Consider the following 121896-nt stretch of genomic DNA (forward strand, 5'->3'; position numbering starts at 1 on the left):
CCATCATGCTGAATGATGGGACTGCAGCCCTTTGTCAGCTATAATTTTCCCTGGCAAACCACTCAGTCCAAGACATCTGAGGTTTTCTGGGTGCTGCTGACACAGCTATCACAGGCATATCCCAAAAAAAAGCAGAATGGGTTTGGAGGGGGAACAAATAAAACAGAGAAGCTTTGGCAGTCTATTGTTTTTCACCCAACGTGTCACATTTGCCACACAGCAAAAGACAATTCCTACACCCATTCCACTCAGTTTGCTCCTGGACACGCAGCACCACAACAATCCACTGCAGCGCCAACATCACCTTGAATTCATGGGCCAGCCTGGGAGCCCCAGCCCCTTGCAGGGTTGTGAAAGGGGAGGCCATAGGGATGGCATTCCCACATAAAATGAAAGAAGATGAAGAGTTGCTGGCAGCCTCTCCACCGAGGTGGTCAAACTATCTAGCCCCGAAGGCACTACAAGATCCATATGGCCAGGTCTCTTCTTATCTCTATTCTTTGCTTTATCCACTTTGTACCTCCTGAAATCATGCCAAACATTTCAGTATTCTTAGTGTTCTATTGAAAACCTTTAATGTCACATGGTTGGGGTGGGGGGAACCAAAAAAACAAACCCACCGAAACTGGGAACAACACTGAAATCAAGCAGAGCTTCTACGTCTACCTGTTAACGGTATGGAATAAAAAATCTAATGCAATTGAAAATTGTCCCAAAAAGCACTAAAGAATGAGCTTGAGTACTGGAATTGGTCCAATCGTGACCAAGGAGTTCAGTCTTGGTTAATTTTATGCCAAAAGTGGCTGGCAAAGCTTCTAAAGCATCTTTCTGCTTTTGGGATCATGAGCATGGAAATAACTGAGACATGGTGGTCAAAACAGGTCTACTTCTTAACTCCAAAGCACTCAGGATTGCTATAGAAGTAAATCTGGACTTGAACTGTATCTCTGCCCTGTATGATGATGATGCACTTGCTCATAATGTGAAGGAGAAAGGAAATTCTTTATTTCTCCAGGCAATTCATACCACAGCTTCCTATTTTCCAGTCAGAAAGTTCGCACAGCTTATTACACCCCCATCACAATCATTGATTTTTGTTTATTATTTAAAAAAAACATACAAATGTACATGTTTGTCAAATTCCAGTATGAAGAGCCATGCATCCAACACTATAAGCTGAATAACTACTGTTTGCGATGGGCCTACACAAAATTCCTTGGCACAATAATTTCTTTAAGAATTATCTCTGCCATCCACTGACTAAACAGAGCTTCTGCATGTCATTCTTCTGCCCTTCTCATGTTTATCCCTCTTACCAATAGCCAGCCTGCTGCAATCATGTCCGTTTTGAAGCTGAAAGAGATACTTTATCCAGAAATGTGAAGGTATTGCAAATAATTCAAATAAACATGCAGCAACAGACTGTAGTTTCACTCATTTGTAAGGTCCAGTAAATAACAGCTGATGAATTTATACCAAATAACTACAAGCGCTTTGGTATGGTGAACTACCCTGTATGTCAGGAAAAGTAACAAGACACTTAATGTGCAAAATTCTCTATTCATTTGGAAAAATGAAATTCAACTTAGAAGAAAGGGATGCTGGTGACACAGGAGGAATTCAAGAGCAAGGCTCCCTTTAATTTAACGAATCTCAAATTGACACCTGCAAGCATAAGAAATTAACTTGAAACAATGAAGATATTCCTGGGGTCCTAGGGAAATGAGAAGGAGAGGGAGTGAGTGTCAGCTGCCTACTCTTGGCTTTCGATCCTAAAGGTCATTCTACTAATTTCTTTATTGGATATGGGGGGAAACAGTGACAAAGGATGAGGAAAAGGCTATGGAGCAGGTGCATATACACTGTGAACACTGCAATAGGACGTAACAGCTTTCAAGGAGCAACACTATGGTTTTGCCTTCCCTCTGATATGTTACCTACTGTGGACATGGACTAGGAAGAACACTCTATGTGGCCTCTAAAGAGAAAGAATCACACAGTCACAAAAATTTTGGGAACCACTCTTTCCAGGTATGCTTCCTTACTGTCCAATACTAACTATTCCAGTGACTCCAAAAGACAATACCAGCCTGCCTTTCTTTTAACACCTTTCTTGTCAGACTACCAGAACATCACATGTCCCTAGCAGATACTGTTCCAAAAGAGCACTGACACATCAACTTCAGCCAGATGGTGCTTCAGATGTTGAAGTAATACATTCCCTACAGGTTAACAAAGAGATATTTCTACCTGAGGCAAATGACAATAGGCTCCATAACTATCAATCATATTCAATCTTCTATCAGTTGATCTTGAGTATATTGTTTACATGTTTTGAGTTGCAACATGATCAAAAGCTGCTTACACCTAGAAGTACATCCTAGCATTGTCATTAGGCACATAAAGGTGTTACTGTTGTGAAAATTGTTCTTCTGACTCCAGTTGTAGGGCTCCCTGGTATTTCTATGCAAGTTTTGCCATGCTACAAAGACAGCAAAGCAGACTCATCTACTTAGAAAAGCCCTGTAAGTCAATGACACAAAGTCAAAAGAGCAAATCTGGGCTGATTTCCCAGCATCTATTAACATCCGGTGGTACCAGGATTATGTTTTGCACAATAAGAAAGTCTTTCAAACAGGACTTACCAGAGCGTTCTGCACTCCAGTAATTCTGATGTGTGTAATCACACATGAAAACTACTAAGAATACCTATTTTTTGATTAAAATTTAACCAGCTATAACAAAAAAAAAAAGGCCCTTTTGGGTTTTGCTTGTATCTTCTGACATTCAGCAAACTCCTCACCTGATGGCTACTCAAGGGTGAAATAATCTGTGGTAGTTTTGTTTTGACGTTTATGAAGACTGAGGTTCATGCTTCACTTGTGAAAAATCCTCCAACAGGCCAGAATAACCTTAAATATCACCTGTTGCATGTTAAGCAATGTCAGGTGCAATATTTATTTATGGAAACTACACTGTCTTCACACACTAAAGTGCAAATATCCACTCCTCTGCATCCATACTCTAACTGATCTATGTCTGCTGCTCTTTAGGTCTGCATGGATCCCATCTACACTGCTATACAGATCTGTGTTTATGTCTGACCACAGTAAGATTGTGCTATTTATGGTTTATCTTTGGCCATCAACAGTTGGATTATGAACACATTGAAGAAGTATGCTTAAGTATTGTATCACTCATTAGGATGACTGAAACACATTTAGCTCTGACCACAGAAGCATTATTGTTTCCACACAGGATAAATGCAACAATTATAGAACCTTGTTTATCATATCTTGTAGCTTACAATAGGCTTGCATCTTTGTATCACAAAAGCGGGAACTCCACTTGTCCTGGTTTCAGCTGAGAGGATTGATTTTTCTTCATAGTAGCTAGTGTGGGTATATGTTTTGGATTTGTGCTGGAGACAGCATTGATAATATAGAGATGTTTTTGTTCTATGGACCTATTGTTGAGCAGTGCTTACACAGGGCCAAGGCCTTTTCTGCTTTTTTGCACTGCCCTGCCAGCAGGATGGCTGGGGGTGCACAAGAAGTTGGGAGGAGACATAGGACAGGTGACCCAAACTGACCAAAGGGATATTCCATACTATATGACGTCATGCTCAGTTTATAAGGAGCTTGGGGGAAGAGAGGGAGGGGGCGGCGGCATTCGGAGCAATGGCGTTTGTCTTCCCAAGTAACCGTTACGCATGACAGAGCCCTGCTTTCCTGGAGATGGCTGAACACCTGCCTGCCCATGGGAAGTGGTGACTTAATTCCTTGCTTTGCTTTGCTTGTGCGCGCAGCTTTTGCTTTACTTATTAAACTGTCTTTATCTCAACCCACGAGTTTTCTCACTTTAACTTTTCCAATTCTCTTCCCCATCCCAATGCGGGGGGAGTGAACGAGCGGCTGCGTGGTGCTCAGCTGCCAGCTGGGGTAAAACCACGACACCACTACATGTTCTGACTACATTTGTTTGCCTCAGCAATTTATAGATACCCACTAGATATGTAGGCATTACATGACTTTCAATACATATCTCATCTATTGTCAATATAAATCTTGTATATGGTTTGCATATCAATGATGCTGAATGCAATAGAACAATCTGTCAATGCCCAACATTCATTGCGTTGATTAAATGCATAAAATTTTCTCACAGTTCTGGCTTAGGAGTGACTGCAATCACAGCACTGAGTCCTTTGGAGCAATTTTTGAAAGATGTCAGTATTCAAGTTTGCTTTCATCATTTTCTCCACAAATGGCTATGGAAGCTGGTCATATCCATCTAATTTTGTTGCCTCCGGCGTGGCAATGTGGTCCATAACGGAGTCATTTGTTGCAATGTATCACTTCAGTTGTGTTGTACTTATTACCCATTCATTTAATGCCATTGGCCTGCATTGCAAGAAATGCATACTAGCTCTTTCCCATTAATCTTGTCAATCATTCTGTGACATCTGGAGCTCATCACTCTCTTACTGAGAGATATAGATAATTTATGATTATGTTGAGAAATAAAAGTCGTAGCTGGTCCCTCTCTCCACTGTGACAAAGGGTAAGAATCACAGTTTTCCTCTTTTAAGTATTGGCACAGTTCACATACATTTTAAATAATACTTAAGGAATTTTATTTAAATGTAAATATGTCAGAACTAACCATTCTCCTAAATCTTGCCAACAAGTTTCAAGGTAAAAGAAATTACACAAAAAAGGTTAATTTTATATGCAAGCTAAAAATACATGTGAGACACCCCAAAATTGTGGAAACACCCCTTGAAAGACAACAGGAGCATACATCCTATTTCAAGAGTCAGGAAATGAATGTCTAATACTAAGAATATGCATACCTATAGCCCCAGTGGGGGATGAAATCAAACATTTCACAGAAACACAGAATCACAGAATGGTAGGGGTTGGAAGGGGCCTCTGGTCCAACCCCCCTGCTAAGGCAGGTTCACCTAGAGCAGGTTGCACAAGATCGCATCCAGGCAGGTTCTGAATATCTCCAGAGAAGGAGACTCCACAGCCTCTCTGGGCAGCCTGTCCCAGTGCTCAGTCACCCTCAGAGTAAAGAAGTTACTCCAGTACTCCAGATGTGGCCTCACCAGGGCAGAGTAGAGGGGGAGGAGAACCTCCCTCGACCTGCTGGCCACACCTTTCTTAATGCACCCCAGGATACCATTGGCCTTCTTGGCCACAAGGGCACACTGCTGGCTCGTGGAGAGCTTGTTGTCCACCAGGACTCCCAGGTCCTTCTCCACAGAGCTGCTTCCCAGCAAGACAACCTCTAACCTGTACTTGTGCGTGGGGTTATTCCTCCCTAGGTGCAGGACCCTACACTTGCCCTTGTTGAATTGCATTAGGTTCCTCTCCACCCAAGTCTCCAGCCTGTCCAGGTCTCGCTGAATGGCAGCACAGCCTTCTGGTGTGTTGGCCACTCCTCCCAGTTTTGTACTGTCAGCAAGCTTGCTGAGGGTATGCTCTGTCCCTTCATCCAGGTCATTGATGAATATGTTGAATAAGATTGGACCCAGTACTGACCCCTAGGGCACATCGCTAGCTAAAGGAAGCCTACAGAAGGTGGAAGCAAGGGCAGGCAGCCTGGGAGGAATACAGAGAAAATATCCAAGCAGACAAGGATCAGGTTAGGAAAGCTAAAGCCCTGATAGAATTAAATCTGGCCAGGGACATGAAGAGCAACAAGAAAAGTTTCTATAGGTATGTCAGTGATAAAAGGAAGTCTAGGGAAAATGTGGGCCCCCTTCAGAATGATAGGGGAGACCTGGTTACCTGGGATATGGAGAAGGCTGAGGTACTCAGCATCAGTCTGACTTTTTTGCCTCAGTCTTCACTGACAAGTACTCTAGCCACACCGTGCAAATCACACAAGGCAAAGGCAGGGACTGGGAGAATGCAGAACCACCCACTGTAGGAGAAGATCAGGTTTGAGACCATCTAAGGAACCTGAAGGTGCACAAATCCATGGGACCTGATGAGATGCATCCATGGGTCCTGAGGGAACTGGCAGATGAAGTTGCTACGCCACTCTCCATCATATCTGAGAAGTCATGGCAGTCTGGTGAAGTTCCCCCTGACTGAAAAAGGGGAAACATAATCGTCTTTTTAAAAAAGGAAAAAAGGAAGACCCAGGGAACTACAGGCCGGTCAGTGTCACCTCCGTGCCTGGAAAGATCATGGAGCAGATGCTCCTGGAGACTGTGCTCAGGCACATGGAAAATAAGGAGGTGACTGATGACAGCCAGCATGGCTTCAGTAAGGGCAAATCGTGCCTGACAAACTTGGTGGCCTTCTATGACGGGGTTACAGAGTTGGTGGATACAGGAAGAGCAATTGATGTCATCTACCTGGATTTGTGCAAAGCATTTGACACTGTCCCACACAACATCCTTGTCTCTAAATTGGAGAGACGTGGATTCAATGGATGGACCACTCTGTGGATAAGGAATTGGCTGGATGGTCACACTCAAAGAGTTGCTGTCAACAGCTCAATGTCCAAGCGACCAGTGATGAATGGTGTTCCTCTGGGGTCGGTATTGTGACCAGCACTGTTTAACATCTTTGGCAGTGACACAGAGAGTGGGATCGAGTGCACCCTCAGCAAGTTTGCTGATGATACCAAGCTGTGTGGTGTGGTCGACATGCTGGAGGGAAGGGATGCCATCCAGAGGGACCTTGACAGGCTAGAGAGGTGGGCCCATGCAAACTGCATGAAGTTCAACAAGGCCAAGTGCAAGGTCCTGCACATGGGTCAGGGCAATCCCAAGCACAACTACAGGCTGGGCAGAGAATGGATTGAAAGCAGCCCTGAGGAGAAAGTCTTGGAGGTGTTGGTGGATGAGAAGCTCAACATGAGCCGGCAATGTGTGCTTGCAGTCCAGAAAGCCAACTGTGTCCTGGGATGCATCAAAAGAAGTGTGACCAGCAGGTGGAGAGAGGTGATTCTCCCCCTCTACTCTGCTCTCATGAGACCCCACCTGGAGTACTGCATCCAGCTCTGGAGTCCCCACATGAGAAGGACATGGACCTGTTGGAGGGAGTCCAGAGGAGGGCCACAAAGCTGATCAGAGGGCTGGAGCACCTTTCCTATGAGGACAGGCTGAGAGAGTTGGGATTGTTCAGCCTGGAGAAGAGAAGGCTCTGGGGAGACCTAGCAGCCTTCCAGTACCTGAAAAGGGCCTACAGGAAATCTGGAGAGGGGCTGTTTACAAGGGCACATGGTGATAGGACAAGGGATAATGACTTTAAACTGAAGGAGGGTAGATCTAGATTAGACGTTAGGAAGAAATTCTTATACTGTGAGGGTGATGGGGCACTGGAATGGTTGCCCAAAGAAGTTGTGGATGCCCCCTCCCTGGAAGTGATCAAGGCCAGGTTGGATGCGGCTTTGGGCAACCTGGTCTAGTGGAGGGTGTCCCTGCCCATGGCAGGGGTTTGGAACTAGATGATCTTTAAGAGCCCTTTCAACCCAAACCCTTCTATGGTTCTCTGTAAGACATGAATACATGTCACTCCACCCACAGTCCCAACTGGATGATGTGGGTGAGGCAGCTCCATTTAAATGCTCTTCTGATGCTTAACTAAAGCTCTTAGTATAGATCAGTGAGGCACTTCTATAAGCGCAGATCCTGAATTTCGGCCTGGAGCTATGTCAGGGCCTGGAGCTTGCAGGCAGGTGACTGACAGGCATCCCTGAGGCCAGGACACCTCACCATGCCTTCGGGAACAAGCCCCTGCTGCTGCACCTCCAATCCTTCCGTCCAGAAGCTACTCATGAGATGTGGGGGAACTGAACAGCCTTCCTAAATCAGAGCATTGTTCCACCTTAAGGGTAAAAACAAACCAGAAACTTAGACGTAAGAATTACACCATTTAAGGCAAACCAAAAGGGCTGGTTTTGCAGTGAGCCTCGCCGGGCAGGAGGTGGGAAAATGCCGGGAGAGCGAGGGAGGATTGAAGCAGGCGAGGAGGCGGCGAGGGGAGGGCAGGCAGCTGACGAGAGGCCGCGCTCCGCCGCCGGAGCGGCTCGGGACAGGCCGCAACCCGCACGCCGCCTCCTCTCTCCCCCGCTGCTGCCTCAGGGGACGGGATGTGCCCGACCGGGCCCTGCCCTGCCGCAGGCGGCCGCTGGGGGCTCCCGCCGCTGCGGCGCGGCCCGCCATTGTCGGGGGCATGGAGGGCGAGAGCACGTCGGCCCTGCTCTCAGGCTTCGTCTTCGGCGCCCTCGCCTTCCAGCACCTCAGCACCGACTCGGACACGGTGGGTGCCGCGGGCCCCGCCGCCGGGAGGGGCGGCAGGGGACGGGGCGGGACATTGCGGGCCGGCGGGTGGGGGGAGCGAAGGAGGGAGGGGCGGCCGTTGTTCGCGCGGGCAGCCCGCCTCCGCCATGGCGGAGTCCGCCGCCGGGCCTTCTCGTCGCCGTCTGGAGGACGTGTTGTCTCCCGCCCCAGGCCTCGCTCCCGGGAGGGCCCCACGGACGTCCAAGGCCTCGCTGCATGCTGTGCTGGAGCGCGGTTTTGCACTGATCCCTCCCAGCTGCAAGGGAGGTTGCTTTCCGCGCTAATGCCAGGAAAATGTGCGTTTTTTTCTTTTAAAACGTGGAGGTGCGGGCCACCGAACACCCGATGTGGCGGCAGCAGCGCCCTGTCTGCCAAGGCCTGACCGAAGTGCTGGCCGGGCCTTCTGGCCTAAGCCTTGGAGGCAGGCAGCACCTGTACAGCCACAGACTGTTCACTTGTGAATGAAAACATGAGGAAAGGAAAACAACTTTTTTTTTTTTTTCTTAAATACAGGCAGGTATCCCAAAATGAGTGAGAACCTACTCTGTTTTAAAAAAAAGTTCATTTTGGCAGTTTTTATACTGTTAATATCAGACGGAGAGAAGTCCTGTTCAAAACTACTGTTAATGTGAACTTTTTTTTTTTTCTCTCCCCCTCTAAAGGAAGGGTTTCTCCTTGGAGATGTGAAAGGTGAAGCCAAGAACAGCATTACTGACTCACAAATGGATGATGTTGAAGTTGTTTATACAATCGGTTAGTCTGTCCACATTTCTAATACCACGCTTGATTTCAGGCAACTATATGACTGCTTACAGTTTTGAATGAGGGCAGTCAACACCTTACAGCAAGATCAAAGCTGCTACATCCTGGAGTCCACGACGATTAGGAAAAAAAAACACATGGAAGGGTTATTTTGTAACATTTTAATTGCTTAAAAAATACAATTTTACTATAGAAAATAAAATAACAGAAATACCATTTCTTAGTTCCTTGAATAGCTCCACTTTGCTAAATACTGTCACATTAAAGGTAATTTAGGGCTTAGGCTCCTTCTTTGTCTTCACCATGTCACAAACTCTCCTGGACTACAGTTGCCCTGGAAAAACTTGGCCTGTTTCAGTGAGGTGAAGTGTAACGTGTTAGCATCTATTACTGAATTTGGAGCTTATAAAATACTGTTGTGAAGGCTGCAAACTATTTACATACTTAATTGAGCAGATGCTAGATATATTTTTCTTTATAGTCTTCATGGGATTGGAGTGGATATGCATTTTATACTAGCCCTTAACAAAAACGCATATACGTGCACAGGCATGTAACTCCATTCCTTTAAAATGCAGGTACACAAAAAGAGAACAAGGTGCCTTCTTTCCAATCTTCCTGAAAACATGGTAGTGAGAAACTGCATCCCATTTTATAGTTTTACTCTAGGATACAATTAAAATGTAACACTTTCCTCCAGTGAGTCTCACAGCTGAACCAAAAATGTTGGGGAATTTTTTGTGGTGGCATTGATCAAGTTACACAGAGTCTCATCATCACATTCTCACAGGCCGAGTTAGTTGCTCCAAAATTTGTGGTTTGGTGGGGTTTTTTTTTTTTTGGTTGGTTGGGGTTTTTTTTAGTTAACTTGTGAAAATGAAAGTAGTAGAGAATTTAGGTGAAGAAAAGGATTAGAATGCCATTAGATCACCTACCAGGTTTTTTTCTGGTAGTCAGTGTTCCAGTTCTCATCATCTACCCTATGGGTTTCTATTCTCCAGCCTCATCTTTCTCACTAACAGCATCCATGCCGTGCTGCAGAGTAACTCAAGTTAAACTTTTAATATTACATACTACTCCTGTACTTGACAGAAGCGATGGAAAAAATAAAGTGGCTAATTTGATTTTTTTCACTTGACAAAACAGAAAAAAGTATTTAAAAAAAATACAGTTCATATAAGTGGTTCTGTTTACATTTGAAAAATGAATTAAAGTAATTTTTTAAAAATGTTTCCTTTCTTAACCTTAATTAGGTATTAGTGCATTTGATTTTAAGAAATTATATTATACATAATTCTTGGTTCTACCAGTTTAATTCTGATTATAGCATACAAAAGAATATACATCTTGAACTTATGAACCCAGAGTAATATTACTTTCTCTTTCCAGATATACAGAAGCATATTCCATGTTACCAGTTGTTCAGGTAAGAATCTTAAGTAAACAGATATGAAAAAGTTAAAATTAACCCTAACGTGAACTCTTTAAGAGTTAAATTTATATTACATTACTGAGAAAATCACCCAGCTGTAACTACATTAGCCATAGCAACCCCTTGGAATTACAGATGCAAAATGCATTATGTTATTCCTATTTTGGTTCTTCATGTCCTTTTTTGGTGTTTATCTATGCATATAGAAATAGAAATATGGCATAATGCACCTTCTGGTGAGCTATAATACCATATAAACTACAGAATAACGTCAACATACTGAAAAAAAAAAAAAAGCATTGCTTTTCTAAAAGCATACATCCCAACACCTCACCCTCAAAAAAAACCAAAAGAGAAATAAAACATAGCATCAGCCATGAGCTTCTAAGAGGGTCAGAAAAAGAAACACTTGTTAGCCCCAAGGCAGGAGTAGTTTCTAGGACTAGTATTTAGAGTTCCATCATAGATGGGAACACAGCTGTACAGTTTACACCCCTGTGAGGGGAGAATCACAACATAATTTCTTTCTCAAATCTTTCTGAAAATTGATAAGCCCAGATGTTATTAGAAAGGCATTTTGTATCATATTGAAGGCATCTTACTATTTTGTAGTAGAGAAAACATAAATGCTACCTTTAACTTGTTTCCCAGTAGCACTGATGCCAGAACAGCATCTGGGCTGTACAAGACCACCTGCATAGCTATTTGTGTAATGAAATTAACTGCACTGTCCTAGCAGAGCAGCTGTGTCAGCGTGTCCTTATGCTTACCAGGGGAAAAAAGCTATTAAAGATGATTGCCAGACTGCTAGGGAATAACTCTTTCTACAGCAGCATTTTTGTTCCTCTAATTATCCTAATTTTCTTCTAGTTTTTATAATTCTGCAGGAGAACTGAATGAACTTGCCCTGAAGAAAATACTGTCAGGCTGTAAGAAGGTATTTTATTTTCAAACCTAAACCATACCAAGGATCTCGCTCAGATTTTGGGGGCTGTTCTGGATACCTCTTGTATCAAGTTTTCTTTCGTCCCCTCTTTTTAAATTTTTTATTTAGTCCCTCACACTGCTGATCAAGGCAGCTGCGTCACCTTTCGCCCCTGAAAGCAGGTTATTTTTTACTAGGGTTTGCCCACATATATGTCATAACTTCTTTTTCTTATTCATTTCTCAAGTGAACAGTTCAAATATACCAAAAGAATTCTACTGATTCCTATCTTAAGATCAATTGAGGTCAGCTCACTTAAGTGGTTAAGCACCACTTGACAAAAAAAAAAACCCAACAAAACTCTTCTCCACAGAATAAAGTTTCACAAGGGAAAAGTAGAAGCTGGAAAGAGACAAACAGCAAAATAACAGAACCAAGTTTGCAGAATTTCAGCTTGAGCACAAGCTCAGAAAACAGGCCAGTTCAACACATGGTTTTGAAGGACAGAGAGAAATTGTCATACTGGAATTAGGCTTAGATGTTTTAAGAGTTTGAAGTTAACTAACTGCTTGAATATGTACACATCACCAAGCAATTCAGATTAGTGACTTTGTACTCTAACTTGCTTCAGTATGACACACAGGGACAGCATGATTCAACAGTAATAATGAATTTTCTCTTCTGCCTGCAGAGTGTAATAGGATGGTACAAATTCAGACGTAACACAGACCAGACTATGACATTCCGGGAAAGAGTTCTTCATAAGAACTTACAGTCACACCTATCAAATCAGGGCCTCGTATTCCTTTTATTAACTTCTAGTGTGATGACAGAAAGTTGTTCTACTTACAGACTGGAACATGCCTTACATCGACCACAAGAAGGGTAATTGGTTTGTTCTCTACTTTTAATAAAGCAGTAGCACAGCATGTGCTATTAACTTAGAACAGTTTTTCTTTGTTGCAACTGAATTAACACTGTTTATTTTACCCTTGAAACTTACACATTAAATAAGATTACTCCTTATATTGCTAGAACCCAGTTCAAATCTTATCCTAGAGTTCTGTTCAGGGATTTGCCTTTATAACTATCTGTAGTGCCAGTGTCAACAGGCAGACACTGTCAGCTCATTTATGCACATAAGCTGTTCTTGATCAATTTGGTTTTGTGTATAGGATTTCAGTGATGCACGGTGATCATCTTCGCATATCACTGAAATATTGATATTGGTAGCAACTTTCAGTTATCTTCAGAGACATGCTTATTAAGCCTAGCCTGTGGGCACCAAGTATTGCATTATTGACTTATACTCAGAAATGGGAAAAAGCTAGAGGCATTGCTCAGTCTTGTTGCTCTTGCAGTTTGCCTTTAGCCGTAAGTAGTCATCTATGTGCAATGTAATACATTTAGCAAGAACTATACTGTAAACCTCCATCTGGGGTGCTTAATAGTCAAGAAACTTTCAACTATCGAAGAGAGGCCTTCTGGATGTTAATAAATTGTGTTTTCATGCTTCTGTTTTTAAGTCTTTTCCAGAAAGTTCCTTTGGTGGTTACCAACTTGGGTATGGCAGAACAGCAAGGTTACAGAACAGTGTCTGGTTCCTGTGTATCTTCTGGTTTTGTGAGAGCAGTGAGACAACACAGGTACAATATATGTCATATTACTGATAGCTGTAGCTTTCAGTTAAGTATCATTATCTTTCTATGAAAGTTCTTTTGCAAATGCTACAGCCATACCCTGCCCACTTGTTGACCTGTTTTCTGCAGTTTACTTTTCCAAGGTACTTGGAAATTAGTTAAGTCCCATACTTTGCCATGAGAGCAGCTGTCTCTTTCATAGGCACTAGTGCTGAAGCTCAAAATGCTACTTTATTATAGCTTCTAAGTAAGCACTGGGATCATTAACTTGCAATTATACAATTATATTCTTGGTCCACAGCTCAGAATTCTTTTATGAAGATGGATCCTTACAAGAGGTTCATAAGATAAATAAGATGTATGTCACCCTGCAGGAAGAACTGAAGGTAAGACAGGCATACCTGCCAAATAGTTATTTTCAGCAGTACTACAAAAGCAAGCCAAGCAAAGGGTATACCATCTTGCACTAAATGAGAAACAAAGCCGTGTCTTGGAAGGGCATATTGAAAGATCAGGGAGTTCCATTTACTATTAGTACCTGTACACTAAGCTCTCAAAGTTGAAAACTTAAGTTTTCATTTGATCAAAAGTACATTGATAAATCCTCAAGTGTCACAAGAGGATTATTTTGAAGGAGCACTATCTGTAGTTTGTCAGAGCTCCTTTGCTTAGATGGGAACCAGTAAAGGATCTTGTACCTCATTAAACACAAGGTCTAAGTTAGCATCTTTAAAATCTAAATGAAGCTCATTACTTAAGCTTTTTACCACTTTGTGTCCAACTCTTAGTCACAAGTACCTTTAAGGATTTTGCAACAAGGTTAAAGTCAGCTTCTGTGAATACTGTTAATCCTATCAAATGCTCTTTTCCTTGCAGAAAATATGCTCTACAGTAGAAGTCAGTGAACGATCTGTAGAGAAACTCTTAGCAGAAGTGAGCCAATTAAAAGAAGAAATAAAGAAGAAAAAGCAACAAAGCTGTTTGGGTAAGTTAAGTAAATGCAACGCCAGTCTTAGTAATGACTTCCAAAGTTGATTCAACTGGCAGAAGCACAAATCAGTTCTGAACTTGAGGCAGCCAGAACAGTAGTGGTAGAGGTATGCAAAGAAGGACTGCAACTTTAGCTTCTTTTTTTTCTTTTTTTTTTTTTTTTCCAGAAGACAGAGACTACCCAGGAGAGCCAAAGGAGAATGTTCTCCTTTGTCAGGCACTGCAAACATTTTTCCCCAATTCTGGACTTCAGACATGTATTGTTTCCTTCAAAGGCCAACAGATATCCAAGAACTGCTGTAACATTGACCATAATATTAATGTCACGGACAAACTGACTCTCATGGTAGAAGAGAGAGACTTCACTGAAGCCGAAACAAGACACCTAACCAAGCGTAAAGTCAGAGGGACCACAACAGGATCAAAGTCATTCAAGAAATCCAAATCAGTGCAGCTTCATCAAAAATTACTTCGTGACCAAGAAGACAGTGACCAGGAAAGGAAGCTTACACTGAGTAGTACTGAAACAGATGAGGACATGTTGGAAAAAGTGAGGGACACAAATGAATACCCACACTCTCCTACTTTCTGATCTGTTAATAATTTGTCCAGGTGCCTTTGCACCAAAAGCTACTGCCAGCACATTCAAGTGACATATCAATTTATAGCACTGCAGGAGTTAAGAAAAACAGTGCATTTTTGCAAGACATACAGGTTTGGGGTTTTTTTTTTTCCCCCACTGCATTAATCCTGTTTGGCATAGAGACAAATTCAGATGACATTCCCTCATTTTGCCTTCCAGAGTTAAATCTGTATTAGCTCTCTCAGGGTTTAAAGGCTATGCTAGCAGGATGTTAGCAGTCGTATAATCATGCCTCAGAATAATACAGCTTCAAGCTGCTAGTGAAGAACCAGTACTACCCTTCCGTCAGCAGATGCAGGGAGCATCAAATGAACACAGGTAACATGCTTAACAGAATTAGCTGTCTAGATTAACTGCCACAATTTAAATAATTTATCCTTACCTATCCAGTACTTATTTTTCCCCCCTTCCAATCCAGCAAGGGAAAAACAGCTACCTGAACTTCAGCAAAGACCTGTGACCAGAGGAAGTGGTACATACAGTTGCCAATTTCTACGACTGGCTTTCATCTTTCATACTTTCTTCAGACAATTTTAGAGACTTGACATTTCATAAAAAGCCACTGACATCCACTCTCCATTCAGTGATGTATTATGCTAGCCACATTTCCAATAAACAAGTATATAAACTTGAAAAGTAGTTTTATTGTTTATTTCTTTATAATATATTACTCTGGATATTTGACATTACATATCTTGGGGTCTGTGAGAAATGATGGGTTCTTAAACATAACTGGCATAAGTCCTGTAAAAACATAAGATGAAGGGGTTTTTTTAATAGGAAAGTAGGCTTGACTTACAAAACTCAAAAGCATAATTATACTTACCAAATACATGAGCTCTTTTAATGGCTTTTGAAATTTCCTTCTGCTTCTTGTTGCACAAGCCTAAAGAGAGAAATCATTTTCAGTCTCTTAAATCAAGAATAGCCAAACCATTAGTGTAAAGGGTGAAAGGGATATTACTGAAAATTCCCTCTAGCTTTGTCTATGTCTTCCTAGAAAAATGCATGTGAGCTTTTACAGTTAAATACAAAAATATATTAATTAAGGGATATTTTAATTCCTTGATGAAGGCTACTAAGTCAGAGGAATACTATTAGAAAATGTATAGAGTTGATAGTAGTTACTTTTGAAGAGATAGCTGATACACAGTTACTTGGACTCATAAAAACATTGACACTAACCAGTGAGTGATGTAATTTAATACTTCACATACCTGTTATATGCCTGCCATAAATGCAGCCAGTATGCGGAGAAACAAACTGGGAAAGGAGCTATTTAAAGTTAAGAAATCCAAAGTCAGATTAAGAACACGTTTTAGAGAGCTTTATTTTACTACTTGCATTCTGTTTTTCAGTTTTTGATCTGTTTTTACAAAACTCAGTTCTACCTGGAGACAAAAAAAGTATAGCTTGAAGTTACAGTAGTTTATATGTCATAACATTTAAGCTATATGACAGAGGAATTAGAATTGAGGATTCTTTATTTCATAAACAACAAAGTTGTAACACCTGCACATAGGACTAGTAGATTGCACAGCTTATCACAACTACATTATTTGACCCTTATCTGCACACATTCTTACAAGTTTTACACCCCTACACATAGGAATGAATTTTTCATTTTTATCCATGTGAACTTAATACAAATTTAAAATTAGTAAACCAGTTACCTTCATCAAAGCACAGGATTTTTCAAACTCACCTGGACATTCTTGTAGTCCACATTTATTCCACATAAGACACATTTTTTAGGAGGCTCTTTATAGGGGTTCTCCATTTGTATGGGCTGAAATGAGAAAATTATTAACATCTGTCAACTTCACAACAAAATAAGGCATGTTTGTTATTTTTATCTTTTGGGCAAAACATGACTTGAAACCAAAAGAGGTATTTAGTGTATGATTGAAGTTTTTCAGTAACTTTCTTATCCCTGTAACACACTGATTGGTACCCAGCAATCTAAAAGACTTCTCACAGCTACACAGCCTTTTATTTCTTTATAATAATGACAATGTAACAAGTTAATTTAATCAATCAATAAGATAGTGCTTACACCCTTTACTTAGAAGGCAACGTCTGCAGAAGCTGGTCGTAAGGTAGTTCTGTCTGACAAGTCACAAGAGACTTTTTGAGAATAATTTCAGAATGGCCTGAAGGAGTTCCTGTCTGCCCACACACTTCAACAGAGAGATTCCCAAATATCTCCCAAGCCCTGAAAGGCTCCTTAAGCTTCAGAACACCCCCAGCACCAAATCTTTGTAAGAGACGCGTGGAAGGAAAAATTTCATTTTTGCAGACAAAGGTAGAATTTGAGCAGAGAAAGGATTTTAAAATTTTTTTTGCTAGTACTGGACAACGCATTTTTTGTGACAAAACAGCCACACCTAGTGCATTCTCTCAAATCTATTTCTCAGCTGTATACAGGAAATCAGTTTGCACTGCCAAAGGTTTTGCCTCACATTCGAGTCACTGAGGCAGCCCGTTGAAGTGACCACGGTTAAGGTATTGGACTACAGATCAATGGCACCTTCACTTCAACACCTGGTGACTTCACTCAGCACCAAGTTCCTGCCCTGTAACGCACCAAATAACTTAATTCAGTTTTTTCAGGAGCCCGAGCTACATAAAGACCAAAGCAACGCATTTTCAGACACCGCTGCCCGTCCAGAGCCGCTCCTGGCGAGGCTGGCAGCGCCCGGAGAGCAGCAGCAAAGGGAGCTCCGCCGGGCTGCGCTCAGGGCCTCACCTGGTCGGGGTGGCCGGGCTGCCACTCGTGCTGCAGGCGGCGCGGCCGTTCCCACAGCGCGGCTGCAACAGAAAGAGTGACAGGATCAGTGATAGCACGGCGGGAGATCGGCCACGCGAGCACCCCACGCACCCCCACGGCCGCTACCGCTCGGGCACAGCCACCTCACTCGACAGGGAGAGCCCAGAAAGCAGAAGGAACGCACCGGGCATCAGCCTCCGCCAGGGCCTCCCAACCGCCGCAGCCCTCACCGCCATACTGCCTCCTACAACACACCACCCACAAACAACGCCATTTCCGCCTTACGTCATCACCTCCCAACTGCTGCTGGCTCCCTGCCCTACTTGAGGCAGGCGATTGGCCGCTGCCCGGTTACGGTTCATCCATTTCAGAGGCTCGTTGACGGAAGTGATGTTAGCGGTGGTTGTGTTGGAGGAAGCTGCCTGCGGACCTCCGCTCTCCTCATGGCGGTCCTACCTTCCTCCGGCGCTTCGGCTGTCCCTCGCCGTGCCCTGCCGTGGCCGTGACGGTCTCCGCGCCGCTTTCGCGCAGCCTCGGCCTCGGGCCGGAGGCTGATTTCCCCCCCTTCCCGGCTCCACGGGGCGGCGGTGATGGCCGAGCCCAGCCTTGCTGTGCGGAGGAAGAGCCGCCCTGGGTCTGTCCGCAAGCGGAGCCGGGCCCCGGTGCAGCCTAGTGCCGTCTGCTCGCCGGTGGCTCGCAAGAGACTGAGCTCCGGTGGCGAGGGGCCTCCAGCGGAGACCCCGGTACGGGGATGGCGGAGTGCGGGCAGGCCCCGAGGGCTGAGTGTGGAGGCGGGGGCACCCTGTCTGGGAGGGCGGCTTGGCCCAGGCCGAGCCTGCGTGACGCTTTGTGTGAGGGAGGATGCGCTTCGGCTTTAACTTTAAAAAAATTCATCACTACTAAGTAGCTGTGCAGGCATCATGTCTACTTGTAGGTTAAATTTCACTGAGTTACAGCATACATTCCTTTAGAAATCAAGCTAGGTTTTGCCCACAAACATCAGAAAAACACTTCACTTTCTTGTTAAGTTGGGGAAGACTTAAATGAATTTAATTTGATGTGTGTGCTGTACAAGTTATGCTGCCTTCTTTGGTGTTACTTTGGAGCATTAATACTCATTGTTATGTTTTTGCAGTGTAGTAATGATAGTGAAGAAGATATGTTTGGTGACTATGACAGCTTTTATGGAAATGATTCTTTGCTAGCTCAAGTTGATGATATAGAGAACAAATACCTGCAGGATAAAAATACAGATATTAAAGCAGCTGGAGAAATCATACTTGGGAATCTTCAGTTAGGAATTCACGAGAAAAAACAAGATAATTTTTCTGCTTCAGAAAATATGGTTGTCCTTAAAGCTGACAAAGAGGATGCTTTCCAAGTGAATGAAAATGACCCAGTGGATAGCAATGAAGAACTGACTGAATCTATTTTAGATGACTTGCCATCATCACAACTTTTATATTTTGAGAAAATCGATGAACTTTCTTCTGGTTCTAGAGTATCTCTAGCCTCAGAAAGGAGGAATAAATGTGTGAATTCTTCCTCAGACAAAATCAGCAGTCCATCATCTTTTTGTCCTGATGCTGGAGACAGGAACAGACCTAATGACTTTTCCTCAGACTCTAAGTGTGATTTACTTAAAACTGAGAGTCTTAAAGATCATCTGAAAAGTGCTATGACTGGAAATGCCAAAGCCCAGACTCTGCAGGTCTCTAAGACCAAGCAGCTTAAAGAAGCTGTTTTATCTGAAGAGATTTGTGTTGCTAAGAAAACTACTGAATCTTCTTTTGTTGATATAGGCCCTTTTTATGGATTGCCTAGCAAAGTTAAAGATCTATTCAGACAACTTCGAGGGATTGAAACACTTTATGGTAATGTAACTAATTGTTTGTTGAAAACAAAATACTAGTGAAGTGTTGCCCGTTTTACCCTTTACACTGTAAAATATTTAAGTTAAGGTAATATTTAATGTAAACCGTGTTGGAAAGTGGTTATTTTGGTTTTTTAGATTGGTGGGAAAGGTTGATACGGCTTATAGAATACTCTGGAAGGCTCAATCACTGAAAACTTTTAGCAGTTTATTAAAGAAAAAACTCTCAAGCACTAGGCTTAAAGTATGCTATATGAAACATAGGCATTTTGATATTAACATGTCCCTGGGGGTTGCTAATGATTCTTTTTTAATTTTGCAGAATGGCAGCATGATTGCTTAATGTTAGAATCTCTACAGCAAAGGAAGAATTTAATATACTCATTGCCAACCAGTGGTGGAAAAACACTTGTAGCTGAAATAATAATTCTCCAAGAATTACTCTGCAGGCAGAAGGATGTTTTGATGATCCTGCCATACGTTGCCATTGTCCAAGAAAAGGTCTGGATACAGTGTTTCTGGTACTGCTTATCTTTTCTGATATGCCTGGTTACTTGGCTGGTTTTAACACTAATTTTAGCAAACTCCATGATTTTCTTAAACATGTAGTGGGAAGTGAGTGACTTCTCTCCTAAATGCTCTCTGAGGGACAGTAACTTCATAATAAAATAGACATATATTACAAGGTGAAGATGCTGAGTTATAAAGTATGCTGAATTTTGAAATAATAGCTTTTTGCAATGTTATGTATAGTTCTGCAGTCTTAGAGCTGTACTGCTTAACTTGCTAAAGAAATGATCTCAAAATAAAAGTTAATATTTTCCTTTATATAAAGGGAAAGTGAATTTTAGAGAACAAATGTAACTCAAGCTTGATAATATTTATAAACATTTCAGCTTTGCAGTTGGAAAAGGTAGTCATAGCTAATATGTTTTCACTAATTCAAACAGCTGATTGTGGTGTGGGTTGGTTATGTGCATGCTGAGCTCTTGAGGCAGCTCTGAAATCCTAAATCAGCATGAGTTTTTTCTCCAATTGATTTTTCTTTTTTTTTTACAGGTTAGGGGTTTATCAAGTTTTGGGATAGAATTGGGTTTCCTGGTTGAAGAATACGCAGGAAGTAAAGGAAGATTTCCACCAATCAAGAGGAGAATAAAAAAGTCTCTTTATATTGCTACTATAGAAAAAGGACATGCTCTAGTGAATTCCTTAATTGAAACAGAAAGAATTGATGACCTCGGTCTGGTTGTGGTAGATGAGGTATGCTACAAGATTTACTCAGATTTATAAATTGCAAATTTGTTTTATATTTATAATATGCAATTATTAGCAAAGAGCATTTTTTATTACTTGGTTTTCCTTTGAGTGTTTACCATGAAATTATTATTACTTAACTAAGTTTTTTCTGCATTGGTACATAATTCTGTAATATTGAAAGTTATTTTTCTTTAACTGAAGCATTTTTTAATATATCAGGGCAATAGATTCTATATTGAGAGATCTGTGTTAGTGGTTGATAATGAATTACTTGGTAACTGCTAGTCAGTTAGACATCTCTAATGGATTAGAAAAAACATAAATCATTTTAATCATATGGAATGTATTTTATGAATCCCAGAACTAAGCTCCTAAATGTGAAATCAGGAGACTTTGTGTCTGGTATTAATAATGACTAAATAAAAAATGAAAAAAAAAAAAAAAATATCAAGTAGCATTTGACTGAGAATTGCCCTTTATTCTGCTTTTTAGTGATGTGGCTACTAAGGGTTTGATTGGGTTAAATCATATGTATAACATCTAAGAGGGATATTAAATTCATGGAATGCTTCGGGCTGACCTTACTTTAACACAGTAGCTTCTAAACAGAAGGCAGCTTAAGAAGTAACTTCTACTTTTTCTGGAAGTGGCTGGCTGCTAGAATTTTTTTTTATATATTAACTTCCACTGTAAGTGCTGCTTAAAACATGGTTTGTTTAAAATTGCTTGAGGCTGATGAATACAAAGATCTGCACACTGACTGTTTACTGTCAGAAGTTAACTGTTTGTGTCAGTTATGGTCTAGTTAAATATCTTGTAAAATCTTGTTATCTACACTTGTTCTTGGGTCTGTTTTTCTGTGATTGTTAAATGTTGTTTCAGTGAGGCTATATTTCTGGAATGAGCTTAGCAGTCAAAATTTACCGGAGGGATGTCATGAGGAAGTCCAATAAAGACATTCCTGTAATACTTGTTTAGGACTACATAACCTTTTGTTTGTTTGTTTGTAGAAATACTCGTAACTCAGTAATATTCTTGCATTTTCTTTTCCCCTTCTGTGCACAGTTGCATATGCTCGGTGAGGGAAGTCGTGGAGCCACACTGGAAATTAGTCTTGCAAAAATTCTTTACACTAGTAGTAAGTCATGACTGCAGTTATGTTATTAAAATATTGTAGTGATGGTATCTCTGGAGAGAAGTAATACTTTTGCTTTCTGGATTTGTGGTGTTCTGACTGCTTTTGAAGAACATGGCATGACTCCATGCAGTAACGATGCTTACTCACTTAAGTGTTAGTTGACCCTGTAATGCTGGGCTAGGTGTTTTTTGAAGCTTTTTTGATGCCTGTTTGAGAAATCCTGAGTATTGTCAAATGTCTTCCATTTCTTCGTAGGAGCCCCTTAGCCATTCCAATTAAATGCTTCTATAGAGAAGGATTCCTTTTTTATGTTTACGTCTCAGGTAATATTTCTTAGCTATATCCCCCTTCAAATCTGCCACTTTGGCATTTAAAAAGACTAATGATGAAGAAGCAGGCTTCTGAATTAAATACTGAGCAGAAGTGTTAAAAATTGTGAACTTGGCAATTCATTTCAACTTCTGTTTTACAGAAAACACACAAATCATTGGAATGAGTGCAACTTTAAATAATGTTGGAGACCTGCAGAGGTTCCTGCGAGCAGAGTACTATACTAATAATTTTAGACCGGTCTGTATACACGATACCATAAACTAGTAAAGAAAATATTTGGCTTTAAAAATATAGCAAATCTGTTTAGGATCGTATCACAGCTTTTGTGCTTAATTTCACAGTGTAATGTAATATAATGCCTGATACTGCATGCAACTCTACCAATACAATAAATATCACTATGTACTTGTAAATGCATAAATGCAAGTACCGTTATGTTGTTGTGTTTAGCCATTTGTGTCATTTTAAACCAATTTCTATATTACAACTACTGTGATAAATCCTTACAGTTCATTTGATATAACTAGAGTCTGTACTACTGGTGCTTGAATGCTGTCATGACAACGCTTTATGAATAATTCATGGAATACAACATTTATCATATTCTTTGTTATAATTAATCACTTTGTTAATTAACTTGATGGGGTGGAGTTGTGCTTGTGTTCGTGCACACGTGTATATGAAAAGTGATGCTTGGAAAGAAACATTACCTGTACATCAGTAATAGCTTAATCTTCATCGAAAACTTGGTAATTTAACTAAAGTTTCTGTTTGTGGCTTATTTTCCTAGGTAGAATTAAAGGAATACGTAAAGATACGAGACACCATTTACGCAGTTGACAGCAAAACAGAAAATGGCTTTAAATTTTCACGTCTCCTTAATTTCAAGGTAAAACCAAAGTGCTTATAGTTTCTTTGAACTATAGTTATGAAATGTATTCTTTTACACTGATTTGTTTACAGACCTTTTACCGAAGAAATTACTTAAACATGATAGTTCATTTGTAATACCTATGAGAAAGAAAAATGGTATGCTTTGGGGAGGAACATACTGAACGCTTAACCTGATTTTCACTTCTTTACTGCTGTTTAAGGTAGAGATTTCTTCAGTGTTTTGACACGTGAAGAGTAATGGGTTTGAGTATTCCAGATACTCAATGCTTTATGTCTTTGGGTAGGTTTTCTCAACAGTTGATCACTCTTAGATGATACTGAAAGATGACATCTTTTTTGTTGGATTATTACTGCCTTATAGAGATTCATTTCAGCCTTTAAAAAGAAAAATCTGTGTTATGGTAGACTGCCACTAGCGTAAGTAACATAACTATGGTATTGCTAAAAGAAATTGAAGTATTAAGGGAAAAAAGCAAAGCATTTGATTCTTACATCCATGTATCCCTCAGTTCAAGCTAGATATGTTAAACTCTTTCGAGTGAGAATTGGGAGAAAAGCTTGTCCTACAACTTCTTGGAATTATGTCATGTTAAAACAAATGGAAGTATTCTAGTGAAGGTTGAGAACAAGTCTTGAATACTTAGTTTATGACTTAATTTCTGAGTTTAAATATTTGTCAATCTGTGTTTACAATAGTATTCTAGTAATCTGGAGAAAGCAGATCCTGACCACATCATTGCACTGGTTACTGAAGTTATTCCTAAATATTCCTGCCTAATCTTTTGTCCCACTAAAAAGAACTGTGAAAATGTGGCTTCAATGGTGTGCAGGTACCTCAAGAAGTAAGTTTCTGTCACAATTTTTAATTATATATGGAATAATTGGTCAGAACTTAGGATTTATCTTTACTAGTTTGCAAGTGACTTTCTTTAGTGATAAGAAGTAAATACGTTTAATATGGAATCATAAAATTGCTAACTGCATAAATGATAGCAAACTGCTTGAGACTCATTAAACAAATGTTTTAAAAAAAATTCTTATTTTTTAAAGAAACTAGTTGAAGAAATGGTTCGTAGAGGACAAATAATAAAAAAAGGAAAAGCATACTAAATTAATCTAACCTTGTGTCCCTTTGGCACTGGTCTCTGCATGTTTAGAAAAGAAACATTTTCGCTATAGCCCGGTATTGTCATGTTAATATTCGATTGAATATCTCTGTTCCATACCTACTTTGTGAAAGTAAGTTGTAAAATCTAAACCAGGCTTCCTTAATAAAGCAAAGTAAGTATAACTTAGATTTGGTTTCATTTAAATGTGATTTGATCAACTCGTAATGGTCTGGCAAAGCTAAATTTTATATAGGAAGTAATTACATTAAAATAAACAAAAACCTTTCCTTGCTATTGAAATTGAATCCATTTTTGATGTACCTATGATCTTCACTACGAGCTGATACTGGCGCTATTTTGTTTCTTGAGTGCACTCAATACCCACACCAGGTATAGAAGTTGATCTCTTCTGTATACCTGTGGTTACAAACAAGAAAAGAGTTCTATTGCAACTTAATCAGTCTCCTGTGTATTGCTATTTTAAAGTTACCGGAAATAGCTATTTCTCCAACCTAGATGTTGGAGGAATGAGTAATGAACAGAAATAGACAGTAAGGGTATCTCTTGATTTAGGTTTTTTAAGTAGTTAATGATTGATCTATCTGAAGAAATGCTTTTCTTCTTCCAAGAGAATTTAGAGCTCACAGGGAGAAAGAGAAACAAGATCTCATCAAGAACCTAAAGAATATCGGAAATGGAAGTGTCTGTCCTGTTCTGAAGCAAACAATCCCTTTTGGTATTGCCTATCACCATAGTGGCCTTACAAATGATGAAAGAAAGAGTATAGAGGAAGCATATTCTACAGGTGTCCTGTGTCTGCTTGCTTGCACAGCTACTTTAGCTGCTGGAGTCAACCTGCCAGCTAGAAGGTTGGTAACTGAAACATATTTCATTGTTGTATTGATTTTTGCTTTGTGAAAAATTTGCTTTAAGTTGGAAACATCAGTGCTATTTAAAGTATGTTTCTGGTTTTATTAGCAAATTGGAAGTGTAAGGAATTTCTGTTCAACTTGGGATACAAGACTGCAAAGTTTTTACATAGGAAATGTGAATCAGTAGCAAATCCCTCAGAATGCATAGCTGAAGAGCACTTACCTAAATGGATTAAGGAAATTTTAATAAATTGTGGAAATGCTTCGGTATTTTAGTAATGTTATCCAGAAGAATAAGGAATTTATGGTGGTTTCTTTAGATACTGTCCTAAGAACAGTGTTTAAATTGTGAAATAAATATTTTCTAAGGAGATATGTTTTGAATATGTTTTAACACAAAAATGGGTTATCTTTTCTTATACAAGTGCTGATGATATGGCTACTGTCCTCTGTATGACCAAAGACTAACTCTTAAGAATGCAGTTCTGTGTGCATGCATGTTGGAATAATGCATCTAAGGGGAGAAAAAAAATCATACAAGCATTGTCTTTCTACCATAACTGATCTATGGTCAGTGTTGCTTATGGTTTTTAGTAGGGTTTATTTTATGTCTCAGTGATGTTCACTCTTAAACTCAGGCCTTTGAGTAGATGTCAAGACTAGTTCCAAAAGTTCTGCAAAACATAATAAACATGGCTTATCATTCAGTAAACTTTAATTTGTTGTTATATGTTTTTCTGGTTGATTTACACGTCTGATCAAACAAGTGCACTTGATTTTTATTAATTACTAAGCAAGCGGTATATATAAAGATTGCATTTGTAAAATTTTATTGTTGCTTTAGTAATTTTAATATAAAGCATAACTTACTAAAAACTTCTTTACAGGGTTATTCTCAGAGCTCCTTACGTTGCTAATGACTTCCTGAAGAAGAACCAATATAAACAAATGATTGGCAGAGCTGGTCGAGCTGGTATTGATAGTGCTGGAGAAAGTATTCTCATAGTGCAAGAAAAAGACAAACACTTGGTATTTTTTACAAAGCTGTTAGTAATTTAAATTGTTGTATTAAGCTGGTGGGCTAAACAGGAGGAGCTGAGCTGCCTAACTTAATTTTTGTTCACTTCTTAAAGCTGCAAGTGTTTGACCTATGTCATAATACCTATAAACTACCTTTATGTGGTTTGTTTTCAGATGTGAACCGTAAACTTTAGATGTATACATTTATTTTCTTTACAAGCTGAATCATGTGTATCAGTATTTTTGAAAGTGTTAAACTAATGCATAAATATTTTCCCTGAGCTAATACATTTCTTGCTCTTTTTAGGTTCGGGATTTAGTGAACAGTCCTTTAGAGAATTGTTACAGCAATCTTCTGCTGGAGTTGACCAAGGGAATGCAGAGCCTGTTATTGTCTTTGGTTGGACTGAAGGTAACAGTTAACTCTTCTCTGAGTGACTTAAGTGCTTGGGAACGCAAAGAAAATCTTGTCTGTTGATTCTATAGAAAAAACCAGCCTTTTTAAACAATTGGTTTACAAGTTCAGAATAGCTTCTAATCAGTTAAGGACAACATTTTGATTAGCCTTTTTATTTAACTTACTTATCAAGTAATCGTATAACATGACAATTTCCTTATGTGTAAAAGTCAATTACATCTACCTTATGATATGTTACAGTATTAATAACATGCAATTTCTGATACATGATTCAAAACACAAATAGAAACAGTGGAAACAAATTAACATGATGCAGTAGCTAGAATAATAGAACAGATGGAGAGCAGATCTGTCATAGACTATCTATCATTCTATTTGTTGTCATGTATTTCTATAGAAACACATTAACAGGATACCAAACTGCTTTTCTATTCAGTAATTTTTTTATAGAGCTTATGAAATGTTATGTGAAATGATACCTTTAAACATGCTAATCACTTGCAAAACTGATGCAGATAGCAGTTACCCATGAGGAAGTCGACAATTTTATGTGCAGCACGTTGCTGGGTGTTCAGCGGCAGCTGCTGTCTAAAGAGAAGAGCCTCTCAGAGGTAATTAAAGATGGGTTAGAAAATCTAATAGAAAAAGGACTCCTAAAAGGAACAATATCTGAGAAGGACCACAATTCCAAATGTACGCTAACAGTCACACCATTGGGTAAAGCTACATATAAAGGTAAGACTTTTATTCTTATTTTAGTCTTTATTTCAGCAAACCCTTTCATCTCAGCCTTATGTCAATTCAGTAGGTTTTCCTATCTTCAGTCTGAAACTTCAATGAAAAGTAAGTTGTAGGGGGACAGTTTCGATTACTTAAATGATGTGCTGGACTGAAAATGGGAATGAACAAGTAATGCGTGACTGAACATGATGGCAATGAAGTGTAATAACATCGGTCACAATGGGAGTAAAACCAGAACTGTACCTCCAAAAATTATTTAAAGATTTGATTTAGTAATTGTAATCAAAATAGCTCACAACCTCGTTTTATAATTCATTGTTATGAACAGATATTGTGACCAGGGGGATTTCTTGACCTAGAGGGAGAGGAAGCATATGACCTGTAGACCAATTGTAATAGAGTATATTAGGAAGTTCTCATTTCCTGTCATAGCGTAAAGATATGGGGTATGGAACATAATTGGAATACGTAAGTCTCTGAAAGATTCCTTCAATCTACAAGATAGTTCCAGGATTTCATTAAAGCCAAGGCAATTCACAAACACTCTAAAACCACGCACAGAACAGACATACATGGAAATAGGTGACTGCCTTTCCACAGTTCTGTTTCACTGCTCATGTTAGGTTATAGCATTTATTCAAGTTACAGTTGTTCCTCTTCAATTCAGGTGGCATAACAAGCTTCTGTGAAAGATAAAGGAAATATTGACTCTATGTTAAAATGTATTACACTTAATTCTGTATGCCTGTTTAAAATTGTGATATATTGTGTGCTTGTTATAGGATCTATAGACTTGGCATACTGCAGTCGTCTTTACAGAGAATTGAAGAAAGGTTTGGAAGGGCTGATTCTTGAGAGCAATCTTCATCTTCTATATCTGGCAACTCCATATGATATGACTTCTAACTGTAGCCCAGATTGGATGATATACTTGAGACAGGTGAGAATTTACTAGCAAACATGCATTGGGGCATATAGTAATGCTGCTTATTAAATTTTAAGTAAGTTTATACACATAGGAAATGTAGATAGTGGGGTAACGATTTGATGAAAAGTTAAGATATGCTATTTTATTTTCAGTCATAGGGCAGAAGGGCTTTCCTGTATTGCATAAAAACTCAAGTTCTCTTTTGCATCTATATTTGACCCACATCTCTTGTTGCCAGTACTCCAAATCCTGACTCTAACCTTGGTGCTAGCGTTGCCATCACCAGAGTCTGGTTAATCTTAAACAAGACTTTCCTATAAATTAGTTATATGTAACCACATCATTGTAGTCTTGCAAGAAAACCACTATTAAATTAATCAAGAGCCATATTTACATTCTGATGCTTACTCATTTAATCTGTAGTTTAGGGAGCAAAATCTGCTAGAGAATGTTACGTCTTCATCTTTGTTTGATGTCAGAGTCTTAACTGCTTAACTGCAGCTGTGATTGCAACTATCACACTGTGACTAATACTTTCCTACAGACTACTATGCTTAGGTCAGCTTTGCAGCACAGCCTTTATCCTAGTCTTGCACACTCTGTAAGATCCACTTGTAATTCCAACTACTCCCTTTTCTGTAAAGTGTTGTATACTAGGGGTAGTACTAAAATCTATTTCATTTTAAAATGTGGCATTCAGAAATGGACAGTTACAAATAATTCAGACAAGTAGGCAATGAAGCTGTAGATCTGACTGTCTGGTGACTATAGTACTAGTCTAGTGACTACTATATTTTGTATAGTGAAACATTGTTTCACTTAGAAAACACAAGTCTATTAGTCAATAATATTAAGAGAACTAAATAACTGAAAATTCTTTAAAAATCTTGTTTTAGTTCAACCAGCTAAGTGCAGCAGAACAAAAAGTAGCGGATATTGTGGGAGTACCTGAAAGCTTTATTACAAAAAAGGCTTCTGGTCAAGCCATCAGAAAGGTAGGCTGGAGATTTTTCAGACTTAAGATGACAGTTTAGTAATTTCACTTGATTATTTACAAATTCTGGATTATTTTTCTGCTAGTGTTCTTTACTGTTCTATTTAAGGTTCTTTTCACCTCGTTGGTTGGTTTTCTTAAAGTTGTTTATTGTCTTTGGGTATAATATAGACCTGTTTTAGGGACGTGAAGGAGTAGAGATGAAAAGAATTTCCTTGTAGCACTAACAGAATATCTTGAATGTGATGTTGGTTCTGAATTTTAACTTGCTTTATTCCTAGAATGTGGACAGTGCTGTGGTAAACAGGCTCTACCTCTCGCTTGTCCTTTATACCCTACTGAAAGAGACCAATATATGGAATGTTTCAGAGAAATTTAATATGTCCCGTGGATATGTGCAAAATCTCCTTAATTCTGCTGCCTCATTCACCTCCTGTGTTCTACATTTCTGCGAGGTAGTGTGTTAAATGAATTCCAATAAATTCTGTGGGATTGGTTTTGCAAAATCTGGAGCTTTGTTCACTTATGTTACAATTAAACACAGGTGTTGGATTTAATTTTTCCTGTGCAAACCCATGGTTTTTACCTTTCCTGTTGAAAATTATTTTTCCTGTTCAGAAGAAGCATACTCATACAGCGATATTTCTTATATATTAAAAGTAAGCTTTATGCACTGAGAATGTGAAAATATACAAACTGTACAGGGCATTGATCAGTGTCAGCACTGGTGAAATGATTGACAATTTTACCTTTCTCTTGGAAATAAGGGCATTTAGTTGTGGAATGTCATCTCAAGAAAATAGCTGACTCGGCTTGTTCTCTTGGGGTTTTTTCCTGTATTGAAATAATGCATTGCTTATCCTACAGAACTGCCCCAACTTTGGGATGTTCAGCTGAAGTGCTGAGTACAACTCTGCAACTAGCTTAAAGGATAACTAGAAATAACACTGCTTCCCCTGTGTAAAAGCCAAATATATGCTTGTTGCTGTAGCAGAGCTCTTATCAGTTATACCACCCAAATACAGAACTTGGGATCTGATTTTTAGTGATCTTTGCCTCTGCAGGAATTGGAAGAATTCTGGGTTTATAAAGCCTTGCTGACAGAACTTACCAAGCAGTTGACATACTGTGTTAAGACAGAACTCATCCCCCTGATGGAAGTAGCAGGGGTTCTAGAGGTTAGTAAACCTGGCTCTGGGAGTTTTTCAAGGTAAACTTGCATGCTAAATGTTACTTTGCCTTTCAAATATATCTGGAAGACCAAGCTAGTGTTTTATTGAGAATTTTGCATAGTGCAGATAGGCCTCAACAGTCCTGGAAGTTCGGGGAAAAGCGGTCTGAGGAAATGTGAGCTGGAGCCAATGATGTTTTTCTTCTGGCTGCTACCACAGCAACAGTGAAAATGCTGTGTTTAGACAATACTTTAGCTGTATACTTGGTTGGAAAAGAGCGTTCAGGTTTCTTTTGTGGTAAGGATTCTTCAGTTTATGAGACTAAAGAGGAATAAGAATTTACATACTTAGTTAAGTTAGGAGATCCTTCAGAAGTATGTGAAGTCCTATTGGGAACTTAGGTTTTTATAATCATTTGCAGTGCTGCATGTGTTTTAAATAAGGAACTTAACTGATCTCTGAATCAAAGACTCCTATTGAAGTAGCAAATCTTTTTGGGCTTCAGTGCAAGGTTATAAGTAATCGCTGGACCTCTTTGCAAAATGATCTAACTTGCCTGTCCAGCCTATTGTAGAATCAGTTTGTCAGCAAACCATAGAATTTAGTGGCAGTAAGGTTTTATTCTGAGAAGCTGAACAATGATGAAGACTTAGAGCCTAATATTTTTTTGTATAGATCAAATTTTCTGAATTGGATGCAAAAGGTAACTAGTCTTTTTTCACGTCTCACTCCATATGGGAGCATTTATGTCTAAGGGCAAAACCAGCCTGGACAACATGATTCTGCTGAAGTTGTGTTTTAAAGATGACTCTCCAAAATAGTTACTATAACCAAGGTATTTCTGCACTGGAGTTAAAACTACCAACAGCTGATATTTGTAGCAGGTGGACTATCATCTTGAACAGACATGATTTGCCTCGGTTGATGTGGAAGAAATAAAATAATCTCAAGGTTACTGTAGTGAAAGAAAAAGTTTTCTGCACATTTACTTGCACAGTTTTCAAAGAGCAATCTAAAACCTTTTCAAGAGATTAGTGGGGGAAGATTCTGTGTCATCAGCCATACTGTGCATATAACAGCCAAATAGAGCACAGAAAATATTTGCTGGCAATTAGTGGTTATTTTTGGTGAAATTAATGACACCTACTTTACATCAATGAATATGCATAGTCCTCAGTTACCATGGCAGCAGATAATGTATTGTAAGCCATTACTTGTTGGATGCTAAAGAGACTGCACATACCATCAAATAAATGTCTTTCTGTTCGTTCTTGTGAAGGTGAGGGGAAAAAACCAAAAGGTAATCAACCAAATGTTTGGAGGTGTAACAGTTCATCAAATGAGTATTTCATAACTCAGGATACTAAAGCCTTGGGTATACTAAATTATTCTACTACTAGTGTAGAAATGCATTTTAATTTAAGCTTTGTAAAGTTCTAGAAATGTTTGCCCAGAGACCCTCTGTTAAGCAAATACTGCTTGGCTACCTTACATAGCAACAGGATCAAACCAAGTTAAGAGAAGCAGATAATGTACACCCCCTTACGCTGGTGATAATCAAATTCCAGAGAATCTCTCCTGTGCTGTGTGTATCTCCTGTATATGTGAGCTCACAACCATGACTTCACACAAAACTAGAGAAATAAAAAAAGATATTGTGATACTAAAGGAAAAAATATATGTAAGTTTGAAACAGGAGCGTATAGTCTCTTCTGGAATTTTGTGAAATCTCTGTTCTGTGAAAAATAAATTGGGATAAAATCAGCACTCCTTTCACTTAAACACCTCCAAAGAATGTGAGACAGTCATTCCTGTCAGTTACAGTGAATGCCGAAAACACGGTAACAAAAGAGGATGGCAGAGTTGGTATCACCTAGGCTCAGAAAAAAACAACAAATGGGTTCCGGAGAGCTGGGTAAGATTGTATGGGGAGGTAGATCTTAGCAGTAAAGCCTTTTTTGGAGAGTAAAACTCTCAGTGAGTGTTCATGTTCTTAGAAAGATAAAGAGAATTGGATCAATATGCAAAGATTAAATATTTGAGGTTGGTGCAGAGATTGGCACTTAACTGGTAATTCTGATTGCCTGTTTTAATAATCTAATGCAATTTTGGACTTGCAGGCACGAGCAAAACAGCTTTATAATGCAGGGTACAAAACTTTAGCCCACTTGGCTAATGCAAATCCAGAAACTCTGGTCAAGATGATTGAGCACTTGTCACGACGTCAAGCCAAACAAATTGTTTCATCTGCAAAGGTAAGTTAGAAACGAAGTTATAAAAACCTGCTTCAGAACTTCAATATGTCAAAGTGGATGTTTGAATGATATTCAGATTCAGCTTACTAGTAAAGGCATTAGTGGATATTTGTGATCCAAATACTGACCTGTACTAATAATGCATTGAAATACTTTCTTGACGATATCCTTTATCTAAGGTAGTTGAACAATTGCTGACCATCATGCTCCTGAATGATAGGCAAACAAACTTTTTTAAAACAACTTGTTACATACAGGGTAGTGGAAAGTTGTGCTCTTTTTCAGGGGGGAAGCAAAGGGCAAAACTGTCTGTCAGCTTGTCTGATGAAATACAGAATTAAATTACTACCTTGATCTCTGTGCTGAGTCATCATAACTGAAAATGTTTGATTCTGCCAATACCTCAGGACTTCTATTTCAGTATAGAAATTCTAGTAGTAGTTGTGATAAAAGAACAGGATTTTCAGGACTGTAGAAATGGAAACCAACAAGGTATAGGGTTAACGTCACCTATTTAGGCTTCTTTTGTCATGCTCTGTTGTTCTTTCCTGTCTGATTGTTTTCCATTTTGAATATACATCACGAGAAGGGCCTTGACTTAATATCTGCCTCTAAGGCACACTTCGTGCCTTAGGCACACATAAATAATCTAAGGGAAAGGATCTATAACAAACATTGGGTTGTGCCTAAAGAAAAATCCAGGAAGTGTTTTATTTATCAAGTGGTAGTATTTTCTCTCCTCTATCTCCATGAATCATCTGCTGTTGCAATGGCGTTGGCTTCATGTTTGATTCTGCTAAAATAGCAAGCTTTTGGTAAATGCCTAGAATAACGCATGATTGGTGTAAAAATGTACAAACTAAGACTTTGTTATTGACTGCATATTCTCACTGGGTAAAAGTATTAACTTTGGTGTTTATGTGCTTAAAAGGTCATGACCACTTAATGTTGTTGTAGGCTCCTTACTGCTTTTTGGGTTTTTTTGCTGCTCTGTGAGCAGAAAGGGATAGATGCGGATTCCTCATCCGCATTGGTGTCAAATCCAGCAACCTGGCTTACTCTCATGCTCAGATATTAAACTGATGGAGTTTTCTCTAACTGGGAAGTTAGAATGAGTGCTTGCATGTGTTGTGCTACACATGTTACCGGGGGACTGTTACACTCCAACTACCAGCAACAAACAGTTCAGGCCAGTAAAGTAGACAGTTGCTAAAACCGAGGGGGTCTATAGGTCTGATGTAAAATGTTGTAGTAAGAAACTTTGTATAAAGCCAGAAATATTTCAGTGACATGGACAGCGGCATCGAGTGCACCCTCAGCAGGTTTGCCAACAGCACCAAGCTGCACGGTGCAGTTGACACGCTGGAGGGAAGGGATGCCATCCAGAGGGACCTTGACAGGCTGGAGAGGTGGGCCCATGCAAACTGCATGAAGTTCAACAAGGCGAAGTGGAGGGTCCTGCACATGGGTCAGCGCAATCCCAAGCACAACTACAGGCTGGGCAGAGAATGGATTAAGAGCAGCCCTGAGGAGAAGGACTTGGGGGTGTTGGTGGATGAAAAGCTCAACAGGAGCCGACAATGCGTGCTCACAGCCCAGAAAGCCAATCATGTCCTGGGCTACATCAAAACCAGTGTGGCCAGCAGGTCAGGGAAGGTGATTCTCTCCCTCTACTCTGCTCTGGTGAGACCCCACCTGGAGTACTGCGTCCAGCTCTGGGGTCTCCACTAGAAGGACGTCGAGCTGTTGGAGAGAGTCCAGAGGAGGGCCCTGAAGATGATCAGAGGGCTGGAGCACCTTTCCTATGAGGACAGGCTGAGAGAGTTGGGGTTGTTCAGCCTGGAGAAGAGAAGGCTCTGGGGAGACCTAGCAGCCTTCCAGTACCTGAAAAGGGCCTACAGGAAAGATGGAGAGGGACTCTTTACAAGGGAATGGAGTGATAGGACAAGGGGTGATGGGTTTAAACTGAAGGAGGGTAGATTTAGGTTAGATATAAGGAAGAAATTCTTATACTGTGAGGGCGATGAGGCACTGGCACAGGTTGCCCAGAGAGGTTGAGGATGTCCCCTCCCTGGAAGTGTTCAAGGCCAAGTTGGATGAGGCTTTGGGCAACCTGGTTTAGTGGAGGGTGTCCCTGTCCATGGCAGGGGGGTTGGAAGGGACCTTTAAAGATCATCTAGTTACAACCCAAACCATTCTAGGTATGGGTTCTAGGTATGGGCAGCTTGGCAGGCACAACTTACAAATGTTTATTCCAACATGGAAAATCTATGTTTAAGGTTAAAAATGCTCTTGTTAAGTTCTAGAGAAAACTGTGTATGTCCTGATACATTTTGTGTATTATGTGATGGCAGAACTGAGAAAACCAGCTGTGTACTGTATGAACTTTTGTGTTAGTAGTTTTTTATATGGGTATACAGTAAACAGTAAAAAAAACATTTGTAGTAGTACTTGTGAAAATCTTAGTCCTTTGAGGCAAAGGTATTGCAGTCCTGTGAGCAGCAGCAGCAGAAGTTTTTTTACAGACCAGATGCAAGTTTGGAAAGAAACATTGGTGTTTTAACCTGTCGAACAGTTATAGCTAATGCTTGTATTTGTTTTCTAATGTTGGATTTTTTTCATTATAGATGCTGCTGAGTGAAAAAGCTGAGGCTTTACAAGAAGAAGTTGAAGAACTCTTAAAGGTACCTACAGATATCCCAAAGACTTACTGACCAACTGTCAGGAAGAAAAATCATGAATCAAAAAATTGGGATATTTTTAAATTTTTAACTTTCCTGTGTAAGGCTGCTGTAATTATAATAAATATTTAATGTATTTTGTGTGAGTTGTGAGTTCAGAATGTTTCTTGGAAAGTTGACTTCATTTGAAGGTTTTGATTATGAACCTCTTGAGCAATAGGCTAGAATCAAAAGGTATGATCTTAATTCATTCCTGGTTTTAGACATAGCCCTAGGAATGCTTTCAGGTCTGGACTAACTGCCTGGTGTGTACTTCTGCCTAGAGCGCAGGTTCATAGCTGACTTAAATAATGCCTTTACATTGGATAGTACCTTTAGGACACACATGCTTGAGCGAGCTACTCCAAAATTCCTACTTGCAGGAATCTGTGTACTCTAGGTGTAGCTAATGAAAGGAGATAAAGTTGCAATTCCTGACAAGGAAGTTGTCCCAGAGTTTTCTAAGAAATTGTAAATGATGTCTAGTTTAAGCCTTGTTAAGATGCAAATATCAAATTTGTATTTAGCCTCTGGCAATTCCACAAGAGAATTCTTTCAGGATGTTTCTGTAGCAGTCTTCCAAACAAAGTTTACTTGTGCTTTTAAACTTCTTGCTTAACTGTGAAGACTGATGAAGATGAAGGCTTGAAGAACTGATTTTTGAGAAGCCGTATCAAGTTCTGAAACTCCTTGGGCATGTTTCAGTCACCTTTAAAAACAGACTAATTAGTGTATCTGAACCAGGTTTGTTCCAGCAAAAAGTCAGGCTTTTGAAGATGCCTGAAACTTCTTCAGTTGTGATACAGTAAACTCCTTTTCAAAGCTGCTGTATAGCACGTGACAATGTTAGAGCACTGCACCTTAAGAAAGACTTGAAAGCTGTGACACATTCCTGAGTTAAATCATGGTAGCTAGTATACTGACACAGTTAAACATGGCATTTCTATGTAAAATCAGGTGTCCCTTCTCAGTAAGGGAAAAGTAAAGTAAACCCTAGTTAAACTGTCTTTTTTATTCAACTTAGGTTAATTGTGTTGGGATTCTGGGGAGAAACAGGAATGTTTTAAAATCCAGTGGGATCATTAGAGGTCGAACACGACTGAAAGGGCTTATTGTGAAAAACTGATGAAGAGGCTAATATTTTACTGCTCATTTTGTTGTTGCATTAGAGAAATTATAGGTAGCAATTGAATAAATTATTTGTAAATCTTCATTTAGCAGAAACATGCCTCATAAGACCATAATTATGATGCTTCATAGTGGCTTCAAAAGTTTAGATAAGTGAAATATTTGAGTTCATTCAGTATTAAGCCAGGTCAAGAATTTAAGACAGCGCTTTTCAGAGGCAGCATGATTAATTTCCAGTTAGATTCAGTGCCTGCAGGGGAATCCTGTTACTGATACGGACGTCCCTAAGGCACCAATGGTTTTGTAAACATGAGAACGTGTTATGCTAGCTCTAACAATAAGGTATAATTGGTCCTTGAGTGCAGAAGCAGTATTTGCTGTGACTTGAGCTTATCTAAGTCTGTCTCTTAATGCCTTGCCCTTTTAATTGAGATGATAGATAATACTAAATTCTCTGTTGGTTTATTTGTGTTATCTTCAAGAGACAGATGATGCTCACTCCAGCATAAATGTGAGTACATATCTAAGCAGTTGATGTAGCATGCATGTAGGAAAATTTTAGTGATGCCTGTAAGGCCTAACCAGTTTATCTAAAGGTTTATTGGTGCTTTATGGTGTTCCCCCAAACTTTGAAACAGTCTTGCATGGATTTGGGAGCAGAAAAAAGAGCGAATTAGTGTAAAAGTATTCACTCTGAGTACAAAGTTGTTGCAGTAACTGATGTTGTGGAAATAACCCATTAATTGCCACATTAACTACAAGAGTATTTAATGGGCCATTAATCTCTGTCACAATACTTGCCATGTTATTTGTACTTGTATGCTAACCATATTATGGAGAGGAACAGCAGGAAAAAAATATTTCTGGCAGCTGTCTGTTGTTGAGTCACAAACTGCCCATCCTCACACTTGTACATCATCGTAACAACCAGCACTGTTGTAAGATCAAGTTTTGATGAATGCATGTTTAGGAAGGAAGTCAAGTATTCCCTACAAATCACAGAATCACAGAGCCATGGGGGTTGGATGGGGACTCTGGAGATCACCTAGTCCAACCCCCCTGCTAAAGCAGGATCACCTAGAGCAGGTTGCACAGGATTGTGTCCAGCTGGGTTTTGAGTATCTCCAGAGAAGGAGACTCCACAACCTTTCTGGGCAGCCTGTTCCAGTGCTCGGTCACCCTCACAGTAAAGAAGATTTTTATCATGTTCAGACAGAACTTCCTGTGTTCCAGTTTGTGCCCGTTGCCTCTTGTCCTGACCCTGGGCACCACTGAAGAGAGTCTGGCCCCATCTTCTTGACATCCACCCTTTAGATGTTTATAAGCATTGATGAAATCCCCTCTCAGTCTTCTCCAGGCTAAACAGACCCAGCTCTCTCAGCCTTTCCTCATAGGAGAGATGCTCCAGTCCCCTCATCATCCTCATAGCCCTCTGCTGGACTCTCTCCACTAGTTCCCTGACTTTCTTGAACTGAGGACCCCAGAACTGGACACAGTACTCCAGATGTGGCCTCACCAGGGCAGAGTAGAGGGGGAGGAGAACCTCCCTCGACCTGCTGGCCACACCTTTCTTAATGCACCCCAGGACACCATTGGCCTTCTTGGCCACAAGGGCCCATTGCTGGCTCGTGGAGAGCTTGTTGTCCACCAGGACTCCCAGGTCCTTCTCCACAGAGCTGCTTCCCAGCAGGTCAACCCCTAGCCTGTACTGGTGTGTGGGGTTATTCCTTCCCAAGTGGAGGAAATGCTGGAGCCCCTTGGCAAACGGTAGCAAAAGCTGGTTTGAAACAAGTGGGTGGTTTCAGGTTTGCATGAAGCTGGTCTGGAAAGCAAACAAGGTTGACATTTGTTGTCTCTGCTGCTCTGTTTATACAGGCTGTGCTTTGCCAGATGGTTGAGTGCAACTCCCCCAAAGGCTTTCTCTGTGACCTTTGATAACGTCAGAAGTGAAACAAATGAAACTGCAGTGATTTGCACTAAAACTTTGCTATGTGTAGCTTTTCTTTTTTTTCTGAAATCAAACTTATCAAGCAAGGCTGTATGTATCTTTCACATTGCTTTTTCTTTTTACAGTGTGTATTAATCTATGATTAAATGCTTTTCACAGAAAGCTTTCTTATCTGGGCTTTTCCCCCTGGATGGACATGGGAGAGGGAAGAAAGTATACAACAGATACTGGTCACAGTATTTTTGCGCTGCTGGAAGATGCTGAGGTGCTTCAGTGTCCAGTACAGTACTGGGCTCGTACAATGCAGTATAATGTGCAGGTGTCAGAATGGGTATACATTGGTTTTGGATGTTCCTGCCAATTTCTTCATAACCCACAGTAAATTAGATCAGAGCTTTGGTGTGTATAAGTCTTTTCAGGTTGCAAATACTGCAGAGTAAATGTTATGACTAAAAACTTCAGAGCGTATTTCTTGGTCTTTATGCCTATTCACTCTACTTTCCAACTTGCCCACACAGTCCAGTTCTTGTGTTTGTGTGGTTCCCTTCCTTCCCCTGAGTCCATAATTCTGTATTTTCAGGAATGCCTGTACAGAACTTACTGAAAAGTGTCTCTCTGGAAGGTCTGGTAAGAGGGTCAGGCTTAGGTTAATGTTTAGCTGTTAATTTTCATTGTGTGAATGAGACCTATTGTATTCCTGTGTTCTGGAAAGCTGCTTCCACATGAGCTAGTCCTGCCTAGGCAGCTCTCACTTTGTCCTTCCTTTTAAAGTTTCATTTCATCTCTTTCAGCATGGTGGTCCAGCACTGAGTATCGATTGTAATGAGAATGAAATATTATCACTTAAAAGCTTTGGTTTTATTTGAAGAGAAGCCAAGTGATTTTATGGCGCTCCATTTGGTGTACTGGAGCCCAGCAGCTCCTGCAGTACCTGAATTTGTCAGCTGCAGACTCAGTAGAAACAAAGTCTTTTAACAACATCTATAAAGCTGCATGTACCTCAAAGAGAACTGCTAAAAACTAGATCCAAAATGTTATTTCCATCTCGGAATAAATAGAGCATGTGCCATCTGAGAGCCTTATAACCAGCTGGGTTCAGAAATAACACCAGCTGGGAGTGCTGAGAGCTGTGTGCTGTGTCGGGACAAGGTCTGGCTGGGGGTTTGGGGGCAGGGAGTAAAGATAGTTTACAAAAACACCTTGGTGGACATCTCTGTGTTTTTACAGTTTCCAGGCTTTCTTGGCATCAGCTTAGTCTTAGTTTCATCTTCCTGAGGCTTCTTATATAGAAATACAGATTGTTACTCTGACACGGGTCAGCTCTGTTCATCCACCCAAACACTGCTATGTAACAATTTTTTGCCTTTTGTATGGACAATTCTTCCCTTCTGAATTCCTTTAATATGCACAGGTGAAGAACGGAGATAGATAAAGATAGATGTATCAGTTCTTGGTTCTTGCACGGGAACAGCAGTAGGGTCACTGTTAGCAATAGCATGGTGCTGCTGCTGTTGGATAGTTGAAATTCCTGGAAAGTTTTATCTTTAGTTCTTCCTAGTTGTGAAAAGCTAGTTGGCACACTGTGTCTGCTAATGGCATTGCTGGCATGGGAGAAGCAGAACTACCTGATAGGAGCTGCTTGACCAAAGCATTTGAATACCACAAGGCAGGGGCTAGGCTTTCTGTGGAGTGTGGAAGCAGGATGGGGTGCTGGTACTGAGCTGGCTTCAAACCCACACGCAAGTGGGTTTAAGCCTAGTCCCAGTTCTTAGGCCTTCTCCTTGTAGCTCACAGGGCATCACTCAAATTCTGCCCTAATTTCTATGAGAGTCCAAATACCTCTGTATAGAATCATAGAATGGCTTGGGCTGGAAGGGACCTTAAAGATCACCTAGTTCCAACCCCCCTGCTGCAGGCAAGGACACCTTCCACTAGACCACGTTGCCCAAAGCCTCATGCAACCTGGTCTTAAACACTTCCAGGGATGGGGCATCCACAACCTCTCTGGGCAACCTGTGCGAGTGCCTCACCACTCTAACAGTAAAGAATTTCTTTCTAACATCTAATCTAAATCGACCCTCCTTCAGCTTAAACCCATTACCCCTTGTCCTGTCACTACACTCCCTGATAAACAGTCCCTCACCAGCTTTCCTGTAGGCCCCTTCAGGTACTGGTAAGCCGCAATTAGATCTCCCTGGAGCCTTGTTTTCTCCAGGCTGAACAATCCCAACTCTCAGCCTGTCCTCATAGGAGAGGTGCTCCAGCCCTCTGATCATCTTCAGGGCCCTCCTCTGGACTCTCTCCAACAGCTCGATGTCTCTCCTGTACTGGAGCCCCCAGAGCTGGACGCAGTACTCCAGGTAGGGTCTCACAAGAGCAGAGTAGAGGGACAGGATCACCTCCCTCGACCTGCTGGTCACACCTCTTTTGAGGCAGCCCAGGACATGGTTGGGTTTCTGGGCTGCAAGCTCACACTGCTGGCTCATGTTGAGCTTCTCATCAATCAATACCCCCAAGTCCTTCTCCTCAGGGCTGCTTTCAATCCATTCCTTGTCCAGCCTATAGTCGTGCTTGGGATTGCGCCGACCCACGTGCAGGACCTTGCACTTGGCCTTGTTGAACTTCATGCAGTTTGCATGGGCCCACCTCTTGAGCCTGTCAAGGTCCCTCTGGATGGCATCCCTTCCCTCCAGTGTGTCGACCACACCACACAGCTCGGTGTTGTCAGCAAACTTGCTGAGGGTGCACTCGATCCCACTGTCCATGTCGCTGACAAAGATGTTGAACAGTGCTGGTCCCAGTACTGACCCCTGAGGAACACCACTCATCTCTGTTCTCCACTTGGACATTGAGCCACTGACCACAACTCTTTGAGTGCGACCATCCAGCCAATTCCTTATCCACAGAGTGGTCCATCCATCGAATCCACGTCTCTCCAATTTAGGGACAAGGATGTCATGTGGGACAGTGTCAAATGCCTTGCACAAGTCCAGGTAGATGACATCAGTTGCCCTTCCCTTATCCACCAATGCTGTAACCCCATCATAGAAGGTCACCAAGTTTGTCAGGCACGATTTGCCCTTAGTGAAGTCATGTTGGCTGTCACCAATCACCTCCTTATTTTCCATGTGCCTGAGCATAGTTTCCAGGAGCATCTGCTCCATAATCTTTCCAGGCACGGAGGTGACACTGACCGGCCTGTAGTTCCCTGGGTCTTCCTTTTTTCCCTTCTTAAAAATGGGGGTTATGCTTCCCCTTTTCCAGTCAGTGGGAACTTCACCAGACTGCCAGGACTTCTCAGATATGATGGAGAGTGGCCTGGCCACTTCATCCGCCAGTTCCCTCAGGACCCGCGGATGCAACTCATCAGGTCCCATGGACTTGTGCACCTTTAGGTTCCTTAGATATTCTCAAACCTGATCTTCTCCTACAGTGGGTGGTTCTGCATTCTCCCAGTCCCTGCCTTTGCCTTCTGTGCCCTGGGCAGTGTGGCTCAAGGATTTGCCAGTGAAGACTGAGGCAAAGAAGTCATTGAGTACCTCAGCCTTCTCCATATCCTGGGTAACCAGTTCACCCATTTCATTTCGGAGGGGACCCACATTTTCCCTCGTCCTCCTCTTGTCACTGACATACCTATAGAAGTTTTTCTTGTTGTCCTTGGCATCCCTGGCCAGACTAATTTCAATCAGGGCTTTGGCTTTCCTAACCTGCTCCCTGGCTGCTCAGACAGGTTCTCTGTATTCTTCCCAGGCTGCCTGCCCTTGCTTCCACCCTCTGTAGGCTCCCTTTTTGTATTTGAGTTTGCCCAGGAGCTCCTTGTTCATCCATGGGGGCCTCTTGGTGTTTTTGCCTGACTTCCTCTTTGCTGGGATGCATCGCCCCTGAGCTTGGAGGAGGTGACTGTTGAATAATAGCCAGCTCTCTTGGGCACCTCTTCCTTCCAGCGCTTTGTCCCATGGTATTCTACCAAGCAGATCCCTGAAGAGGCCAAAGTCTGCTCTCCTGAAGCCCAGGGTAGTGAGCTTGCTGAGTGCTCTCGTCACTGCCCTGAGGATCCTGAATTCCACCATTTCATGGTCACTGCAGCCAAGGCAACCCTTGAGCTTCACATCTCCTACCAGGTCCTCCTTATTGGTGAGAATAAGGTCCTGCATGGCACCTCTCCTCGTGGGCTCCTCTATCACTTGGAGGAGAAAGTTGTCATCGACACATTCCAGGAACTTCCTGGATTGCTTGCGCTCAGCTGCGTTGTCCCTCCAGCAGATATCAGGGTGATTGAAGTCCCCCATAAAGACCAGGGCTTGTGAGCGTGAGGCTGCTCCTATCTGCCTATAGAGGGCCCCATCCACTTGGTCTCCCTGGTCAGGTGGCCTGAAGCAGACCCCTGCTATGATATCCCCTGCCCCAGCCCTCCCTTTAATCCTGACCCATAGGCTCTCGGTGGGCTCCTTCTCCACCCCCAGGTGGAGCTCCATGCACTCCAGCTGGTCGTTTACATAGAGGACGAAGCCCCCTCCTTGCCTGCCCTGCCTGTCCTTCCTAAAGAGCCTGTACCCTTCCATCCCAACACTCCAGTCATAGGAGCCATCCCACCACGCCTCTGTAATGCCAATAATGTCATAGCCTTGCAGGCACACACATGTCTCCAGCTCCTCTTGTTTATTCCCCATGCTCCTTGCGTTCGGGTAGAGGCATTTCAGTTGTGCCCCCGATGAGGCTGACTTACTGGCTGGGGTGGCTGGAATTCTTTTGATGTATCTTCCCAGTATTAACCCGTTGGTTCCTGTTGCATCCGGGGTCCCTGGCTCATCTCCTGTAGGCTTCGAGTGTGCTGTAGTGTGTCCAGCATGTCTCTGAGCAGTAGGCTGAGGGCCCTTGCCAGCTCCCTGTCCCTCCAACCTGGGTACATCGTCCCACAACATGTCGCTGGCAAGCCCAATATTATCCCCCTCCCCCTTCGAGCCTAGTTTAAAGCTCTGTCAATGAGCCCCGCTAGTTCCTGGGCAAAGATCCTCTTTCCCCTTTGAGAGAGATGAATCCCATCAGGGTTCATCAGGCCCGGTGCTGTGTAGGTTGCCCCACTTTTTTTTATTGATCTCATCTACTTTGCAATATTTTAAAATGCATACAATACAATGCAAAAAATGTGCAGGCAAAAGGTACCAATTCCCATTTAATACCTGTAGCTCTTCCAGGTAGTAATGCTGGAAGGCATTATTTTCCAGCTACAAGGTTTTGCAGGCTACTAAAAGCATAACACATGCTAGACCTTTCGTACCCACATCTGCACACGGCGACTGAATCCAAAATATAGCATTGAACATTGGAAATAAATACGTTGTGCGTCTGCCATGAGAAATACAACACAGTGGCAAGTGACTCAAAGCACCTCTCTCCAAAGCAGCACGTTGAGGAAATTAAGGGAGAAGTAGTGAATTCCAACAGAAAAAAAAGTTATGTGCAGGCTGCATCTCACATGACGGCTATTAACATTTTCTGTACCTGTAGTAATGACCTCAACCTGGTGTGCAGCAATGATCTGTCACACGCCGAGCTGCATTCTTCAATGCTTGGTTCACTCATGAGGCTGGGCAGTTTGTGTGGCACTCCAGTCATCTGCTGATAGATGTAGTATTCCTCTGGCAGATAGTCACCCCAGCCCTTCCTGCAGGCGTAGGCATATAATTGGTGGTGTACCCCTGAAATGGGAAGCATCACACTGACTAAGATACTGAGACAGTCAGGAGTGTCACTGATGTTTCAGCAGAGCCATGGATGTGTTTATCAAAAACAGAGTTAATTTTGCCTAGTTCTCACTCTGGTGGCAAGTTACTTAACAGAACAAAAATGTAGCGCACGCAGGAACAGGAAGGGCCAGGCAAGCGAGCACTTGAGCTACACTGGTGAATGCCCCGACTTCCGTGGGCGTGGGAAGTGCTGGACCCAAAGGAACAGATAAGGATTGGACAAATTGCAGTGTGTTCCAGCAAGCGACTGTTCTGAGAACAAACTTAATGAGAAACATGGCTGCTTCAGGATGAACTGACGCAGACGGGAAATGTAACAGTGATGTTGAGTGTAACTGTTTAAAAACTCTGCAAATGTTTTCACTGCGTGCATATTAAGCAACACCCGCCCCGTGGCTGCAGCGGGCGGTTTCCCCACAGGGCTCCCTGGCAAGGCTAGCTGTTGCCAGAGAAGAAGGAGTCTTGGCCTAGGTTGGACAGCAGGGAGCACCCAGGGGGCAGACGCAGAGCATGCTTGAGTCGTTTTTGTAACAGCAATTCCAAGTTGCATGTTGGCTGTAATTAAGAAATACCCTTGTTGCAACAGAGGTGCAGCACGGGGAAGGTGGGTTTCACCCTGAAGCCACAGGCTCGCCAAGGGGCACTTGTCACAGGCTCGCTGCCTGCTGCTGTGACTTGGTTTCCCTCAGTGGAGGCCCATGGCTGGGATGTCAGGCTGACAGCTTGCCCCTTGAGCAGCAGCGGTAGCAGCGTTCAGGGTGTAGTGGTTTTCCAGCACGCTGTTTTTGCCCACAGCTGCCCAGGTTCGCATAGGTAGAAGTTGCAGAAGTTGGCTGGTCAGCTGCAGCATGCTGTGATGCTGGAAAGGTCTGAGCAGGTGAGAAACCAGCTGGAACCCCAGGTTCATTTTGTAATGGTTGAGGTATTGTAATGGGAGAGTAACCCTGGGCTCCGGGTGTCCTAGCGCTGATCTGAGACACCACACAGCGGTGAGGCTCGAGGGGCAGCGCTGCGCTTCAAGGATGCTATTGCAGCCCGAAGCCCCTTTCGGAGGGTGAGGAAGGTCTCGGCGCCGGCTGCTCACGACACCCGTGTCCTCCCGGCGGAGGGCGGAGGGCTGCACCGCCGCCCCCGGGTCAGGCCCGCCCTCCGCGGGGGTGGTGCTGCCGGCGGCGCGGCGGGCCGGGAGCGGAGGATGCTGCTGCCGCTGCTGCTGCTGCTGCTGCTGGCGGAGGGGCGGCGGGCGGCGGTGCTGTGGCTGGGGCTGCGGGGCAGCCCCCGCGGGGAGGTGAGCCCGGCTTTCCTCTCCCTCACCCTGGACGCCAGCCTGGCCCGGGACCCGCGCTATGTCGCCTTGCTCAGGTGAGCCGCCTGCCTCCCCTTTTGGGCAAAGGAAGAAGGGCCCTGGGGAGGAGGAGCAGCAGAGGGGTCCCCCAGTGCGGGGGGTTGGGTGGTGGTGGGGGGGGGAGAAGTCCCCGGCAGGCAGAGAGGTCCGCAGCCGCGAGGAGGGGAGCCCGGGCACCCCGGCAAGGAGCCGGCAAAAGCGCTGCTGCCCGAAGTGCTCCGGAGGGGCAGGGCAGGGGAGCGAGCTGGGGGTAACGGGGGACCCCATTCCTGAAGCTGGGGCCGGGGCAGGCTGCTGGATCCCCTCTGCTTCGGGATTCACTAATTTCATCCTCCCGGGGCAGCAAGGCGGTACCTGCCGCGGGTGCGAGATGCGCCGTTTGGCGTGTGCTCGGGGAAGGAGCGGCAGGGCTGGGCGGGTGGAGCGAGGGCGCAGCTCGGGCGGCGCTCGCTGGAGGCAGCACGGGGATAAACTTGGGAGAGGAGCTGCTTTGGAAGCAGGAGAAAAAAAAAAAAAAAAAAGAAGGAAACTGCCCGAGCGGAGGGGTTACGTGTGGCAGGGCTGGGGGCTGCTAGGCCTGCCGCTCCGTGAGATAAAAATCATCTGAGTCTTCGGACAGCTTTGCAGACATTTGCCAGGGCACTGTCAACATAAAGTCAAATAAATGCTGAGGAAGATTTGTCACCATCAAACCAGAATTGAGAGATGCTAAAAATGAAGCCTTTTTTCCCTCTTGGGTAACACTGAACAACTCTGGACTGCTGAGTGATGGTGCTCTCTGCTTGTTGTTTTGTTTCTGACCTCTCTCTTGCCTTTTCTCCCCTGCTTTTGCTCTATTTTTTTGTACTCTTTTCCTTTTGATTGCACCTTTATTTGGAAGCTATCTTAATTATTTCCTTTTCATCTGTCTGATCCCATTTTTCAGCCCCACGGTATTTTTCCAGTCCTGATTTCCCTCCTCCCACCACTTTCATTTTTTCCTCCTCACCGAGGTGATTCTCCTCACCTCAGGTCTCCAACTGCCAGCCCCAGCCACGCACCTTGGGGTTCAGTCTGGTTCCACCATGAGGAGCAGGAAGTACTTGGTGGCCTCTAATCTGCTGCGTGTCACCACCGAGCAGATAGTGCTTGCGCACCCAGCATCCTCCAATGCCTCGCAGTTTCCCCCAGTGAAGGACGGGTGTCGGTACTGCACATCCTGCGCAGAGTGTGCAGAAGTCACAGAGGCAGAGCTTATGTTATTTTATAAGCGAGTTTCACTAAAGCTAACGCTTGTCCCAGCAGGGACTCTTAATCTCTCTTGGGTATAAAAGCGATCGCTTTGGCTGTCGCAGATGGAAATTGGGACTGATAATGTAAAGTCAGTTTTACGTCCGCCTTCTCACAGGACTGGTATGTTAGTTTTGTATAAACCAAAAAATCTAGGGGAGAAGGATGCTTAGGACAAAAAATACCTGTTTTGAAGCAGCTTTGCCCACAGGATTTGACTCCCTGTCTGTGAGCGTGTTCCCTGGGGCACGTCTCCCCCTCACTGCCTCACTGACGCTCCTCTGGCCCGCTCAGCCAGCAGCATCTCTGTTGCGCAGTGCAGAGGGCTGGGGCGCAGGTCCAGTGAGGGGTCGGGAGTGCCCTGAGGCTACTGGGTAGCCCCAGGTCACCTACTGCAGCGCATCCCTCCGAGCTCTTACACGTTTAACCTCTACACCCAAGCCATCGTCTGCATGAATATAGGGTTTCTTCTGTTTCTTGATGTCCCTTCCTCAGCAATCCCAAACTGCGTGCCCTGGCAACGGCCCTGTCCCCAGGCTTCCTGAGGTTCGGTGGCACCGAGACAGATTTTCTCATCTTTGATCCCAACAAGGATTCAACTTCAGAAGAAAAAATCCTCTGGGAACTTCAGGCCCAGCAAGGTAAAACGGGCATCAACATGTTAGACTCAAAACCATTTAGGAGGTGGCTTTGATGCAGGTTGGGGATGCCACAAGGGTATGACAGCAGTGCTGGGGGTCCTCCAAGGGGTCAGCATTGTTCTTCTCCATGGAGAGGAGATCTGTGGACCTTCAGCAAAGCCTGTGGGAGGAGCTGTTCCAGCTGCGGGAAAGCAACGAAGAGCACGGGTGACCTCATGTCCACCCCGGCATCTGCTGAGACTCTCCGTTTGCCACCCCGTGCTCCCTGCAGCAGCCTTGGAAACTCTCCCACCGCTTGGGAGGTGGCCAAGGTCAGCTCAAAAGTTGTGGTTTAGTTATGAAAATTAAGTAACTTATGGAAGAAATAATCAGATGAGAACAGAGCATCTGTTTTCTCTCTCTCAGCCAGAGCTAGGCTGAGGGCGCAGCCTTGCCCTCTGGTTGCATCGGCAGGGCGAGTGCAAACCCACCAGACCACTGCCAACTGCTAGAGTTTGATCCTGGTGCATGAGGTTTCCCACTGCATTAAAGTCTATTTCCTCTTTAAACCTAGAAAAAGCACATAAACCCTTCTAGAGGTGTTTCAGATGAAAAAAATTCCCATCTATTCCTGTAGTACATAGCACAACAGGGCAATTGTACGTCACTGTACAACTGGTGATGCTTGGTTTTGAAGTCAAATGGTACTTCCCCCCCCCCCCCCCATACTGTTTTGTTGAGTGGCTGCCTCCTCTCTGGGTAATCGTGACTCCAGCTTCTGCCTTTCTCTCTGGTTATGGCTTGTTCCTGGTTTACATGCTGAGAAAAAACATGAGCTTTAAAGAAAAAATGTCTTATGACTCCTGCCGGCGTTGCTGTTGGAGCTACGCAGGGCAGTCAGCACTTTCCCCTGCCCGAGACAGGCAGCGCAGGAAGCATTGCCCCGTATCTGCCCAAAACAAGGCGGGCCATGAACCCTGCCATGCTGCTGCACACCGGGGTGGCTTATCTGCTCCTCGGGCACCACAGCCCACGCTTTGTCAGCTCGCTGGAATGAGGGTTTCCGGATGGTGCTCCAGCTAAAATAGTTTATTGCAGAGTGACTGCCACGATACCAGCCTCCAGAAGCACAGCTCAGTCTTCCCCCCCCCCCATCTCTATCACCTAAAATTGGGGAATATACATAATATATATAATAGATTTTTATGCATCAAGCCAGCCCTCCATGTGGCTAACATTGTGAAAGGTAGGGATGTGTTTCACAGGAGTGCACGACTGTCTCTCAGCCTGGCACCAAGCAGTTGTGCTTCCTCCTGAGGGATGGAGCCCTTTGCATGCCGGACCCTGGCCGTGGAGACGAGGACTTAATTGCTATCATCCTTCTTCTGCTCCACAGAGGCTTGTGGCCCGAAGCCTGCATTTGCTGCTGTTGAGAAGCTACTGCTGGCCCAGTGGCCCCGCCAGGAGAAGTTGATTCTTGCAGAGCATAACCGAAAAAAGCACAAAAACACCACCATTACAAGTAAGACTTCAATGGATTTTTCTGCTAGGATTTATAACCAGGGGGCTGCAAATCTCTGCGCCGTGGTAAAAGGGTTGTAGGCTGTTAGGAGCTGAAACCGCTGAAAATGAAGATGCTTCTAAGAAATCTTTTTCTAATGTCTGCCACCTCGTATTTAATAGAATTCAGCTGCTGCAGGAGTTAGGCGGATCTCAGCCCCTTGCAGGATGGTGGGTAGTAAGGTCTGGGCTCTTTTTTCCAGCTGGGAGAGCTTGGCACATCTGCAGTACCACGCTAAATAAATACAGGCAGTAAAGATCGTCACTTGGCTGGAGTTCAACTAGCATGCCGTAACCTTGAGATAAACATCCCCTCTTTCTCCTCCGCACAGGAAATACGCTGGATATTCTCTACAGCTTTGCAAACTGCTCAGGGTTTCACCTGATCTTTGGGCTCAACGCCTTGCTGCGGAAAGATGGCTTGCAGTGGGACAGCTCGAACGCTCGGGCACTGCTGGACTACTGCGCTTCACAGGGGTACAACATCTCCTGGGAGCTTGGGAACGGTAAGTGCGAAGCCTGGTTGTGGGCCAGGCCTGCGGTCACCTGGAAAGGTACCACTGCAGGGTATGGGCTGGTAATTTTGGATGTTTTGGATGACGGCCCATAAATGCAAGGTGATGTTTTATTGGGAAATATTAAGGTCTTAATTTGCGAGGAGGATTTCACAGAAGGCCCAACCGAATGAGCAAATTGAGATGATTTTGCTGCTCCTACCAAGGCTCTGAGATGAGGTGAGTGATGTCCTGCGAGGTGCAGGATGTCACCTATGGGAACTGGCTGGGACAGAGTGCTTGAAAGGAGCAGACTGCATCACCTGGGCTTTTGGTTTCATCCTCATCACCTTCAAATATCTCACCCATACCATGCCAGATCATGTGAAGCCATAGGGGAACGAGCTGCCTTATATTGTGCCCCAAAACTAGAGTAAGGTGCTGATGCACATGTGTCTTCTCCAGAGCCCAATAGCTTCAGGAAGAAATCTGGCATCTACATCGACGGATTCCAGTTGGGGCAAGATTTTATCCACTTACGCCAACTTCTGAGTAACTATACCCTCTACCGGCACGCAAAGCTCTACGGTCCCGACACTGGGCAGCCCCGAAAGCACACACAGAGACTGCTGAGAAGGTAGGGCTGTGGGGCCCGGGCAGCACCCCCTGGGGTGGGCAGGTGTGGATAGCGCTGGCTGCACCCAGGTGCAGGGGGCACGAGGAGGCATCTGGACAGGGGTTTAAGGATTTCCTGCTCCAAATCAATAGTAAGGATGTACAAATGGATATATCCAGTCTAGTTGAGAACTGATTTCCTACATTTTTCTTTAAATTAGAAACATGGAAAATAATCTTCCTTGACTGGGGATGACTGAAATCTTACATGCATGAGCTCAAGGCTTAAATACTCAGCCAGCTGAAACTAAAACGCTAGCAGCACTTCAGTGATCCACCCTCCTTTCAACTGCCCGCTGGCTCTAGCGCTGTGTTAACGAGGGCTTTTCCCCTTAGAAATCTCTGTATGTTACACAAGCATTAATTCACCCCTCCAGCAATCCGCTGAGGCACCCAGGCTGCCCAAAGCCTGTTTAAAAGCCATCACAAGCGCGGCTCCGAAGCGGTTCACCATCGCTGCCGCCAGCCGGGGGGAGAGGGGAGGGCTGTGCATGGCATCTCGCTCATGGGGGGCCGTGACCCATCACCGGTACCCGCTAACGCCCCACTCTCCACTGCATCCCCTCTGGTTGCAGCTTCCTGAAATCGGGAGGGAAGGTGATTGACTCTGTCACGTGGCACCAGTAAGTATTGCTCAGATACCTTTGTTACTTTGCTTATTGCCTGTTTTCTTTACAAAATGTCAATTTGAAAATCTCAGCAGGAAGGAGGGGGTGAAATACTTCTTTTTAGCAGTCCTTGGGTGCCTCGCTGCAAACTCCTCTACTCAGAATAAGAGATGAGTTGAGCATTACAGAAATGCAGGTCTCCAAAGAAGCTACTTGGTGCAGAGACCCAAAAGCAGTGGCGGGGGTTAACGTAGGCAGAGCAGCAGGGAATGCAACACGTGCAAGATGGTCATTTTGCTTGCTAAATATGTGTACTGAGAAAAACAGAAGTGGGATGTGGAGAAAAAGATGGCATGACAGCTTTATTTCTCAGAAAAGCGCGAGGGGGTAGGTCACGGCTCCCCCCTGCACGAGGAGAGTTTCTGCAGCGGTTGAGCCTTTCCACATGTCGTGTTTCAACATGTACCAAAACCTAGTGAGATCTGAGCAGCAGTCCCAGTTGTTTCAAAGCTCCGAGTTGCCAGCCCTTTCAAATAAAATGCACTTTCCCTTGGGAAGAAGGGGGTGTCGTATAAAAGGAAAAGAAGGTTGCTCAGACTTACTCGGCAGAGATACCTCTGCTGAATTTGTGCAAGAGCAGAAGTTTTTTAACGTAAGGTTTTAAACAACCCGTGGGTGGCCGGGCTTTGAAAGGAAGTCAGTACCCCTGCCATTGGTGCTCTCCTTGGCATTGGAAAGGCTGAACCTGCTCGACTGAAACCTTTGCTCCCTAAAAGCAAATTCAAGGAGTCACTGATGACCCTGCTGGCAAATGCACCCATCTCCTTGTAAAAAATGCAGCAGAATCCTTGTTAGCTGATGCGTTACATGCTGCCTTTTTTCTCTATTTATGTCTGTTTGATATAAACAAAAAGCCCTGCAGGTCTGGCTGACCCTTACCCACAGAGAAGTGCTGGCAGCTTCTCCTGCTCCCCTGCGTTTGCTCTGTGAGTTAGTTCAGGCTGTGGGTGGGTCACTCGCCCTCAGATCCCACGGCACCCGCACAGTCCCAGCCCTTCGCTCTTGTGCCACGGCTGAGATGCAGTTTTACAGCGCCCAGGTGGGCAGCGGGGTAAGTTGTCCCCAGGGCACCTGCCATGAACTCTACATGTTTGAAAGCGATTTCCATGTGGTTTTCTTTCCGGAATCGAATGCAGCTTGGTGACATGCAGCAGACAGGTAACAGTGGGGAAAAAGATGCACATACTTATATTATATATATGTATGCATATATGACTTATCTATGTATTTTGAGCTGCTAGCAAGGCATAGAACGTGTCCTCTCCCCTTCCTGAGCTGTTCTTGCCCTATGGCTGCTTTAAATGGGCATGCATTATTTTCTTTACCAATTTAGGATTATCAGGTTTTAGCTTCCTGTTGTGGCTGGAAGACTTCAGCTGCTTCTGGTAAGACTGAGTGATAGCGTGATGAAATGCAAAAACCACAAGGATCCCAATTTTGCATTCTTTATTTGGACAAACCAGACTTAAAAGCTCCTCTGCTCGTGGTGGAGGGCAACCTTCATCCCATAGGGATGGCTCCGTCCTGTTCTCCTCCAGATGGCCAAAATACTCCAATAGAGGAACAGAAGCTGGGATCTGATATTTTTAATATATAACTTGATACAGTAAAGCAAGTAATCACATAGGAGTGTCAGACTCTTCAGCAAGAGATGACTTACAGAAGCTGGCTCTTATTCAGTGATGTTTTCTTCATTATAAATGAATAGATGCAAAAAACCCCTACTACTTCTGTTGATCAAAATTTCTGTGATATCCTCCCTTCATTGAGGTAATTACAGCCAATAGTCCCTTAAATACAAACAACATGCCTACACATTTGGAAAACAAAAAGAAAAAGAACTGGACAGAAAAATAGTACTGTGGATAAATATATCGAGTAACTTTTGGTGGTGTTTTGTACCAGTGGTGGTATTTTTCTTTAATTTTGACTGTGGGGCTTTTTGTTTTTTATTTTCAGTTACTATGTGAATGGACGAAGTGCAACGAGGGAGGATTTCTTGAGCCCTGAAGTGCTGGATACCTTTGCCACAGCTGTACACCAAGTCCTGGAGGTGCCTTGTCCTGTTCAATCATTCCCATGTTCAGTTTCCAGGGGGTTAGCAGAGAATCCGGCATAAAGTACAGTTTCTCACTAGCAATAAACGGGGATCCTCAAAGCTTGGGGGCTGCTGTCATTGTAAATTAAAAAAAAACCCAAACAATACTGATAACAAATCAGCTCCAGTAGTTTGCCATGCAGTAAACATGGGGCCAGATACATCACAAACCTACAACATTCTCATTTATCAATGTAGTCATTACTCAAGGATTTAATTTATTGTCATACTCCCCTCAATTCCTTTGTATTTTGAGATCCTGAGAACAGTAAAACTTAGAGTATACCACTGCTCGGCACGAGAGGACTTATAGGACCTGGCTTTTAGTGGTTTGCCTTGTAGAACCACATGTGTAGATGTGATTTATGTTCTTTAAGAGGGGGGAAATAAATCTACTTCTAGTCCTTTTGATCAAAATTTCTGTGACATCCCACCTCAGTTGGTGTTATGCCTTAAATGCAAATGTTGTACATAGGTATTTGGCTAAAGCACAAAATTTTGATTGCCCATTATTTCAGTTGCCAAAAAACATAACCGTTGTCTCTTTCTCTTCTTCCCTACGCCACGCTGGCCAGATTGTTGGTGGGACCGTGCCCGACAAGAAGGTCTGGCTAGGAGAGACAAGCTCTGCCTATGGAGGGGGAGCTCCCAGGCTGTCTAACACTTACATTGCTGGCTTTATGTGAGTACTATGTCACAGGTGTGGGGAAATTACACGTTTTACCAGCTGAAGGAGGTTGTGTACATACCCCACAGGAGAAATGTTTCCCTCAGGCTTCCCAGGGAGCGCAGGCAATGGGTTGGTTGAGGATTGCAACCTTCCCACTGCTCCCTGTGTGCCTCCCCCATGCCTGGGGTTCAATGCAGGCCCAGCTAATAGCAGATTCCTATGGGAAACAGGGGATGAGAAGCGTGACAAAGTTGGATTTCTGCCCTCAAACCTGCAATCCTAACTCCGTCCTTTTGTGAGGATGGAAAGTCAATCACAAGGTGGTTGTCCTTTTCCAATGTCATCCTTCGACCACCATGAAACAACTTACCAAAGGGAAATTTAGTCATGAAAACAATTTTCTCCAAGGACTCCAGTTGTAGCATTTTGTTGAAATAAAACAATTCAGGCTTTTTTTAGCACTTTGATCAGTTTGTAGATTCAGGGAGATAAAATTGCATGGGAATGTGTGGTTCACACTTTGCAAATTCACCAAAAACATGGTTGCAATGCCTATAAGGCACGATGATCCTTTCATCAGAGCCTTGGTGGGTCAGAAAGTCAAAGCCTGTTAATGGCAGGCAACCTTGTCATTGGTGTCGTGATTTCTCTCAGCCTTCAGGCCCTTGGCCAGTTCAGGAGCATCTGCTGCAGCTTCTGGTATTTTTTAATGTAATTAATGCAAGAATTGAATTGAAATTAGTTGTGTGTCTTTAAGGAAGTCAGCATCATGTCCTAATTCTTGCTTTCCTACTTCCCGAGCTGCTTGGAGAGAGGCAACAGTGTATAGCTGAGGTCAGCAATTTCGTCTGCCTGTTGTTTGCCTCATTTTTCGGCAGGTGGTTGGACAAACTCGGGCTTTCGGCCAGGCAGGGGATTGATGTGGTGATGAGACAGGTTTTCTTTGGGGCAGGGACCTATCACCTGGTGGATGCCAACTTTGAGCCTTTGCCGGTACGTATGCAACCCTGCTAACGCCATCTGAATGCTGCGTGCGTTTCTGCCCAGGCAATGCTGGATGTGGACATACAAGTCAGCTATTTTAACAATGCAGGATAGCAACAGATTTTGTAGGATAGTCACAGTTATCCTTACACCTCAAGTAAGCTCATGTTTCGTTATGGGTTCATGTATCATATATATAGAGAGATATACAAGATATTTACTGCCACTGCAGGGATGCAGCTAGTCTTCAGCACAGCAGAGACTGACTTCTGGGATGTGATGCTCTGATTTGTATGCAGACATTTCTGGAATTCACAAGGCTTTTCTGGATGGACTGTTTTGGTTTGAGTACTCCTCAGCTGAGTGATGAGTAGCTTTTAAACAGAAGTGATACGAGATATTGTAGTAAATTATATCCCAAGTGAAAACAAAACCATCATGAAGTCAAGACTCAAGCATTTCTTAGGTCATGAGCATATTTAGCCTTCAGTAGTGGCTGAAGGATAATTAGATGAAAACATGCATTTAGTATAGTTGGATTTATCAGGAAATAACATTCTGCTGCGATGAAACATCATTATTTGAACTACAGGTTGTTCTTGCATGTACAGCATGTTTCTTTGCGCTAGTAGCGCTTACCTTGGAGTGAGAGGTGAGAGGATAGCGTCTTTCTCTTTAGCTTTCCTCTCATTTTTCTGCTTCCAGGTTGTGATTTTCACAGGCTCATAGAGACTGTCTGAGAGAAAACCCAGCGTACAGGGGTTTTCTCTCCTGCCTGTTCAGCTGGTCCCTATGCCAGGGGCTGCATCGTCAGGCTTGTTGCTTTGGGCTTCTTATCCCCTCATTTTAAATAGATTTAATTCGAACTAAAAGGATATGCCTTGTTCCTCACCTACAGGCAGTACAGATGCTAATCAAGCTAATAATGCTTTAGAGGCAGGGAAATCCAAACCCAGGTCCACCGGTTTTAGTTAGCATGGAAATGACGCAGCACAGCAGCGTCAGGAGGCTGCACCTCCTTGCAGAGGGACTGAGCACGTAGGCTGATAGGAAAAGTCACTTTCCTGGGTTTGTGGTGAGTCAGGACAGAAACATGACAGTTTTCCTTCTAGAAAAACCTCAAAGACAGACAGACATGAGCTGGGAGAAGCTCTCTGAAACCCGTCAGCTGGAGCACATCCTCCCCTGGGGCTGCACCCAAAGAAGCAATACTGAAAAATGCAGCCTGTCTGTGGCCTCCTAGTCCCAAAACACATCTGTACAGACCACACATTCTCTTTGGTACGATCATGGACTTCATAGAGGAAAAGTAGCAATCAAGATGCAAGAAAAAGCAGACCTGGAAAAAAAAAAAAAGTCCGCACTAGGCTTCACTCTGCTCTCAGGCATCGTCCTGGGGCATCAGAGGATTCACTCTTGACTGGCGTTCAGAAATTCATCCTGAGATCTGTTCAAAGGCACGATGTTAGTTCCAGGGGCTGCTTCTGGGCATTGTGCTGTGGATCGGGCACAGGCTTTCCTGCAGGAAGGGCAGCTCATCCCTGCAGGTTCAGCCCTGAGGTGCTCTGTACCCTGCAGAAAGGCGTTTCCAAAATGCAAACAGTCTCTCCTCCACAGAAAGAGTTCTGAGATTCACATGTGAAGGGGAAAATGACTCTAAGGTACCTTGTCAACACAGCTGCTCTGCAGCTTGGAGGCAGGGTTTTCTCTTCAGCTATGCTGTTTGTGGGAATTTAAATAGATATGGTGAAAAACTTGGTAAAGCAAAAAATTATGGGGGAAAACCCCCTGAAATTACCAGCAAAATGAACATTATGTTAAGCACCATGTGGAGTACCTGGCGTGTATACAAGTAATTATGTGTGGTTTTGTGCCTCCCAGGACTACTGGCTCTCGCTGCTCTACAAGAAGCTGGTGGGTACCGGGGTGCTGCAGGTCAGCCTGGCGGGAGCCGACAAGAGGAGGCTCCGTGTCTACCTCCACTGCACGAATGCCCTCCAGTAAGCCGCCAGAAAGGGTGAAATATCCCAGAAATTGAGCCCATGGTTGGCCCTAGGCCAACAAAAGCAATTTGGGACAGCGTAAGGACGCATGTTATTTCTCTGAAACCTCTTTCTCTCCTGATCCCCACCCTCATCTTCTCTTGCTTTGCAGCCCAAAGTACAGAGAAGGGGATGTGACACTGTTTGCCTTAAACCTCTACAACGTCACCCAGCATTTGCAGCTACCCAATTACTTATTGAGCAAGCACGTGGATCAGTACCTCTTACTGCCTCATGGCAAAGAGAATATACTTTCCAGGTAAGTGTGCAGTTCCTCCTGTCTCTGTGGAAAGGATTGTGAGTAGAGCTAGGTGGCCTCTAAAACCTCACCTTGTTCAATTTGCAAGGTTGTGATGGGGAGGAAGAGGTTGCCATTCAGTCATCTGGGGTTTTTTTCAGTAAGGTCTGACCCCTGTTAAATCAGATCTCCTAAAATCAGACTGCTGAAAGCTTGCTAAGGTACAAGAATACTTGTTTGATGTTAATTGGGAAGCTTTTTCCTAGCAGGCTTCAAGGCTCTGGACCAGCTGCTAAAGTGCTTTTTCTTTTGCACAAGCACAAATATATTGGTTTCCCAAGTGCTGGCTCCCGATTTACAGTAAACGTGTTCAGGCTTTGTATGGTTTCTTTTGTTGTTACCACTAATGCATTGGCACGGGAAGGATCTGCTCTGTGGGCGTAGAAGATACCTTAATATTTGCAGGAGAAAAAACAACTAAAATTTGTACTTTTCAAAGCCTGTGCTGCTGTTAACCTCACTAGGAGAGAAAGAAACGTGTACTTTTCAAGTTGCTTGTGCTATGACTCTAAAGGACTCCTTGCAGAGAGAGTGCAGCACACATAAACCTTTAAGTGAAGATTAGTTTGACTTCGGGCTGAGTTTATGTTTACACTTCGGTCCAGAGCTGTTTGTGCTCGATGACAAACAGAGCACAGCTGCCCAAACAGTCTCTCTGTCCCCCTCCAGGTCTATTGAGCTGAACGGCCGTGTGCTACGGATGGTGGATGACAAAACGCTGCCAGAGCTTATTGAAAAACCCCTTGGTCCCGGCAGCGTACTTGGCCTTCCAGCCTTCACTTACGGCTTTTATGTTATCAAAAATGCCAAAGCTATTGCTTGCATTTAAATGGTTAATACACACGCAGGATAAATGTAAAGCACTTGGCTAGTAGGGAAGTTTAATCCTAGAAATTCACGTTTCTACCATGAGATTTAATTCTATCAAGGGATGCAAATGTAACGGCACTGCTACAATCTCTGGGCTGGGAAACCATGAGGTCCCACTGGATAATTTCTTCATGAAAGATGCTCGTTAAGCTCCTGGGAGAATTATCCAGGTAGATCAAGCCCAGGCAGGGGCTGGTTTTGCTCTGGGTGAAGCCAGGGTTGCTGCACTCGAGTGCGGGGCCCTTCTCCACACCATGCGTGGAGCTCCATCAGCTTCTCATGCTGCACTCGGGGCTCTGCCAACTACAACATCCCCTCTCCCTCTCGTTTCTGCAAGCACAGCTCTTAAAGCAGTTCCTTCAAAATCTTGCCTTCAGAAAGGATGAGCAGGGTTTTTATTTTAGCTGTATGGCTGTGATTTTGCCTGCAACCATGTGGGGAAGCCCAAGGAAGGGTGGTTGCTGAAGTCATCTCAGGGTCTAAAGCAGGGACACACAAAGCAAACCAAGGTTGGGGTGCCTGCAGGGGAAAACGTCTTGCCCAGGAAACCAGGTCCTCCGTGGGATCTGGGGCAGCACGGCACGTTTTTCCCAAACTAGTTCGGTCACAAGATGGAGCTGTAGCCACGTGCTTTCCAACGGTGAGTTTTTGACACGCGAAATGAGGCTGTTCCTGCAGGGTGGTCTACCTCTGCCCTCACACACTTCATCCCCAGGAAGAAAGGAGAGGAGCCCACCAGCGCCCAGGCAAACCGTCCGCAGTCAGTGGGTGCATGGCAAGGGCTCACAACTCCTTAACATTCACCACCCTGCAGGTGGTTCAGCTGGAAAGGACTTCCCTGAACCTATCTGCAGGTGAAGCCCTGCTTTATGCTCCTTAACTCGCTCAGGTCTCTTCTGTCCTTGAGGAAACTGGAGAGTAAAGAGACTGAGCAAACCACCCACACCTCGACCATGAGAGGGACTTCAGTGGCCTTAACCGTATCCTGGGGACAAACCTGCCCGGCCAGGCTGACATCCCTCCTGCTGGGGAAACAGCCGTTTTGGCCAGAAATCTGTGCTGGCGGTGGCTTTTCTCCCCAGCCGTGCCTTCCCCGTGCACACCCTGCTGCGGTTTGGTTCGGTTCGGTGTGCTGCCCCCCACGTTCCTCTGGCACACAGGCCGCTGGTCTGCAGGGTAGCAAAGCACCCCGGAGAATACCTGTGGTCTCCTGCACGTGTTGATTTGCATCTACTTGAAGATATATATAACCCGTGACACTGTCAACACCTCATGATATTTTGAGCACAGCAGGGGAAACTACCACTACCCCACCACTGTATTTCTCTTTTTAAGTTTTAGAAGGATGCTACCAGCTACATGAGGTTTCAACGCAGTGTCTTTTTTAATAAGACTTTAAAAACAGATGTATTTTTGAAGCTGTGATGAAATATTGCACAATAGAAAGGTTGTATTTAAGTTCCAGTGTGTCAAAGGAGTGTTTGTATCCACAGCACAGACGCATTCTGTGAAGGGTCATATATCAGAGGGTAATATAGATCAGAAATGAGAATAAGGAAGGCTAAGTTTGTTTACATTGTCCAAGTTCAATAAAAGAAGTAAAGAGAGCATAAAATGGAGTGGAAAGTCTTACATACAGTCAACATAAAGTTGTTAATATATTATTATTATAATGTAAGTAACAACTAAGACATCAAAGTTATTGTGTGCCTGGTAGCTTTCTTTTAGAACTTTTCTAACAGTTTTATTTATTCCAATGCTTGTGACTTTTATATTTGAAGATTTTAATTAAAGTGATTTATACCAGCTTTTGGCAATCTTCCTTTTTTTTTTTTTTTAAGACTCCTTTTTGGCATACTGATACCAGGAAACTCCCCATATTTGCTTTGGTCATACATCATCTGCACTTTGTATGATTCCCAACAGGAGTACCCAAGTAAATAAAAATGAAAGCTGGCATATCCAGGTTGGTGTGTTTCAACTGTAGTTGACCACCAGTTCAGAAGCCCTGCACCCCGCTGACTCAGACACCGTACAAAGGCTGATGATCGGCATGCAGGAACTACCAGGAGGGGTACAGGGATGTCTGGGCATACAAATGACAGCTGCTCTGGCTTCACCTCCCAGCCAGATCTCCTCTGAGCGCACAGCATGGTTCTTCACATGGCAAGAGGTATGATTTACAGCTCATGTAACTGCTTTCAACTTAAAAAAGCTCTACACACACCCAGATGACTTCTCTTTACAAGGTGGTGTATATTAAGCTGATAGCTACTGTTAGCTCTGTACAAACAACGCAGGAGGGAGAAGAGCATAGGAAGCGAGATGCTGGATCCCAGCATACCGAGACAGGTACGGTCAGAACCAGAGATGAATACCACCCTCGCAGGACCTGCCTGCAGCAGCAATGCCTGCCCCACGGGCACCTTATCTCAAGGGCTTTTTTTTCCCTCTGTGAATGTTGTAAACCTTGGGGTATCAACCTTGAAGGCCAGTATATATATGTGTACATATATATATACACACACACACACACACACACTTATCTGAGACCAGGAACAATGATTCTCGCACACGGTTCAATTTACTTTTGCATTTTTGACTCTGGAGCTTGGATTACTCACCTGGGATTTACTGTAAATCAGTTCCTGGAAGGTGGAGTAAGTTGCACCATGTAGACCTTTGTATAGGGGATCATTTAATGTATACGAAAATAAGGAAACTGATAATCTTCTTAGAATCAGGGGCAATTTGACCATCAACTCAGATTTGAGTCAACCAAGACAGTGGGGCCTTAATAGCTTTTGGTGATTTTTCAAAGTCTGAAATGTTCTATTCGTTAGATTTTTTTTCAGGGAGGGGCAAAACCACCTTATAATGAATATAAATCTAGTGACAGTAAGTTTTCTTTTCTGCTTTACTTTCATGAGCTCCTTAAAAATTGTCTGCAGACGGTCTAGGGTTTGCTCACCACATCACACATCATTAAAAAAAAAAACAAAAAAAACCACAGGGTCTGCACGGGAGCACCCACACGGTGAAAATCAGAGTATTGGAGTTCCTACGGACACAGCAGGCAGAAAGGCTGTGGGTGTGTGTGTTGCAGGGACACACTTGCTGCTCTCCAGTATGCACTGTTCAAACACACCGCAGGCACTCATCCATACCTGAGTAAAGCCCACGATGACCGACCTCATCAGCATGAAACAGAGCCAAGGTCACAAAAAAAAAAAAAAAATTAGTTACACTTCATCAGAGTTGAGCAACTGTTTCTTTTATAGTCCTGTGCAAATTGTTTTACTGCTGTGGAGTACTGCTCGTTAAAACAGCGAATGGAAAAATGTGAAAGTCACTTCTCCATCACATTGGTTTTTTACTTCCTTGTGGTAGTCAGCATTTTGGGAAATTAAAGGTCAAAATGGTTTCCCTTGGTTTTTGTCAGTGTGTGAGTCATTCAAGCTGAAGGAAGTGTGGAATGAGACAGAAGTTATACACTACAGGGACTATGAATTCCCCAAGAAATCTTTCAGCAGCAAATTTGGGCACATTGTATCACTGAAACCATGCCATGCAAGACAGAGTTTTTATGGCTCTGTTCAAAGCTCCCCCCTCTCCCTGGTATATGCAATAACGCACATAAGATGGTGGGAGAACTCAGTGAATGAGGACAGAGATCCAAAGACCATATATGAAGCCAGAAATTTTTACTAACTACAGTCTGGAAAGGTTGGGAGATGAGACATATGCTGGTGCATGAACACATCTCTCTATTATGTTTGACGATATACAGTTACCTACGTGGTTTCAACAAATAGCATGGAAGACTGAAGAAATTTAGTAGTAAAAACAGCACACATGCTTTTGGCGAGGTGCTGAGGTACAGTAACTAAAGATTACAGAAGTTATTAAATTTGTGCATCCTGTTTTGCCACCGGCCACCCGCGGGTGCTCAGTCAGCATTCACTGCTCGAAGCCGCGGCAGGCGAAGCTCCAGCCTCCCTCACACCCCGTGCCGGGAGACTCGGCTGCCGTCCCCCGTACCTGTGACAGGACCACGGCAGACCGATTCCTGCCGATACCTGCCGGGCCCCGCGGCCTACGGGTAAACGGCTGCTCCAGCACCGCCGGGTTGGACTCCACCGGAGACGGGGGCACCCAGCCCCGGCCCGCCTCAGGCCCGGCGCGGCTCCCGTGCACGGCGAGGACGGGGGCACTGCGCATGCGTGGCGCCGCGTGACACGGCCCCGCCGGAAGCCTGGCGGCAAGATGTCGGCGCTGCTGGCGCGGCTGTGTCGGGGCGCTCCCGGCCTCCGCGCCGCCCGCCTGCCCCTCGCCGCTGCCGCTGCCGCCCCGCCGCTGCGCCGCCCATTCGCGCCGCCGGGACCCCCGCGGCAGCTGAGCTTTTCCGCGGCCGAGCTGGTGCGCGCCGCGCCGAGCCCGCTCCGGCCGTACCTGCGCCTCATGCGGGTGCACCAGCCCGCCGGTGAGCGGGGCGGGGCGGTGGTAGCCGTAGCGACGCAGCAGCCTTGGGGGCGTGGTAGCTGTGGTGACGCGACAGCCATAGTGACTCAGTAACCATGGCGACGGGTGGGGGGGGTCCGGTGCCGGTGGCCGTAGCGGCCCTCCCCGGCCACACGCGCCCTCGCTTCGGGACAAGGGTTTTGCCAAGGACGCGCCTGTCTGCTTGGCAGTGCCGTTACTACTGCGTCCTGCCCTGCGGCACCCCCCCCTTCTCGCTTCCCCCCCTCACCGCACCCGCGCATTTTGGCTTCCCTCCCTCAGGGACGTGGCTGCTGTACCTGCCGTGCGCCTGGAGCATCGGCTTGGCGGCCGAGCCGGGCTGCCTCCCGGACTGGCACATGCTGTCCCTGTTCGGCATCGGAGCGGTGCTCATGCGCGGAGCCGGCTGCACGATCAACGACATGTGGGATCGCGACTATGACAAAAAGGTAGAGAAACCCCTGTGGGCTTGCAGAGACCTAGGGGAGTGAATTGCTGGTTAATTAACCAAGTGCACGTTCACTCAGTCTCCAGCATCACATTGATTCTTTGCTGAGGGCAGGCATAGGGCTCCAGGTTCAGAAATTCCTTCATGTTTCTGTCAGAGATGCGTGCGATTAATTTGTCTATCTTTCCTCCTAGAATAGTAGAAATCATTTTATTTTGTATAACCTTTCTCTGTCTAGGACTGTAACAAGTCTTCTAGAGTACTTACCTCTGTGTAAGATAAAAATATGCATTCTTGTCAGCTATACTTGAACAAGTGTATTTTTCAACTTTGTTTTGCGTGGCAGAACAAAATAACACCTTTTTGCTACACTTGCTAGTTATGATCTACCCAAGAAGCCCCCCTCCTTTTTTTTTTTTTTTTTTAAATTTTCAGGTGCAGGGTTTCCTTGAGTATTGTTAATGTCTTCATGAGAATGGCCGTTAAGCGTATCATGCCCAACCTTGAGCTAATTCTCTTCTATTATGTTGTATTTTTAATCTCCTCTTTGTTCAGAAGAGGGAAATAAGCAAAAGGCAGTGCCCGGTGTCAGATGTTGAAATGTGCATAGGTGCAGGCTTGGATGGGAGTATCCTGGTGATGCTTCACTGCTTGCTTGACCTGGTTTCTAGTCCTATATTGTTCCTCTAGTTTTGGGTTTCAGCACTGGCAAGAGACAGGATAATGAGCCGATGTGATATGTAAAGTTCTTACACCACTGTTGTATTTGTGCTGTTGGGAGGCCGGTGAATCAGTACAAGTTTTGTGGCAGTTTTGGATGGTTTAGGGTTTGGCGGTTATTAACAACTACACATGCTAAAAATATTTGACATGGTGGGGTGATGATTAGTAAGATGGAATTTTCAATATAGTGAATTCATATATGCAAAGTTTTAAAAATTCCCATTGTAGCTCCTTCTTACATACCTAAAAGAGTATCTTCAAAACAAGTGCAATAGATGTCAGGTCAGTGGCAGGATGTTGGCTTGTGTTGGTGATGGTGGTTTGGGGTTTTAGATTTTATGTTACTGATTACTTGGTAAATGTTTTCTTTTCTTTAAATGAAACATCCCACCTTTGGTTATGACATGCAGTGGAATTGGTTACAAATATAAGTGTGTGTTTAAACTGCAAAAGCATTACTTGACATTTAACATAACCTGATGGGGGGGGGGGGAAGAACATACTAAAAGAGTTTATGTAAATTCACATTATTAAAGCATATGCAGAACACTTTGTACATATATAGTATTCTGTAAAAAGTTGACTTTTGAACCTCTTCAAATAGACTTTATACCATTTTCATCAACACACAAAACTTTTGTCTTCTTTTTGGCAATGGTCACCTTTGGCAAGTAACTCACCATACATTCAAGTTTAACTTTTTTCTGATACTTGTTTCTTCCTTCAGTTTGCCTCGTATGATTTCTTGTTCCAGACAGAGTTTCTAAACTCCACTGTATCCCAACTAGGATTAAGTCAATTGTCCTTTCACTCTTATCAACAATGGTTATGTGTGCTTGAGGAGCCCTGCATCTTTACGATATTTTACATGGTAATCACTTTAAAGCATTTAAGCACCGAAGTGCTGCTCGAAATTGGGATAGTTAGCTCACAACTTTTTAAGTCCGATTTTTTTTTTTTTTCTAAGGTAATAAAATTCATGTACAAGATGTCTACATGATGTTTCTAATCAGCCTCATTGCACACAAGTGGCACTTTATTTCTGTTCTAGTTTTTAAAAAAACGTGTACTTCTATTATAAGTGCTGCTGCTTAGCACAGCCCATGTCTGCGATGATATGCTGGGTTTGTATCATTGAAGGAACCCCGTCTCATACATTCTGTGACCTGTTTATTTTTCTGCTTCTATGCCAATGGTGTGACTTTTGGTTTTAAGATACATTGGAATGTGTTATGTTGTATTAACATTATTCTTTCCATTTTTAGGTTGCAAGGACAGCAAGTAGGCCCCTGGCAGCTGGAGATATCTCCACTTTTCAGTCCTTTGTTTTTCTTGGGGGACAGCTTAGCTTGGCGCTTTGTGTGCTTCTGTGTCTGAATTACTATAGGTGATGTATAAGTTAACTTTTGTTTCTTAAAATTTTATTCTGGGTCCAGAGTTCAGCACAGAGATTGTCAGCAGAAAAGGTGCTGGGGGCAGTGGGAGGAGGTTATTAGTCATGGAATTGTATTTGAAAATAAAAGAATTAGCTCAGTACTATGTATGGCTCCTGTAATGCTGCACTCTATCTTGTGATCTTTAGACTGGCAAACAATAAACCTTTTGGTACTTTTTACAGTATTGTTCTGGGGGCAGCCTCTTTGTCTCTTGTCATCACCTACCCTCTGATGAAGAGAGTAACGTATTGGCCACAGTTAGTTTTGGGTGAGCTGGAAATATTTTTACTATTTTTTTCTTCAGATGTAGTTTTTGGGGTGTTTTACAAACTAGTAATTGAACTTCAGCAATCTGATTTTTTTTATAACTGTTGTGGTTTAACCCGGCAGGCAGCTAAAACAACCACACAGTCGTTTGCTCGCTTCCCCCCACTCCAGTGGGATGAGGGAGAGATTTGGGGGGGAAAAAGAAAAAGGGAAAGCTTGTGGGTTGAGATAAAAACAGGTTAATATGACAGAAAATGAAAATGAAAATAATGATGATAAAAGAATATACAAAACAAGTGATGCACAGCACAATTGCTCACCACCCACAGTCCACCGATGCCCAGCTAGTTCCCAAGCCATGGTCTAAACCCCCGGCTAGCTTCCTCCCAGTTATATACTGAGCATGATGCCATATGGTATGGAATATCCCTTTGGGCAGTTTGGGCCAGCTGTCCTGGCCATGTCCCCTCCCAGCTTCTTGTGCACCCCCAGCATTCTCGCTGGTGGGGCACTATGAGAAGCTGAAAAGTCCTTGACTTGGTGTAAACATGGCCTAGCAACAACCAAAATATCAGTGTATTATCAACATTATTCTCATCCTAAATCGAAAACAACATTATATCTGCTACTAGTAAGAAAATGAACTTTATCCCAGCCAAAACCAGGACATAACTTTATATTAAAATAAAAATACCTTATAGACAAAGTTCTGTTGTGCCAGAAGTTTCTTAAACAATTTATAACACATACAAGGGTTTGGGGTTGGGTTTTTTTTTGTTAAAAATCAGTTCCTTATTTTGACAGAGTGAGGAAAGGGAGAAAGGGAGAGAGAAAATAAATATTTGTCATTTGAGAATCAGCTTTAGTTTTGGGGTTATCTTGAAACCTTTCTTAAAGATGCATTTGTCCTGCATTTCAATCTTCAGACTCTAAAATAACTCCTGTGCAGGATCTGACAGTGCTTGTATTTCAGGTTGAGCTACTGAAACCTATCTTTGTATCTTGGCTTTCACATGCCAGCTGCTTTCAGCTTTTTCAACTAAAACTGTCATTTTCAGCCATGAAGTACCATAATTGGCTGCTGTGCACTCTTTTGCAGTCAATCATACCGACATCTTTTGTTATACTGACATCTAAGCGTTTTAACTTTAGACTTTTTGAGTACATTGGAATAGTTCTGTGCAAATGTTTCCCTTGGCTAATGAAGTCGAATTTAAATTGGGGAAATATGTGCGGCTATACGTATTTCTCCTTGTATGTCCAAAGTATTTAATGTCAAATTACTTGTATTTATTACCTGATTGAAAATAAGTGGTATAAAAATGCCACTATTGTACAAGAAGCTGCTGATATGATATACACTCGAACAAATAATATTTAATTCTATACATGCAATTTCAATTGCTCCTGGCAATCTTGTAACTTCTCGTCTCTTTTTTCTTTTTTTTTTCCCACTCTCATGGTTTTAGGACTTACATTTAATTGGGGAGCCCTTCTTGGCTGGTCTGCCATCAAAGGGTCATGTGAGTGGTCTGTGTGTTTGCCCTTGTACTTAGCTGGAGTAACGTGGACTCTGGTATACGATACCATTTACGCACATCAGGTAGAGTAACCGTGGGAAATTTTAGGTATCTGTGTATTTAATTTACAACTTTGTTGTCAACAGCAGTACTAACCTGTTGCAGTTCTCCATCCTCAGCTGAGCTAAAACAGCACCAAGGAAACCCCAGCTCTTGGACTTTTTATTGCTGTTTGCAAATGTTTCACACATCAGGTAGAAAGCTGGAAGTATAATGCACTTTGTGTGCTTATGCATTTACATTGTGTAAATAACTGTGATGGTGGTATTAGCTCTTGGCAGCTAAAGCAGCTCTAAGGACCAACCTTCTAATTTAAGTTTTAATGTAGGGACCTACAAATGCACTTAAATTGGGTTCCTAATAAGAAGCATTGGAAACTTAAGCAAGGTCTCCCTTTTTATTTTCCTTATCAAGCAGCAGTTGGATTGTGGATTTTTTGCTAATTCATCCTTTCATTCTAGGATAAGAGGGATGACATCATTATCGGTGTGAAGTCAACAGCATTACAGTTCAAGGAGGATACGAAGCAGTGGCTCAGTGGCTTCAGCCTTGCAATGCTCCTGAGTTTGTGCGTGGCAGGAATGAATTGTAACCAGACGTTCCCGTATTATTCAGCTGTGGCTGCCATAGGGGCTCACCTAGCACACCAGGTTGGATGGATTTATTTATACTTTTTCCATGTGGAAGTTCTTGATAAGAAATCAGAGTGTTTTTCAACCCCCATCAATTCTCCAACTACCTAAAAAACCCAATTCCTGTAAAGAGAACTGAAGTCTTCCGACAATAAGCTTACTTCTCTTAAGTACCTTTTGCAGACCTTTTGTTTGCAAGAGACCTCCAGTGAGCCACAGACTGTAGAGCACTGGTTTTCAATCTCTTCCTACCCAAAAGAACTGCATTGCATTAAGCTGTGAACTCAGGCGAATGGTTTTCTTCTCACTTCCAGTAGCAACTGCAGCTAGAATCCAGCTCAATATCCTACAAGATTGTGCAGTTTTTACTGTTGTGATACAGCTCTTGCTACATCTGGCGCATGTGATCTGAGACTGCAATTGATGTATATTATGATCATTCACTTATTTTAAAAGATTATATGGTCTGTAGTATCAAGGAGACATGCAGGGTTTTTTTTTTTATAACGTCCTGTACAGTAGCTACATGAAAATTAATGTGGCACATTCTGTCTCTGAGAGATGGTTAATTTTACATCTAAAAATTATTCTCTACTGTGGTCTGGAGCTTCAGTCTGGGATCTAATAGTATAACAAAATTCTGTGGCTTGTTCACTACCACCTATAGCAGATGTTAATATTATAATTTTATGCTAAGTGGCAGCTCTAATTCACAGTTCTTTTTATAGCAGAGAACAATCCAGTTCAGTCTTATATTAGTTTAGAAACTTTAATGAATAACGGAAAGAAACTAGCTTTGTCAGTAAAGGAAGCAGATAGGATCTTGTTACCCTGTTCTTTCTGAATCCTGACAACTGTGTTGCCCAGTCATGTAGTAACAAGTCAGTCTATATGAAAGTTGGTCTATGTGAAAATTGCTGGTCTTGATAGGTGAGCAAAGAGGTTTGTGCATTGCAGGTAGTAAAGTCAATCTGAGAAGTTAAGTCGGTGGTTAACATGAAACTGTTTAAACCACATTAGACTTAGGTTACACTTTAATGGGGGAAGCTCATGCAGGTGATGGATATTAAACATACCTCTGAGTAAGAATTCTTGTGATGATGTAGTCTGGTACTTGTCAGCCACTGCTTTTCATAGCAGTTGTGCTTGGAAATCTATGAGGGAAAGAATACTACGTTTTGCTGCATAATCATGTGCAGTTTGAATTGGCAGAGAGGCCTTACATTGTAGTTTTGGCACACATGGAAGTTGCTTTCCTGCAGGGAGGGGTTTTATAAGTGAGAATGCAGACCTGTTGAATGTAAGTGGTGAAGAGTGCACAATCACTGTGGAGATAGCCAAAGTCAAACAGCAGCATTGTTCTGTGTACCACAGAGTAGCTTCTTTGTGAATATTTTAATATTAGTTCTGCCCACACATTCTCGTGCTTATCTTCTTGTTCGAGCTTTCTGAACGTGTGCTTAACTAACTGAGTTTAGAAAGCTGAGTAAGCCACCTGAGGGGTAGGTTTTCCTTAATTCATTGAACTTGTGCCTGAGAGGAATTTGGGCCATGAAGATGTCAAATTTCTATGCCACTCAAGAGGTTCACTGATAGAAAAATATAACATTTTATTTGCTTTGCATTTCTGAAGGTGTATCACCTGGCTTGGCTGCTGTTGCCTTTTATTTGTCAGTTCAGTGTTTTCAGTTCCCTGTGCTTGAGGAGCTGACAGGTTTTCAAGGGTGTGGATAGCATCATGTCCTAGAAGCTTGTGGACAATGTTTCAGATTATTTGATTAGAACCCAGCCCTGTCGCCTCTGTACAACTTTAAATGGCAGAGGAACAGGTTTCCTTGGGAAGGTTTCACTGCTCTTAGTTGGATACTTTCTGGTTTGAATTTTTCAGAGGCTGAATTGCAAGGGTTTGAGGTTTTGGGGGACACTTTTCTATTAATCCTTTCACTTGTTTTGCTTAACATCTATCATCCTTCTCAAGACTTTTCTACCAAGTTTTGTTTCTAAGAATATTTTTCAGTAACTTTGTTCTTGCTGCACTGTGTGAGTTTTTTCACCTTTAGTTGTGACTCACCGCTGCCAAGCTGGGCAAGCCTTGCTTCTAGGTGTTGTCCTGGTTCTTTTTTGCAAGAGAGTTGAACAGATATGGCTAAGAGCAACTGGACTAAACCAGCCCTGGGTGACTAGTCAGGGCCGGGCACCTTCCTGTGCATTCCAGTTACCCTGGTTCACTGAATCGTTTTCATATGTGATCCTTGACTTTTCTGCTGTATGTTGAATAAATATGTGAAGTAAACATAAGTGCCAGTTATGCAAAAAATCCTTTGTAAGCACAGACTATTCCTGTTTCTTGTGGAGCTAAGGGCAGACTTTAAAAATTAAGATTTAGTTTATGAAATTACAGAACCTGTTGTGTCTTGTTGTGATGTGTCAAATATTTATAAGTCTGTAGAATAATAATGCTAGAATGTTTACTGTGCTTTTGCAGGTTTATACTTTGGACATAGACAAACCTGAAGACTGCTGGAAGAAATTTGCTTCAAATCGTACTGTAGGGGTTCTGCTCTTTGTAGGGATTGTACTTGGAAATCTGTGGAAACAAAAAGACTCCAAAAAGGTAGAAGAACCTTTAGAAAACAGGTAGTTGAAATTACTATAAATACTGATATTTTAGTCCATCTAAAGTGTAAGTACAGTAAGAAGGAAAATACTTAACTACAGCTGATTTATACTGTTTATTTATAAAAGCTGGTGAAAACATTCTTGTTTCAAAACATGCAAATGAGATTATCCTACAATGCAAGTTTTGGTTATCCTTAAATGACTCCAACATCCATAGAAGCTTCAACAAGTGCAGCTGCTCTGCTGGTCCTGTGTAGTACAAGCAAACTTCTGTCAAGCTCTCAAGACTGTGAGCGCCAGATTTTATATGAAACAGATGTCTCTTAGTGACAGCAACCTGGGAAAATGCTGGGAAGTGATTTCAGGATGTAAATAAAATCTGGCCATACGTATTTGGTGTTCTGATTTATTACATGAATAATTTTCAGTTTGAGTTGGAGCTTGTTGCGTGAAAGAATTGCAATAACAATTTTTATCCTGAGATGTCTAGGAGCAGTCAGGACTGAGTGTGAGAGGTCCAGAATAAGAAGTCAATAAAGAAGTATTTAAAATTACCTTTCGCTCTTGCTGTGATTGCTGGGAGTGGTTCCTTTTCACATGAAAAGAATAGGCTTCTGCAAAGTTGCCTACATAGAGTGAGCTGAGCTTGTTTATCAAGATTGATTTGAACACAGACTACTGACTAAAACCAAAACCAGAGCAGTCCAGAACTATTGCCAACTGCGCATGACTGGTTGTTGACCCTGAGCTATGAATTCATCATGCAAAATGATACTATTTTTTATTTTTATTTTTTAATTCTATTCATTTTGACTTAAGCTTACTGGTTTTATTTGTAGTCTTATAGGAAGAACTTGTTTATAGGAGAATACCTATAAACAATAAAAATAGCAACTGCAGGCTAATGATTATGTTGCTCCAAACCGTTCGTGTTTTTAACTGGTTTATGCTCTCTCTGTTACATGACTTGCATGATAGTTAACCCTTTCTTTGACTCGTGATGTTAAAGAGCTTGTATGGTGCGTTCTGCTCCATTCCTTGAGTGGTGGGGTACAACTGTGTGTGCAGTCACACCAAAATTAAGGCTACTTACACCTCTAGCTCTGAAAATGGGTATCATAGTTTAAGGTTACTTAAACCGATATGGCTGAGAGACATTGCAGTTTAAAGCCATGTGTTCAGGGTTTGCTAACTAGTTTTGCATTGCTGATGATGGTGAGCAGGCAAAGAAGTTCCTGTTGCAGGGAAATGAGAAAGCATACAGTAAGTCAATGGCTTTGGTTACAGAAGATCCTTTTTGGGGCTGGAACAGACTTGTGTGGGTTCTGAACACTTCTTTTTAATGAACACCTTGTAAAGTTGCTTTTTCTTTTACTATTTAAACAAGTGATGTCAAATATATTTTGAGCAAATTAGAGTAGATTTTTCAGCCTGATGGCATATAAGATAGAAATATGTGAAAATGTTAGGAAGAAATGCTTTTAGGGCCTCTTTGGTATTTCCACAGAAATTGTTCTTGAATAGGGTTTATAATTTTGAGGTGGAGGAAGTATTAAGTTGAAGAAAAGCAGTTTAAAAATGAAGAATAGTAAGTTTCTGAACAATTATGTGACAAAGTTGCATTTTGTAGAGGGAGAATTGGATGCATCCAACTTCATGTTGAACTTTGGTTATAAGGCATTTATTAATAATAAAAAAGTCTTGTAAATAGTACGGATCAGTTTCTTAACACTTGTAATATTACCTTAAGTTGTGGCAAAAGTTTTTAATCCATTTTTAACATACTAAAGTGTCTTTAAGGAGCTTAGATTTGAGAAGAGCTCGCATTTTGTAGTGCCTTTGAACCTAATGGTGTCCTTTGTCCGGTGACAACTTGTCACAAGCAAGTGTTTGTCTTGAAATGAGAGGAAGAAGAAGGTGTAGAGTAAAAATTCAAGTCTCAAAACAGTCCTCGTGTCCTAAACTTGAAAATCATTGCATGTTTTCTTGGGGGGGGTCCCAAATTCATGTCAAAATGCGTTTTACAAAGATAAGCCATGTATTTCAGGTTCATTGCCTGAAAAATGACATCAGGTTTAGGTTTTAGGCTGTAATACTGAGAGTGTTATTTGTGTGAGCATTTTATGATTAATACGCAGAAATAAGAAATAACTTTTTAAGTGCAAAAGAGACAAAGGCTGAACTACTTCCGGGCTAAAACTCTATCTGCTGGCAGGTATACGTGCATATCTTCTCCTTCAATTCCCAAGGTATTCTGTTCCAAATATTCACAAAGACAATCTCCACTGTATTTAGATACAGTCTGTTAAAAAATTCTCAAATACTCTTATCTCTAAGCAGCAGGATCATTATTAGCTAGTGTGCTTTTGCACAAATAAACATTGTCCTCTGAAGTTTCTCCTCCAGTGATAAATGTTCCATTTCTCTTCCCCTTTGTTTTCCAAATGTTCCTCCACAGGATATTGAGATAATAAATGCTTTTGGAGGGGGCAGGAAGGTCAAACGTGCTTTGCAAAGGCAGACATGAAATGCTAGAAGTTGCTCAGCAAAACAGAAAACTCTGTAACCAACACAAACACTTGCCTTTGTAGAAAGGTGTATCAAAGCAGCACCAGCTCTTTGTCCAGGAGTAGCCGTCGGTATGTAGGGGTGCTAGTTCCTGCGGGGATACAGGGAGGGTTGCCAAGGCATCGGCAGCCCTTCGTGGTGGGGCTGGATCTTAGACTCAGAAGCTCAGTTGGGACAGTGGCACATGGGAGCTTTCACTTTCACCTTTGCCAGGTGGAGAGACTCATAGTGTTATCCAAGGTGAATTGTGCGTGGATTTTGATATTCATGTATTCCTTGGTGCATATGGTATTTTTAATGCAAGGAGGTCAGATTTTTGCCTCCCTCTAATTTCAGGAAAGTATGTGCTGCAGGTACCTAGCTCAGGAAATGTGTGCAAACAGCACAGGCTGGAGGACATGGGACAGCCAGCATGGCTGGAAGGCAGTCCAGTCGTAGGGAGTCACCAGGTCAGCTGCTGGTAGAGTGACGTGGGAACAAAAAGGAGGCTCGACTCAAAGTCGGAAAGGTGTGTCAGTGTATGTAAAGATCAGAGCATCCTGTGGGCTGAAGTCACTAAAAAGCTGATTGAAAATTCAGGTAATGCATCATCTGTACTAGCACAGCATTGTGGTTAGCCAGTATTCAAGGAAGATGTTGAAAGCACAACTGTTGTGATGAAGGACTGGTGTGGTAAACAGAAGCGGGAAAATGTATTTTATGGGTGCTTCTTTGTTTTTTCTGTTCATCAAAAGCAGGGAAAGGGCCATTAATTTGTTTCTGAACACATCACAGTGCAAATACCAGAAGAGAAGATCTGTTTAAGATTCAAAACAAAGCTGACAAAAAATGTGGATGTTAACTGGCCATGGATAATGTGAAGTTTTGTACTAGCTGAAGACTCCTGGCATACTGGAGAGGTGAGTTCCCTGCAGTGCCTCCCTCTAGTTTGTGATGGAGGTAAAAGGCTGGAGCAAACTTTAACACAGTGTGTGCTAGATACAGTACCAGAAATACAAAGGAAATTGGAAAAAACAAAACCAAACCTCATTGGTTTTACAACACTTCTTTTCTTGGATGGTGTTTTCTTTAAAACCACCATTCTCCTGCCCACAGGGAGGCAGCTGTACACATGTGAGTTCATCAGAGCTAAGCAGGAAGAGGTGTAATAGAATTAAAAACCAAAACCAGCAAAAAACTGTTCAGAAGCCAAGTTCAAAACTTTTAACAATACAGCTTTATGAAATGAAAAACTAACAAAAAACCCAAACAAAAACACAAAAGACCAAAACCCCCTTGAATGTTTATACCAGCAGAATGCAATTCCTCCAAATTGCAGAGCTTCTTGGCTATGACAGGTAGAGTAAAAAGGAGAAATATGTAATATAGAGTATGTTGCTTCAACTGCATAAAGAACGGAACCAAGCTGTGAGGTCAGGGAAAGAAAGCAACTGCATGCCCATTCTGGAGTACCTCGGTTTTTTTCCTGGACTGGCGTCAACGTGCTGTTCAGCTCTGAATGAAAAGTGTATTGAAGAGAAATAATTTATCCCCAAGTTAACCCTGCAGGCAACAGTGCAGGCATAGCATGAGGGGACTTGTTTTGAGAAGAAACTTCAACAGTGTTAAGTGGCTGCTTAATAGAAAGACCTGTGTGCATTTTGTGTTGGCCGTCAGGTGGTAGCATGCCTAAATATTTGTCAGATGGATTTTCTGGCTTGATCAGAGCTTATTTTCCTGCAGATGCTGTCGTGCTATTAACCGCTTTTTCAGGAAATATATAAATAGAAATAAAAGTACTTGAGAGAAAAATGAAGGAAAGCATAGACTTTATGTACATCATAATGTGGGTTTTGGCAATGCTTGCATTACTGTTGTGCTTTATGCAAGCATTGGTTGGAAGGGACCTTAAGGAATGTATTTGCTTAGCGTTGCCATGATGCTTCCCCCACCACCACTTCTGTGTGCATGACACCACACAGTAATGCAATAAATGAAAGATTTGACAGATCACTGGAAAAGCGGTGCTCTCCACAGCTGGCCCGCCGCCAGTGCAACCTGGGGACCAGTTGCCTGTTTGGGGTTTTTTTTGTATGCTGGGTAGGATGGGAAGAGTGTCTCTCACTCCTTCCCATGTCTCTCAGCCTAGTCGTGAGCTGCTGTGCTGTCAGAGGTCCTCTGAGATCTTGTGACATCCATACAAGGAAGCCATCTGCTATGGAGCGGCTGCAAAGGTGGCAACTGTTGTATCTATCCGCTGTCTTCAGGCCTTGCCTAAGAAATCAGTGGCAAAGCAGGGGGCAACCAAGAAGTTGCATTCAAGAGTTCGAGCTGCTTAATGCTGATTTATTTATGCCAAGGTAAGTCAAGTCAGAAGGTACTTCAGAAAACTGGAGGTTAAACACATAGGGAGCTACCATGAGAGGCTCTCAGGGTGAGCCTGTTGGGTGCCGGGTGGATGAAGTCACACAGAAGAAATCCCGTCATACACAAGAGGCATCACGTGCTGCACACGGAGGGGAGGAATGAGACTGCCATTGAACTGAAGGTGAGCAAAGCTCTCAGAAGAGGACTTGTGGCCACGTGCACGCAGCAGGTGTGGAGCTTCGCGGCTTCCCCTTCTTGCACGTCATCTCTCCCAGTCCAGCTATCTCTCAGATTGCCTTCTCCCATCCGTCTTAAAAAGCATCGTTATTAAGTAGTAAAGGCTCTTTTTAATCAGCAGTACAACTTACTCTACTAAGTAACATCAGTACATTTAAAAAGTACTTGTTGCATGTCAGATTCTGTTGCAAAGTGTGTTGGATGTCACTCTGCCAATACCTTGGTTAATGTTGAATTAACTTGGTGATGCATCACGTGTGGCTGCTGAGTCAGCGCCTGCTCAGGTGTTGGGCTAATGCGCTGCTCCTCAAGTAGACTGGGAGCAGTGCCGTTGGGTTAAAGCAAGGGCATCATGTATACCAGACACGAGGGACAGGAGAAGGTAAGGTCTGTCATCCCCTGCAGCGTTTTGGCAGCAGCTGGCAGCTTGGGATAAAATTCTTGGGAGGCCGTAGAAATAGCACGGAGTGTTTACAGCGGAGCCTCTGTAAACGAACCCGCTTCTCGCCACTCCAGACGCTGGGGTTTGTGCAACTGGGAGCACGAGGCAGCGTACTGGGGAAGGTAGCTTTGCTCATTTGTGGCAGCATTTTAAGTTGTGTGATGGAGTTCTTTCAAATGCTGTGGAGGACAGGTGGGAATGTTTGCATGTGGACGGCATCAGCATAAAATGGAATAAACTACTTTCTGATTGCCGCTTTTCTGTAAAATACAATGGTAGACCATGTAATATATACTTTGTTCTTTGCTGAGAAAGCAAAAATGTGTTCAGGGAGGTTTTTTTTATCCGTACTCCTGGATCTTTATCAAAATCGCATTTACACATTAAATTGGCCCCAGTCAGGCCCCGTGATGAGCTCTGACCAGAAGCCACAGAGGCTGTGGCAGGAGGCAACAGCGTTCCTGGCCGGCGCTGGGCAAGGCTGATACTCTTGCTACGAGTTTCAGGAGTTCGTGTTTTGATTTCACTGGTGAGATTTTTGCAGGGTTTTTTGTCCAACTTAAATGCCAGGTGAAGAGAATGAGCTGAGGTAGGTGTTTATGGTGGTGACAAAGGACAGTTACACTTCGATGCACCAGGATTGCAGGTAGAAGTGGGATGCTTTTCTGCGGAAGAAAAGCACTTGCAGGGCCTGGTTGCTCAGGCCGTCAGTGTCACCTCAGCTCTGATTAGAGGACAGACTATTAAAATCCTTAAAATGTTGCTGATAACTCATTACAAAACCAAAAGCTTATCTTTCATGCCAACTGTGCATTTCAACTTCCCGTTTCCTTCCCTCCCCAGCAGACGCCTAGGTTCTTGTGAATAGCGAGAGAGAAGGGGAAGCATAGGCGCTTCACGTGGGATGCTTTGAACTTGCATTGCTCTTGTGCAAGCCTCTGCTTAGACCCGCTCTGTGCATTCTGCATGCTCTGCATCACCCTGGGAAACAAAAACCACTGTCCTGGTGTCACATACAGCTTCTCTATGAAATGTAGAAGTGCATCCAAAACTGTCAGTGGTTTGCACAGGGCTTGAATGGTTAAATATTTGGGGCATGTTAGTGAATAAATAGTAAATATTAGTGTCTCATGGAGGGAAATGGATGCGTGTATAGTAAGGACTCAGTTAATTTTACATTAGCTGGGCTACATGGCTTGTGACAAGCACTTAGGGAATCAGCCTAATTTTTATAGAAGCCTCCACGTGGGATGCATTTACTAATCTGGAAATGAAAACTCAAATTCATCCCTAAGAAGGAGCAGGGAGCACGCTTGCTGCAGATGGAGGAGAGGATTAAAAGCAAAGGTACCATCGTGCCCTGCTGCCTCCTTATCTGGGGCTGAATGAAGGTGGAGGAGGACAGTTGGGGCTGGGGCTTCCCCCCATCACAGTGTCATGGCACAGGTTGCTGACCTGCAGCTGTTCCGGGCGTCGCAGGGATGTTTTTGCCACCCAGAAGCCCTTGCCATGCCTCCCTTTCGCTGCCACACTGCCCACCTGCCGTCACCCAAGCCTGGTTGTGAAAGCAAGCTGATCTGCACAACCACTTTCTCCAAAGTCTTTTCCTTGAGAAAAGGGAAAAGCTCAGACTGAAGCATTTAGTCTGGTCTGGGATCTGAAAAGTATGCTTTTTCTTTGGGGAAAAAATGCTGGAAAAACGTCTATCCCAACAAATGCACGTCATTCAGAGCTGTTCTCCCCCAAATGACAACCATGTGTACACAGAGTTAAAGGAATAAGGCAATATATGTGCAACCATTTTTTTAAAAAGATGAATAGCAGTCTATGATTTAATTCTGGGAAAAGGAAAACAGAAATAAAGATTCTGTGCTCTCCACACGTGTTGTTAAGCCAGTAGTTGTACCAACAGGTCACAGTTCCTGAATTCCAGTTACCTCCCACCATGACATGAGCTCACTGCTGGCTGCCAATAAGAGCAGTGAGAAAGTTAGTTTCACCTTCCCCAGAGCTTCAGGGTCCTGGCCAGCAAGGAAGCCTGCACTGACAGAGGCTGCTCCCCAGAAGGTTGGTTTTCTTAAAGCATGGAAAGTAAAAACTTGTTAGCCTGGGAAGAGTGAGATAATAGTGCAAAAGCAGAGGTTTTTTTGATGTTTTTTTTTTAACCTGCTTAGCACATAATTTAAAGCAAAATATATGGCAAATCCTACTTGGGGATGGGGGGAGGGTTTAAAAAAGCTATGCACAAGAGCTGGATTGTGGAGAGGTTACTTCTTTGCTGCTTTCTCCTGCTACCAGAATTTTATAACTGCATTAAAGGAATCTGGCTGGTACTTTGTGCTCTGTTTAAATTGGGCTCTCTCTTGTCTACATGGATACTTAAGACCAAATTCTTCTTAGCAAGGCTGCTTAGCTGTATGTGTTTTCTGGTAGGGTCTGAGGATGTGCTGGATGTAGCTGCTGTTCTGCCAGAAGCTTGCTTTTAGATGTTGCTGCCTGGTCTTCTTGTGTATTTGCTGTCCTTTTAGAAGGGGTGTGCTATTGGTGACAAGAGCATTTTAATGTTGCAGTCTTTTCATTAATATTTGCAGCTAAGAGATGAGAAAGCATGTGAGTAATACTCGTATACAGAATACCATGCATTTGTAAAAGTGCAGAAAGTAGAGAGATTTACCATGTAGCAGAGGGAAGCACTTGGAGGCAACGCGCGCTCACAGTTTCCCTCTGGACTGCCTGATACTACTTGATAAAGCCTGTGCTTGCATTCACGCCAGGCTTGCAAGCTGGTGTGTGCTGCCAGGTGAAGCCAGGAGTGGGGTTTCTAGAGGAGCATGTGTTGCCCCAAAGGATGGAAGGAGAGGGTGCCCCCCCCCCAAACCCCCCGCCACCGTTACCCACTTCATTTCAGTTTCAGTTCCCGATTCTGAGCTCAGTGCTGCAGAGGGAGGAGCCTGACCACCCAGCAGCATGGTTCTACATTTGCCAAGGTGCTATTTCTAAGAAGAAAAAAAACAACCACAAAAACCAACAACAATTTGTGGCAAAAAAGAAATGTGAGCAGGCAGTTTATCTTATTCTTTTTTCCTTCCCCTTTCTTCTATTTATGCATAACTAGAAGAACTTGGCCTCAGGGCAAAACTTGCTGTTAATTGTTATCTGAGAATGTTTTATGCTGACTTTTACTTGGCTGGGAGAATAGGAGCACTGAGATTTTTTAAAATTTTTTTTAGATCTGAGGCTTACTGGTTTTCAAGGTTTACTTGCTTGCTTAACTGCAGGAAGGCAAGGGCTGGAGTTCAGACTTGGGACATAGCCTTGAGTTTCTGCTTTTCTGGCTCTCTGCGACAAGAAACCGGAGATACTAGTTTTCTATGATATCTCTGTCGCGTGGAGCCCAGCCTCATTACAAGGAAATGCAAGACTACGTCTGCTTCCCACATTCTTTTTATCCCTGCCAAAGCCATCTTGTGTAAAATAAGCCAAGTTCAACAACGGAAATGCCCAGGTCACTGGCTTTAGCCTAGGTTCATTGCCCAGCCCTGCTTGGCACAAAGGGAAATTGGTGAACTGTGTCTAAGCACCAGTGAAGCCTTTCTGGGGTGGAGTGGGGAACGTCAATGGCCTGATGTCGTTTTGAAGGCTGGATAAAATGACAGAAAATGCAAAAACCTTGAAAAGAAACAAATGCAAGTAAGATATGGTTATGCTTTGTTACGTCCAGTGGCAGCAAGGGAGCCGGGCGAAAGGCCGCCTGCTGAAGAGTGATGGTGACCCGCTCAGTTGGGGGATCAGACCAACCGCAGTTTTTTCACTAACTGTCCTGTTCCCTTCTTGTCTCTTTCAGAGGAGCAACTAGGAATGGCCACCCCATCCGTCGTGACAGTCCAGCCACAGTACAACATGGTTGTGCCTGCTGTCTCGAGGAGCATGTGGCAGACAGGGCTGATGGACTGCTGCACCGACTGCAGCGTCTGTGAGTGCCTTGGGCAGTCCCATCTCTCAGCCGTCGGCAGTGACGTGCTGCGGTCGGTCCCATGCCCTCTTGGGACAGTTTCCTTGCCCCTCTGGCTCGGGTCGGTGGTGCGATTGCTACAGCCATGTAGCCTGGTCCTCCCAGTTACTCCCCCAGTGCTGGTGGTGCCGGGCGGGCGGGCAGAGCCTCACCCCCTGCTGCATTTCTCCCCCTGCCAGGCTGCTGCGGGATGTTTTGCTTCCCCTGCCTCGCCTGCCAAGTGGCCGGGGACATGAACGAGTGCTGCCTGTGTGGGACCAGTGTGGCCATGAGGACGCTCTACCGCACCAGATACAACATCCCGGTCAGTGGTTAACCTGTCCCCTTACCATGCTGCGAGGCTGAAAGACGGGGTGCCCCCGAGGCCCCTCTCTCTGCACATCAGGAACGAGCACAGGGCAGCAGTGCTCTTGCTCACCCTTTTTTTTCCACTTTCGTATCCTGCATGACGCAGGGAGCACAGGACAGGGGTTGGGACACCCTCGGCCGCACTGATCCCTGGGCTGGTATCCAACAACACATGTTAATCGGACACAGCTCCCTCCCAGCACCCTTCACCGGGGGCATATGTCCTGCCTTCAACTGCCATTGACCACTGTGGCTCACAGTGCTTTGGCTGCTGTTTCCCCATGCCATCCCCAGTCTTTGAAAGATGGGAAAGATTTGAGATAATTGTGGGCAGACTAAAGAATAGATTAAGTCAGTTGCACAGCTAAACATCTGTAATCAGATGGAGGAGATAGGTGGACATTTGCATACAGTACGTATGAGAAACGGTTTCTTCCCACTGGGGGTTAGTGCTGTTCCCAGTGCAAACCGTGGTGGCCCAAGTCCGGTTTGTCCAAATTGTCTCTTTCTGTGTGTTTTTTCCACCAGTCTTAACCTCGGAAGCTCGAAAGATAAGTAGCTATCTGCAGCCTGCAGAAGAGCTCCCTCCTTCCTTTCCACTCTCGGGGGGGGGGGGGGGGGGTGTCACTAGCCCAGGTTTTTAGTGCGTGCTACTCAGGATGCTGCAGCCAGTCAGGAAACAAAGGGCACACGATGCGGAATGTGATTAACCTCCTCTTGGCTGAAACATGGCTTTTGGGAAGCCCATGTCCCTAACCAATTTCTTCCTAATAGGGGTCCATTTGCTCTGACTTCTGTGTCACCACGTGGTGCCTCGTGTGCTCCGTTTGCCAAATAAAGAGAGACATCAACCGGAGGAGGGAACTGGGCATATTCTGGTAAGCTGGGCATGGTGGCACTGATTTATAAAGCTGCTGCTACTCACAGTTAAGTGGCTTACCAGTTTCTTCTTCTGCCAATGCCTGACATAAGACACAGGGTTGCTACAGTGGGGAAATGGCCATGGGCAGGTGACAAGAATGACCTGTCCTGCAGCAAAATGTTGCTGGAAACCTCATGCAGGACAGGGAGGGCAGGACACACATTGTGACGAGGCATGACCGTGCTCCCTGACCCTCCTCTCCTATCTCATTGCAGATGCCACTGTCCTCACTGCACCCTGCGGAGCCACTGTGGCAGGAGTCGCCACTGCCCTGGCTTTTGGGAAATGCACCACGAGGGATTTGCCTTGGTTATGGTTGATTCCCCCTTCCCAGGGTAACACCATGAATAAACAGCAAAGTTTGTCTTCCTGCCTCTGTGTGTGTCACTCTTGCAACACCCGAGAGCACCCATCCTTCTCCCACTCCATCCATCTCAGCAGCCCCTGGTGCAGCTGAGATTTCCCTGCACCCACTGCAGAGAAAGATTTTCACTAGTTATTTTGTTATTTGCTCAGCTTTTAGAAAGATTGTTTAATACATAGGAGTCGTTGGCGTTGCTAATCCAAGTTGTACAATTTGGAAAAGTGACTTCTGCTCCAGGGCTGAGCTGAGGCTTCCCGCAGGCAGGTGATGGCTGCAGGCCACCAAGTGCCAAGCTGTCCCTGCTGTGGTGGCCCAGGTGGCCATCTGGGGCTGCTGGCCAAGCCACCTTTCTGAACATGAAGCCACGGGGACTTTTGGCTGCCTAGCACCTGCCCACCTCCTACATTGCAGAGACATGCTCCCCAACGGACCCTGAGCTTGAATTCCCACCTGCTTGCGATTAAAAACCTGGTTGGGTCATGGGTTGGCCAAGTCCTCTCCATGGGCAAACCCTGCCACCTCCCAGTCACAGCCAGTGCCTGCCTGCACTGGGCTGTTACCCATACGTTCTCCATTCAAAAGACCAAGGTTACACCCACCTTCTCTCCATCACTCTCAGAGTAATGCTAAAGGATTTTTGATCCCTACAAATCACCCCCAACTTCACTCTTTAAGGAAAATACAGTATTTGTTGCCCCCCCCTGCTTTCACCTTCACCGCAAACCTTGTAAAGGGCAGGTAGAGGTTCTATCAGTGCTGCAGGGTGGGTCCGTGTGGCAGCACTTCCACGTGCCTAAACCCCAGATGGCCCAGACGGTCCTATGGATGATCCCTGAAAATATAGAAAACTGCATTTTTAGCCTAAGAGAGGGAAAAGCCAGGAAAGTCAAGAGAGGAAGAGAAGAAATAGCATGCTGCCATCTCATCCCAGTACAGCATGGTATCATTTTGTAGCTGTACCTCGAGGCAGCGCCTGTGTCACCCAGTGGAGTTACAGTCAGTTCTTGCTGATGCTCAGGCTGGATGAAGGAAAGGCGCTGCACCTCCAGTGGCACATGGCTGAAGGCAGCACAGCAGCCCGAATGCAACCTGTCCTTCTCTGAAAACTGCTACGCAAAGTGACGTGTCCCATGGGGGCTCTGGGCCTCCAGGATGCTGGAGTGCCAAAAGGGGAGAGGCAGCAGATTGTTAGCTGGCCACCTTCAGTGGGGAAGCTGTAATTGCGCAAAGCAGAACCTAGGCCAGTTTCAGGGCTCTTAGTCAGAGGGAGCAGAGGTCGTTCACCAGGGAGCACCCAGAGCATATAAAGGATGAGAACCAGGAAAAGGACACACTTCCTGGGACAAGGGCGGCTCAGCAGGTACGTATGGCTTGGCTTTGCTTCAGCAAGAACTGTGGTACTAAACTATAGAAACTGCTCATGGCTGAAGTGGTGTTGCTGGGGAAAGCGTGAGGGTGAGGTTTTCTACCTAGAAAACTACTTCAGAGCTAAACCAGAGCGTGCCAGGTGCTGCTGAGTGGCATCTCGACAGAAGTGGGCAACAGAGGTAAAGGACAGCAGTTTTTGCACTGTATTGCTTGGTTGTGCACGTATACATGTGCCTAAACATAACAAAATGCTGCTTTATGACCTTGATTATCAGTGAAATGTGGCTGCGTGCACCTGAGGATCCGTTTCGTTCCCATCAGCTGTTCCAACACCGCTGGTGGTGCTGTGGAGCTGTAGCTTTGGGGGCACTTGGGGTGATGTGCTGGGTGTGCTGGGCCCAGCCCATCTCTCAGAAGACGAGCATGGGGCAGAGGCTTCTCCAGGCTGCTGCCTGCTCCACATCGCAGCCTCTGTCCATGCAGAGATGTGGTGCACTCGTGCTTCAGGAGAGGAAGGGAAACTGCGTGGTCAGCCCTGCCTGCAAAGGGCACGGTGTGGGTGTGGTGGTGAGCGCTGCTGGGCTGCATTTTCAATGTGCGCTGCTATTAATCTCGTTATCTGGCGGTGGGGGCGCGCCTCCTTTGGCATGGGAGTCTGGTGGGGTCCTGCCCCTAAACCATCTCCTGCTCCCGCACAGGCTTCTCCCTGTGGTCCCTGCGGCCCTGCCTGCTGCTGGGCAGCCTTGTCCCTGCATGGGACACCCGTGCTGTCCCTGCCTGGTGACCCCACTGCACAGCCCGTCCGTGCTCTGTCCCCTCCTCTGCCACTCATGGCTCCAGCTTCTTCTTAAATCATCCCGTGCCCAGGCTCCCTGCAGGGATGCCATTTTGGTGGGCCATGGGGTGTTACATCGGCTGCAGAGGTGGTAGAAACAGGTGCCAGGGTAGGGCAGGAGGTGTCCAGTGAGGGGCCTGTGGCCCCCATTGCACCCACAGGTGGTGGGGTTGCCTGCGCTTGCTCCAAAGGTCCCTGCCAACAGCTAGGTCACTTGCCCCAGAGAGGGCACAGCAGCATTTTTACTGCTCAAAAGCCCTGTTCAGTAGCAGCAGGAAAACACCCTTGTCTTTTAACCCCCAGCAGGGGCTGTTGACTGAAACAATCCCACCAGCTGTCAGGTCACTCATTAACTAATGGGAGCAAATATTGGTGTCTCAGATAGGGTCAGCCTGGCCATGCTTCCACTGCCTGCAGAAAGCTGCAAAAAAGTCATGAACAAATCACATGGAGACTTTTTACATGCTTTCTTTCCTTTTATGGCATAATTTAACATCCCTTTTCCTCTCCATGTGCTACCAGGGGACAAGGGTTGGCCATATGGCAATAGGCTGTGTCTGACAGCAGAGATATATCCAGACCAGTCTGTAAATGATGGGGAGCCGCAGGAGCTGCTGGCCCAGCCACAGACCCCTGTGCTGCCTGTTGACAATAATCAATACAAATGCAATGCCGCAGCCTGTATCTCTCTGGTGTCAGATGTGGGTACTGTGCTCAAAGGCATCATCTGAGTGCTGGGCATGCGAATGTATTTAGTCAGCTGTATTCCTTGTGTTTAATACTTAAGTTCTGTGTAAACATGTGAAAACTATCCCATTCACTTTATAGTGTTTTAACAGAATTTACAGCGATTAATGCCATCATCCCTTGCTTCAAAACATTAATGCTTCCCCTGATTTTCTTTTTTGCTCCTCCCAGCATCCCAAAACTCAGGTGCTCCCTTGTCACACAAGGGCAGGGAGCTGCAGGGCAGGGAGGGGAGGGCTGCTCAGTGGGCACACGCACCCCCACACACCTGCACAAACACCCCTCTCCGCCCCCAGCCGTCACCCAGACAGGCAGCCGTGCTGCCTGCACAGGCAGGACAACATGTCAAAGCTGGGCAGGGGCAGGCGGGACACGGACTGTCCAAAGGTCCTCTGTTAAACATCCCTAACAGCAGTCACGGAAATGCCAGCAGGACTTAGCCTTTCTCTGAGCTTCAGAAACTCGGGGCTCTGCCTTTGAGACCCAAACCCACAGGAGTTAGTTAGTCTTTTTCTGAGCCCCAAACCCAGCACTGAGTTTCTGTTTTCCGTGTGTGATGTGATGATGGGGGTAGGGGGAACATAGCCCCTGCACAGCCCAGCACCTCACATGCAGTTTTAGGGCATGCTTGGGACCAGGGGTGGGGGCAGCCCTCCCTCTAGGGAGGGCCCAGCCCTGTAACCCTCTGCATTAGCTGTTGGTGAAGGCACGCAGTCGCCAGGCTTTAAAACCTTTTGGGCTTTATTTGCTCTCTGCAAACAGTGACCATCCCATACAGCAAATCCAAGGGTGGCAGCAGCTTCTCCCCTCTGCAGGGAGCTGGGCCTGTGAGTGCAGCCCCAGCTGGGCCGCTCACACCCGACACGGCAATGCCCGTGGGCTGTGTGGGAACCTGGTGGCTGGAGAGGACCTCCCAGGGGAGCTGCCGGGACCCTTGCTGGGAAAAGGAGCGGCAGCCTGTGGTTATGGGGTCCAAAGCTCAGGCTGCTTTCCCTTTGATGATTTCTTTGCTGAGGACATGTGGCTGTGCGTTCGGAGCAGAAGAGAGTCCCTGTAGCTGTAGGAGTACGGGAGCCTTTGCATCTCATCCCCGTGCTGTTTATCAGAGCGGTGCCGAGCCTGGGCACAGGGCAGGGAGTGTGTCTGTATGGGACTTCATATGGGAGCATACTCTATTTTATTTTCTTTTTAATTAAAGCTCCAAGGCTGAAGTGAGAATGGCAGAGGGTGCTGCCATGCCTTGCAGGGGGCAGTGGGGAGGGAAGGGGCTGCGCCTGGAGGTGGAGTCGTTACATGGGTCAGGTGGGTTTGGGGACGGTGCTGTGGAGCAGGAGCTCTGCTGCTCTAAGAGGCTGCAGCCCCTCACTGGGGAAGAATGGGCAGGAGTGGGGCTCCAGGGGCTGTGGTGGCCCCAGGGAACCGAGGAAGAGGAAAAGGATGAGGCACTGGCACAGACAGGCAGCTGGAGGAGGGATGGGAACTGGTCACTGGGCTTAGGAGGATGGAAAGGGACAAGGAAAAACTGCTGCCTTGAAGCCTGCTAAGAAAGCAGGTGAAGAAGAAAGGGAGAGGGGGAGGCAAACAGGCTGAGGAACAGGTGGGTAACAAAGCAAAGATTAAGGTGACTACTGAGAGCTTGGAAAAGCTAGGACCAGGCTGTAGTAGCTTTGGGACACTGTGAACATAAGAACACCCCAACATTTTAAGCAGATGAAAGATGATGAAAGATGAACTGGGGATGAAATGACAGGATTGAAGTGTTGAAGCACTGATGCTCTGATGCAGAAGGACTTCTGATTTCGGAGGCATTTGTCTTGCATAGGCAGGATACAAGGTGCCTTTGGTGAAGGGCTGGTTCGGGGGAGGGCTTTGCTGCAAAGGACAGTAGCAGCTTTGGGCAGAGCTGTACCCCCCACTTTGTGGTGAGGATGGCAGTGCCCTGGCAGTGGGGACCCCTCGGGGACCTGTGCTGCCCTCTCCCTCTTTGAATGCAGCAGCCTGAGCAAGACACCCACTTCAGAAACACCTGCAGCATCTTTCTCTGATGGCTTTTCTTTCCAGACCACAAACTGCCTGGAGCGACCCCACTCCGCACTGGCAATGGCCTCTCACCACGTGATCACGGTCCAGCCCCAGTTTTCGGCTGCCCCACGGTCAGGCGAGTGGCAGTCGGGGCTGCTGGACTGCTGCTCTGACTGTGGCGTGTGTGAGTACATACATACTCCTTGCTCTTAGTGTTGGCTCATGATGTGTTTCTGCTGTGTTCCCTGCCCCTTCCACAGCATCGCCCCTGCTGCAAACCCCACTTCTGTGGGTACCAGTGGTGGAGCAGCTCTTATCTGAGGTCAAGAGCCACGGCTTCCACGGCTGCGTCGCCAGCTGGCTTCCCCCCCCCCCCTTCCTCTTTCTTTGCACCCCCCAGCCAAGCCCATGTCTTGCTGTCCCGCAGGTATCTGCGGAGCCTTCTGCTTCACCTGCCTGGGGTGCCAAGTGGCTGGGGACATGGACGAGTTCTGCCTGTGTGGTCCCAGTGTGGCCATGAGGACGCTCTACCGCACCAGATACAACATCCCGGTCAGTGACCAACCATGAGGCCTGCCCCGCTGGCAGTGCCGGCTGCGAGCTGGGTGCTGGGATGTGGGCTCAGGGAAGGAGAAAAGGGTGCCCAAGGGGAAGAGCAGCAGCGGGAAGTTGCATGGGCAGCCCCACAGGCAGGGAGCCAGGGACACGTGTGCATCCCTGCTGTGAGCCGGGTGTAATCCCATCGGACACTGCCTCATCCCAGTTCTCCCTGGGTGTGAGCGGCAGTGTGCTGTGGGGCCAGGGGTGAGCTGCCCAGGGGTGTTGATGATGAAAATTAGGAAGACTTAAAAAGTGATGTGGGAAGGGGTTATTTGTACAACGTCCCTTGCTCCACAGGGCTCCATTCTGGGTGACTGGTTCTCCGTCATGTGCTGCCCCATGTGTGCGCTCTGCCAGCTGAAGAGAGACATCAACCGGAGGAAGGAGCTGGGCATGTTCTGGTAAGATGCGCGTGCTGGCGCTGGCTTATAAAGTCACTGCTGCACAGAGCCGAGCGTGTTCCCAGAGTCTCCCTTTCCACCAAAGCCTGACTTAAGACACAGGGTTGCTGTGTTGTGAAAACAGCCATGGCTGGTTGGCAAGGGTGACCTGTCCTGCAGCAAAATGTTGCTGGGAACCTCATGCAGGACAGGGGACCTGCTCAGGGCCCATCACCTGGGTCCAGCCAGCAAGGCACAAATGGGACAGGGGCACACGTTGTGGCAAGGCATGACCATGCTCCCTAACCCTCCTCTCCCATCCCATTGCAGATGCCACCGTCCTTGCTGCACCCTGCGGAGCCGCTGTGGGCAGGAGTCGCCACTGCCCTGGCCCTTGCGAAACAAACCGCAGGAGGGTTATCTTGATCATGGTTGATTCCCTCTTCCCTGGGTAACACCAGCAGTAAACAGCAGAGTTTGTCTTCCTGCCTGCGTGTTGTTATTTATTCCTCTGTGTCCTCCTGCAGCACCAGAAGACAGCGTTTTTTGTATGCTGTGCGGTCAGAGCAACGCTGAGGCCCAAGAGCGCTGAACCCATCCCTGTTTCTGCCTGCACCGAGACACAGAAGGTGGCAGTGGGGGAGTGATGGTGTGGGGATCGCAGTTCCACTTGGCTCCCTCTGTACAAACTTTGTTGGGAGCCTGTCGCGTGGGAGATGCTTCTCTGTGGGGTGAGAACCTCACTGCTGTGGGTGTGTCGCGTTAAGCACACGTGGCTGAGGGAAGCCCTCCCATTGAGCCATCAGGTTCAGAAAGGAACCCCTTGCTTTCTAAACTCCTTCTCAGAGAGGTGTCTACGTGCAGCTAGGTCCAGTCTTAGTTCCAGACCTGGTCAATGGTTTTATGTCTAAAGGATTATCCGTGCAGCCACTTACAGAGTCAATGTTTGCCTGTTAGAGCCCTCTCAAGGAAGGACTTTGACTGAGACAGTTTTGCAAATTTGAAAAGATAGGTAATTTATTAAGGCAACAGATATAACAGGTTCAGAATGGCCATTGATAAATACACTCCGGTGCAAAACTCAAGCTCAAGTTAATAGTTCAGTGCTTTTGTTAGCAATACTTTCCCAGGGTAACATCCAACATAGTCAGAGGTCCAAGTCTTACCAAAGAGGTGTCCCTGCTTGGGCAAGAGAGAGGGGTCCAGGCCCATCGACCCATCCAGATAGTGGGAATTCTTATCCTCAAAATGGAGGATTCTAAATGCCAGATTGATACTCTTGGCGAAGTGGGACTAAGTCAATTACCGTGTGCCAACTGGCTCTTAACAAGACTTGTTGCGCTGTCGATCAAGGGGTGTGTGGCAGAGAACAAAGGTGTTCTGTACAGAGGCAGGGGGGCCTTATCTTGTTTTACTGAAGGAACATTGGACTGTGAAGTCTCTGTCTCACCCCAGGCATCACTCAGTTGATTCAAGTGAGCATTCGACTGCAAGCCATGACGCCTCTGGTTCTTTGCAAGATAAGCAAGTTGCTCGACTCTTGCCCTTGCTCTGTCAGTGTGGGGCAAGCACGTTGCTCAATCTGCGTCTTGCTCAAGTCAGACCCCATTACTTTCTGCCGGCTCACAGTGGCTCTGTATTTGGCACCAACAAGGCTGGTTCTCCACATTATCCACTCTGTGACTCACCAAGAGAAACACCATATAATTTGCATTTAGGCAGGTTGAGGGATCCATCTTTCTCTCCCGTGTTTTCATCCTCACAATTTTCAATAGAGGATGGCATTGAAGGAATGTGTTCAGGATCACAGACCCAAAGCATCCTAACTCATGTAGTTACAGTTCTACTTACCATAGCTTTCATGCATGGCAATCCAATAATAATAATAACAATCATTATGGTAAACATTAATGCATACTGGATTAGACTGTGAATCCATCCACTAACAAAAACAATAAATACAATTAAGCCTGGAATATATTCCAAATCAACATCTTAATAAACGCACACAAGTTATTTCAACTATGGCCCCAAACAATATCACAGTTTTGTTAGCCATGGCCATATTAAAATTTTGGTTTCCAGATAAGTATGAAGATCAGAAATAGAAATACCCAACAAATAAAAATCAGCAGCCCTTGGGGGCACTCTAGATATTGGTATAGGGGAGTCCTTGATCCCAGGTGCAATTTTCTGGCATTCAGAGTACCCATGAACACAAAAGAAGAGGTGCTCAGTCATTATTTAACCAGCAGATATAGGGTAGAAAGTGAGTACTATCCACCTAATACTCATTTGACAAGAGTTTTCCAGAGCTATCTTTTGCTTCCCAAGCATAAAGGTTCTTTGGGGTTGTTAGTACCATTGCCACTGTCCCAATCTGAGGCATTTTAACCAGCACAGGCCAGCCCGCATAAAAGACGGTAGGGCATTCCCTGGTTTTACATCTGCCTTTGGCACCAAACTTGTGGCAGAAGCACAAAAAGCTTTCCTCTTCAGACAACCATCTCTGCTCCATCTATTGTTTAATTGATAGGTGGCATTGGACAGTCGCAGATGCCACCCAGATTCATGGGGTTTAGCAAATTGCTTGACCAAGCCAGTTGTTCGCTCAACAATACCGTTGGCTTGGGGGTAGTACAGAGTACGGAATACCCACCAGATCCCTTCTTCCTTTGCCCAGTCTTGTACTACTGTAGCTGAAAAATGTGACCTGTTATCGCTTTGAGTCTCCTCAGGAAGGGGGAGTGTACTAAACCTTCAGACTATTGACTGTATTTCCCCAGTGGCAGCTGTGGTAGTGGTACAGCCATGGCTGTAGCCATGGTAACTCCTGAAATGATTTCCACTCTCACCAGTATGTATTTTATACACCTTGAGGGTCATAGTGGGCCTAGGTAGTCAACCTGCAGGTATGCCACAGTGTTTTCTGGTCCCGGATATGCAGGGACAGCGCCTTACTCAGATGATCTTTGTTAAGTCGCAAACAACATTATGAACAGGCGGTTACCACTTGTTCACACAACTTTACCAATACGGGCCATCCTTGGGCTATACCTTCCTGATATCGGCTCACCTGGTGTGGCCTCATTTTACATGCAACCATTCCAGTAAGTGTTCCCATTCCTGGCCATCATCCACAACATCAATTTTTCGTCGTTGTGTGAGGCTATCGACTTGCTGATTGAACTGGGCAGTGATAGAAGCTGATCAATGGTATCCTTTCACCCATCCAATACGCAGCACCCTTTGTTCTCCTACTTTTAGCGGTTGTTTCCAACTGTTGGTTTGCCAACTATTTACCTGCCAGTCACTGGCTGCCCAGTGGCCTACCCACTCTGTGGTTCCCTTGAAAACAGCATATGAATCAGTATAGATATGCTGCACAGCTCGTAGGACTGCCTTAAGCTCCCCTCCTTGCATGCTTCCACTTTTCCCCTGCGGCCACTTCCAGTGCCATGGCCTTATAATTCCACTCATTGTTTTGCCTCTAAGATGATGCATCGGTGAACCATCCTACTACTTTCCCTCAGAAGAGGTGCCTCTGGAATCGGAGATGGTTTAATTGGAGGGGTTTGGAAAAACAACATGCTGTCTATATCTTTCTGCAATTTAGATACTTTAATGCTACCTTCCATAATAGGCATAATTTCATTGATACCTTCCAGACAGACGTACCATTTACGGACTGCAGGCTTCTGGGCAACGCCTGCAGGTGGTGCTGTAGCCTTGAGAACTATCTCCAGCCCCAGAATGGTCCCACTCTGTCCTTTCCTTATCTGTTCCACTCGTTTCATCGCTTGCACTAAGGACAGCAAGCCTTTTTCAGGATCTGAATGTCTCATTTCAGTGTCATTGAAAGAGTGGGAGCGAAACTCTAGTGGTCTCTCTGGCCTTTCTGGTCCTTTTGCCATAGATTTCAATGAGAACCATGTTCACTGAATCCCTGCCCTGTGTGGATGGGGTCGGGCGGGTGTAAGGGACCCAGCCGTTGGAATAGCCTCAGTTCTGTTATTAATAATTCTAACGTGTTCTTGTGCTGTTTAGTCCATTCCTATGATTTACCTTTTCTTGAGCAGATTGTATAAGGAACGGGTAATAATAGGGGGAAAAAGAAGGAAAAAAAAAGGATATGTTTGTGCCAATAACCTAAAGTTCCCAGAACTTGCTGTAACTGCTTTATGCTAGATGGAATCTGCCAATGCTCTATTTTTTCCAGGGGGTGTGTGGGAATAGAAGGAGCAAGGCTGTGCCCCTCATGACAGCACATACACATGTGTTTGCACACTCAAAACACATGTGCACAGAGAAGCAGAAAAGGTGGTTGTGACACAATGACAGCCTGCACTTGGAGCTGATGCGTGTGTGTCTGCTGCAGGGACAGATGTGACTGTGCTGGTCTGTGTGTGGCCCACAGACGTGCTGGGTCACCTCTGCTCATTCCTGGCTGCTGGTCCCAAATCCCCATCACCCACACCCTGCCAGGGATGGGGGGCTGGGTCTGAACATCCCCCCCATGGCACAGGCAGCTGCATGTTTTGGGGTCGCTGGTTCAGCGACAGCCCTGTTGCTCTGGGAGGTCATGGATGAACTGAGAGCACCTGGGCTCAAGGTCTTCAAAGCCACCCAGCCGTCAGTGCTGAGATCCCCCCCTTTCCGCTACAGGTGAGCCCTGTGTCCCTGCCCCTGCAGACCCCCTGCCCCCATCTCCTCTCCCACCGTGATGGTTGGTATGGGGTCCCCTAACAGTCATTCCTGCTGGGACCCTCCTACCCCTGGGCACATCCTGGAAGGGGCTGCTGGGACCCTGTGGCTTTGCCCATCCCTGATCAAGGGATCTCCTCTCCAGGGCTGTTTCTCCCCCAACACACACAGAGGTTGGGCCACTGGGACCAGAGCTCTGAGCCTCACAGGGACCCGGGTCCTCACAGGGCTCTTGTCCTTGCAGGCAATGCCATGGCAGTGCTGTGAGGAGCCACGAGCAGCCAGCCTCAAGCCTGGGCGAGGGGCACCACCACCCACCTCCTCCGAGGAGTGTTGAGGGATGCAGGAACTGCAGGAGATGTCCAGTGAATGCCCAAAGCAGCAGCCAAACAGCTCCACACCCGACCACACCATCAGGTCTGAGCTGGGGAGCTCTTCCTGCTGCCTGGGGCACAGGGGTCACAGGGTCACACCACGGGAGGGGTGCTGTGCCATAGGGGTGGGAGCCGGGTGGCTCTGTGCCCACGGCATAGCCCTGTGGGGTCGAGAACAGCAGGGCTGTGTCCAGCTGTTGCTCAGGAAGCCCCGCTGTGGGGAGGGGGTGGTGGTGTTGGTTGTTGCTGTTCGCTTAGCCAGGGCACAGTCCAAGTGTTGCTGGTGCCACAGGGAGCTGCCCTGGGCAGGTTTCTCCCTTCTCGGGGGGGGTTCTGGGCACAGAGCTGCCCCTGCTGGGGACCCTGTCCTCTGTGCAGGGGCTGTGGGGTGAGCATAGCTGCACCAGGCTGAGCTGGGCTGTGCATGGGGGAGCTCTGTGTTTTCTCCCCTTCGCAGGGAGGGAGGAGACTCTGCTGCTTCATACTGCTGCCTCATCCACACCCAGTGCCCCCTTGCAGCAGGGCTGCCCCAAGAGAGCCGGGGGGGCTCCCACCTCACTTCTGCCCTCAAGAACTGGACTGGGAGAGACTCCCCTGCAGAGAGGGGCACATGGCATGGCTTTAATCCTTGAGGCTTCTCTCAGGCTCACAGCAGGAAAACTTGCTTCCCCGCTAGGAAGAGCTCTTTACTGGGGACAGCCCTGCAAGCTGGGCCGCTCATACCACAGCCAGTGCTTGAGCAGGAGAGGAGCATCCAGAACTGATCTGAGTTGCTCTGCTTCCTCAGTCAAGCAGCCAGGCAGGGATGGGGATGCAGGGCAGGGGGTTCCTCCTGGTACCCCTAGCCCAGACACAAATCCCAGCTGTAGAAGGATCAGGGCCTTGCTCAGGAACCCCTTCCAGATGCTCTAGCACAGCTCATAGCCAGCCCTGCAGACTGCTCCCCACAGGGCAAGCTCATCAGGCTTTCCCCTCAGTTTTCTCTGCGGTCTCCCAGGCCAGGACTGCAGCCAGAGCAATTTGCTGCCCCTGACCTGTGCATCCTCTGTGGTCAGGCTGTGCCAGGGCTGTCACTAGCAGCCCTCTGGACCCAGGGGGACACTGAGTTACAGTACCAGCTCCCTGTCCTGAGCCACCTGTCCCCCCCCCAGACACCTGCACTTACATCTACATTTCCCTGGGCAACCCTCTGCAACCCCGCGGGTTCCTGCCCCACCTGGGAAGGGGAAAAAAAAAAAAGTTTCACACATGGAGCCCAGCTGTCCTCTCCACCAGCATCTCTCCGGCTGGGCACAGCCCGGCTGTGCTGGAGCCGCCCCGCGGGGCCCGGGATGGGGGGGCCACTGGAGACCGTGCACTGCCCTCGCACCCCGTCGAACCCCCGCTACAAACAGACAAGGCTCCCGCCGCATCTCGCCCGGGCATGGGGAGCTGTCCCCAGCCCGGCCCGCCGTGCCGCTGTCACCCCGCGACTCCCGCCGGCCACCCGCCCTGCCCCGCCTCTGCGGCCGACCAAAGCCAGGGACGAATACATAGCTGCTCCCCGCCGGCAGTGCCCGCCCCCCCGCAGGTTGAAACACACAGATCTGGGAGCCACCCGTCCGCGACTAAGTCTCCGGGGGAGGTGTTTGCAAACAGTGTGAGGGGCTCCCAGAAGCAGGAGACAGCCCAGCAGCTGTGTGCTCCGGCCGCTCACAAAGCACACCGTCAGGGGCGGCTAGCTGGTCCTGCAGCGGCGTTAGCAGCCCAGCTGTGCGCATAGGGCCTCCGGTGCAGCTGGAGGGGGAACCTGGCAGCGTTACCCCCCTACGTTGTGTGCTTGCGTGCACAGTCTGTACCGTGCTGCTGGCACTGCCGTGCGCCCTGAAGCTGGCAGCGCATCAGTAAGAGCACACGGAAATGCTGTGCACGTCTGCAGAGGCTCCGGTTCAGACGGGGAAGCCGCACGCAGCCCCCACAAGCTCACACGGGAGCCCTGGAGAGCAGCCGCTCGGACACAAACACACAGCCACTGCGCAGGAGGGGGTTTTCTACGTAGTGCCGGAGGAAAAGCCTCACCGGGCACCCGAGGCAGGCGTTCTGCAGCGCCCGGGGCAGCAGCTTAGCCAGGGCGCGGGCAAGGGACGCCCCCGCGCAGGCAGAGCGGCCGGCGGAAAGAGGTCAGCCCGCTCCGGGGCAGATCACCTTCCCCACGGGGACACGGGAAGCTGCAAGGCACGACCCCGAGCAGCAGCTCAGGCTCGGTTCTGTTGGGGGCGATCTCTTAATTAAAGGCACTGTGACTGCTAATATGCTGGATGGTGGCAAAAGCGCAATATGCAATCCCGTCCTGAAACAGTCTTTCGACGTTTCCACAGTGGTTCCCTAGACTTTCAAGAAGCATTTTCGACGGTCCTTCGGTTTTGTGTGACCTGGGGCAAAGCAGCGGTGGCGTGCCTGCATGAAGTACAGGAAACTAAACCAGATCACCCAGTTTCACATCCCACACTGATACTAAAGGACAAACTCGATACTACTTATTTTCTTCCCCTGGGCTTGGTCTCTAAGCAGCTCTGTAATTTAGAAATCCTCTATGCAGAAGGAGCCGGGAGAGCAGTGTCAGTCAGTCACTAGAGGGCATCAGGGAAAAAGGATGTTGAAGAGGCCCACTTGCTTCTCTGCTTAATAGTCCAGCATACCGAGGAGAAAGAGCGCTCCAGAAATGTCCTCGCCGCTGCTGCTGCTGCCGTTTGCCCACAGCAATTCCCCCATGACAGGACATTTCTGCACAGGCACAAGGTCACAGCAATTGAACAGTGGGAAGGAAACATGTCAGTCCCTGTACATGTTAGAACAGCGATGAATGGATGTAAAAACTGAGTCTATCAAGTTGTCTTTGCCCCTCTACTCATTTGTGTTTGTGACATTTCACAGTCTGAGCCTAGGTGCTCGCCATCTATGGTGCTTCAACTCCCTCCCTGGGACTTGCTGTCTCAAAGAAATCAGACAGCTGGGAGGCAAAGTATGGCAGCAGACAGAGCGGGGTTGTTAGAAGGAGCTTTTAGGGAGACCGTGCTAATAAAACAGCATTTTTACAGAGAACAATGGATAGAGTAACTTCTCCTGGTGCTCATATTGTCTGCTTCACCATTTCCAGTGTGGCTAGCAAACGGGATTACATGTGCATCATGCCCTTCAGCATCTCTTTTCTCTCCTCAGCTGTGGACAATTCCTGGAGGACTGTTTTCTCCCTGGGGTGGTGGGAATGCACACCACTGAGTGAGCACGAGGGAACCACAGTCTGCTGGAGGCACAGTTCTGCAACACACTCATCTTCCCCAAGTGCCACCACAACCAGCATGCTGGGGCTGGCACAACTGACAGGGTGGCTCGCTGCAATTTCACTGCCATGGGTGGTAACAGCTCTAGAGACTGTTGTGTTTACTGATAGGAAACAGAGGTCTTAAATATTTCCTAGGTATGTTAATTTATAAGTATGTAAGGCTTTGGTCTAAAAAGCAAAGTACAGGTAAGACAAAGGACCACAGGGCTGTGGAGGAGCACAGCTCTAAGCCTAAATTGAGGAGGAGGGAACACATCAGTGAAATGCAGCCCACTGAGCAGCAGGGGACCTGCTGGGAAACCTGCCACTCAAGTAAAATGTGTGATGTTAACATTGTGGTGATTTAACTGGTACTCTTCTGAGGCATGGATGACATCATTTGATGTGTCCTTGCAGGGGAAAGGTCCATCACATTATTTTCAGGGCTAACGGGACAGACCAAAGGGACTCTTGAGAGATTTGCATCTGACACCAAGCTGCAAGTACTGTACGGTACCATGCCAGCCTGATCCACAGCTCAGGAGTAATTCCTGGTGAGCAGCATATCAAGCAACAGGATGAGGCTCCACAGCCCTTCCTAGTGTTCATCACTTCAAGTCTTATTAGCAATCAATTACTCATACAAAATATGTTCTCTTCTCTTCCTAATAAATTATTATTATGATTTTTAAACATTGCCTCCAAGTGCTGAGTGAAGGTGTAGAGCCCTTTTCACCTCTGAACAGAAAAGGGGCAGACCCAGGGACCTCACCATGGTTGGTGTGGCGGCTGCGCAGATTCCAGCTTCTGTTAACAGACAGCTAGGGTGGTGACCTTCTGCCAGATTTAATATTAAACAGCACATGCAAACGCATGAATGCTGTTTGGAAGCATTGTCTAGTAAGGCTATACCTCTCTCATGATGTGTATAACATCTCAGGGTTTATGTATTGTGAACTGACCAAAGGTCAGTTGTGTGATATGGGTGTGTCACACATCTGACCAAGCACAAAACCCAAGTCTGAAAGGTTGAACTCCATGTTTAAACAGTTACTAATATTAAGTATTTTTGTGATATAGCCACAGGTTTCATCCAAAGACAGATGAGTAAAGCTTTATGATCGCCTGTCACGCATTCTCAGCTGACAAATGAGCAGTCGGGGCAGGCATGGCCTTGAAAACAGTAAGATAAAAAAGAATTTATTAGGGTAGAATTTATGAGTGAGTTTTGCACTCACTTCTGTGGGCACGAGCTTCAAGCCCTGCAGCAGTTCAGCTGATCCCCTTGGGAGCCCTGCAGTGACAAAGCCAATGAGATGGCAGAGTCAGCACTGCCTCTCTCTGATGAAATCTGTACTCTTATCACAGAGGAATCATGTTTCTACACTTTCTTTTATTACTAATTTTAATGTATATAGTTCTGTACTATCTTTATACAAGACTATCAAGCATCTCAGCTGCTAGCAGAGTTGATAACACACTCCCAGCATTAGTACATGCGCTCTAAAAAAACCCCAACAACTTCACAATGAAATTAACTCCCAGCCACCTCCTGAAACTGCAGAAAGACAGGCTGAATACCTTTCACTCAATGTTTCAGACTGTAGTGCAAACATGAGCTGTGGCTTTTCTTTAGATAGTCTGCTCCATGGAACAACTGTGTATTGACCCACTCAGAAATTATCTGTGCCCACAACTAAAAAAAAAATAAAATTATATTGGGTTTTAACAGGAGTGCAAATATCTGTGAGAACAAAACAACTATAGTTTTTCATCTCTATTTTTTTTGTCAACATTGTTTTGTTTCAGCATGACTGCCAGCATCCTGTGCAAATGCTTCAATTTTTCCTGACTCACCTGGGAATAGCCCAGATCTAATACTACAGTCTGCTGAGGTGTCCTGGTTTCAGCTGGGACAGCTGAAAAATTCCACTACTGAAATTTTCTTCAGAGTAGTGGGTATAGTGCTGTGTTTTCAATGTAGGATGAGAATAATGTTGATAACACACTGATATTTTGGTTGTTGCTAGGCCATGTTTACACCAAGTCAAGGACTTTTCAGCTTCTCATACTGCTGCACCAGTGAGGAGGCTGGGGGTGCACAATATATACCGTATGACGTTATGCTCAGTATATAACTGGGAGGAAGCTGGCTGGGGGTTGAGACCACGGCTCGGGAACGAGCTGGGCATTGGTGGTCTGTGGGTGGTGAGCAATTGTGCTGTGCATCACTTGTTTTGTATATTCTTTTATCATTATTATCTTCCTTTTCTGTCATATTAAACTGTTTTTATCTCAACCCACAAGTTTTTCTTTTTTTTCCCCAATTCTCTTCCCCCATCCCACTGGTGTGGAGGGGTGAGCGAACGGCTGTGTGGTTGTTTTAGCTGCCTGCTGGGTTAAACCACGACATGAGGTTTCCAGGCCAGACTGCAGATAACACTCCCTGAATGAGATAACTATTTTTGCATCTATTTGGTCATACATGCACCTTCTCAAATGCTACTGGGACTATGCAATGGTCTTCACTAGCTGCTAGGATGCTTATAAGTCTTGTATAAATACAGTACAGAGTTAATTACAATAAAACTACTGATAAAGGAAAGAACAAGATCCCAGAAGCATGATTGCTGACTGATGAGATACTTACCCATCCCAGGTTACAGCCAGCTAAAAAAAGGTAGCCTTGTAATGTTCTGACCCAGACAGCTCTTACACGTAGCCTTGGTGTTTACTAATTAGTGATGAGTCTTGCTAGCAAAATGAGAGCGTAAAGCTCATGCTTTTAACTGGAAACCAATTGTAACGTGTGCTCTTCTGTGTCCTTCCGCCAAGGAAAACGATTGCGACCACGTGAGTTCGTGTTCTTGTCAAAGCACTGGCAGAGCCTTCCCACAGGATGGTGCCTGGGATGCTGGCCAAGCGCAGGCAGCCCAGCTGAACTGAAGGAGTTCTTTCAGCATCCCCCCGAGCCTGGCTGACCTAATCTTTGGGGTTATTGGATTCGAAAGCTGTAGCTGTCCTGGCAAGCAAAACTGTGTCAGGGAGCAAATGGGACAAGTGGCATGCCTGTCCTTGGTGCCGCTCTGGATGAAAGCGCAGCTCCTGGAAAGCTGTGGGCTGCGCTGCCCAGTGGGCCCAGCCAGGCCGACAGCATGGTTCCCTCCATAGCATCAATTACATGCCCACATACTATCCTGTGAAAACCCTGCTTTGATGGGCTCAGTACAGACTTTGCATTCTTGCAGGTATTTTGAAATGAAGGAAAACATACCAAGGTAATACCCATCTGCAGTCCACTGGGGGAGAAGACTTCACAACCAGCTGTGCCTTGTCTGACATGCCATGCTAGCATTCATCACACCCTGCCAGCTCTACCAGACTCGGCCATCACTGCAAGCCTCTGGCAGGTGGAGATGCTATACTTCATTCAAATGTCACCGCTACCAATGTCATTGGTTTGGGGCGGCTCCTGACGAGGTGTGCTGCAGCTTCCTTATGACTTATTCGGCTAAAAGAAAAAAAGGTGAAAGTTGTGGCTCGTCCTGGCCCTGCCCTCCCCATGAAGCTCTCCGGCTTCCCCAGCAATCAGAGAGAGGGTGGAGACTCCCCGGGGTGACGGAGTGCAGGGAACCCAGCTCCTTGCTCGCCATCATTTCGCAGCAGACGTGATGACACGGGTGGGACTGCCCTGCCCTGCAAGCTGAGCAAGCCGCTGGGGCTTTGTTCCTACACATCACGCTCTCCTCTTCCCTGGCTCCTGCTTCCCTTCCACCACCTCTGCCACCTCCTCAGCAGCCCGGCAGTGCTGACCCAGACCTGCTGCTGGTAAGTGAGTCAATAGCAGCAGTTCAGCCCTTTTATTGAGATAGATTTAATTTGGTGTAGCGGCTTGCTTTCTCATCTATGAATTGCTTATTCTGCCATTGCTAAAGAATTAGATTCAGCAGCTGTTTTCCTCCAACAGCCAAGGAAAACATAGCAAAATGCTTGCCTACCTTTTCCCAGCTTTTCAAGGGATTTTATTGAGAAATTTGGCAAGAAATTAACAAAAATATGTTTTATAAATGGGGGATGAAAGCTTCAAGACTTAAAGTAAAACCAGTAAAAAGGTGAAAAGTTAGAATATTTTGCAGGAACTACCGTACTTGGAGTTTGCCCATGCGTGTTAATGCACTGCAGACAACACGCATGTAAATGGCCGCACACACAGAATGCTGCTTACTCAGTCCCCAATAAACACATTGGGCTCTTTTCACAGAAGGTAGGTTACAAATCCCTAGTAAATCGGTTGGCAATTAACTTACAGATTGCCTGAATCGCATTATCCTTATTTACTCAAATAGTTTTAATTTCCTACACGTGTTCCTGAGAAAGAGGACTGTATGGTCCTGGGCTGGCAGTACTAGGCTGTACTGCCTTCTTTGCATGCCCACGTCCGTTCTCTGGCCAGTCTACACCCCCCTGTAAATACATGTGACTACAGAGGAGAAAAAAGGTATACTTACAGCTTCTGTGAATTTATATGTATCCAAAGTCTAAAATGCACATTTGTAGTACATACTGTACTGTTTCAGCTTGCAGGTTGCAAGATTAAACTTTGTACCCATTAAAAATAATAGAAATAATAGCTCACTTAATTGTGGTTTCTCTGGCAGGTTCAAGTATTCAGAAAAAAGCAAGCAGGCTATTTTTTTTAAAGGGTTTGAGCCAGCTTCCTTTAGAAAATTCTGCTGAAAGCTGCTTGTGTCTCTAAAACTCTCCCTCCTTAAGTAATTTCAATGGTTATTATCTATAGAGATAAAATACTTTGAATAACTGCCTGGATTTTAAAAAAATCAATTAAAATGCACTTCTGAATTTTGCCATTCAACATTTTACTACCACTCCTATAGTACTGTTTTTTCTATTTGAACTGCAAATCCCTCCGGTGCCAAATGCTTTGCAAGAAGACTGGCAGGAATTAATATTACTTAGCTTTTTACATAGACAATATATCTTAAGGGATACAAATAGGTTTACTGAAATTGATTGAAAGACCCCAGGTATGGTGTTGCTGTGGTTCAAGTAGGTTTAAGTCAATGGAACTTTGTAGTACATTTTGTTGTTGTTTTATGGTTTTGTTTAGTGCTCCTGTGCATGTAGGGAAAATGAGACTCTGTACTTTACAAGTCTCAGAAGAATACACAGGGAAGTGACCGTACTGAGAGTTTCAATTTTTGTGCATCAAAACAGTGCACAAAGAGATTTCATCATCGTTTTTAAGAAAGTAGTTTCATTTTGCCATTAATAAGTGGTTAAATCTCAAGATTCAGTACTTTGCCTCTGGACAAAATTTTCTCAGACTAAATATCTCTGAAGAAAAGGGGTTTCTATTAGGCTTGAACTGAAATTCATGCTGAAATCAGTGGCAATAAAAATATTTTAGAAATATTTGGGAAAACAAATGAAATGTGTGAAATTCCCAAAGAATTAGTAAGTTTTATATTTAGCTGAGGCAAAAATAATGTATTATACCCAGAGCTGATATGATGAAGATACGAAACACTTTATCATATTAACGAATATTTCTAAATACAGCAGGCAGTACCTGTTGCCATTGAATCTCCTGCTTATTTCTGATCTGAAGTAGATATTTGTAAGCCATTGGCAATGAATTCTAGGAAACTTCATTTAAAAAATGCATAGAAATTGATTTGATTGTAATTTATCACAGTTGTTTCTTTGTCCTGCACATGCTCTGACTTAAAATGTCTCATAGCTCATCATTAAACAGAATAAATAATTTTTTGAACAAGGCCTAAAGCAGTATTTTAAAAAATCTGTCTCTAAGGAGCAATTGCAAACAGCTGACAATTGTATTAGCTGTAAAGGAGCATGCCCCTGTATTCCTATGGTGAAGGTTATTGCTAGATCAGAAATGGAAAGGTTGGTTTGTAAAACACCAAACTGTTTATATCTCACTGCAAGTACTTACTCCACAGTGAAATATGGTCTCCAGAAAAAAAGAAAAGCTTATCAAAAGCCTAACTCTAGCACACAGGCATTCTTTCTGCTGTTAGCACTTCATCTTCTCTCACTACACTTTTAGCTGAGATCCAAATCACCACTCTCAGAGGTTTCCCAGGCAAAGCCACAGCCGCCCTGATCTCGTGTTGGTGACAGTCCTGCTCGGAGGGAAGAAGCTGGGTTGTGGGACTTCCCAAGGCCCCTTCCCACCAGCATGTCCAGAAATCTGTCATTTTGTCATCCCATGGAGCTGCTGTCACAGAGTCCTTGCAACGCTTATGCTCCTTTGAGAAGAGAGACAGCTAACAGATTTCATAGAGCAACTGATAAATAACCATTCAAGCTTTTTTAAATGAATGAGTATTCTGCAATTTCTTTCTGCAATAAATTCTAGTAGCTCTGAAAATGTAAAATGCTGTTTTCGGTATTAACCTAACATCTGAAATAATAGAATATTTTTACTCTGATAAATGGCATATGCCCACAAATACACTTCTCCCTGAAGGGGCAGCTGTCAGGAGGAACAGCACACAGATGAATCCGTATCTTCCACCTATAGCATCCCACCCTGTCACTGCAAGTAGCACAACGGCTCTGCAGCCAGGAAGGGCCATGCTGATTTACACCAGAGGTCCAGCTAGATCTGAATCCTCTACTCACACCTGCCAGTAACTAATGCCTTCACAAAGAACAATATCAAATAACACTATTTTTCTCTGTAAGACTCGGGCAATCAGTGAGCTCAGACCTTCCTGAATTGGAGGTTTCCTGCTGACAGTGGCATTAGCCATAGAGGGCCTGTCTGCTATGGATAATCATAGTCTAATCTTTCTTGCAGCTGATTTATTTATCTTGCTTCTGCAACGTTCTTTGCAAAGGTGTGTAGAATCTAATCATAAGTCAATTGGTAAATTAAACTTCAATGTACTGTCTGTTCTTAAGAACGACTCTGTGAAAGTAGTGTGATCCTCTATTTATGAAAATAGTTTCTGGTCCTCTGCTTCTTGTCTGCCAGTCAGGTTCCGTCTGGAAGATTGAATCTGTTTCATTCCTAAATAAAAAGCTTGTGTTCTAAAGAGCATTTCTGAAATTTCAGTGCAAGTGCTAAATTAGGTTTTTATACTGGTCTTTGGAAAAAAACCCAACAAATACAAATGAAACAAAGAAGAATCTAACTATTCTGTTGATAATGCCTGAGGTAAGACTCCACCTCACTCTCCTCCATTTGCTCATAGCATTACATCAGTAATATTGAAACATTAAGCTGACAAAAAAATCTGATCAAGTAAAATACTGATCTAGATACTTTATCGATGCAGTGATATATCAAGGTCAGATTCACACTGTCTTCTGAAGAATTCTGCACTCTCATCATGCTGCTGGTTATCCAGCAGTTCAAGGGATTTTGTAATGTCTATCCATGGCATTGACTCTGCAGCCGAGTGTGTGGTACCTTGCTCAGCATGCTAGCAAACATCTGCTCAGTGCATGGTGAGACTTTAAGCGAAAAGTTCCCACTGCGGTTCTGAATGCACATCTCTACTTTACCAAAGCATCCTTTCAAATGGTTGATGTCCAGCCAGATTAGCCCAGAAACTACTCTATAAATAGCTGTATAAAATTAGCTGCCCTCCAGCTACAGTCTTCTCTGGCAGAGAACAGTGTAGGCAGTTTACCCATAAAAGGCCTCCAGACTTTAAGTTGCACATTTAATTGATGTTCAACTTACTCAAAATCCGTTTTAGCTTAAATTAAAGCTAGTCCCATTATAATTATATTTGGAACACAGTTTCTTTTCATTGTAGGAAAATTGGGCCAAGATTACTGATTACTAAAACATTAAGACCTTATATTTTCACCAGCACAGTAGACTGCAGTTTTGTCAGAAGTAGTAACCTTGGGCTAGATTTGGGATAGCATCATTGGGAGACAGATGAACCAGCCTTCACATGCAGATAGGTCTGCTGCTGAAAGTAAGGCTTCCAGTTTCACTGTGCTGATAGCCGCAAAGGAGAATTCAGCTCTCTGTCAAGCAACCTTAGCAAACTGACGAGATAAGGGCTTGGGTTTTTATGTGACCATATGACTGTGTTAGATTAAACGGCTTTTTTTGTGAGGCTCGTTTGATTAACTGCTCTCAAATTCATTCAGCATTTCTAAAACGGTCACATAATTTGCCTTCTTCCTTGCTGCAAGCAGTATAACTACGCTAAGGTATGGCACTGATCATCCCAGAGCACCTAGCTGCTCATCTCCCCTCTCAGTTCCCATGAACTACTGCATTACTAACATTTCCCTAGTGACAATTAAAGTAATTAGACTCTGATGAGTCAACGTGATATATAAAGAGAGACCAGATCCAGCCTCCCACCTAAATGACCCTACGACACTTAGGAAGCACAAAGAGGACAAAGGTCTGCATGCACAAGGGACAGCTGGGGATGCCTCCATGGTGCACGTGGATGGCTCAACAGGCAGGAGCCTGGCTTACAAGGGAGGTGAGATAACTTTTAACTATTCCACAGCTACCTTCTAGTTTTTATATTGAAAGCAAATCCAAGGAAGAGAATTACTTGGCAGTGGTGTCGGTTTCCATGCTCCTATACCCTTGGCAAAATTATTTTCATTAAAAAATAAACCAACAATTTTTAGATCTTGTCACCTTTGCACAGGAACACTAGAGTAGGAGGAGTATCTTTACTTTCAAACCACTCCTTTAAAAAAGTATTTAATGAGATAAGCATATTCAAAACTAGAAAAAAGTCTGACAAAGCATACAGGCAGAAGGCCAGATCCTTTTGGACCTCAATAATTTTGAGCTGATCTTTCACTGAGTCACCTGTTGAACTTGTGGTTTCCAAGAAGCATGCAGTTTATGTACAGACCTCTCTGCCAGGGGCAGCGCTCCAGAAAGAGCATAATGTCATGGTAGTGCCCTCTGTGAGAGGTACCTACTTCTTTGTACACGGAGAACAGATGTAGTTGGTGCCCGTGGCCAGGTGCTGCTGCAGGGGGGCTGCTGGGGTGGCCTCTGTGAGAAAGGACCCGAGGTTGCCCAATGCCGGGAACAGCCACCTCCAGCCAGCACCAGTGGATCCGCTGCTGACCAAAGCCGAGCATGTCAGCGATGCTGGTAGTGCCTCTCTGAAAACCTGTTTAGGAAGTGTAAAAGACGCTGTGCAGCAGCTGTGAGAGAGGACTGAGAAAATGTGGGAGAAACAGCCCTGTAGACACCAAGACCAGTGAAGAAAGAGGGGAAGGAGGTGCTCCAAGCACTGGAGCAGAGATTCACCTGAGAGGGCAGCTGGGTGGGCATCTGGTGGCCAGCCAAGGTCAACCCACCACAACAGACCATCAGGGTGGAGGGATACTCTATCTCCCCCCCACGCTGCATGTGGTGTGAAGCAACATGGCAGACCCAGCTCCCCATCAGCTCTGTGTCACCTCGAGGTCTGAGCCCACAGGACTCAAACTTCCTATCTGAAAGACAGACACCTAGATGGACATCTGCAAGACCCACAGTAGGTCCAGTGCCAAACACTGCACCCAACAGACACATCTTTCATGCCTAATCAAATCTTTATCTTGTTTTTTTTCATTTATAGAGGAAAAATGGCAGAAGGCCAGCCACACCTAAGTATTCAGATGTCAGACTCAAGTACAAATGGCATCCCCAGCAGAAAGCAGTCCTCTCCAGACTTAGCCGGCAGGGGAGGAAGTGTATTAACTTTCCACAACATCTGCTACCATGTGAAGCTGAAGACGGGGTTCCTGTGTTTTCAAAAAACAGCCCATAAAGAAGTTTTGAGGGACGTCAAGTATGTATTTAAACATTTCTTTAGAGTATGTGTATGTTTTATTTCTGTCCGTACAGTTGAGTCCACTCATGTCACTGAGCCACTAAGCACAACATACAGAATTTTATCAATATTTAGAAAAAATATATATATGTTTGGTTGCTTTGTGTTTCCTATCAACTGTGCTTAAGCTTCCTGCTAGGCCCCAGTGGCGCTCAGTTGTTAGAGCCGAGCCTGTACAACACAGAGCGCACGCTCCCGGGCGCTATTTCCCCTGGCGCCAGGGAGGGACAGCCTTCCTGGCTGCTATCAGCTCCGGGGCACACGAGCCAGCTGTGGTTGTTTTCCACTACCCGGCAAGTCTCCCACTGTCCCGTTGTGTTTAACTGAGATACCAACAGCCTGTCCTCGACGCTTGCGTCTCTTTCCCTAAGGCGGCCTTTGGGAAGGTTAATTTTGTTAAAATGTTTAAGACTGTAATATAAACAAGGGTTAGGTTAACTTTGAAGACATGTAAACTTTTCTCTGTCTTGCCTTCCCCCTCCCAACACTGAGCACTACTGCAGTAGAGGAATGGCGTCGTTATGGTCTTTGTTCAATAACCTATACATAAAGTTTGCCCATTCACAGTTCAGTAGTTAAGCTAAGTGGCAAGTACGCATACAATATGCCATTCCAAGCCACTTTCAGCACCCTAACTCCAATTTCTACCATAAATATCCACCCTTTTGTGTAGCACTGTCTGTCCTGCTCTTTGCCCGTGCAATTTCCACACCTCCTAAACATGAGCTCTTAAAATCTTTAATCTCTATCTTTCATAGAGCTACGCTGCTTTAGGTTGGCTTAAGATATCAATATACATACCGAGGTGTCAAAGGGCAGGGTAAAGGTATGTGAAACACCTGTCTGAATACAGCGGGATAATCACCTCTTTGGCCAGCTGGTTATACTGTATTTAATGCGCCCCGTGATGTGTTTTGCCCTCCTGGCTGCCAGGGCACACTGCTGACTCCTGTTGAGCATGCTGTTGACCAGCACCCCGGGATCCCTTTCTACAGAGATGCTCTCTAGCCGTTCCTCTCCCAATTTATACCTGTGCCCAGTGTTAGGTGCTTGTTCTGGCACTTTGTCTCCCACCATCTCAATACTGCTGGTTCTTCCATCCTGTGTAAGTGAAAGGAGACATCACAGGGTTGGTGTTTTATAAATACTCAATTCAATACTCTCCTCAAGAGCCGTATGTTATAGTGACTCAATTGACTGCCATTGGCCATTTGCAATGATGTGAGAAAAAGGCCCCTCTTGTGGCTTATTGTAAAAGACCAACATTTAACACACATTATGCTTTTCCCTTTTAGAACATGCAACATCTGCATTTGTTTTGTTACATATTGGGTTTTGGTGTTAAAATCACATACAACATAATGTATGTATAACGTGTATGCTTTTTAATCTGTGGAACCATAAATTTCCGCGATAAGAAACTGAAGGAAACAGATAGGCATCAGGAAGAGCAAAACCAAGCCTCCTAGGCTGCATGTCGTTAGACCCTAAGAACAGCTGTACTGGGTCAGACTCACAGCCAAGTACCCAGATTGCTGATACCTGCATTGCTGGTAACAACCAGTATCAGAGTGCAGTTCAAGACAAACCTGGTACACATACAGACAGGCATCTGTATGTGCAGCGTGATTCTTGTGTACACCAAAGCTTGCTGAGCGCAGGTTGTAGGGGCTAGTCAGGAAAAAGAGCAGTGATGCCTTCATGTGCTCCAGTAAAAAGACAAAAAAAAAAAAAAGGCAGCAGTATTTCCATATACTGTATCATTTCTATAGGGTCTTTTCTCTAAATACTTAAAAACCTTTTCTATCTATCTGGCTTTTGAGTTTCATGTGGTTTAAAATCAGATATGGAGAAATTATCATCAACTGCAGTTCCTGTAAGTACAGACAAATCCCTAATATGTTCGGTCTACAGGGACCATTATTCTCTCTGTTAAGAGAGTAATACCTTTAGAACTGAATGTGGTTAAAGCAAGTGTGTGCTTCATTTCTAGAGATCCACGGGGCAGAAGCATGCATATGAGTTTTGCTACATTTTACTCAAGTTTCTGTGTTGTCTTCATTATATGAGGATTCGTTCTTCCTGAATTAAGAATAAAAATTAAGGTGGAGCACAAATATTTTTCGTAATCAGGCAGCTTCATTAATTCCAAAATTAACGGGATGCAGAAAGTAGTTCTACAGATAATTTACACTAGCCTATCAGATGAAACAGTAAGTGAGATAAAACCACCCTATTTTGTAAAACCTACCTGTTTTGTCTTACAGTGGCATCATGAGACCAGGACTAAATGCAATTTTGGGACCCACTGGCAGTGGTAAATCTTCGTAAGTGCCCTCTTTGCCCTACACAGAAATTACACCAAGGAGAAAATGAACTTGCAAATATTTTAGCAGTAATGGACAATACTTTCTGGGAAAGATTTTGTTTTCATTTAAGTCTGTGCAAATTTCACTGTTTTTTGAGAAATACCTGAATTCAAAAAAAGACAATCAGCTTACATTACAAAGATGTAATTCAATTTTAGTCCACACTTTCCTGATACACTATCTTTATGTATCATTCTAGGTTAAGATCATATTATTGAATGAATGGACACAAATGCACTATGAAATTACCCAGAAAATCAGGACAAAAGAAACTCAGTCCTTGAAAGTTGCGGGAGGTTTTCTGAATAGCAAATTTTTAACATGGGATGCTTTTATGTAGTTGTTCATTCCATGAACTGGGTTTGTGGTTCAGAGAGCTTACCTCTTGCACAGTCACCTGACAAAGTAACCAACTTATCTCCTAGTCTACTTGACATCTTGGCTGCCAGGAAGGATCCCCATGGGCTGTCTGGTGACATTTTGATCAATGGAGCTCCTCAGCCTGCTAACTTTAAATGTACCTCTGGATATGTAGTACAGGTAAGTAATTTTTATCACTCTATGGATTTTATTGTCTCCTTCTGACTGCAGTTGCAAGAAGTTGCTGCAGTGTTGCAAGTAGCTTGCCTTGATCCAAGAATCAAGGCTGGTGCAGTAGCAACTCTCCACATGTTATGGATGCCCCCTCCCTGGAAGTGTTTAAGACCAGGTTGGATGAGGCTTTGGGCAACGTGGTCTAGTGGAGGGTGTCCCTGCCTGCAGCAGCGGGGGTGGAACTAGATGATCTTTGAGGTCCCTTCCAACCCTAACCATTCTATGATTCCATGATTCTATGTCCACCCTCACTGGGAAAGAGACTCTACTTTGTATTTGAGTCTCTTTCCTTAATGCTCTACAGTCAACAGGAGCGGATGCTTTGGGTCCTTCCTTGTTCTCCATTTGGGGGAACAGCTGTACCAATATGAATGGAGTATTTTTCAAGTATGATGCTTTCTGGTAATATAAAGCTTGTAACTCTGCTTGCCCAGGGACAATGTCAGTAAGTCCTGTTCTGAGAAAACCTTTGTCCTGCCAGCGTAGGCTGGGGAGAAAGACATGTGAAGGACAAAAGAAGGAAAACCGCATCCCTCTTTTCATTTCTTTCCCCTCCCCACTACTCGTGCTCAGCAGCATGCTTGCAGTTTATCAAGACCTGAAGAGGCGCACCTATGAAAACCCCTCAGAAATTTATGGTCAGCATCTTACAGAAAGGTAGTCTCTCAAAGCACACATAACTCTCTGAACTTCCTACGTCTGACAGATTCCTTTTGCAAGAGACAAGCAGCTAATATATCAAAAACCTACCCTCCTTCCTCCTTTGCTGAAACAAGCTTGGAAAACCTTCACCATACCCCAAATGGACCCAACCTCTCTTTTCCTTTCTTCTCTTCTCCCTGCACTTACCTGCGGTGGGCTGAGGCTGCACTAACAAATGCACAGTGATAGTCACCTGAGCTGTAGCTGCTCCTTAGGTCCCTTTAGCATCTCACTCAACACCTCCAAAAAGCCAAATAAGGTAAGAATACATGAGCGACAGTTTTGGATACATTGCTATTTATGCATTTTGATATCATGCATGATGGAGGATGTTCCTATATTGCGTTGCTTTATGAATAAAGGCAAATATAGTTACATGCATGAAATGAAGTGTCTGCTATGACACAGGCATTGAAGATGCACCTTATCACATGTTCTGGTGGTTGTTACTGGCCCTCTGCATGCAGGACAACATAAAACACATGTAGTTGCAGTTCTCAGAGGAAAAAACAGAAATTGCTAAGCAACCACCAATTATCTACTTTTTTTTTCATCAAGGATGATGTGGTGGTGGGAACCCTGACTGTAAGAGAAAATTTGAAGTTCTCAGCAGCACTCCGTTTGCCAAAGTCAGTGAAGGAACAGGAAAAAGATGAACGAGTGAATCAGATTATCAAGGAACTGGGTTTGAGCAAAGTGGCAGATTCCAAGGTAAGGCGTGTAAATATGGTACTTAAATAATGAACAAATATTAAGTGATTTATTTAATTAACCAAATGGCTCAGCATGGCAGATAAAAAAAAGTAAAATTCAACAGACTATTCCAGTAATACAATAATTAATAACATTTCTGTACGGTGATCTGTACAGACCCTGCATTGATACTGCCATATGCTATTACATTGCGGGGAAGGGGAAAGGTAGTCTGTGGTTGGAGAAAAAAGAGACCACCTCAAGTAATACTAATGTTAAGAAACAACCTATGTGTGAGGTGACATCTACATCTGCACCTGAGAATAGGGTCAAAATTTCTTACAACTCTTCCCAAATATTGCCATGTTGGTTGGATGCTGTTCACTGAAATATCTGTTATCAGGCCAAATGAGACAAGTCTCTTGTTTTGTGGCAGGTTGGCACTCAGTTCACTCGCGGGGTGTCTGGAGGAGAGCGGAAAAGGACCAATATTGGGATGGAGCTCATCACGGATCCTGCCATCTTATTTTTGGATGAGCCAACTACGGGACTCGATGCCAGCACTGCTAACGCTGTCCTACTGCTACTGAAAAGGTGATGGCCTTGGAAACAGCTTCCTGTTTTCACTACTCAACTCTGCCACATTCCAGATGTATTTGATTTAAATTACAGTTGGAATGGGCAATCAGGGAAATCAGACATGTAGCTACTTACCAGTCAGCCCAGGCTGCAAAGGGAGCAGGAAAAAGGCTGTATGAATTCTCTCACTCCAAAGCAGCTGCTCGCAGCAGTACACAAAGTGCCTTGCACAAAATGCGTGCGTGCCGGGACTGCAATTTGTCCGTAATAGCTGTCGTGGACAGCTTCATTTTCATGTCTGCTTGGGTCAGAAAGTGATAAAAACGCCTGTTGTACAGTCTGGTAAGGTGATCAATTTTAACATGGATGGTAGTTAGGACACAGTTAGCTATTCTATTTGCAAATTTTACACAATTTTGCATCTACTACAAGCAAAGAGGACTCAAACACCTCTCTCCAGAGCTTTCTGTTTGCATCAAAATCTTCCTAGGACCTTCCCTTCCAACAACATTCCCGGTGAGAGGGAACTTTCTTTTCTCACACAGACACTAGGAATATTACCTAAATATTATCTTTTTTTTTTTTTTTCCTTTCCCCTGCCCTCTCTGGCATGCCAAGTTAATCAAACCTTACCAAGGCTTAACTGAATTTGCAAATTCTCTTATCTAAATGCTGAAACAACTTGCAAAGCTAACACCTCTGTCATTCTTCACATTCAGGATGGCAATACAAGGAAAAACAATAATCATCTCCATCCACCAGCCTCGGTACTCCATATTCCGACTGTTTGACAACCTGACGCTGCTGGCTGCGGGGAGAGTGCTATACCACGGGCCTGCTCAGCATGCCATCGGGTACTTCCAGTCTATCGGTGAGCACAACTCACAGCGGGGCCAACTGTAGCAACACCTTCAGTTTGCACTAACTTGAACAAAATGCCAATCGTGCTTGATCAGAATTGGACATGGTGTGTATTAGCAAGCCCGGGATTTTAACAGGCCAAGCATTTCTCTTGGTGTTTCACCTCTTGACCCATATGTGGGTTTGGACAATAGGGCTGACCTCTAATCAGCTGTTCCCAGGCACATCTTAATTAGACAAAACCCAGGCTAAGGTTGAGAAGGGCACATTGCTAGCTGTCACCTGACTTTCACTGATAGAGCTGTCTGGCAGCGCTGTTCGTCTCGTGGGTAAGCACGGACCTTTTGAAGCCCGCAATGCTTATGGTGCAGGCTGCTCAACAGGCACGATGGCATGGCTGTGTTCATGACGGCCATGCCCAGCCCTCTGTCAGTCACACAACCACCGCTCAGGGCTTGTAATGCTGTCACCACAGGCTACAAGTGTGAGCCGTACAACAACCCTGCCGACTTTTTCCTGGACATCATTAATGGAGACTCCACTGCAGTGGCAATGAGCAGGACCGATGAAACTAACACAGGTACGAAACCCAGAGCTGAGTGAAATTACCGTAACGCGTATTTTGCCAGAAGGCATCCAGCACAACATAGAAAAATCACAAGCGTCAAACAACCAATAACCATGTTGTACAAGCATACTGTTATTTGTGTGCATGAGAGTATTACATACTGCTGATCCATGTTGCTTTAAAGGGAAACACACCCCCCACACCATTTCTTTTTGTTTATACATGGAAAATAATTAGCATAACCTGAAATAAATACCAAATTCACATACAGCCCTATTATAAAAAATATTCCTGTCTATGCAAGAATAGTTTGCTTCTCATAAATAGGTATTTAGTAATTTATCATTGCTATCCATTTCTTCATAAACTCACCTGTATACTTTTGTGTCACACTCAAATTACAAGATGTTAAAGGTGAAAGAATATTCTCCTGTGTTGAAGTTATAATGTCTGGGAATATAAGAAACTATTTTGTTACCTCTCAACACAGAGAAAGAGCTTCTTTCATCTTTAAGGCTAACCAACTGAAGTCCTGCAGAAACAGAGACAATAAACCAGGACAATTGTTCCAGTTACAGACGTAATTTGATGCAGTTATGACTTGTATTTTTTACCTAATGGTAATGGTTTATCTGTTATCAAATTACTGATTTCCTTCCTCTGAGTAGGGTAGGAAGAGGGAGTAGGGGATAAGGGACCAGTGTTCTCCTGAAGCTTCCCTGAAGTCGTAGTAAGGCAGAAATTACCCCAAACTAACAAATAAAATCTCACTGTTCAGTAACATGTTTTTTCATCCTGTCTGTTGCTACTCATTAATAGCACACTCTCTTTTCACATGAATGAAAAAGGAAATGAAATAATGAATATGCTATGTGCCCAAACACAGTTTCACTGTACCTTTACCAAAGAAGGCACCAGCATTTTACAAAAATGCTGAGTGTGTTCAGGGTCTGACTAGTATTATAGCTGGCAACACACATTGTATTTGTCAGTGGAAAAGCACATAGTGGAGTACAGTTGAGACAAAAAAAAAGGAGCTCCAGCTGAAATTTCTTTATGACAAACTCCAAAGTTTGACTGAATTAGACACATGCCAGATTACCTGGGTCTAAAAGTCTGGGATGTCTAGGATTATCTTATCATATCTGCAAAACAGATCACTTACTTACAGAAACCTGGGGGCGAGGGGGAGGGGGGAATCACTTTTTGATTAAAAGTCAGATTGCTGCCAGTTTGAAATTTCTTCGGCAGACAAGGGTTTACCTAGTCAGTCTGCTGTGAAGCAGCTGCCTGTGGGACAGGTTGCATAGACAAACACAGAGGTTTGGTCTTATTTATACTGACTCTTTTGAATTGCATGCTAGGAGACGGAGTGCAACGAATCACTGGAACTAAACGTGCACATTAGTTCTTCTGGTTCGTTAGTAACTCTCCCACCCCAACATAACTCTCCAGGCTTAACTCCTAAACAGTCTTCCCATCCCTTACAGAAACAGTCATATTTCTTTTTAATCTTTTCAGCAGAGAGCACTGAAGAACACACTGAATGTGATAAAACCTTGGCTGAGAAGTTAGCAGAAAAATACTCCAACTCTGCCTACTACCAAGAAACAAAAGCAGTATTAGAGAATATTTCTCCAGGAAATATAAAGAAAACAAAAGCAGTTTTCCGACAAATCACATACGCCAATTCCTTCCTTCATCAGCTGAAATGGGTGTCCAAACGCACATTTAAAAATCTGGTAGGAAACCCTCAGGCTTCTATAGCTCAGGTAATGCTATTTGTATCTATCCTTTTGTGGTGTAGGTTGAATTTATTCCCCTCCTGTATTAGATAAGTCACTGGGATGGTTTTGCCTCTTGATATTTTGACTGCAGTAAGCATCTGAAAAAAGAGTGTTCATAGTCTGTGAATCTGATTCACTACAAGGTGTCCTGAATGCTCCAAAATGAGCAGCATAAGGGACCATCCAGTAATTAATTTTGGACTACTGAAAGACTTTGGGAGGCACGACCTTTTCCAGCAGGGTGTTCTGCTGCTCCCAGCCAGGAGATTATCTCCGAAGTAGTTTCACACATTTGCTCAAGAACATTCTTCAGACTCCAATTGTCCAGGCTTGGCACTGTGGGGTTTGGCTTCAAATCTTCTCCCCAGCCAGGGAAAGTTAACAGACTTAATTAAACTTCAGCACACAATGAAGTGCTGGCAGTTGAATCAAGTGTAAAAATATTTTCATGGTCTCCGTAATGCCTGTTCATAATGGGAATGATGTCTTCTGGAGATGTGATGAAGATCACAACAGGGTCTAACACCTGCCACGGAAAATGAGCATGTTTTACATGACTGGCCCTGTTAGTGCTGCTTTTTCAGAAGAATCAACACCAGAAGTGTTGATTTCTTCAAAGCTGCACATTGCTTTCAAAAATAAAGAATGCCTGGCTGACCTCTGCAGAATGGCTAATCCTCAGGAATTCCCTAATTCACGAGCCAAACTCTGCAGTCCCAGCACCAGCAAAACTCCCACTGCAATTCTCAGCAATTCTAGAGAAGCCAACAGAAAAATTGGTCCCAAGCCAGGGGTATAAATTATCTTCATAATGGTTTATATAATGAGTGAACAGCCAGCCAGTATGGAGGGGAAATGAGTCCAGAATCTCTGAGGTTAAAAGGCTTTGAGTATGTGTGTGTGTGTCTGTATGTTGATACTATGGAGATCCTTAATAATTGCTTTGTAAAAGCTTGACCTTGTGACAAGAATTAGACTCTCAAGGATCTTGTAATGCCCCAAGGTCCTGACTTGTTTCTCACAATCTTTTCTATCTCCCCACCCTCATTAGGGATGGATTTTACAAGCACTCTTTGAGAGGTACATAGCTCATTAAGCCTTTTTTCATTAATCTGCTCCAAATTGGTCTTGATATGATCCCTGCTTTCCACTGCAATTGGCTTAGGAGCTCAATTATCCCTGACATTTGCTCCTTTCGGCAGGATCTTAGCGATAGGGTACCATGGATCAAGGAGTTTATGGTATTACAATACATGCATTGCTCGTGCTTAAAAATGACAGAACTGCCTGATACCATCAGTTTTGCTGAGATTTTTGTCATTTGCATTTAGCATTAAAAGGTGTGATGTACACACTTCAGTCTTTTAAATTATATCCTTGAGGCAGCTGGTATCTTTGCTATTTAAATTGTGTTACAGACTGCAATTATCAGTACACCTATGGCCTGATCACAGTATCTTGCTCATGTTAAAAACAATCCCATGAATAAGGTGTGTGATAGAGCCCAGCAATTACACACTGTGGAGCATGAAAAATAACTGTCATCCCTAACCCAGCAGTCAGGAAAGACTGCTTTTGGTTATTGATTGCCAAGCTCAAAGTAGCATTGAGATGGCTCCAGGGAAACCACCACAGAAGCACTGCGCCGAAGAGCCGTGGTCAGCCCTAGAGCTGAAGTTACCCTTGTCACTGGCAGCAGATGAGTCACTGACTGTCCCAGGGAGGATGAATGGTGAAGAGTATCAGTAGGGAGAGAGGAGCAACGTTGCAAGACACCACCAATTAATTTAATCGCAACATCCAAGAATGGCTGAAACAGTGGTGGGGGAAAGGAGCTTGGCTGAGGTGGACGTGATGCTGGGGTTCCTCTGGGGAAAGGTGTTATTCCCTCTTGCTAACCTGCCCCACCAAGCCCTTGCTATCGTCCTCCTCCTATCGCTGGTGCTAGCATGCTCCCTGGCACTGAAGTCATAGACCTGGCCTGGCCGGAAGTCGGGGAAAAGCTGTGATATGGCTGCAGGAACGTACCTCCTGCCAGCACCACCGCAGAAGAGTGAGCGGCAGTTGAAGCTCCTGTACAGTCCCTCCTTCCTCAGTCGTCCCAATGCCTTGCCCACATGAGGCAGCAGCATCTGGCTGCTGCTGAGGGCAGGTGGCACCAGGGAGCTGCTGTGTCTCACAGACACCTCTCAAAGGATACCGTGGGGCAAGACTCAAAACACTGCTGTGCTGCAGGTTGCTAACCACCCCATCAACTCCCTTCCCAAAAGCTTGGGTAGCTTTTCTCCTTTCTGAAAACACTTCCTGTCAATCTACACTTACCTGCTACATGTTAAAAAAAAAATTACTGAAACTTTGAAAGCGATGAGAATAATACTTTTCTTCTTTTCTTTTTTACATTTAGCTGTGTGTTACGACTTTCCTGGGACTGGTTGTAGGTGCCATTTTCTTTGGACTTAAAGAGGACTCTGCTGGACTACAGAACAGGTTAGTCAGCTTAGGTAATGATATCCAAATTTTAGATCTCCAAAAATTTGATAAAGCTCCCTCATCATCGCGATAGGATAACAAACACCTTGGAGGCTGAGAAGAAACCCACAAGCTCTTTATGAAATATATCTACCTCTTTAAGCAAATGCTTCCCTTCACATCAGCAGGTAAGGCCAAGCCTACGTTAGTGACTTCAAAGTAAAGACGTTCTTCTGCCTCTAGGGAGGTCCCTGCAGAACTGAGAGGGGGGGTGCAGTTCTGCCCTGCCATGCTGTAACCTGGACAAGCAGTCCAAATGGAGTAACACCACTTCTGTAGGATGACATCTTTCAGTGCCAGTCACTGAAAGGTTTTCAGGTTGCTGAAAACGCCGAACAGCAGACATCATATTAAAAAGGCTTAATACAGCATGGCAGCATTTTAACTTTCTACAAAGATTTCCTCAAGATGAAAAGATTAAAGATTAAAATATACAGACTTGGCTACATAAACCTAGGTAACTAAAGCTTTGATCTTGCAACTCCTTCTATATACACGCTTGAGTTTACCAGCAGTATGTCAGAAGGTGCATCTAAAGCTAGCTTTTAAAATTATTCTGGTCTATGTATCATTTTGACAGCTGTATGTATGTGACCTGACAAAGGGGTCTGCAACTAAGAAAGCTCTGGGTTCTTAGTCTTGAAACACGTCATAGGATTTACTTAAAAATGGCCCAGTTTTAAATTGGATATGAAAGTGTGAAAGCAAAGCCTTAAATTTTAGTGGAAAAGGTGAAAACAACTTCTCACATTGCTTATTCAGTTCACAGACTGAGAATTTTTAACATGTCATGAAATTACATCCAAAAAAAAGGAAAATTAGTTCACTTTCTATCGTTTGACTGCATCAGAGAACATTGGATGCGAATAACAAATACTGCCTGTACCATGTCTACTTCAGGCTTTTTATGGACTTGGACTTGTAACCAAGCCTTTTCCCATGGAATTTGGGATGGGAGGTCACGTACTGCTGAGCTCCAGGCACTATGGTTGGATTTATGCACGCTGCAGCAGAAACACTACATTTACATTAGATTTTTAATAACAGCTCGGTGTTTTGCTTTGTGTAGAGTGGGTGCAATGTTCTTTCTGACCACCAACCAGTGTTTCAGCAGCATCTCAGCTATTGAACTCTTTATTGTGGAAAAAAAGATATTTACGTAAGTAAAACATACAAAAAGTTTATCGGGGACTACTGTTAGAGAGCTTGTTTGTTTGCCCTGCTGTAGCTAATTGTCATCTAAGTAACCTAGTGCAGAGTTTTCAAATTATTTCACTGTTAGTGCTCATTGCAAGTGTACTCTTTTAGCTTGTTAGTGAGTTGTCTGCAAATCCCCAAAACAGTCCCTATGATTGCAAACGGCTCAGAGTTTAAAATTATTAACATATGTAGGAAAAAAACCCTGACTACTCAATTTAGGTATTGATTAATAAGTTTGTGACTTGCTAGTGAGGACAGTAAATACTGACTGGATTCCTTAAAGCTATGCAGATTACACTGTACAGAAAATGAAAATTATTTAAGCTTTACCTTCCCTCTCTGTTTGGATGACATGACACATATATTTACTAAAAATTATGTGCATTAGTATCCATATGAAAATGCCTCCATTACTATAGTATGTGGATACTGGACTTTTGCATTACAGCCTAACCATGAAAGAACTCTTTTTTTTCCAGTTTGAGCTAGAATTCATTTGTCTCCAGGTGAAAATAATCTTAGTGGGTTTTAGTGATTAAATTTGTAATATGCTGTATATATCTCTGTTCCAGACATGAATATATCAGTGGGTACTACAGAACATCTGCATATTTCATCTCAAAGCTAATGGCTGATTTAATACCCATGAGGACTATACCAAGCATCATCTTCACCTGTATAATTTACTTCATGTTAGGCAAGTATGGTCTCCTACAGTTCCATTACAACCCTATCAATAAATCAACAAGGCACTCACATTTTTTATATGTGCATGTATACCTGTATATTTATATGGGCTAAAGCACTACATCGACATGGCAGTGGTTACTACATTTGCTTTTAGGATACCATACTGTTTACAGAAAAGACACACTTCCAAAGATTTAAGCATTCCTGTCAGATCTGTGGCATGTCTCATCTCCACTGTCCCTAGAAGGCAGCGCGCCATAATCATTACTACATAGGTTTGATTTATTCCCTTTCATTTATGTCCATCTTAGCTTCCAGTGACTTTTACAAGATATTTTATCCATCCTTGCAAAAACATCTATCAAAGAAAAAGTTTTGTTTTAAAAACTTAATATTGTGTGAATTAATATCAGCTTGTTCTTTTTGGTGAAATGCCTTCTGATCAGTGAGCAGACTTTGAAAATTGCTGGCACCAACTTTTGCAACCCTAGAACACCTTCAAACATCATCCTCAAAACATGTAGCAATCAGACCATTTTCCTAGGGTAAGGTTTGAAAGTACAAGCAAAATCTAAAAATAATCACAGTTCGCTTTGGTCTGAGTTTTTTTACCTAAGGAATAGGAAACAAGGCCACTTCAGCAACAGGCTCTCAGACTGTGAAACTAAAGTGAGATAGACCTCGCTACCAAATCCATAGCCACCCAAGGTCCATTTGGAGAGCTCTCTGCTGGAAACAAGTGAAATGCTGTACAACTGCTGCTCATGGAAGTGCACTAGAAATGTCTCCTTTGATAGACAACTTGAAGCCACAGTGAAGTCTTCACCTTGGACTGTGTGGAGTACAGTACTTCTGCTGTCTCCAGTGTTACTGCATACTATTTATTCATCCTGTCCTCTGTTGTCAGGGCATACCCATATGGGCTGTCACAAGCCCCACTCCAGTCCTGGGTCTCAGTGACGTAGCCTATGCTGTCAGACAAAATGTATTCCATAGGCAGGATGCACTACATAAGTCAGGATAGTGGTAGAGCTTTTGGCAGGATCATACTGAAACCCTTCTTGTTCTGATCTTTAAGGTTTGAAACCAACAGTAGAAGCCTTCTTTACAATGATGTTTACCCTTATGATGGTGTCCTACACAGCCACTTCTATGGCACTAGCCATTGCAGCAGGACAGAGCGTGGTCGCTGTAGCAAACCTGTTCATGACTATCACATTTGTTTTTATGATTGTGAGTAGCATTGTTCAGTTTTCTAGACTGAATCCCGAAATCCTACCAGCACAGAGTTCAGCTGAATTCTGCAAAAAGACTGTGGGGTTGAGCATGTTGAATATCCTGATTTGTCTGATTTGAATATTCTGATACTGTGGATCGAATATTCTGATTTGTCCTTTTAACTAACAAGAACCCAGGGGCTGGGGGGCTGGGTTTGAGGGGGAGGGAGAGTGGTTCCTCTGACCTCTTCTCTGTGGCCTTGGCAGCCAGCGTACTGCCTGGAAAGCAGAAAAGCGGCCTGGAGCTACATTACGTTCACTCTCCTTTAGCTTTGCCAAAGACAAATTTGGCTGGCTGAGGACATGACCCGTAGCGTCCTGCTCTCTGGGACCACTACTGTAGTTGCTCTCTTCAGCTGCAGAGCCAACCACTGGGCACGTTAGAACCGGACAACACACAAACAGCTACAGTTAGAACACAGGCACCATAAAGGCAGCACTGAACCAACAGCCAAAACCCACATTGCCTCAGACTCGGGGCACACAAGCAAAACTGAGTGCACACCTCCACACACCCAAGTAACAGCAGACAGTTCATGTGAACCCATGTGGAACCCGTAGATGGGAAGCATCTGGGTTTAATGCACAGGTGAAAGCATTCCCCGTTACTCTGGCAGAAGGATCACATGGGGTTATGGCCCAAAGCTGGGTAACAGAAATGATTCCTTCCCTCTCCCCTGTTTTTCCACTAGAAGAGTTTCTTCCTCTAAAAATGTCTTCCCACTTGTTTTTAATCTGAAGAAGCAGAGTCAAGAGCTAGAGAAGAACACATGGTATGTAATTTGTAATTTTTTTGTTGTTGTGGCTTTTTTGTAATCCTTGCCTCTAGATTTTCTCCGGGTTGCTGGTCAATCTCACAAGCATCATGTCCTGGCTCTCCTGGCTCAAATACTTTAGCATCCCTCGATACGGAATGACAGTAAGTGCTGTATTTTCCTGTGTACAGACCTGGAAGATTTGCTAGAAAGGAATGTCTTTACTTATGATAAAGAGAACTCCAAACTTTATGGGCTAATGAGCAAAAGGTAAGCTAATTAAGTACAGCAGCCTTAGAACGTAAGGCAGTATCTTGAAACAAGAAAGATTTCTCATCAACCGGCACCCACTGTTGTTTACAAGAACTCATTTCTGTAACTTGGAAATACCTCCTAATGAGAGAGACACTAAACAACTACATCCACCGGAATGTAGTTGGACAAAAACGATACAGAGTAAAAGAAAAAAAACCCAATTCTTCTCTTTTCCATCAATTCAAACAAAAACTTGTCAGGCTAAAACTTTTCCCCTAATTTTTGGTAATTTAAGCCAGGGTGATGTTTTGCAGAGAAATTTGGGCTTTACTACTCCTGTGCAGAAATAGTCTAGCCTGGGGGAAGTGTTAAAGGCTGGCGACGCACGTGCATTGCAGGGTGTGGACTGCATACATTCCTTTCGTAAAAGAACTGTGCTGCTCAGTTAAAAATGGGGATTTGGGCAACATAATAAATAGTGATACCATCATGTTTTTAGAATAAATTTGAATTGAATTATATTTCATCTTGTTAATATGTCATTTATTTACCTACTAATTTATGTTGTCATTGTTTCTTTTATTTTAAAAGGCTTTACAAATCAATGAATTGACTGGTCTGAACTTTTGCAGCAACAGTAACAACACAAATTTAACGAGCAACAATAACGATCAAGAGATAAGCCAGCCGTAAGTATTTTGGTACATTAAAATGAATCCCACCACCAGTAACTTACAAAGTCCTAGAGCATTAGTCTGTTTGTGAGATACAGATTCTGCTGGTCATCAGTAAGTTTTTATATGGAAAATGAAGTTTTGACTGGGTTTCTGCATTCTGTCTGCAGAGAACATTCTGCTTATTGTCATATTTAGTATTTATAACACTAGAAATACCTGGCATTATGCTTCTTTCTTTTCTTTAAACTGTGTTTACTGAAACACATACACACACACTACCATATACAGCCTCACAAAATCCATTTCAGCTTCCTATAGGAAACTGATTGTAGCTACAACAAAAACAAATTTCAAATAGAAAATAAAATAGTACCATATAGCTGGTGTTTGCCTGGCCTATTATATACGTGAAATCACACTACAACTTCTGTGGATCTTTGTAGATACTTCAAACTGACTAAGTTTATAAATGTGTGTGTATTTATCCATAGGTGGTGCACCGGAGATGAATATCTGAAAAATCAAGGCATTGATGCAAGTAGCTGGGGCCTGTGGCAGAACCACCTGGCTCTCGCCTGCATGACAGTAATATTCCTTACCATTGCATACCTGAAACTGTACTTCATGAAGAAGTTTTCTTAAAACCAGAACGAAAAATGCAATTCCCACTGTTCAGCAGTTTGATAAACTAACTGTGCAACTGACTTGATTCTTTTTAAGAGACCTTCCTTTGTACTTTTGTTTATGATTACACAAGTCAAGGTGAATACCATCCTTGTATATTAACTACTTAGTATTAATGTATGTTGCTGAAAAGTCTAGCATGTCTCAGTTCTCTTTGCCATAAAGAATATACAACTATTCATTTCTTCGAGAGACTATTCAGTCTTTCTGCATGTTCTAGCTATGTATTTGTTAAACTAGGAAACTAATATTTAATGGCTTAACATGAAAAAAAAAAAAATTGTTCCATACTTTAAACAGCACCTACATTCACTGGCAATTCAGTCCAAAGTGATGCTTATCAGGACAGCAATGAGGTCTCAGCTGCTAATGTGGTCATGGTCTACATGAGACAGCAACAAAAACACCCTCTCCATCCCATTGCA

The 121896-nt window shown here is 44.4% G+C and overlaps 8 protein-coding genes across 22 annotated transcripts; 7 read left to right on the forward strand and 1 right to left on the reverse strand.

The window, feature by feature from the left end:
* Positions 1–8084: 8084 nt before the first annotated feature.
* ABRAXAS1 (abraxas 1, BRCA1 A complex subunit) lies at positions 8085–15333 on the forward strand. Of its 4 annotated transcripts, XR_012835246.1 has the most exons (10): positions 8088–8285; positions 8968–9058; positions 10457–10493; positions 11370–11436; positions 12116–12309; positions 12951–13070; positions 13366–13450; positions 13941–14049; positions 14222–15015; positions 15116–15333. XR_012835246.1 is itself a non-coding variant. In XM_075751298.1 (9 exons), the coding sequence occupies exons 1-9, from the start codon at positions 8199–8201 to the stop codon at positions 14644–14646; spliced, it is 1212 nt and encodes a 403-aa protein (XP_075607413.1). In that variant the 5' UTR covers positions 8085–8198; the 3' UTR covers positions 14647–15333. The 4 variants fall into 4 exon arrangements, 3 of the variants coding, with proteins under 3 accessions (XP_075607413.1, XP_075607412.1, XP_075607414.1); XM_075751298.1 differs by having other exon boundaries at positions 8085–8285; positions 14225–15333; XM_075751297.1 differs by having other exon boundaries at positions 14222–15333.
* On the reverse strand, positions 15322–17857 carry MRPS18C (mitochondrial ribosomal protein S18C). 2 transcript variants are annotated; one of them, XM_075751302.1, is made up of 6 exons: positions 17652–17852; positions 17447–17508; positions 16403–16486; positions 15915–15972; positions 15524–15583; positions 15322–15441 (listed from the first exon to the last, which is right to left on the reverse strand). In XM_075751302.1, the coding sequence occupies exons 1-6, from the start codon at positions 17701–17703 to the stop codon at positions 15365–15367; spliced, it is 393 nt and encodes a 130-aa protein (XP_075607417.1). In that variant the 5' UTR covers positions 17704–17852; the 3' UTR covers positions 15322–15364. The 2 variants fall into 2 exon arrangements, with proteins under 2 accessions (XP_075607417.1, XP_075607418.1); XM_075751303.1 differs by lacking the exon at positions 15915–15972 and having other exon boundaries at positions 17652–17857.
* Positions 17858–17879: 22 nt separating this feature from the next.
* Positions 17880–35295, forward strand: HELQ (helicase, POLQ like). 4 transcript variants are annotated; one of them, XM_075751292.1, is made up of 18 exons: positions 17880–18210; positions 18603–19341; positions 19663–19841; positions 20400–20600; positions 21663–21735; positions 22208–22305; positions 22859–22957; positions 23659–23804; positions 24701–24940; positions 25831–25972; positions 26271–26375; positions 26897–27116; positions 27905–28062; positions 28947–29045; positions 29326–29499; positions 30109–30222; positions 32337–32471; positions 35099–35295. In XM_075751292.1, the coding sequence occupies exons 1-18, from the start codon at positions 18058–18060 to the stop codon at positions 35183–35185; spliced, it is 3162 nt and encodes a 1053-aa protein (XP_075607407.1). In that variant the 5' UTR covers positions 17880–18057; the 3' UTR covers positions 35186–35295. The 4 variants fall into 4 exon arrangements, with proteins under 4 accessions (XP_075607407.1, XP_075607408.1, XP_075607409.1 ...); XM_075751293.1 differs by having other exon boundaries at positions 18069–18210; positions 18608–19341; XM_075751294.1 differs by having other exon boundaries at positions 18156–18210; positions 19270–19341.
* A 9775-nt stretch (positions 35296–45070) lies between these two features.
* HPSE (heparanase) lies at positions 45071–59415 on the forward strand. The gene is made up of 12 exons (XM_075751304.1): positions 45071–45376; positions 47124–47269; positions 48645–48770; positions 49141–49314; positions 49768–49939; positions 50553–50600; positions 52605–52698; positions 53319–53425; positions 54292–54406; positions 56279–56397; positions 56552–56698; positions 57407–59415. Exons 1-12 carry the CDS (start codon positions 45210–45212, stop codon positions 57564–57566), a joined length of 1575 nt encoding a protein of 524 aa, XP_075607419.1. The 5' UTR covers positions 45071–45209; the 3' UTR covers positions 57567–59415.
* A 2414-nt stretch (positions 59416–61829) lies between these two features.
* On the forward strand, positions 61830–70204 carry COQ2 (coenzyme Q2, polyprenyltransferase). Its single transcript, XM_075751305.1, has 7 exons — positions 61830–62090; positions 62390–62556; positions 64544–64665; positions 64897–64982; positions 66451–66584; positions 67023–67211; positions 69679–70204. The coding sequence occupies exons 1-7, from the start codon at positions 61874–61876 to the stop codon at positions 69832–69834; spliced, it is 1071 nt and encodes a 356-aa protein (XP_075607420.1). The 5' UTR covers positions 61830–61873; the 3' UTR covers positions 69835–70204.
* Positions 70205–73154: 2950 nt separating this feature from the next.
* LOC104641806 (placenta-specific gene 8 protein) lies at positions 73155–87373 on the forward strand. Of its 7 annotated transcripts, none has more exons than XM_075751312.1 (5): positions 77349–77476; positions 79255–79378; positions 79597–79721; positions 80540–80643; positions 87334–87373. In XM_075751312.1, coding segments are annotated over exons 2-5 (345 nt in total). In that variant the 5' UTR covers positions 77349–77476; positions 79255–79263; the 3' UTR covers positions 87335–87373. The 7 variants fall into 7 exon arrangements, with proteins under 7 accessions (XP_075607424.1, XP_075607423.1, XP_075607427.1 ...); XM_075751310.1 differs by lacking the exon at positions 87334–87373 and adding an exon at positions 80903–81053 and having other exon boundaries at positions 77350–77476; XM_075751311.1 differs by lacking the exon at positions 87334–87373 and adding an exon at positions 80903–81053 and having other exon boundaries at positions 77380–77472; positions 79250–79378.
* On the forward strand, positions 86102–87472 carry LOC104641807 (placenta-specific gene 8 protein). Of its 2 annotated transcripts, XM_075751314.1 has the most exons (4): positions 86102–86207; positions 86451–86575; positions 86921–87024; positions 87334–87472. In XM_075751314.1, coding segments are annotated over exons 1-4 (336 nt in total). In that variant the 3' UTR covers positions 87335–87472. The 2 variants fall into 2 exon arrangements, with proteins under 2 accessions (XP_075607429.1, XP_010308864.1); XM_010310562.1 differs by lacking the exon at positions 87334–87472 and having other exon boundaries at positions 86921–87028.
* An 11544-nt stretch (positions 87473–99016) lies between these two features.
* On the forward strand, positions 99017–121606 carry ABCG2 (ATP binding cassette subfamily G member 2 (JR blood group)). Its single transcript, XM_075751315.1, has 16 exons — positions 99017–99210; positions 104997–105209; positions 107519–107578; positions 108046–108160; positions 109475–109627; positions 110046–110203; positions 110908–111059; positions 111525–111629; positions 113139–113389; positions 115809–115891; positions 117003–117092; positions 117706–117830; positions 118902–119056; positions 119930–120019; positions 120702–120799; positions 121279–121606. Exons 2-16 carry the CDS (start codon positions 105004–105006, stop codon positions 121427–121429), a joined length of 1992 nt encoding a protein of 663 aa, XP_075607430.1. The 5' UTR covers positions 99017–99210; positions 104997–105003; the 3' UTR covers positions 121430–121606.
* The last annotated feature ends 290 nt before the right edge of the window (positions 121607–121896 follow it).

This window comes from Balearica regulorum, chromosome 4 (genome assembly GCF_011004875.1).
Source record: "Balearica regulorum gibbericeps isolate bBalReg1 chromosome 4, bBalReg1.pri, whole genome shotgun sequence".
Classification (NCBI taxonomy): Eukaryota; Metazoa; Chordata; class Aves; order Gruiformes; family Gruidae; genus Balearica; species Balearica regulorum.

Coding starts and splice junctions, on each gene's coding strand:
- COQ2 (XM_075751305.1), top strand. CDS start 61,874: ATGTCGGCGCTGCTGGCGCGGCTGTGTCGGGGCGCTCCCGGCCTCCGC. Junction 62,091..62,389: donor GCGGGTGCACCAGCCCGCCG/GTGAGCGGGGCG, acceptor TCCCTCCCTCAG/GGACGTGGCTGCTGTACCTG. Junction 64,666..64,896: donor CTGTGTCTGAATTACTATAG/GTGATGTATAAG, acceptor TACTTTTTACAG/TATTGTTCTGGGGGCAGCCT.
- HPSE (XM_075751304.1), top strand. CDS start 45,210: ATGCTGCTGCCGCTGCTGCTGCTGCTGCTGCTGGCGGAGGGGCGGCGG. Junction 45,377..47,123: donor CGCTATGTCGCCTTGCTCAG/GTGAGCCGCCTG, acceptor TCCCTTCCTCAG/CAATCCCAAACTGCGTGCCC. Junction 48,771..49,140: donor CAAAAACACCACCATTACAA/GTAAGACTTCAA, acceptor TCCTCCGCACAG/GAAATACGCTGGATATTCTC.
- HELQ (XM_075751292.1), top strand. CDS start 18,058: ATGGCCGAGCCCAGCCTTGCTGTGCGGAGGAAGAGCCGCCCTGGGTCT. Junction 20,601..21,662: donor GTCTGGTTGTGGTAGATGAG/GTATGCTACAAG, acceptor TTCTGTGCACAG/TTGCATATGCTCGGTGAGGG. Junction 21,736..22,207: donor AAAAATTCTTTACACTAGTA/GTAAGTCATGAC, acceptor TCTGTTTTACAG/AAAACACACAAATCATTGGA.
- LOC104641806 (XM_075751309.1), top strand. CDS start 79,264: ATGGCCACCCCATCCGTCGTGACAGTCCAGCCACAGTACAACATGGTT. Junction 79,379..79,596: donor CTGCACCGACTGCAGCGTCT/GTGAGTGCCTTG, acceptor TCCCCCTGCCAG/GCTGCTGCGGGATGTTTTGC. Junction 79,722..80,539: donor GCACCAGATACAACATCCCG/GTCAGTGGTTAA, acceptor TCTTCCTAATAG/GGGTCCATTTGCTCTGACTT.
- LOC104641807 (XM_010310562.1), top strand. CDS start 86,102: ATGGCCTCTCACCACGTGATCACGGTCCAGCCCCAGTTTTCGGCTGCC. Junction 86,208..86,450: donor CTGCTCTGACTGTGGCGTGT/GTGAGTACATAC, acceptor GCTGTCCCGCAG/GTATCTGCGGAGCCTTCTGC. Junction 86,576..86,920: donor GCACCAGATACAACATCCCG/GTCAGTGACCAA, acceptor CTTGCTCCACAG/GGCTCCATTCTGGGTGACTG.
- ABCG2 (XM_075751315.1), top strand. CDS start 105,004: ATGGCAGAAGGCCAGCCACACCTAAGTATTCAGATGTCAGACTCAAGT. Junction 107,579..108,045: donor ACTGGCAGTGGTAAATCTTC/GTAAGTGCCCTC, acceptor CTTATCTCCTAG/TCTACTTGACATCTTGGCTG. Junction 120,020..120,701: donor TCCCTCGATACGGAATGACA/GTAAGTGCTGTA, acceptor TTATTTTAAAAG/GCTTTACAAATCAATGAATT.
- MRPS18C (XM_075751302.1), bottom strand. CDS start 17,703: ATGGCGGTGAGGGCTGCGGCGGTTGGGAGGCCCTGGCGGAGGCTGATG. Junction 17,509..17,651: donor CTGGCGGAGGCTGATGCCCG/GTGCGTTCCTTC, acceptor TTTCTGTTGCAG/CCGCGCTGTGGGAACGGCCG. Junction 15,973..16,402: donor TGGACTACAAGAATGTCCAG/GTGAGTTTGAAA, acceptor AACTTTAAATAG/CTCCTTTCCCAGTTTGTTTC.
- ABRAXAS1 (XM_075751297.1), top strand. CDS start 8,199: ATGGAGGGCGAGAGCACGTCGGCCCTGCTCTCAGGCTTCGTCTTCGGC. Junction 8,286..8,967: donor TCAGCACCGACTCGGACACG/GTGGGTGCCGCG, acceptor CCCCCTCTAAAG/GAAGGGTTTCTCCTTGGAGA. Junction 9,059..10,456: donor TGAAGTTGTTTATACAATCG/GTTAGTCTGTCC, acceptor TTCTCTTTCCAG/ATATACAGAAGCATATTCCA.